The sequence below is a fragment of the Asterias rubens genome, chromosome 2 (assembly GCF_902459465.1).
Source record: "Asterias rubens chromosome 2, eAstRub1.3, whole genome shotgun sequence".
NCBI lineage: Eukaryota > Metazoa > Echinodermata > Asteroidea > Forcipulatida > Asteriidae > Asterias > Asterias rubens.
In genome coordinates this window covers 18,582,190-18,706,407 of record NC_047063.1, presented here as the reverse complement: position 1 = coordinate 18,706,407, position 124,218 = coordinate 18,582,190, and the positions used below count along the sequence as shown (strand labels likewise).

General features: G+C 38.0%; 3 protein-coding genes, 1 non-coding gene and 1 pseudogene across 4 annotated transcripts; 3 read left to right on the top strand and 2 right to left on the bottom strand.

Moving 5' to 3' along the window:
• Positions 1-4,858: 4,858 nt before the first annotated feature.
• LOC117306909 (helicase ARIP4-like) lies at positions 4,859-31,402 on the bottom strand. Its single transcript, XM_033791477.1, has 21 exons — positions 31,281-31,402; positions 28,302-28,540; positions 25,700-25,932; positions 24,975-25,174; positions 23,512-23,621; positions 22,707-22,946; positions 22,116-22,357; positions 21,045-21,209; positions 19,847-20,267; positions 18,577-18,889; positions 17,647-17,809; positions 16,783-17,025; positions 15,975-16,072; positions 15,500-15,674; positions 14,423-14,660; positions 13,110-13,209; positions 12,024-12,229; positions 11,324-11,505; positions 9,759-9,958; positions 7,691-7,854; positions 4,859-6,682 (listed from the first exon to the last, which is right to left on the bottom strand). The coding sequence occupies exons 2-21, from the start codon at positions 28,456-28,458 to the stop codon at positions 5,577-5,579; spliced, it is 4,956 nt and encodes a 1,651-aa protein (XP_033647368.1). The 5' UTR covers positions 28,459-28,540; positions 31,281-31,402; the 3' UTR covers positions 4,859-5,576.
• Positions 31,403-33,118: 1,716 nt separating this feature from the next.
• LOC117304359 (NCK-interacting protein with SH3 domain-like) lies at positions 33,119-43,386 on the top strand. The gene is made up of 11 exons (XM_033788766.1): positions 33,119-33,197; positions 34,008-34,222; positions 35,399-35,502; positions 35,947-36,562; positions 36,907-37,083; positions 37,846-37,932; positions 39,203-39,422; positions 40,206-40,334; positions 41,077-41,169; positions 42,393-42,565; positions 43,043-43,386. The coding sequence occupies exons 2-11, from the start codon at positions 34,046-34,048 to the stop codon at positions 43,238-43,240; spliced, it is 1,974 nt and encodes a 657-aa protein (XP_033644657.1). The 5' UTR covers positions 33,119-33,197; positions 34,008-34,045; the 3' UTR covers positions 43,241-43,386.
• A 3,995-nt stretch (positions 43,387-47,381) lies between these two features.
• Positions 47,382-81,279, bottom strand: LOC117304349 (ATP-binding cassette sub-family C member 8-like). The gene is made up of 32 exons (XM_033788755.1): positions 81,185-81,279; positions 78,841-79,499; positions 76,582-76,836; positions 75,684-75,881; positions 73,716-73,868; positions 73,091-73,246; positions 72,427-72,561; positions 71,612-71,774; positions 70,661-70,701; positions 69,928-70,179; positions 69,144-69,299; positions 68,816-68,891; positions 68,390-68,495; positions 67,496-67,594; positions 65,894-66,059; positions 63,939-64,079; positions 62,619-62,898; positions 61,670-61,914; positions 60,868-61,037; positions 60,058-60,127; positions 59,437-59,594; positions 58,734-58,826; positions 58,325-58,427; positions 56,899-57,012; positions 55,902-56,013; positions 54,757-54,887; positions 53,370-53,448; positions 50,708-50,816; positions 50,108-50,211; positions 49,024-49,157; positions 48,472-48,534; positions 47,382-47,640 (listed from the first exon to the last, which is right to left on the bottom strand). Exons 2-32 carry the CDS (start codon positions 79,462-79,464, stop codon positions 47,509-47,511), a joined length of 4,818 nt encoding a protein of 1,605 aa, XP_033644646.1. The 5' UTR covers positions 79,465-79,499; positions 81,185-81,279; the 3' UTR covers positions 47,382-47,508.
• A 12,193-nt stretch (positions 81,280-93,472) lies between these two features.
• On the top strand, positions 93,473-123,704 carry LOC117304433 (annotated as a pseudogene).
• On the top strand, positions 104,349-104,424 carry Trnat-agu. The gene has a single exon. It is a non-coding gene; the product is annotated as a tRNA-Thr (tRNA).
• Positions 123,705-124,218: the final 514 nt, after the last annotated feature.

The following is a 124,218-nucleotide window of genomic DNA, read 5'->3' as shown; positions in this document are numbered from 1 at the left end:
TTGCAGGATTTAAGGAATTTTGAGGCTTCTTTATCTCAAGTTCCTAATCTCCTAAGAATGGTTCTACTTATGAGTTTTTGGGGCCAAACAAGCTTGAATGTTCACAATGTTAATCAATAGAATGCATTGAACCCTGTTGAAATATTTCTAAGCAGCATAAATTGTGTTTTGATAGTGTGTTTAAAATTGAAATATATTATACATTTCTTGAAACCTAGAATTTAGGGGAATTGGGGATGAAACAAAGCAGCGAGTAGTAATTACAAAATTTCCAGTCTTTTGGATTATGATGATTGCCCTGTATGTCGCCCTCTTGTGGTTTACTTTGTGGCTAAGCTACTTTAAAAATAATGCCACTTCCCATAACAAGTATTTGTGTGACTTTGGTCAAGTTTGTTTTGAATTATGTTTTGTTTCTTTTCATTAAAAAAAGAATTGTAAGTAATTGAATTTGAGAGTTTGTCATTAATAAATACTGTCCTTGTTTTTTTATAATGCGACTTTGGGTTACACTGTTCCAGAATTCTTGGGGCTAATGATACAAGTTACAACTTCGAATGTAGTATGATCGACAGATGACTCATCATACCTGCACTCTTTTGGCGGTTTTGACTACTACTACTGCCGGGTTATCTTATGTTGCGTTAACAAGTAAGAGGTCGTGACTTCTTGGACCAAGATTAACGGCTCACTCCCTTATTTGGAGGCATGGGTTCGGGGAGGGTGCTGGAAACTGCAGCGCTGGCTCAGAGTTCTGGCCGTACATGAAATGCAAAGCCTTATGCAATGGTGGCTGGAATGGTTCTACTTTATCAGAGGACCAGTAAGCTTGTCATTTTTACTTGCCGCGAGCTGTTTCTCTCGTCCATATCTTAAGGTTTTTGTTGAACTTTGTAATTTACATGCGACTTGTATATTGAACTAGTAAGTGGTTTACATGTAGCGATGGAGAAGCACTAATTAGCGAGCTTGACTAGTTGGACAGAATTCTGACTGGTCTTCGGGTGTCACAACTTGCGTTTGGCCAGCAGACCAAAGTTAAAGGGAAGGTACACTATTGGTAATTGTCAAAGACCAGTGTTCTCACTTGGTGTATCTCAACATCAATGCATAAAATAACAAACCTGTGAAAATTTGAGCTCAATTGGTCATCGGAGTTGGGAGAAAATGATGAAAGAAAAAACACCCTTGTTTGACGAATTTGTGTGCTTTCAGATAGGAATAAAAGACTTCTAGCTAGAAGTTTTTTATTATTTTAGTGAGAAATTGCCTCTTTTTCAAACACTACATTACTTTAGGGGGAGCCGTTTCCCACAATGTTTTATACTACCAACATGACCAACAGCTCTCCAATGCTCGTTACAAAGTCAGTTCTAAGCTAATATTTGTTTTGAGTAATTACCAAACGTGTACCTTCCCTTTAAAGCCATTGGACCCTTTCGGTAAACAGTTTTGTCCACACTTCGTGTATCACAAACTCTATAGCAAATAACAAACCTGTGAAAATTTGGGCTTAATCGGTCATCGGAGTCGGGAGAAATTAACGGGAAAACCCACCCTTGTATCCACGCGTTTCGCCGTGTCATGACATGTGTTTGAAATAAATCCGTAATTCTCGTTAACGAGACTTGATATTCTTTTACTGTTTTCTCAAAAAGTAAAGCATTTCATGGACTAATACTTCAAGGGATGTCTTTCACCATTACCTTCTGTAAACCCTGTAAATTATTTGTAAATCTGTGAATTTTTACAATGGCTTTAAACGGATGTTTAACTCCCTCTGTGCATTGCAGTTTTGAAAAACAATGAGAAACATTACTTTGGGCCATCACCGAAAGGGAAAAAATATAACACTTCAAGGTTTTAAGAGAAAATTTATTTGAGAAGTTGAAATTCAGTTCGAAATTCTAGTGATATAAACTACTCTTCAAAACGTTACAATGCTTTAGCCAAGGATAAGTCACAAAATACGAAAATTATTACATGTGAAGTCCAAGACACCAATGCACGACTGTAGTTAATCTTTAGTACTTATCGTGTACCTATTTTTACCCTCCGTGTGTAAAGGTTTCACCATGGCTCCTTTTCACAAAGAGCTTTAAAGACACAGGCCCCAATTTCATAGAGCTGCTTAAGCACAAAATTTTGCTTAAGCGAAAAAATCCTTGCATAGTAAAATCAAATTACCGGCCAAGACTCCACTCAATTTTTATGCTTAGTAAACAACAGCTAAATACCAGTCACAAGCAATGTATATGGCATGAAATTTTGGCCAGTAACGTGTGTAAAATAAGCGAGCTATTTTCGTGCTTAAGCAAATTTTTTACTTAAGCAGCTCTATGAAATTGGACCCTGGACACTATTGGTAATTGTCAAAGACCAGTATTCTCTCTTGGTGTGTCCCAACATATGCATAATGTAACTAACTTGTAAAAATTTGGAATCAATTGGTCATCGGAGTTGCAAGAGAAAAATGTAAGACAAAACACCATTGTTGCACAAATTTGTGTGCATTCAAACATTTGTCAGATGCCCAACTAAAGGCTTAAGGGGCCGATTTCACGAAACTTTACGCATCTGCGTAAGTCCACTTGCGCAACGTTTATGGCGTAAGTTGGGCCATAAATGTTGCGCAAGTGGACTTATGCAGTTGCGTAAAGTTTTGTGAAATCGGCTGCAGGCCTGCAGCCTTACTATTTGAGTGAGAAGTTGTTATGCTAACAACTGTTTTGAGTAGTTTATACCAATAGTGTCCAGTGCCTTTAAGACTTATCTTTACTGCAAATAAATTCAATTAGTATAGCAAAGTGTTGTCTCAATAGCAATCACAATGGTAATACTGACAACTCATCTTCATGATTAATCTTGGCGCTTCGATAAATCTGCCCCAGAATTGTTTACTTCTCAATTTCATTTTTTTACAGAGCCATCATTATTGAGGCATTTTCGGTACCACTTTGATATGAACAAGCTAGAAATGACAAATCTATGAATTACTTATAAGATGAGACCTCGTTAAAGTACACATTAAATGTCACTGAAACTTTACTTACAAGAAAGAAAAAAAGACACACTATCTATACAATTTGACAACTAAAACAAATAACTTAAAAAAAGTAAACCTGAATAAATATAATATTTCAATTGTACCTATTCACCGAGGTGAAATCATTCGTATGGAAAAAATGATAGGCACACAAGATCATTTTATCTGTTAACTGAGATTCTCAGGAAAGCTACATAAGTATGTAAGGCATTACCCTTACCAAAAAAACCTATAAGAATCTTATAGGAATCTCAGAAGTGACAATTATTTTTCTATAAGAATCTGTATAGGAACCCTATTTAAATCATAGGATTCTACAGGCAATTTGCCAATAGAAAGGACTTTTTTGAATTCACATGTGAACCTCCTTTGAGCTGGATACTCCAATTCTATGTAGACATTGGGAGATAAAGGAGAGGGCCAACTCTTTCTTTGCTTGGCTATGATTTTACAAGTTGGAGGTACATGTAGTAAACAGTGTTGGTCATTAAGTAATCCGCAGGACCTCAGCACCGTTGTTGTGTAGGTACTAAAGGTACCTGTATTCCGTGGGCTCAAGGCACTAGTGTTCCGAAAATCGTCCTTGGCTCCAGGGCCACTTCAAAGCGCCTTTAAGCGCTTATTGACAGGCCTGATACTTCCCAGAGACAACAGAGGCGATTGCCTCCATGCCCCCTGGTCACTGCCTTGGTGCCCTTGAAATGTTCAAGTAGAAATTTACATTCCTCACAGGGTGCCCTTCACCAAAAGCTCAAAACAGTTTGAGCTTTGCTTTTGTGAACAAAACCAATGGGGGAGACTTTGGGACGCTAGTTGGCAGCAGACTTACCAGGAAAATTTCCATTGTTTACATAGTTCTGAGCGTGCGCACATGACCGAGAACCATGGATTTTACCTGGTAAGTCTGCTGCCACCAAACGTTCCAAAAGTCTCCCATTGGGAAATCGCAAAAAAAAAAAAAAATGGAGATAGAGATATCAGGTTTAGTACAAACGTGTACGTGAGTACTTCCTTCGTTGTGTTAGCGCAGACTTCCATTTTCTTTTAGTCCCCAATTTTGGTTGATTTGTTTTACTAGGTCCTAAATACACAGTGCCTACTGCGCCTATGGGATGATCCAGCCCCAGGTATTGGTAAAACCACAAAAAAGTTTGTATATACTCAGCGCCTTGAGTACCTTGTTTGGTAGATACGTGAACTATATAAGACTTTGATACTATTATTTTTGTGTGCTGCACCATAACATGGAGCCATCATAGGATTCATAGAAGTTATTAAAATTTCACTTGTGCAATAATGTTTTCAGAAGATCTTATACGGACGAAATAATTAATTAGAAGTTGAGGACATAAATCTCATCTTAAATAATTCCTGACATATTCCTCAAACATTATTGCATGTTGGCCATTTCTTAAAATCTCTGCAGTAGTATTGACAATTTTAAACTGCACTTTTATTTTTGTGTGATATAATATAATGGGGAAAAAAGAGAGCAAGTGTTCCTGTTCAGAAATATTGCCATCAACAAACGCTGTTCTTTCTTCGTCGTAAATTAACAAAGGGAAAACACATCAATACAACATTCTGTCATTCCAAAGAATTTTGGAATTTAAGATTTGAGTGAAATAATCCAATATCAACCAGTAGTATCAATCTACCTAGCAGGTAGGACATGAAATATTGGAAGACAGAAGTGAGCACAGATACAAAGTGCTGCTTAAAGGCACTGGACACCTTTAGTAATGAGTAAAGACCAGTCTTCTAACTTGGTGTATCTCAACATTATGCATAAAGTAACAAAACTGTGAAAATTTAAGCTCAATTGGTCATCGAAGTTGCAAGAAAATAACGAAGGAAATCAACACCCTTGTTGCACAATGTGTGTGGTTTCAGAAAGATGCTTCAGGCCTGCTCATTACCAAGTAAGTTGTTATGGTAATGCATATTTTGAGTTACTATCAAACAAGTCCAGTGCCTTTAACTGAGTGCCTTGAACTGACACCGCCTCTGAGGCCTCAGGTCCTAGTCGCCTTGGTGCCCACTTCAAAGTTACCCATAGACATTGAAGATTTTCCTGTGGAAGTGCAAAATGAAAATGGCCTTTCGGTGCCCTCTCGAAGATGACATTCCGTGTTTGTGATCATATCCCAGTGTTCAAACACCTGCGAGACTTACAGTCTGTTGTTGTACAAGAATTATCAAGCAGTTTTCTAAAATGATTAGTTGCCATGAGGTTACTTACTCCATGCAAGAACCATGGAGTTTTGCCCTTCTAAAAACAACCGGGACTAGTCCCGAAGAGATCATCAGAGAAGAAACATCACTGGACATGGTTCCAAACAAAGGCTGGGGGGGCTACAGTTACATCACTGTATCTGATTGAGGTTAAAGGTACCAGTTGGAACCAAGTGCCTCATTGAAGACTTAGCTAAGTTGCCTTTAGTAAATGGCGCCACAAACTGCCTGAATTTAGACGGAAAGGCAAATGGCTTCGACGTTAATAAAGTAGACTCCACTAATAGCGGATCCCTTAAAAAATCTGATCATATGACCCAAGGTTTCCAATTGCACTTTGTTCAGCAGCAGCTCCATTGTCATTCCCAGCTTGACTCTTACTGGCTGCATTGATAGGATTGCCATCTAACAAATTGTTCAGAGTCAATGGAATGTGAGATTCGGTGTGGAAAGAAGATTTGGGTTGCAAGACAGCGCTCGAAGCTGTGACGGAGGTGGCGCTAGACGATGGTGCTGCACAAAGATTGCCGGAGTGTGGGCCGCCGAGCAAACCAATGGCGGCTAGTGGTACTGTGCCTCCGGACATACTCAAGGAGGAGTTAGGAAATGCTGATTGCTGTGAAAGTAGTCTGTGATTTGAGGGTGTAACTGAATTAAGACGACCTGAGGAGGAGATAATGGAAGCTGTGGTGGGTATATGGTGGGTACCCACCGAGCTCTGCAGGGGGGTGGAACTGCCGAAAAGAGGTAAGTTTCTAGGTGGTAGGGCAGAGGCCATGGGTGACATAGTTTGCATACCTGCCGTGTTCTGGGTGTTTTCCCCTAACGCTAAGCTGTTTAGTGACTGTAGACTCTGTGGATAGCCTGAATGATGAGTTGGGTTCATGGAATTTCCGGACGAGGAGGAGGTGAAGTTCAGCTTCGGCAGAAAGTTTTCACTACTAATACTGCTCGCCAACGAAGCAGTGATGTCATTCTTGTCCAACAGCTCTTGCATGTTCATTTGATTGGTATCTACAATGTCAAGTTTTGCCGATGAGGGGTTGCTGCTTCCACAAACTGACCCTGTAGAGGCAGACGGCAGATTGCATGCATCCATACTACTAATCCCACCTTGATTCCCACCCGGCACACCGGTCGTAGCATTGGCCCATGGCTTTCCCAGTGTGTTAGCACCGCCACCGTCTCCTCCTGATGTACCTAATGAAGTGAACTGGCCAAACGGAGCCAGCCCCTGCAGCCCCTTGCCCTGCGGACCTCCACCCGGGCCTCTCACAGCCAGAATTCTACCATCTGTTGTCCGTAGGTACAAGCCTTTCTGTGTTTTGATAAAAGTGACTGTCTGACCGGCTTTGATGACTGGACCCGATGATTGAGTGTTGACACCAGGGAGAACAATGTCTGCAATTCAATAAAAAAAAAAAAAGAGAACTTCAAATGCAAGGTTTAAAAGCCTTGTATGATGGTGGCTGAATAAACCATTCTATTACTACATTGTACACTTGTGATAGACAGAGAGTTATAAATAAATAAAATGGTGTATTAAAAAACTTTTCTGAAAGCGCAAAGGCAGAATTACAATTTTAATTTTACATTCATAAATACCTCAGACAATTTCGCTATTCCTATTGGTGGAGAGCGCGTCTCGTGGATGTGTATAAATCTTTGTTTATGACCAGTAAAAAGTGTTGAAACACGGGCGTGACACGCGAGCTTGCACCTGTGCTTATTAGACACTGAGTTTCTTCATTCCTATTGGTCGAGAGCAACAGCCGAGACAATTGTGCTCTTTATAATGCCACAGCATTCCCTTATAAGGTGTTGTTTAGCCGAGGGCGGCGGAGGGCCTTACCATTTCATAGCTGGAGGGGTGTTGTGTTGAAATAAATCATTGAATAATTATAATTTTTGCATTTATTTTACTTTTTGACCAAAAGTGTTGATGTTTTTTGACCGAAAAGGTATTTACGAATGGGAATCAAAGTGTGTTGAATCGGTTTTCAACTAGTGGGTTAAACCCGCCGAGGCCTGGTTCTTGATAATTTACCTCGACTTCGTCTCGGTAAAATTATCAAGTCCAGGCCTCGTTGGGATTAAACTACTAGTTGAAAACCTCTTCACCACACATTGATTCCCTTATTTAAAAACATAGCAAATTGAAAATAAATAAGGGGTGGAATAAGCCAACTAATCATTAATGAGAAAAAAAGTCGCAATCAACAAAACTAACAAAATGTCAATAAAATCCTGGTCACAATTTGATAAGCTGATCATTGTGTGTACTTGTTTTAAAAACATTCCTGTGATAACAATAACATTTAAGAAAGCAAAATTTCAGCTTCAATAAAATACTAGTCTCTATTTGTGACAACACTAACGAGACCTCCAGGTGGCCTGGAACAAGCTTACCAGTAGTTGCTACAATTCTCTGCATTGTGACGCCAGCTTGCTGTAGATCTGCTAGACGTTGATTGGTTCCTGAATTAAAGCCCGGATGAAATCTAGGCACCGGAGTGGACTGGACTGGGGGTATAGTGACGGCCGGCCGAGGGTTGTAGAATTGAGCGGGCATCCTGAGGAAAGATTGGGACCCAACAAAACTTTGGAATTCAAATGGTGTGGATGGATTTTCCTTTTCAAGGTATTAATTTTAAGTTGTTCTTAAAGGCAGTGGACACTATTGGTAATTGTCAAAGACTAGCCTTTACAGTTGGTGTATCTCAACATATACATATGAGCTCAATCGGTCATCCAACTTGCGAGACAAGAATGAAAGAAAAAACACCCTTATCACACGAAGTTGTGTGCGTTTAGATGGTTGATTTCAAGACCTCACGTTCTAAACTTGAGGTCTCGAAATCAAATTCGTGGAAAATTACTTCTTTCTCGAAAACTACTCCACTTCCGAGGGAGCCGTTTCTCACAATGTTTTATACCATCAACCTCTCCCCATTACTCGTCACCAAAAAAGGTTTTATGCTAATAATTATTTTGAGTAATTACCAATAGTGACCACTGCCTTTAAAGGTTAAAATATTCCTTGTAAATTAATAATAATAATAACAATAAAAGTAATACTCAATCAAGCATAAAACAATATATAAAACAAATATATACAAACTTAATTAGTATAATAAAAGAGATCAAAAATTTAAAAAGTACAAGTACTGCCTATATTATAAAGTATCAATTGTAAAATTATAAAACTCGACATAAAAAGCTAACACGGCAAAGAGAAAAACAAGGCCTAAACAATACTGAGCAAAACACAATGGAAATGGAAATTTAACTCGGGAGCAACAAAACAAAAGATGGGCAGCCTAGGAAAAAGACATAAGTGAAATAAAACACTATCCTCAAAGAGGGATTGTCTGATGACAAGCAAGAAGGCAAAACAAACATATTTTGCATTGAGGAATTAATCTCTAAACGTGTTGGTTCAATCATTAGTTTGTCGTATACTGGGTTTCAGGCTGGATACATTGTTTATTAGGACAAGACAGTTTTCCTTAAGTTAGATTTTCTCGGTCAAATTCGGCAAATTAGCAGTCAATTTCATTTTATGCGTTTGAATTAAAGCTGTTTTGCCTCGAGACAGAGTTTTTAGTCGAGACAAATTCCTTTAGCACTCTGTTCAATTTAGCGTATCAACATTCTATTTCGTGACACACACGCCTCAAGAAGCATCTGCGAATTTGAATGCTGCTTTGATGAATTGCTAGAGCAACATTACAGTTGACTAGTCTTAAAACGAAATCGAATGGCCCTTTTCCGTAGCATTCGATTTCACGCGAAATAGAATAGCTTGATGGTTAAATTGGCTGCTCATTTTCCGAAATTGACCGAGAAAACCTATAGTAAAGGGCACCTCTTTGAGGAAAACTTGAAGGGGCATTGAGGCAATCACAAAGGGGCATGGAGGGCATTAGCTTTGTTGCAATGCCCCAATGAGGTACCAGGGCCCAATTTCATAGCGCTGCTTAACAGTAAGCAAATTTTCGTGGTTACTGTAGCAGAAAGATTTGCTAAGGTGCAAGTGTATTTCACAGGTTAGCAGAAAAATTAGGCGGCCGTGGATTTGCATTGTGGCGTCATTTATTTTCGTGCAGTAAGCACCTGAAGGTTAGCATGCCTTTTTGTGTGCTTATGGTTAGCAGCGCTATGAAATAGCAAATTGCACAGTAAGCACAAAACCGACCGCTCAGCAGCGCTATGAAATTGGGGCCAGACCTTGGGTGTTGATGTCACCACGTACTGCTTGAATCATTACTTTTTCCGTTTTAAATTTAATCAATGTCACACTGACTAAAATAATTTGCTGGCCTTTAATTAGCAAACAAAACACAACAAAGCAAGTAATTACTATTAATTGCAGGTTGACTGATAAATTTAGGTATCTAAGACGATTCCCAACTTGATAGAATTGGAGTTACATGACCACCCTTATTATATTGCACCCCTTTGATAATGAACTCACCCAAATGGTGCCTTCATGTAATTGCCTGTTTGGCCTGGTGGATTGCCATTCTTAGGGTAGAAAGCTGTGTATGAGGGTCGAGAGTAAGACACCCTGAGCCTTTTCTCTTCCTCATAGCCTCTCTTAGCTTGGCGTTTCTCAGCTCTGGTTAGCCTCCTATCCTTGCGGTCCCACAGCAGAGATTCAGTGACGAACGGAGCCTGAGAAAAGATACACGGTTTTTTATTTTATTATTATTTATTTTTTGTTTATTTGATATCCAACAGCGGATAACCACCATTTACAGTAATGCAAAAAATAACAGATGTACAAATTTATATATGAGTTGAAAATTACAATTACACAATAATTGGTAAAATCATTATTAATATATAAATACAAATGAAACAAAACCCACCCAGTTGTAATAATAATAATATTTGAGTTTATATAGCGCTTTTTCACTCCCGAACGGGGGTCTCAAAGCGCTTCAAATTATTTTATATTACTGCTTTTTATACATAAAGACCATTGTTCATGGCGTTCCAATTCAAAAGTCTTGCTGCAGGCATGATTATTAAGTTCATGAAATAGCAAGACAATTTAATTGAGAGATTCAAAGCAGGACAATTTAATTGATAAAAGCAGGACAATTTCGGTGGTGAACAGAGCCTGGGAAAAATAACACATTTGTTTGATGTTATTGCTTTTATACATAAAAACAATTGTTTGTGGCTTCTCATTTGAAGCCTAGCAGAGTCGCTCTACAGGCATGATATTTGTGACCCACTCTGTGAAAATGAGTCAGATGTCGCCCAATGCATTATTAAGTTATGGAAAGTTTAATGTGGACAATATTTATATAAAAAAAGGTTTTAATTTTTTTTTTTTATATAAGATCTACACGTATATTTGCATGGTTAACCCTTATAACACTTACTTTTAGGCAATAAAGCTATGAATACAACAGTTTTGTGATCAAACCTATGTCTTATTTGTATCCTTTTGCGCGAAATGATAGTTTAAAACATCACTTTTTGGGTTACAATTTAAGTTACAAATTCACACATAAAAGGCAAGGGATGTATGAAGGGGAAGGAGACGAGGGGCAAGGGGTAGAGGGAAGGGACTGGTTTGATCACAAGAGGTTGGTAACACAAAAGACATAAAATGCAGATAACTGAATACATTGCAAAGTATAATCATACATACAACTAAATTTTTTGAAAAGCGCCTTTACATCAAAGGCCTGACATTTTGATCCTAGTAGAGTCTTCCTCTGCTAGCTCTGGTCGAGTCGCCACGCAATTCACCATTTTTGACATTTATAGGTCCTTTTGGCAAGTAAGCAGTTTGCAAAAGCTAATTCTATTTTCTAAAAGTAATTAGTTAACGAATAAGACATATTAATAGAAGGGGATCCTGTGGGGAAAAAGGAGAATGCAAAGACAAAAAGGTTATTAGTCATTTCCTTCTTCGATGTTCAGACCATGAGGCGGGGTTGAATGGTTTTGTGGCACCTTTATCCAAAGTTTCTCTCTACTGGGTAGATTTACAAAATAACCTGTTGAAACTTTAAACCGTACCTTGCTGAGAAAATTACTGAAGTTGTTGCAAATATTGGACAGCATGGGGTCAGTGAACTTTTCTGATAGATTACTGAAGTCCTCGTAGGGCATGTCATCTGCGTCTGCATCAAACTCAAGGAGCGTCTCTACCTCTTTCTTGGTGAGATTCATTTGTGGATTGAGCTCATCAACGACGCGGTCTGCAAAATTATAAGGGTTGAAATTTCGGTGTTTTTTTTTCCCCTTGTTTTTCATAACAATGGTGTAACCTCAGAAAATTCTTCACTGATGAATCATATCACAATTTAATTGCATCCTTAAAAGGTCTGCATTCTTTGTATGACACAAAAAACAAACATCCACAGATTTACAATAAACTTACACGGCTTACAGATAATGATGGTAGAAAGCTTCCCTTAAAATATGAATTACTAAGGTGCTGTAGTTTTTGAGAAATTAGTAAAATAATATCACACAAAAAAAGTTTTTTTTTTATCTCAGGAGAAATTTTGTTTTTAGCACGTACAATGCAACGTGACTCTGTGTTTTGCCACCTTTTTTGTCAAAAACTTTACAACTAATGAAGTCGAGATATATACATTTTTTCATTTACATTGAGTAGGGATTCATGTCATGGCCGAAAACTACAAAAGGTATCAAAACCAATCAAACAAAGGTGGTTCATTAAACCTTTAGCAAGACCTCCCTCACAACTCACCAGACATTCCCTTCTTTGAGATCTGTCGATCATAAATCTTCTTCTCTAGTGTGTTATCAGTCACCATCCGATACACGTGGCATTTCTTCTTCTGACCGTAACGATAGACGCGACACACGGCCTGAGCATCGTGGCATGGATTCCACGAAGCATCCATAACGATCACTCGGTTAGCACCAATCAGGTTTATTCCCAGACACCCAGCCCTTAAAATAAAAATGTACATCGTGTATGTTTAATGTAAACTCATAAATCGTCGGTTGCACCATAAACTGACATACATATCAGCATTTTTTTTGTTTTTATTTTTTTTTAAATGTCCTCTTATTATTATTATTATTATTTATTCAGCCATTTCAACAATACATGACAATACAAAAATACTTCCAGATGGGCTAGGAGAAACAAAAGCAAAATAATTACTGTGGTCCATAGACCTGCCTCCCCACATCTGGTTGTAATACAATACAATAATAAAATATGTATAAAACAATTTATGTGCAAAAAGGTGGGAAATTTAACTATAAATAAAACATGTCTATGGATGTACATCAAAAGTTGGCAACTAAAACAAAAAATAACATAAAGCATGGACTATGTGAGAGTAAAACCAGTTTTAGGAGTGTAAAATTTGAGAAAGTTTGCACAGTGTAAAAAACAAAATAACAACAAACAGAGGCAAAAAAAATCATAAACACTTAAATAATGTAAAAGATAATCCAAGTAGAATGCAAATTAAATTGAAGTGACCAAATCTATAATGAAAAAAAGAAAGAAAAGTAAATTATGATAATAATGAAAACTCGTAAAGCGCATAAAGCACATAAATCCACAAAAGTGCTCATGGCACCATCAAAAAGAGTAACATGTACACGTGTAGTCATTAAAATGGAAACTAAGGTCTAAGCTTAAAAATCAGGAGTGAAACACATGAAGGAAATCAGTATGTCAGTATCCCAACTAAGGACAGTATTCCAATTTAGGTCAGTAACCCAACTAAGGTCACTAGCCCAACTTGGGACAATATTCCAATTGAGGTCAGTAACCCAACTAAAGGTCACTAGCCCAACTAAGGATGATGTTTACCTTGTAGAGAGTAGGAAGAGCCAGACAGCCTTGTTATCTTTAGCATTGAATTGATTAATCATGCGTTCTCTGTCAGTGGCTGGTGTACTGCCATCAAGACCTGTATCAAATCCAACAAAGTCAACACCAAAATCAACTACTGGAACAAAGATAACAGCTGTGATGATAATAAAAATTGTATCTAAGTTTTCTTTTTCTTTTTTACGGAACAAACCCCATATCCTGGGGGAGGAATACAACAATAACAAAATTTAAACTTATAGTGCAACAAAGAAGGAGAGGTAAGGAAGAACAAATAATAAGTTATGTTTTGGTTTCCTTTAACCTAAAACATTGTAAAAGCAGAGAGTATGTACTTTACAACACAATCCATAATGGTTTTATCCTGAGCAGTCTTTAGGAAAATAAATTTGTCATTCTCAGATAAGATACTAAAACTGTGTATGGTATCATACAATTTCTTTCTTAAAACAGTAAACATGGGGGGGGGGGGGGGAAACAAATTAAAAGGAATTTGCATTTCAACATCCTCCAAGCAGTGAATACATATACGGTCCTTAAATTCTACCCCAGTATATCTCCCAACCTCAACTTGTAATATATGTGCTGAGCAGTGACGATATATGTGCTGAGCAGTGACGATATTGAGGATTATACAAAATAATAATAACAAAAACAAAGACTTGTAATATGCACATATCTACCCTGCTATGTAGGTGTTTAAGATGCAGTAAAACCAACAACAGAAAAAGAAAAGAAAAAAACAGACACAACCAAATTTGTCCTTCAAAACCTGTGACTATAAAGATACAAATTTGGGAAGAGATTTTAATTTTGTGGTACAAAGACAAGATTCCAGATGCGTGGCACAGCTTTTTAAGAAAAAGACCCATCACCCCAGGAGTGATGTATATGTTTCTACTGTAATGTTTTTAATTTATGAGATTAATATATGAAATTAAATCAGCATATCATGTTGGTGAGCTGATTCTTCACATGGTTTTCCAATGCATCTTAAAACTTAAAATTTCTTCTTATTTTCTATATGCATCCTGTTATTGGTGTTAATTGTGATTCTGGGTGTGGAATCAATAAATAGATGAGACTAACACTTTACAACAGGCATGCAACTTTAACTTCACCAAAATGGTTTTATACAGTGTTTTTTAGTTTGAATGGCACAAAATGAGAACATAAAAAGAGGAATTCAGCAGACCCAAGGAAAAGTTGCATACATGTTACAATGAACAAAATATCAAAACATGGACAAATAAAACATGTAAAATGAGGAAAAGTTAAGGTTTTCTACTCACGAAAGTATGTTTTATTCCGAGCCCACTTGCCATCAAAGTCTGCTGGAGGATCAGCGAGTGGAGGCATGGGTCTATCCGCAAGGAACTTCTCGATCAAGGACAAGGTACTAAGGCTCTGGCTGAAGACTAGGAGTCTATCTCCAATATTGATCGAGGCTTCTAAGATCTCAAAGAGAAGGACCATCTTGCCTCCGTTGTGTAACTTACTGGGCTGGTAATTCTTCATAATGTCTCTCGCCTGAAGAGAACAAGAATTTGAGAAAATCATTAACGAAGATTAACCTTTTGTTCATGACACGTTGGAAAATGTCAAATTTAATTTTGTGATTTACTTATTTTCCATCCAATAGATAGAGTCCTCATGTGAGTGGGGAAGCAGTTACAAATCTCTAACCTCACATTAAAGCCATTGGACACTTTCGGTAAACAGTATTTTCCAAGGCCCACACTTCAGGTATCACAACTTATATATAAATTAATAAACCTGTGAAAATTTAGGCTCTATCGGTCATCGGAGTCGGGAGAAAATAACATGAAAACCCACTCTTGTTTCCGGACGTTTCGTCGTGTCATGACATGTGTTTAAAATAAATCCGTAATTCTCGATATCAAGAATTGATATTGTTTTAATGGTTTCTCAAAAAGTATAAAGCATTTCATGGAATAATATTTTAAGAGAAGTCTTCCACCATTACCTTCTGTAAACCCTGAAAGTTATTTGTAAATCTGTGAACTTTTAATTTTTTTTCTGTACCGAAAGTGTCCAATGGCTTTAAAATGGTTGTAATTGCCATTGTATTGGATAACCTTCGAGTGTAAAAATTAGTCAACATCAAAACATCTGATGGCACCATTCTGATGAAAATGGGTCTTTACATTATTGCACATGGATGTTTTGGTTCATAAATAATTTTATTATTTTATAAGATAAATTTGGAACATGACGTCATTAGAATACAACAGCAAATTAATCTTTACATTCCGAGGAAGAATTTTTTGTCAGTCAAAATGTCAAAGTCAAAAGAACAAAATCTACCTTGCAATGCCCCAAATATCATGAACTACTCAAACACTCACCCATTCAAATGAGATGATTTGATTGACTTTCTCTTGGTATGACTGCTCCATGTTGGGGCCGATTGCTGCTTCAGGCTCCTCCTTCTTGGCTTCCGTTGAAGCTTTATCTATTGAAGCTTTCTCTGCAACCTTCTTCCCTGCTTTAGAGCCGTCTTTTTTGCCCTTCTTGGAACATCTGGAGAAAGGGAAACCACTCACAGACTTAACTTGGGAAGTATCTGTTATGTTGATATCACATTGAATTATAATAGCCCTCTCTCTTGGCACAGATGAACCATGTTAAACATGGCTACCTAGAAACCTCACATACAGACAAGTAACAGTTCGTGGTTCACAATTAAATCTAAAGTAATCCTGACCATATATGTCTTGTAAAATCACAACTTCTGTGGCAAGGAAATGTGCAGTTAACTGCACAAATATTTAGTTCTTAGATGCAGACAATAACTTTGTTTAGTCATGACTTCCTTAGTACCTTGAAGACGGCTCTGGAAGATCTAGATCTGTGTCAAGATCAGCCATTGCATCTCTCTTATGCAGCACATCACAAAGGATGTCTGGATGATTCCAAATCTATATAATCAAGGGGGAAAAAACAAAAGGTAAAATAATATTTGACAAAATATTTGGAAATTTTCAAGCACACAAATCTATGTGGATTTTTTTTTTTTTTTCAGTCTACTGTTGGAATGAGATGACTGTTGAGACAAGATTGACCGGTAACAACGAAACAGAACATTTAAAAATTGGACTTATGTGGCTTATAAACAAAAATGAAATCGCAACTAGAGGACAAATTAAGACAATTTTTTGAAATAAAAGATTTACAAATGCATATATAGTATATTAAATATCAACATTAACATTTCAATGTAAAGAATTGTTTTTACATATTATACAGTTATAACAAAAAAATAGAAATGTTTAATGACTACATTCCAAAATATCTTCTGATATCAAATGCTGTACACGTAAGAATCAAGACATAATATTCATTTTCTACTTCAGAAGAATCTTTTGAATGGTGTATCCATGAAGTTAAAAAAGAAGTGAAAAAGAAGGGACGAAACCACAAACTAACCCCGCACCAATTTCACAAAGAGTTAGGACTCATCTTATATCGAGTTAGGACGAGTAACTCGTCCTAACTTAGGATTAATCTTAAGGTCTGCATGCTACAGTGCAGGGTTGGGACTCGTCCTTAGTCCTAAGATTAGTCTTAAGTTAGGAAGAGTTTTGTGAAAATCGCATGCAGCAAAAACAGATTCCATTTTTTAACCTACCTTGCAGCCAACAGAGAATGCTTTGAGAGGGTTAGCAGAACACCAACCCCCCGCCCCCATCTCAGTGAAGCAATGCATGAATTTCACGTACAGACCTCGCTGGAACGGTGTCAGCCGTACCATCAACACTGTCTCTTCCTTAGAGGGTAGAGTGTCATGCAGGACGGAGAAGCCACGACGCTGGACGAAACCCTCCAAGAGGCTATATAAGACGTGAGCTCGAAATCTCATCAGTTGGCCATCCTTTGGATGGGAAATAAAGACAACGTTATCAGCAATTAACTCTTTTATTCTCAAAACTAAAACTGCATGAAACCGCACTTTCTGTTAATCATCATATTTCCTAATTACAGTGACATGGCCATTATAATTATTGTAAAATGTGAAAACTTTGGCCGGTAGTTTTTTTGTTTTTTTTTCTTCCTTCGTTTATTCAATTGTGCAAATTTGAAATTCCTATCAAATATATAACCAAAAATCACACACCCAAGTTTTCTTAGCTTTTGAAAATTCTGACAGAACTTTCTTCAATGTGAAGGGCAACAACATGAACAAAAATTGTTGTTGAAAAGCGATGGACTCTGTTGTGTTATTTATTGATTTTATCTCTATTTGAGTTCTTTGGACAAACATTTTAACAAGCAGAGACTGTCCAGGGAAAAACAAAAGTAAAAAACTGACATCAAAAAAGATGTGCCTCTTACAAGAACCTCCGCATTAAAGTTAAGGCCCCTAATTGACAAATGTAAGCAGAAACACAAACCAGACTTGATGAAATGGGAAAAAATTGCAAAATAACAATAAACAATAAATAGATTAAATACAAATTTGTACTGATGAAAGAGACACTTTGAGACCCCCTACCTTGTATGTGCTGTCAACACACTGTCCATTCTGAATCGGTCGCTCAAACAGGTTAGCAAACTCATGCCTAGTACCGAGGAAGTTGGGTCGGACAAAATCCACCATACACCAGTATTCCTGAAGGTTGTTCTGCAGAGGGTAACCGGTTAAGACTACTCTTCGTCTACAGGGTAAAAGAAAAAAAATGAGATTCATTTGTTTATTTACACATAAATAGGATGAAAGGATGGTTAACAGAAAAACAAAACAGGAAAAAATGTTCAATTTTACATCTGGGAGAAAAACCCTCAAAAGTGAAAACAGGAAGGGACTAAAACCCAATCCACTCAAGGCTCCAAGATGTTACCTCTGGTCCATGGAGGTAAAAGGCAGGGAAAGAATCCACTAAACAAACTTGATTACATTTGTGGAATGGCTCCACGAGAATCTTATTTGAGAAGCTATTGCTGGAGTGTCTCAGAACCTTTTTCTTTGACTCTTACAAGAACCAGGTGGTCTCTCGTGGAATGTCAGCCACAGAATGCTGGAGGTGTTGGGTTAGATGTTGGCCAGAGCCACTCGTGGCTGATGCAGGCAGCCCAAGTTAGCAAAATGAAAATTGTGTGAACATTACTGCAACATTTCCCAAACAACAATCGCATCAATAAAAGACAGTGTATTCGGTTCTTCAAAAAAGCACAATCTATCACCTATCACCTATAGTCTATTACTGTTTAAAGGCAGAGGACACTATTGGTAATTACTCAAAATAATTATTAGCATAAAACCTTACTTGGTAACGAGTAATGGGGAGAGATTGGTAGTATCAAACATTGTGAGAAACAGCTCCCTCTGAAGTGCCATAGTTTTCGAGAAAGAAGTAATTTTCCACGAATTTGACAATTACCAATAGTGTCCACTGTCTTTAAGGAGATGAAAGATTTAACAAACCTTGTTCGGATATTCTTAAGCGCCTGAGAGATCCCCGCGTGAATATTCTTAATCCGATGTCCCTCGTCACAGACTACCAGGTCTGGTCCCGGTATACACAATGCCTTGTGGAAACCGATTCCCATCTGATGATTCTTATCCTCTTCCTCGACGTCGATGATCTCCGGCTTGTTACTGGCCGTCTGCTTCTTTTTCTTCTTCTTGTTGGCCATGTGTCTTGTGGTGGAGGAGGTGGCCATTGCTCCCCTACTGCTAAGGAGGCGGTACATCTCGTACCCCATTAGGAGAACGCCGCCAGTCTTGTACCACTTAGCTGCAGATCACGATAATAAATAATTAAGGGATTCAGTGGCAAATTCAGTATTGTGATGCACTCGTTTGTCCATAGATAAAAAAAATTCAAGTCTCTAACCTCACATCCAAACAATGTGAAATGTCATTTTATCTGATACTCATCCAGAGCCAATTATTTTCTCTCCTGAAGACGAGCAGAGTATACCATTCAAAACGTTAATACCAATCCGACTCTTTTCAGAGCCAACACTCCCTCAAAAAAGAAATATTACATAATTTATTCTAATAATAACAGTAATAATGAACATTTCATGAGCACAGGTATCCGCCGCAAGCAGCACTCTCTGGGCTGTTCTGCAAAAAAATACCAAAAAATAATGAATGAAAGTAGCCGCACGAATAGAATAAGTCTAACGAATCGTTCGTTTTGCAAGTACATGTAGGATCCTAAACTGTTCTTGAATAATATGTCAAGTGAATTTGAAAGTTCCCCAGTTTCAGGTAGGGAATTCCAGAGCCATGATGCTGCGATCGAAAGGCACACCAATCTCATCAAATTTAATCACAGGAAAAACAATATCTTGATTGGAAATCGGTCAGCCACAACTTATTTTAATAGATGATGATGAATTTGCATCGGGATAAAGAATACTAATTTGGTTTTACCCACATATACCGAAGTGTCTTATCACTCAGTACTTTACCGAGTTCTGTGAAAAAAACTTGGTAATATACTGTGGGGTGGGTTTCAGGGGACATTCTTTGTGGCAGGACGGCTTTGTAGAGGTGCTGGTCACCTGTTCCTCCTCGCCACTCACTGGCTTGGTATTTTTAAGCTTTGTTGGTTCATTGTTTCTTTATGTATCGTCCTGTATACTTATGTTTTTATGCCAGTGGAAAGTCTAATAAAATAAATTAAATAAACACCCAAGTTATATGCCTGTGTTTTTTTCAAAACCAAATGAACACAACTCACTAATTATTTTATGCCTCGCCGCCGTGGTGCGATAAAAATCGTTCATAACAAAGATTGGAAACTGTCGGTACGTTACATCCCCGCTTGACTCTTCTCCGTTACTCTCCTTGGGTGACGTAGTGCTTGAGGGCGCTCCATCACATGACAAATCCTCACTTGTTCTCAATCCTTCGAAAGGACTATCCATCCCTACACGACTGTCCCCGTCTCCAAATAAAGAGTTACTCTCCTCAGTTCCTACACTGTCTGGCATCTGTTGATCCTCGGTAACATTGACGTTCTTTGATTTCCGACCTGAGTTTTTCTTTTTGATTGGCCTCTCCGTTGTTGCCGGCACACCGTTGGATTTACGTTCTGGTAACCACATGTCAAACTCGGCTACCCAGTTGAGGATAGTGTTGATGGGAACAATGCATAACACCTGAACAAAGGAGTAGAACTAAATCAGTTTGGATATAAACTTAACTTGTGAAAAATTAAACAGACCTGTGGTTTATAAGAATAAAGTTTTTCTAAACTTTTTCTTGCAGGAAAATACTGTATGTTAAAGCCCCTTGAGCATCACTAAGTGACGGGTATGCGCTATAAAAAAAACAAAAAAACATTACAGGTCGATAATTTAGGGAATCAATGTGTGGTGAAGAGGTTTTCAACTAAGTGGTTTAATCCCAATGAGGCCTGGTTCTTCATAATTTTACCGAGACAAAGTCGACGTAAATTATCAAGAACCAGGCCTGGGCGGGTTTAAACCACTAATTGAAAACAGATTCAACACACTTTGATTCCCATTCATAAATACCTTTTCGGTCAAAAAACATCAACACTTATGGTCAAAAAGTAAATAAATGCAAAAATTATAATTGTTCAATGATTTCTTTCAACACAACACCCCTCCAGCTATGAAATGGTAAGGCCCAGTCAAGGCCCTAGGGTAAACAACTCCTTATAAGGGAATGCAGTGCGCGTCGCGTATCACGTGATGTGGCACAACTGTCTCGGCCGTTGCTCTCGACCAATAGGAATGAAGAAACTGTCTTATTAGCACAGGTGCAAACTCGCGTGTCACGCCAATGTTTCAACACTTTTTACTGGTCATAAACAAAGGTTTATGCACACCCATGTGACGCGCTCTCCACCAATAGGAAAAGCGAAACTATCTGAGGTATTTATGAATGTCTGTTAAAAGCATTCCACTCACCGTCTTAGCCTCAGTGTGTCTCAGGAACACATTAATGAAAGAGATCATCTGTAATGTTTTACCAAGCCCCATGCTGTGTGCCAGGATACATCCAAAGCCACTGGTTACCCTGAAGCGCTTTAGTGTCTCTACAAGGTTGTCATATAAGAAGCGAATACCTCCGATCTACACAGTGATCAAAAACAAAAAGGCACATCCGACATTAACAACACTGGACCCTCTTGGTGTTTGTCAAAGACTAGTCGTCACAGTTGGTGTATCTCAACATATGCATAAAATAACAAACCTATGAAAATTTGAGCTCAATCGGTCTTGGAAGTTGCGAGATATTATAAATTGCTTTCAGATGCTTGTTTCTTGAGACCTCAAATTCTAAATCTGAGGTCTCAAAATCAAATTGGTTGAAAATTACTTATTTCTCGTAAAACTACATTATTTCACAGGGAGCCATTTCTCACAATGTTCCATATACTCTCCCCATATACTCATAATCAAGAAAGGTTTTACGATAATAATTATTTTGAGAAATTACCAATAGTGTTCACTGCCTTTAACGAATGACTATTAATTAACTCAGTGCGCAAAACCATTAGTACACTGGACCTAAGTCCTGAGGACAGTAATTTTAGCACTGGGCAGTTGACTTTCAGTCATATAGTTATCTGTCAACTCTGCTGTTGAATTTTGAATAATACTTCATACCCCACTACAAATAGTTCTCATTTTTCTTAGTGCTTATCCATGTTCAAGACACTGGAAAAGTTTGACAGTTACTCAAAATATGTATCAGCATAAAACTTTTTGGGTAACAAACAACGGAGAGCTGTTAATAGCAGCACATTTATATTTGGTTTTAAAAACCCTACTCTACAATCTGGGGCATTCTATATGGTTTTATCTTCATGTTTTGTAAATTTGGGGGGTGTGTACAAAAATAAGATTTCAGGTTAAAAATTTATAAATCACATCCCTGTACTGTTATACAACATTGTGGGAAAAGGACTTTGAAGTTGTCTTTTATATTCATGAAAATGTTTACTGACAGTTATCATTTATATTTTCCATACGTACCTGGTGAGGTTTGACAGCTCTGACAATCTGCGGTGGTAAGAATATCTCTTCTTCATCCTGCGGTCTGTTGACATTGACCAACACCCTACCAAAGATGTCCGGCTGGTTCAATGCATCATTAGTGTGCATTCCACTCGCCTCCTCCACACCAGACCTTGACTCCGCCCCCGCCCTCTCATCATCATCATCATCATCACTCAAGATGGTCACCGCATCCTCATCACTGGAGATCTCAATCACATCTGAGCAGTCAAATAATACAAACGTCCATCAGTCTCCTGATGATGACTAAAGCAAGCGAGTCGAAACGTTGCTGCGTGGTTGTGAAGTTAATTAGCTAGAGTAGTAGCCCCGGCCGATTTTCTACCTTCCGCCCGGGTAGTAGTTAAAAAGCAAGACAATTCTTTTCAGAGCTGAGAAGTCTCCCTAATTCCGAAAATCTACTCTGTGATAGTAAAATATATAGCAAGACAGTTTTCTAAAGAACAAAATCTACGTGGCATGTAGATACACACATGGTGTTACTGCAAACCAAACATTTATTGGTACCTCACGATGCAATGCCTCAAATCCCATAAACTAGACACTCACCTTTTTTCTGAGGGTGTACGTGAGTTCCGCTCTGCCCAGATTGCTTCCTTTCGTCCTCTCCTTCGCTGCTGCTTCCCAGCACAATACAATCCTCGTCATTCCCAACAGATACCGGTGATGGTTTGGTTGCCGTAGAGGCACTGGAAACATCAACGGTAACCGTAGAGATTGGTGTTTGGGAATCGTCGAGTGTTGGTTGTTGATCGAACATCTCCATCAGCTCAGGGGGTATGGCAAATGCTAAAATGAAACGAGGGAAGGACAGAGGGTTAGACTTCTTAATCCAAGGAGCTGTTGATAGTATAAAACATTGTGAGAAACGGCTCTCTCGAAAGTAGCGTACATGTAGTTGAGACAGAAGTAACTTCTCACCCAAATACCAAATTGATATTGTTTAAATGTTTTCTCAAAAAGTAAAGCATTTCATGGAATAATATTTCAAGAGAAGTCTTTCACCATTACCTTTTGTAAACCCTGTAAGTTAATTGTCAATCTGTGAACTTTTTTTTTGTTCTGTTCCGAAAGTGTCCAATGGCTTTCACATATACCAGATTGATGACTAACTGGTGTTGTAACAATTGAGAAACCCAATTCATTGAAACTGTTATTATAACCAATGGGGGAAATAGTTGAAGTCAGAGAGTAGACTAAAAAGTGTAGATTCGTGATTACAATGTACTCGCCTCGTACACTCTATTCACGAATCTACACTTTCTCGTCCATTCTCAAATCCTTTCTCGTCGAACCCAAATTAATATTCATTTATCCCGATGCGTTTTTCTATCTATTAAAATTGCAGTCTTACCATTTAGACTGGCTGCGTTCTTTTGTTCCTCTAATCGTTTACGTCTCTGCTCTTCCTCCTGCTGTGCAGTTAAGGTATCTGCCGTCAGTTCGCCATGGGTCAAGAACTTCCTGTAATTCAATTCAATTAAATAAGTGTCCATTAAAAAGATGAAAATGGAAAATTAACATGTCTTAAAAATGATTCACACACACAAAAAAGTAATGAATATTTTAAGAAAACCGTCCAAAATAAATAAAGGCCTTAAAGGCAGTGGACACTATTGGTAATTACTCAAAAATAATTATAAGCATAAAACCTTTCTTGGTGACGAGTAATGGGGAGAGGTTGATGGTATAAAACATTGTGAGAAACGGCTCCCTCTAAAGTGCCATAGTTTTCGAGAAAGAAGTAATTTTCCACGAATTTGATTTTGAGACCTCAGATTCCGAACTTGAGGTCTCGAAATCAACCATCTAAACGCACACAACTTCTTGTGACAAGGGTGTTTTTTTCTTTCATTATTATCTCGCAAGTTCGATGACCGATTGAGCTCAAATTTTCGCAGGTTTGTTATTTTATGCATATGTTGAGATACACCAACTGTGAAGGCTAGTCTCTGACAATTACCAATAGTGTCCATTGCCTTTAAAACCATTCAAGTGTAACCAAACCAACAAAGAAATTTAAAAGGAGAATTAACATTCAGACTAGCCATATCGCTGCACTTACCCCCTTGAAATTGACTATAACACAAAATTAACATACAACAGATAAAAACACAATAAGAAAGAAAAACACCACATATGCCAAAACTGCCCAGACCACCCGCCCCCCCACAAGCCACATGGAGAAAGAAAGAACCATAAGAAGTTTGGATTGTCAGCGCGTGTCGCTGTGTTTTTAAAATCTACAAGAAATTTTTGCATTTTGGCACATGCGTCATCAATCATAATCTTATTGTAAATTAAATAAAAATACATTCTGTAGGAATATGAATAATGTGTCTGAACCCAACCACCCCAACCCATCAAAATCTGATGTTCTCTTTGATTCTGTCCAAGTCTATCAACATCTTGAACAAAGGCATTTGTCTAGAAGACCAGCAGCAAATTTCACGGGTTCATCGGTCATAATGTCTATAGGTTACGGTAATTAACTCGTCTTAAGTCCTAAGATTAATCCTGACTTAGGAATGCCCCCATATTTACCTCTGCTTCATTGCGTTTATATAATTATTATTATAATAGTTCTTTATAAATCTCTGTTCAATTAAACTTGTCTGTACGTTAAACTTGTCTGTACACTTCAAAAGGTGGGTACAAGTTATGTTATGTGGGTACAAGTTATGTTAATACCTTTGCAGTATAATCAAAGGCAGAAGCATGAAGATGAAACACACTAAAACTATGCATTATGGAAATGTATGTCGAGTTGAACTGATCGAAAATAAAATTGAATAGTTTGGACCTCATTTCACTTACTTGATGTTTCTCCTCCGATGTTGGGGCTTATTCTTCTTCTTTTTCTTTCCTTCTCCTGCCTCCTCCCTCTCATCTCCTCCATTGCTTCCCTCTTCCCCGTTCCCTTTATCCTTCTTCCTTCTCTTCTTGGAGACAGTGGGCGACTTCCCTTTCTCTCTCGGGGTATACTTCCTTTTGACTTTCGGTTTGGACGTAGTGGGCTGGTGAAGAGAGAAAAATTCAGAGTATGAAGCTGGTCACAATGAGACACATATTGAATCTTGTAAAAACACCCCCACAACTTTAAAAGGTGGGTACAAGTTATGTTACTATGAAGATGAAACAAACTAAAACAATTTTTGTAGGAATGGGAGGGGTCTACTATGGATTTCACATAATTTTATTGACAGTGCCATGCACAAACAAAATGTTGGCAAATGCTTGAGGGTGGGGGGGGGGGGGGTTGTCTTAATAATTAACGATCTAGGCCTAATGCTTCACATAGGCAACAGAGGCCCCTAGCCATTGCTATGTCCGCGTTCCAACAAGAGAAAGTGAACATTTTCTCACAGGGGCACACTTTGCAAAATAAAACAACGACCTTGCCCTTTCAAGGTTGCAGCATGAAGCCCAATGGTCTCTGCCTGATATTTAAGATTCCCTCATTAACCTTATAAAAATGAATATAAGTAACCATGCCCAACATAATGACAGTTTTTTGGTAAATCGAAGATGATTTTTAATACCTGCATTTCTTCTGGGACGCTGAGGAACGACATTGTCATATTAGCATCACTTTCAGCACTCTCCTCCAACAGAGCTGCAGACGTTGAAGCAGTGACTGGGTCTTTGTCACTATCGTCATTGTCATTATCGTCATTGTCATTATCGTCATTGTCATTATCATCATCGTCGTTACCGTCATCATCGGAATCACTGTCAGATGACATGTTGTACTCGTCATTCTCATCTTGTTCATCTGTTAATAAAAAATATTTTGACAATCATTTTTTTTACAAATAAATTGGGGTTGAATAACTATGGAGGACGGAAAGTGGCCATCTGCTTTTCTGGTATCGGAATAGCAGAAAAGCAGATTTTATGTTTTCTATATGAGAAATTTTCTCCTTTTCTACGTTTCTGCTAACTGAAAAGCAGATTGAACGTTTTGTGAAATTGCATTTTCTACGTTTCTAATTTTTTGTTACCAGAAAAGCATGTTTTACTTTTTCTCCTAATGCTACCAGAATAGTAGAAAAGCAGATTTAACGTTTTGTGAAAATGCAGTTTTCTATTTCTCTGCTTTTCAGCCAGCTGAAAAGCAGATTTTAATTGGGCGGCCGAAAAGTGGCCATCTCCTTTTCCTCTTTCAGATACCGACCGGAAAATCATATTTTACCTAGGCAGTAGGTGGCCGAAAAGTGGCCATTTGCTTTTTCGCTTTCAAAGGACGGCCCGTGAACGTGAACCATAAAATGCGCACAATGCACGACGCCGAACTGTGTTTGTGTTGGGGACCCAATCACGTCAGTCAGTCGATACTGGAAGAAGTATGGCCTACTTTTGTGATGACCGCGCAGGCGGCGCGGCATCTCAAAGGAAATACTCTGGCGAAGGTTTCACGGCTACCATCCAAAATAGACTTCAAGGATTATTTCCTTACAAAAAACACGGTCAGTCATACAGTTTCCCGAGTCAAATGAAACAGGTGACACGTTTGGACTTGTTCAATAAACTGAAACATTCACGGGCGGTCCTTTGAACGAAAAAAGCAAATGGCCACTTTTCGGCCACATATAGGTAAATATGATTTTCCGGTATCTGAAAGGAGAAAAGGAGATGGCCACTTTTCGGCGCCGAGTAAAATCTGCTTTTCAGGTGGCTGAAAAGCAGAGAAATAGAAAATTGCATTTTCACAAAACGTTAAATCTGCTTTTCTAATATTCTGATAGCAGAAAAGCAAATGGCCACTTTTCGTCCGCCAGAGTAAAATCTGCTTTTCAGGTGGCAGAAAAGCAAAGAAATAGAAAATGGCATTTTCACAAAACGTCAAACCTGCTTTTCTACTATTCTGGTAGCAGACATGCAAATGGCCACGTTTCGTCCGCCAGCATTAGGAGAAAAGGTAAAACCTGCTTTTCTGGAAACAGAAAAGTAGAAACGTAGAAAATGCATTTTCACAAAATGTTCAATCTGCTTTTCTGGTAGCAGAAAAGTAGAAAAGGAGAAAAATTCATGTAAAACAACCATAAAATCTGCTTTTCTGCATTTCTGATACCAGAAAAGCAGATGTCCACTTTCCGTCCTCCATAAATAACAAAAAAAATTATTGTTCAACCCATTATAAAAATTGTATTTACCCAGTAAGTTTCACTTGTGTTTTTTACCCAGCACTTTATTTATTTATTTCATAACACCTGAAACATCACAAGCACCAATAACAGAAAGATGATCAGGAACTAAACAAAAGAAATGTTCAGTTTCAGATGCAGGGGAAAACCCCAATGAAAACCCAATCCACATGCAAGTCTCCGATCAGAGGTGGGATGTGAACCGAGGTCCATAGAGGTGAATGGCAGGGAAAGCAACCACTGAGCCAGCCTGATCTCAAGAATTAGATCCCCACAAACTTAATGGTGAAGTAACCCAATACATGGTGAACATTTCGTTAATAGTAATAATAATAATAATAACACTAACAGGTATTTATAAACGCTCCCCATAGAAAACTGTATCACAGCGCTTACAAAAACTGAAAATGCACAATAAACAACAGTTAGTTATTATCAAACATAATTAACACTCCCATACATGTAGGTGCACACTACGGATGCTTCAAAATCTCCCATGCTAGTCATTAAAAACCTTCCAATCCTGTCTTAAAAAGTGTGCCTCTTTGTTTTAGCACTTTGAGACCCTTTTTGGTGGATAAGTGCACCACATTTACATGTAACTCCAGTAATACTATTTTCTGCTAAAAAGCGTTCAAATGGTGGAAAAGCTTTAAAAAGAATTGTTGTATACTCGGTTCTTGTCATGTTCTCCGTTTCGTGTATCTCCAAAATGAACGCAACGCTCAACCGCTGTGCATAATACATGTGTACATGTGTACATGTATGAGCACTAATAGTTGATTACCGGTGTACTTATTGCATTATTGGTAAATTATCACCAAGTGTATAGCTTGCGCGTCACATAGATGTTTAAACACTTCCAGCCATGTATACATCTAACATTTAACAGACATGACATGCTCTCAACCAACAGGAAACGCGAAACTGTCTTGGGTATTTATGAATAATTTGTATTATTATTATTATTATTATTGTTCATGTTGTTCTATCTCACCTTCAGCTGTTGAATTGCTGTCATCAGGCGTTAGGGAAAGATCAGGCGTGAGAGAAAGATCAGGCGTGAGAGAAACAGAAGACGGTGAGGAAATATCACTGCCAAGACCTTCTGGAAGAAAGTCATTGACACCTTCACGGATGACTCTTGCTTCCATCTTGCTGGCGGCTTCTTTAGGCCTTCACTCTCAGACCAGTGTCTCCTTTCTTTTAGTTCGGGTTCTGTGGGTTCTGTTTGCTCTGTGAAGAGATAATGATGGAATTTAGCAAAGGAATTGAACCTGCAACCTCAAGATTAACGTGTAGGCACCCTGCGGCTAGACTTGTGGACAAATCGTTAAAGGTCTGTTGCGGTGAGACTGCTGGCCCCGCGAGACTACTGCTCTCTTGACTGGTCAGCATTGGTCAGCAACCATCAGTTCGGGTGAGAGCAGTGATCTGGCGAGAGCACCGCTACAACTATCTCACCGCGGCAGACCACTAACGACTCAAGTCCACAAGTCTACCCTGAGGTCAAGTGAGGTATGGTGTTCTCCCTATTTTGTCAATAGCTTTGGGCAGAGTATCGAAAGAGTACATGTAGCTGGGTTTACCCTATTTCTGGTTGACTTGGCAAGCACCTTGTTTACAAGTTTCCACAGGCTTGAGAGCTTTTAGAAGTATAGTTTACTTTCTCTCTGCGTGGTAATGACCTTTGTTGGTGGCTTGCGCTATACCACATACTGCCCGGAGGCGCCCTGCTTATTACCACGCATACAACCTGCACACGCCTGCGCAGTTTGACATGGTGTAATTTGAGTTATAAACATGCTAGTATAACGCAGCAAACAGCCGTAAATAGAGCGCGATCTCAAGATTACAACAGTCTAAAAATAGCACATAGTCCATATAAGAAAAAATACGTACATGTAAGGTTCAAAGGGCAAAAGTCATTTCACAATCAAACAACGCATATGGAGTGAGTGCTTTTTCTGTGTGGAGCCGTACGTTTTCTCTGTGTAGCCGGACCGTGTAGGGGATGTACCACATACTACGCGCCATGTACACAGTAATGGCAGTTTTCAAGTCAAACTTTCTGGTGTTTCTACACACGGAATACCACGATTTGAAAGGATTTTGCAAAAGATTTTAGGTACAGAAGGTATCTGTTGATAATAGATAATTTTGTTTGATCTCTCTTTTGTTTCCAACCTGAAAGCTTGAATTTGGTGAGCCAAACAAAGCAACTGTGAAAATCATTCAAAATATAATTTCATCCTCATCCTACAAAATAAAATCAACTTGTAACACAAGAAAATAATCACACTGACAGATCAGACGATTTCTGGATATGGCCGGAAATCGATTGAATTTTCATGGCGCACTGAGGAGCATGCAACGTTATGTTTAAAGTTGCGTGCGTGCTAAAGTAAAGGGTTGGCAGCGCCAGCCAGCGCCAGCCACCAACCCGGTTATTACCACGCAGTTAAGATCGGATCCTCGCACTGTTATTCCCTAAGTAATACACTGTAATTAATAATTTTGTTCAGAACTAATTATAATAGTTGCGATAACGTGTGTGACGGACCGCACATGTGTGCACAGCTGCCAGGCTACACAATGCACCCCACACACGTCACACACGTAGAGCCGAAGCTACGCCCCACGCAGGTTCGACATTTGAACCTGTGAATTTCGCTCCGGTTCTGCTAAGTTTTTGTCAATTTTTCTTCGAAATATTTCCTCAATGGTGTTTTGAGTATTATTATGGCAGGCTGCATAAGACATTGCGGATTAAGTTCGTACCCTCAGAATTTGTGTCATGATTTTTGAAAGTGGTAAAAATGGGGCAAATCTGGTGACTAGCTGTCGAAATTGTACGTGTTGGACCAGATTAACCGTTGCCGCTCGAAACAATCTCGTAACCCTCCGGCCTGCCAGCCGCGGGAGGAGGGTTACGTTATCGCAACTATAATTATTATAGTCCTACAATAACATATTCAGGCAGGATACAAAAAGTTTTACAATTCAATCGACAAGCAAACATGGCAAATTGACCCAGTAACTGGGGCGCTGTACTCCTTTGTTCAAAGGTTTGACATTCTCGATCGAACAAGCTAGTACGACAGAGAATGTCAAAATTTCGAAAGAGGGAGTACAGCGCCCCAGTTACTGGGTCTACACATGGAGGTATTCTACCTCCATGGTCTACATGGCAAGGAAGGGGGATCGAATTCTAAAAAAGGCAAATTTTGATGGACTCTATTGTTCTAGTTTTTTTCTACTTCCAAAAATATTTCTTCTTAAAGCCATTATTATAGACTTTCGGTAAACAGTGAGTATTGTTCAAGTCCCACACTTCGTGTATCACAACTTATAATATAAAACAACAAACCTGTGAAAATTTAGGCTCAATCGGTCATCGGAGTCGGGAGAAAATAACGGGAAAACCCACTCTTGTTTCCGCGCGTTTCGCCGTGTCATGACGTGTGTTTAAAATAAATCTGTAATTCTCGTTAACGAGAATTTATATTGTTTTACCGTTTTCTCAAAAAGTAAAGCATTTCATGGACTAATATTTCAAGAGAAGTCTTTCACCATTACCTTTTGTAAACCCTGTAAATTATTTGTAAATACATGAACCTTTTTTTGTTTCTGTACCGAAAGGGTCCAATCATCCAATGGCTTTAATTACAAGTTCCTATCATATCGTGATTCAGTGTACCGACTTACGATAATTTGAATATTAACATTAGAAAGTATATTTCTATGGACTTATCAGTTACACTGTGACTGTCCTATGGTTTACCCTCAGTCACTACACTACAGTGTCATGAATGGCTTACCCCATGTAGGTCATCACTCCCACCACACACACCACACAGTACACACACAGTCAATGATGTGCGCTTCAAAATTATGATATTTTTTAATTCGGTTTTTTATTTTTATTAGTAAAAACATTAAAATTTATACTTAACCACAAAACATTGATACTCACCGGAATGGATACTTCACGTAGATCAGAGAGAGATCATGACTTCATGTATAGTTTATTGCATTATGCAAACAATTTATTAATTCGCTTCTCTTCGCCACAAAATCACACGACGAAATAGCAACCTTCCCTCTCTCGCTCGACCCTTTGTGTTTCTTGTTATGCAAGCGGAACACCCGATTACGAATTTGATCGGTTTAGGAATTCCAGGAGGTAATAAATTAAACTTGTGCAAGTCCAGTGTACATAATCTTTGTCCATTTGCCCAAACTTGTGTAAGAAATTGCCTTTTTATATAACAAGTTAGGGGTCGTTCATTCTTGCATAAATCAAAAGTATGGGCTTAATAGTTCTATTTATAAGCAGTGGCACAATATTGCTAGGGGCCATAAGTACACTTTAAGTTTTAGAATAGAACCATAACAAAAAAGTTGAGGCAACCAAAGCCTGTAAGCATGCCTGTATGGGGCACCGTCTGTCAATTTTTGGCATTTTTAAGGCATGTTTTTACCATGGTTTATAGCAATTAGATGTAAACCATAGAAAGTGTTGCCAAATCCTTTTTATGGTTTACAAACCAGTAGTATTTTTTTGGTGTAAGTTTATGGTTTACAAACCATGAACATGCAACAAACATTTATAAATCATGGTTCATAAACCATGGAAATTTTACGCATCTTTAAAACATGGTTTATAAACCAGAAAAAATTAAGCATCAAATTCATGGTTTACAAATCATGGTTTATAAACCATGAAAATTGGGTCATGGTTTATAAACCATGACAATTTAAGCATGAAAATCATGGTTTATAAACCATAAAAATAGAAGCACGAAAATCATGGTTTAAAAATTATGGTTTATAAACCATAAAAATTGAGGCATTTAAAAAACATGGTTTATAAACCATGAAAATTGAAACATGGAAATCATGGTTTATAAACCATAAAAATTGAAGCATGAAAAACATGGTTTACAAACCATGGTTTGTAAACCATGAAAGTTGAGGCATCTTGAAAACATGGTTTATAAACTTACACACACAAAATACTACTGGTATGTAAACCATAAAAAGGATTTGGCAACACTTTCTATGGTTTACATCTAATTGCTATAAACCATGGTAAAAACATGCCTTAAAAATGCCAAACAATTAATTGACAGACGGCGCCCCATATGCCTGTAGACTGTCCTCTGCTCGCCAGCAGGGGTGCTTTACATTCTTCACAAAGTGGCATCAAATTCCTATTTTTACAGCACAAGCTCTTTTAAATCCAATATTTATCAAGCATAATATTATTTGCTATTTTCCCGAATTTTGAAAAGGAATATTAATTTATTATAATGTCATATCATATTTTTGATGATGGGGAATTGATTTCAAGATTTTTTTTCAAATAGAGCCTTGGCTTTAATTTGTCTTAAAATCATTATTCTGCCACGGTTATAATATTGTTAAACAACTCCTAAGTATCGTACTTGTGACGTGATGTAACACTCAGCGGCTATTTGCAAGTTTAATTTAATAAAGACGGTGTAAATCAAAATTGCGAATTATACCCAAACGCGAAGGTGCCATTCATGTTCTACGGTGGCCACAAAAGAACATCAATCGTCGTTGTTTTAAGAATATTTCTCAATACCCGGCCCAGCCGGCTAGCCACTAATGAAGCAAATTAAAACTACAATAATTATAATACTTTAACTTTTTGGATGTTGAGAACAATAAAAAATGAGTTTCTACACCGAACTGATTTTATTTCTTCTACTTTAACTTAAACATTTTGTGGCCACGAGAGGGCTCACTATCAAACTTTACACCAGTAACTCATCACTCCGCGGTCCGACCGGGAGAGGATGTTGTGTGGTGAGAGAGAGTACGTGAAAGAGGCAGAATCCGCAGGCTAGGCAGCAGGCAGGGGGTAAATAATTCATGAATAAATACTCTTACTTAAGTCTTTTAAGAGAGTAGGAGAACTGCCGGACTCTTTATTTAACAAGCATAAATAAACAATTAAATTCGATTTTTTATTTAATATCAAAAATTGAATTATCTGCTTTTAGGGTGAGTATTGGGAAAACATTTTGTATCCTGTCACCACTTGTTCACTCATTTGTACAGAATATCTCATTTGATGAGTTGAGTAAATTAAGTATAACTATGTTATTGTTGTTTCATATATCATAATAACAAATGAAAAACTGGTGGCACAGGCAGACTGTAGAATAGATTACAGAAACTTTTCTGGGTATTGGTATTGATCGATTGGCGGTGGTAGGTAGATTAATTCTGTCCCCCTGGAAATTATGTCGGTACGCCCCCCTGGAACTGTATACAATTACAAACTTCTTCTGCAGAAAGCGCCCTCTTTTGAAACATCCTCCTTCAGCCTTGTTAATTTCGGGGACAGAATCTCCCGCAGGCTGATTTCCCTGGGACATCGTCATCGGCTAAATTTTACTAAAACGCTATAATTTAAGCCAGCAAAATTTGTATGGACAGTATGGTGCCCTCTTTACACGAAATAGCTATCATTATCACTGTCCCACTTATCAACCGACAAATCGGATCCAATCTACCTCCAACTTGTTTTCCCTTATTTTTTTCATCACAGAGAATAAATTGTCCAAGTCCTGTTCTGTCCTGTGCCAGTGGCACAATAGGTATATCGTTCACTGTCTCATTTTTATTGTATTAATTCTTTTCCAAATTATTTCATTCCAATGTGTAGCATTTTTGTCTTGATTGTAAATTATGAAGTAAGCCACCATGAGCTACCAGGCATTGTATACATACCGTTCCAGTGAGAAGACCACTCTATGTTTTGAGGAGGGCGATAAGTTTACACTCCTTGACAGCGGTGATCCGTACTGGTGGCAAGTAACAGATGCAAGGGGCCAAGTCGGCTTTGTACCTGCTAACTATATTGAACAGCTCAGGGACAATGTGAGTACAAGTAAACACTAAATTCCCTGCCCCTAACCCCTAACTTTACTCCTGAATGACGAAAAAGTATGACTGTATGTTTAGTTTTATGCTGCCTTAGTGGAGATGTAGGCCTTACAACCTCATAACATCTGCCTCATACTCTCAGACATAGTTCTAGGAGAAAACCCCATCCGACCTGAACACCCCATACCCCACCCCCACCCTGAACCCCTAAACCTCCGCCCCCATATCCATGTAGAACATAGAGTTATATATAAGAACTAGAGGGCGCACTGGCCTATATACGCGCCCCGGCATGCGCGCAGGCGGCCATTCTCTAAGTTGACAAAACAACCATCTCACAGCCTGTGTTTGTGCGGCCCTTTTGTAAGTTGAACAAACAGCATTGCGTGAGCGTTCAATAAAAACTCAAACGTGTGTTTCATATTCAACGTGCGTACAGAGTGGCGTGCTTGTCATCTTGCGGTCCCGTAGCGTTTGTGCAAGCAGCATCACCAGTGCGCCCTCTATGTCCAGGAAAACATAGGGGCCCCTAAAACAAACATAGAACACTTTGTGGATCACAAAGAGAGTTGTAGAGTTCAACCAGAGCACGGGCAGTTGCTTCATAAAGTAGTGAAGCAGTGTGGCAGGAGATTCTGTCCCCCTTATGGCTAACTGTGTGCAAGCTGCAAACCTCTTCTGATACATGTAGCACCCTCTTTTAAATCATTCTCCTGCAGCCCATGTAAATTGTCCTTATGGGGAACAAAATCTCTGGGAGACAGATAATAATAATAATAATAATAATAATAATAACAATGGCTTTTTATATAGCACTGAGGTCCGTCACGCAGTGACTCTCATAGCGCTCCAACATTATTACCCCCGGTCACTGGGTCTTAAATCATTCCTTACACCAACATCAGCTCCCTGGGGAGTATACAGCCTTGTGCAACAAATATGCGCTACTCGGCTAAATCAATCACAAGAACCATCTCTGCCTTCACAGATACCCATTTACCCCTGTGTGGAGAGAAAATTTTCCTAGGACACCTGCACAGATGTCTAGGTGTCCAAGAAGCTGCTGTTGCTATGGGTGCTCATGGGTTACTTCTAAAAACCATGGCTCCCCAGTATTCATGGGTAAAGTGTATAACCAAGTTTTTTTCCATTTTGCTTTCAATCATTCAGAAACAAGATGTGCTGGTTTCCATCGACAGAGCCATTGAATTCATCCACCTGTCGGCAACGCAGAAAGGAGGATCTCTCACTCATGAACAGCGAAATACATTACAGTATGTTAGAATAGCTACATATAAAAGCTTGAAAAACTCTTTTCAGGAAGTCTTTACGTGCCAGTGTAAAAACAATGTATCTCCTAAAATAGCATGTGCGAGTTTGAAATTTCATGTGGGTTTGACATTCAATAATTTTACATTTTTTGCTGTTTTCTCAGCAAGTAGACATTATTTGGCCATAATCTTTGACCCTACCCTACCTTTAATGAGCTTTTAGTCAATAGACTGATCTACGCACTGACCCCTTCTAAATAAGTTCTTTCTTCCAGTATATGCTCAGTCTGTCGACCTCTTATTTGATAATCCTCTGATATCAATTCCTTTTTATCCTGTTGAATTGAAAGGTATATTGAAAATCCCTATCAGAATAAAATGTCATCCCATCACTCATCTTCTTAATTGTGATATTTCTTTTCTTCCATCCTTGATTGTAAAATTCAGAAAGTTAGTTGAGCACCGAGAGACAGTGTTTAAACAGCAGCAAAACTCTTCCTCCGATAGTTCCACATCCAGCAAAAAGATCACACGCTCATCCTCCCGATCATCAGGAAAGCACAGAGCCGCCCCTCCCCCACCTATACGTACAGAAGACACGCCCAAATCACCAAACACTGTCGCTGCTGCTCGTTCACCAGTCACCAGAACAAATTCGCAAATTGCAGAAACTATTTCATCACCAGGGAAGGATGGAAATCCCGAACCCCAATCACCAAACACTGTCAGTGCTGCACGCTCACCAGCCACCAAAACAAACTCGCAAGCTGCAAAAACTGTTTCGTCCCCAGCGAAGGATAGAAGTCGAGACGCGCAAGAACGGCTAAGTCCGATGAGTTTGGAGGAGAGATTGTCATCACCAGCCAAGGTTCAGTCACTGAGCACTGAGTCTGTGCCGAGCAAGCTTGGTGAAGAGCTGGTCGAGCTTGTACGAGTCCGCACAGGGCTGAGTTATGCCAAATCAATGGACGCTTTGAGTGCTGTGTTTTCTCACATCGTGGATTCAGTTCCTGCAGTCGGAGATACTATGGAGCAGATTATGCAGTCATTACAGGGGATGTCTGTAAGTTTGTTGAGCTGTTTGCTTCTTTGTTGGTGTGTTTCTCTAATGGTTTGTTTTTATTTATTTAGGAGACCTACGCTTTTGGCGATAGTTATTTTTTAAACTTTTATGCTCTCCTGGGCACCCCACTGTTGTTTTACATTGTTTTCTTAAATATGTTTAAAGTGTGTGTGTGTGCTTGTAAATGTGTTTGCCTGAATAAATATTATGATTATTATTATTATTATTATTATTATTGTTATTATTATTATTTACTTTATGAATGCAAAAAAGAGTTACTGGCCCGACGTTTCGAAAGGTTACTTACTTTTATCTTTTTGGTCAATCATTTAATTTGAATGTAGAATTCCTCAGTCTCTAATGGCAGTCTATCAATAGAGGGCGGCAAAGATATGGAGCGGTTAATGGTGATCTTTTCTGAGCTTACAGACTGTAAGAATGACTCCCAGCAGAGAAGCTGGGCTCTTCACGAAGACGAAGCTGTCATCAGCGAATACCTGGAGGAGTTGTCTTCAATCCTGGTACTTTCTTATAGACCTTATTTCTATTGCAGCGTCACTGCCCAAGTTTTTGCCAACCGATTGATTTGCAGTTTAAATCAATCTTAACTCTTGTGAAATCGGGTCCAGAGCAGTTACATAGTGTCCATATCTGGGGTTTTGTTTGGGTTTGTTTTTCATTAAAGATGCTATGTCAGATTTTTGGCCGATTTGACCCAAAAATTTTGATTTAAAATTCAATCGGTATTTTGATGGGGGTCGAGAAAGTTACAAGCTTTCATTCAAGCCATTGCTCGAAAAAATCCGCCAATTATTAGTAACAGTGAAACAAAGTGCTCAAAATAAGTTTTTGTCGGGATCCCGACAATTTATCACGTGACCAATTCTTATGTGTTTTATAAGAAACGTTTTAAATTTTTGTCATGGTTCCTGACAAATAAAAGTACAAGTTAAACTTTTTTCGTTAGAGCGGGTGATACTCTTTGAAATACCATTCACTTAAAAAAAAAATTGTTTAATGTTTAGGGGCCACAAATCTGACATAGCATCTTTAAAAAGAAACAAGAAACAATTTAAGTGGGTTAAAAATAAAACAGCCAGACAAAGTTTACTGAAACTGAGGATATAAATGAAACCATCCCAGAATCTCATTTCACCCTTCTCAGATTTTAGAGCATGCCCTCTTCATTTGAGGTTGAGTTAACAAAGAAGGCAAAAGACAGCTACAAGCACATCATAACGAATCTTGAAGTGTATTGTTTGGATTCTGTATTTTATTTGTAGAGTGATGCAAACCCGGATGTCTGTAAGGCTGTTATCCAGAGAGACAACTATGAAGTTATTAACTCACTAATCTTGTACTATCAAATGGTAAGCACAGACTGATAGCAATAGGATCAGCTAACATTATACAAATATTGACTGCTTCGAGTGCTATGGTTAAAACTATGACTCCCGAGGTGATCCCCGGAGCGTTCGTTTTATTTTCCCGAGGCGAAGCCGAGGGAAAATAGAATGCTCCGGGGATCACCAAGGGAGTCATAGTTTTAACCATTGCACGAGTAAAAGCAGTCAATGTTTGTTTTATAACACCCCAAACATTCTAAATACTGTACTATTAAGTTACAGACCTGAATGCTACAATCCACAGACACGCGAATACAGATTGCGAAAACTTTTACTGTGCTGCATGTGCAGTGTCATGTAATCCGAAATGGTTACAGACTATCAATTTATCATCCTCATCATCCGTACACGCAACGGACGTCTGGGTACTGCACGCCGTGTGATAGTCTTCGGACTAGTGCACGGCAAACCGATGCACTATCACACGGCCTTCGTCTAGTAAAAAGACATATCATGTGACGCGCTCTAAACCAATGAAAAGGCAGAATATTGGTGAGGGGTATTATGATAAAGGATATACATACCAATATCACCTTTGAAAGGTTTAAAGGCATTGTACACTATTGGTGTTTACTCAGAATAATTGTAAGCAGAACAACTTTCTTGGTAATGAGCAATGGCGAGCTGTTGATAGTATAGAACATTTTGAGAAACAGCTCCCTCTGAAGTAACATTGTTTTTGAGAAAGAGGTAATTTCTCCCTCAATATTAAAAGACTTCACGCCTGAAGCCTTCTTTAGGCATCTGAAAGGCATCTGAAAAACAAGGGTGTTTTTTGCTTCTATTATTTTCTTGCAACTGTGATAACCAATTAAGTCAAAATTTTCACAGATTTGTTATTTTGTGCATATTATGTGGATACACCAAATGAGAACACTGGGCCCAATTTCATGGCTCTGCTTACCGCCGAATTCCACGCTTACAATCACGATTCCCCGCTTACGTGTAAGCGCCAAGTTTCTGCGCAAGCCTTGTAAGCGTAGAATGCCTAGTAATGTTGAGTATGCACGCACAGAAGCTAAAATTCGCCGCTAACCCGTGAATTACGCATGTCGTAAGCATAGAATTCCCTGCTTCCGAGCCGTAAGCGCCGATTCTGTGCTTACGGTAAGCAAGCACGCGGTAAGCAGAGCCATGAAATTGGACCCAGGTCTTTGACAATTACCAAAGTTGTCCAGTCCCTTTTAGGGTTATCTTGAGACTTATTGTTTACAGCCATGCCTCTTTCTTACAGGAGCTGCGAACCTCACTCCGTCTCCTCCTACTCAAGGTCTTTGGAGTACTCTGCGGTCTTGAGGCTGTGATTGCGTCTCAGCTTCTCTATTCAGTGCTCCTCGTGGAGATTGCTAGAGATATGCAGACTGATGCACAGTGTATACAGAAAGTTTGCTTCTCTTCGCTTGTCGCAACCATGTTACTGTCTAGCGGCCAGCCTCTAATGTATACACACTACGGTGAGTACAGGTAGATAAAATGCTTTTCCATTTCGCCTTGTGAGATGGAATAGTCTAGATTTCACCTACTGAGTATATATTTGTATTAATGTCCCCCAAAATGGAGTAATGCAAAGGTTGTTTGCATAGAGTCTAAGGCTGTGTTCAAATTGGCAGCTACAGCTTGATTATGTCATCATGCGTTGGAGTACAAAGACATCGTTAGGATGAAGCTCATAGAAGCTTACTACACAGTTGCTATCCTACATACATTTATCTGGCATACTACAGCTGCAACCACCATGCAGACAGCCCAGATCATCTTCTCCTCTGTTTATCGTGCCCAGAACCCATGCTGTGTCATTTGCAGATCGCACACTCTTCTGCTATAAACCAAAAGAATGGAACACTCTTCCGTATCACATCATGGATGCTATTAACAATATTCACATTTTTAAGAAACTGCTCATATTTTTATGATATTTCTTTCCAACAAGTGTATTTCATGTAACTGTCTTAAGTGCCTTCGAACAATTTTATTTTTGATTTGGCGCTATATAAATGTTTTCTGATTGATTGATTGATTGATTGATTGATTGATTGATCGTAGCAACAGTCGTACCCAAAGGTGATTACATGTACCATGTACATGTATTATTGATTGATTATTAGTGGAAATAAAGTATTGACTGATTTATTGATTAGACATAGCAAATACATTTGTTTAATCACTAGCTTCTGTTTAACAGCTTCTGTCAAATTAAGCCCAGTTCACATTTTGGTGTGTGTTTGTAACAATTACAGATCAGTTGAATGAAGACTTTGTCCGTTTCTTGTTGAATAACATTGAGGATCCACCCCCTGAGGACGAGTCTGAGCAGCTACCAGATCTATTTGTCAACCTTGTTCTCGCTTTTAATCTTCATTTTACAGGTAATTGTTCAATCTTCTAAATCTGTCTAAATGAATTTAGACACATTTTCTCCCTCCCAAGTTCTCTTGAAAAAACACACAATAAAAGTAAAGCTAAGATAGAATGGCTAAATAGCTCAGGTGGTAGAGCACTGGCACAAATTGTCAGAGATCACAGCTGGTCAATTGCCACTTGAGAACATTTTTGGCTCGAAAAAAATGAAGCAATCACCAAAGGGAAAAATAAACAGTCTAAATCGTGTTCAAATGTTTAGCTTTGTATACAGCTTTGTATACAGCGTCTGTAAACCTCCTGGGCCCAATTGCATAGAGCTGCTAAGCACAAACATTTGCTTAGCATGAAATTTCTTCCTCGATAAAGACAGGATTGTTTGCTTATTGTTGTTTGCTTATCCCGAAAATCCAGTGGAAATTTGGTTGGTAATCCTGTTTTTATCAAGAAAGAAATTTCACGATTAGCAAATTTTTGTGCTTAGCAGCTCTATGAAATTGAGCCCTGGATTGTAACCCATTTGGGAGTTTCTTGGTCTAGAGTAAGGGGAGGACCCAGACCAGCTTGTTACTTTTCAGGAATGTTCACATTTCTCAACTCTTATCACTGTACAAATTCATTGTCGGTTTACAAATCTGAAAGTACACCCGATTTTCATCTGGCATCTTTAAAAGTTAATGAACTTTTTTTTGCTTCAGTGTTCATTGATTCCATATTCTTCTTATTAGTTATAATCTTTTTTTGTCGCAGAGCCCTCAGAAAATCTGGTAATGCGAGTCTTGGGCAAAAGGAAAACGTCCAAAACATTCAGCGAGAAAATAATGGTCCTGTTTAACAGAGAAGGTAATAATGAAGTCTGCATTTTCACAAGTGTTTTAAGAGTCTGTGTTTGGTAATACATGTAAGTCTTACCGCAATGGGAGACTTTTGGGACACTTGGTGGCAGCAGACTTACTGGTAAATCTGTTGTTCTAGGAAGTGCGCACATGCTCAGAACTACAGAGAACAAAGGTATCTATTTCAGCTGACTCCGAGCTTTTCAGAGTCCCAATCTGGCCTTTTTCGTAGCAATGTTGAAACAAGCTGGCCCCTTTTCATGGACCTGGGGCCAATTTCTTAGAGCTGTCAGCTCGCTTATTTTTCACGTGTTACTGGCAAAAATGTCATGCCATATACACTGCTTGTGACTGGTATTTAGCTGTTGTTTACTTAGCATAACAATTGAGTGGAGTCTTGGTCGGCTATCTGATTTTACTATAAGTAAGGATTTTTTTGCTTAACCACAATTTTGTGCTTAAGCAGCTCTGTGAAATTGGGCCCTGCTTATAAAGGGTAGATACCTTTTGTTGGGGCCAAGTTTTTGGCCATGACACGAATTCATATCCACTGTGAATTAACTTACTGTGAATAAAGATGTATGTAGTATCATTAACCTGTACAAGTCGTTATGTTTTTGAGAAAAAAAAACAGAAAAATTACAGAGCAATGTTTTCGGGAGAGTGGCGTAAATCTGTTGAATTTGTTCTCAAAAACCATACCTAAACCGTGTAAGCTTAATGTAAATCTGTGTACATTGGTTTTTTTTGTCAAACAAAAAGTAAAGTACCCAAACCCTTTAAAGACACTTGACACTATTGGCTTTTGTCAAAGACCAGTCTTCTCACGTGGTGTATCTCAACATTTGCATAAAATAACAAACCTGTGAAAATCTGATGAGCTCAATCGGCCGTTGAAGTTGCGAGATGGGATAATGAAAGAAAAAAACACCCTTGTCACACAAAGTTGTGTGCTTTCTCAGATGCTTGATTTCGATACCTCAAATTCTAAATCTGAGGTTTTGACATCAAATTTGTGGAAAATTACTTCTTTCTCAAAAACTATGTTACTTCAGAGGGAGCCATTTCTCACAACAGCTCCCACTTAAAACAAGTAAGGTTTTATGCTAATAATTATTATGAGTAATTACCAATAGTGTCCAGTGCCTGTAAGCAACTTTGGCCATGGTTAGAAGCACCAACAAGATGCCTGAAATTGTTGATACAATTTTTTTTAAATTCTTTCCCCAGTTGATCCAGTGAGAATGTTTGAGCACGAACCCAAACCTCCCAACTCGTTACTCAAGTTCCTGTGTGATATCTTTGCCAATGCGGACACATCTTCGCTATTTTACACCAATGATATGAATGTTCTAATTGATATCATAATCAGACAGTTGACAGATCGTTGTCCTGGTGATAAGGTAATTAGCTAGTTTGACAAAAAAAAATTGTCAAAGTTCTGACATTTTGTATAATTTTGTTATCAGGCAGGATATTCTTCCTTCTTAAGTCTGATTTCTGGTTTGTTTTGCCCTTGGAAAAAATCTGAAAAATTGTGATTAAATAGCCTTCAAATTATATTAGAGACTGCACCATATGTATACATGTTGGTCAAAAATGTTACTACCGGTATTATTTTCAGGAACCAAGTACCATATTGTGTATTTTGAACTGAAGTTTTTCGTACATATATATATGTTTTCTTAAGTGTTACTGATTTCTTCAAACAGAGGGTATGTTTTGGGTCTAAACATTTGGTCATGAGTACTACTGTCGGGTCTTAAAATTACCATGAACATAATTTTGGGTGAACATTACTTTGAAAATTGAAACTGTTGGAGATAGTTGAAATACTAAAAATGTTCTTCACTATATTGTTATTTTGTTAACTCTTTTAGCAAAGGACGGAGTACCTAGGTGTGATTCACAGCATTCTTAGGATGCCAGTCTACTGGGAGCAAAAACATAGGCTAGCCGACCTTCGCCGTGTAATCGAGAAGATTGCCAAGGAGGAAGAACCAGAGAGTAAACCAGATAAAGAAATACTCATGCAGATCCGTAAAGAGTGTCAACTCAACTTCACCATCACATTCTGAGAACAGACATATTTGATCAATAGTTGTGTCTGCTTATCATCATATTAAATTATTTTGGGGGTTGAGCAAAGAGAGTTAAGGCCCGGTTACAAAGGCCCCGATAACGAGAATGAAAACGAGAACGTTAAAAATGCACGCCCTCGATGGGTTATTCAACCAATAGAATGCGTTCTTTTTGCGTTGTTACCGTTATCATTCTCGTTATCCCTCATGTGTGACTGGGCCTTAAACCAGATAAAGATATACTCGTGCAGATCCGAAGAGAGTGTCAACTTAACTTCACCATAACATTCTGAAAACATGACTGGTTTGTGTTAACTATTATGTCCGCTTATCGTCATATTAAATTATTTAAGGGGTTGACTAGACAGGATTTGAACCTGCGACCTCCGGATTAATGGCCGGCGCTCTACCAACTCGGATATGTGTATCTAGCCTTAATGTTGGTGGTCTCCCGTTTTTGTCAATATCCTTGTTCGGGGGTGTCACTCAAAATGTTGATATAAAAAAATTTAACAGACAATCTTGTGTGGTAGCATTTCTTTGTGTGGATTACGCCATTTTGGAGTCAATAACCCCATGTGTTATACAGTAAAGTGCATTTACTCGCTTAGAATACTATCGCGTTTATGTAGAACTTGACTCTCAAAATGGGCAGCGAGATTAACAGTAGCAAGGTATCGGTGAAGTACAGTTTGACTTCTTAAAATGTAGGTGCCCCTTTTTAAGTTAAGAAAACCTGTTATAATCCCAATACAAAGATTCTGGATAAACTTTATTAGAATGCCCTTTTTGCCTTCGGTTAATTCACCAAACTATATTTGGAAGACTTTTATGAACAACATCTTCAATATCTTATGTTTATTTCATTGTTGCTTTATTTATTCTTATACCATTGCATCTAACCGATAAAATATAATATACAGACCTAGTAACTTATTATGACAATGTTGCTAGTTTATGTAATTAATTAATTAATCGCAAAAAATAGTTAATGGCTTGACGTTTGTTTCAACCCTAGCAGAGTCTTTCTCAAAGGCTAAATTACTTAATTAATCACTAAAATATTGTACAATACTGACTCAAAAGAAGCCCAGCGAAGTCTCTATCTTTGTTTAAACTAAAAACCTCTATAGTAATTCAATTCCCCATGTTTCGATCAAGATTTTTTTTTTTAAGAAAAAACACCATTACCAAAACAGTACACCGACAAATTAGAAACAAATTTTAAGATACAAGAAACTTTAAAGAGAAAAATGTAAAAACAACAATTAGTGTTGTTAATGTTGTAACTTGTGTTCTCTTGTTGTCCAGTTTCACTCTAAAAACTCCTTGGCCAGACTTGACCTGGATCTTTGTCCAATGGAGCCTCGGCCATTTATGGTTCAAACTGACCCAGAAATGTGGCAAACTGGCCCAGAATCTACAGTTGAAATCCCATTTATTCCCATGTGACCCATAATCCTGGTCAAATCTGACCCAGGAGTTATTAGAGTGTACCGACAACGCTTAGAACATTAATTTTGGTTTTACCCACATATATGCACTGTACATTCGGTACTTTGCCCAGGCATATTACTCGTGTGGGACCAAAACTCACGACCTTTGCCATTCTAGAGCAGTGTCTTACTCAAATTAATATTCTGTATCCCCAATGCTAATTTATATCTATTAAAATTGCTTAGATTGTGCTTATTGAAATTCATGTCTATAAGACAAAGTACTTAACACAGTTAATTTTTTATATAAGTCCTAGCCTACAGTTAGACAATGTTAGCATTATTGCTATTAAAGTGTTCCTTTTGCTTGTAATTGAATAAGTTGTCTGAAAGGTAGGGTCCGGTAGGGTCATAGATTTGTTTGTTAATGAATGCCGACTTATTGTGGCAAAACTTTAAAGAAAGATACAATAAAAGTCACATGTGAAAGTTTCAGCTGAATGAAAATCTACTCTGCGGTAGTAGACTATAGAAAGACATTTCTCTGACGAACAAAATCTACCTGGCAAAGTAACACACACATGGTGTTGCCGGCAAACCTTTCTTTGTAAAACACTCAATCGTATTAACAGATGTTTTAACCAAATTCACGATTTCTGCAAACTTTCAATTAAATAAAATACCTCCCATAACTTTGTTTTGTTTTCAACAAAATCAAAACAATGGTTGAATATTTTTGCAACAATGTTACAAACAGTAGTGATCTGTTTTTGATTTGCATTTCTGGGTTGTCAAGAACTCGGGCTGTGATGTGGCAAAAGAAAGGTCTATATCAAAAGGCCTGTTTTGATATTTTCACAAACTAGGCGATAGCCTCAGGAACTAACCGCATCTCTGGCCGCACATTCGCGCACAGATACTTAACTTGTTGAACAAGTTCTCTGAGAATGAATCTGTTCTCAGATTAAAATGTTTTGGGGTGAAAACTTATCCAACTATATTACTTTCGAAGGGAATCGTTTTTTCAAACTAGTTCATACTACCAATAGCTGCAGTGCATCTCACCCAATAATGTTTTATGGTCAATTTTTTTGGAATCTTTACCAATCTCTGACCCTACATTTAGTTACCATTAAAAATGCCTTAAAGGCAGTGGACACTTTTGGTAATTGTCAAAGACTAGCCTTCACAGTTGGTGTAGCTCAACATGTGCATTAAATAACTAACCTGTGAAAATTTGAGCTCAATCGGTCGTCAAAGTTGTGAGATAATAATGAAAGGAAAAAACACCCCTGTCACACGAAGTTGTGTGCATTATACATGTAGATGGTTGATTTTGAGACATCAAGTTCTAAATCTGAGGTCTCTAAATCAAATTCGTGGAAAATTACTTCTTTCTCGAAAACTATGGCACTTCAGAGGGAGCCGTTTCTCACAATGTTTTATACTATCAACCTCTCTCCATTACTCATCACCAAGTAAGGTTTTATGCTAATAATTATTTTGAGTAATTACCAATAGTATCCACTGCCTTTAAGCCGTGTTCCAATTGGAATTTTAATTTTTTTACGGTGACTTTTCTGTTGAATGACAAAATTAATTCCAATTGGGATGCCTGGTAAACTGACCGCGACCATGGTGTAAAACTAACAGTCCAAAAGAGGTCGCAGAAGACCTCCACGCAGCCCTGATAACTTAAAAGGGCCGCTAAAAAGACCAATAGGAACAGTTCCGCTGTAAACCTACCACGACCATGCTGTAAAATGCTATGCAAATGTCGCAGAATTTAGGTCCAGGTGGAAATACATGGTAGAATTATCCCAAAGCCAGTCAACTTTTCGCGTGGCAGCGGAAGAAAAAGGGATGGCAACACAGCTTTAGGCACTGAACACAACTCTTCATAGTGAAGATATAGCTAGACAATCTGTCATTATATTTACGATTTTAACAGTATTATTTTCAGACTAATTGTCATAAACTAGACGATCGAAATGAATGTGCTATTGCCCTCAGCTAATCTTATATAAACCTACCCTCTTTTAAAATATTTCAAGTATCTTTTTTTCGTAAACATAAAACAGTCTGCTGTTTTTCTTCTAAGTAAAGTAATTCTTTGTTTCTACAATAAAATTTGTAAGAAATCTGCATTATTTATCAGATAATAATTAAACTTTGTAACTATTAACAATACTTTCAGGACTCATGGTAGTTTGATTGAAGTGTACAAGAAGTTTAAAGGCACTTGACACCTTTAATTGTATTGCTGTTTTTTAATTTCTTAGGTTTGTTAATGATTAATTACTTAGATTAGTTCTTTTTAGCCTTTGTTTTTTTTTTCTTAAATTGTATCTATGTGAAGCGCCTTGAGCATCTTTTAGGCAGACTTTGGCGCTATATAAGTTTTCGTTATTATTAAGTACTCGTCAAAGACCAGTATTTTCACTTGGTGTATCCCAACATTTTTATGCATAAAATAAAAAATCTGTGAAAATTTGGACTGAATTGGTTATCGAAGTTGCAAGAGAATAATGAAAGAAAAACACTTTCGTTGAACAAGATTAAGTGTGCTCTCAGATGCCTAATAAAAGGCTTCAGGACTTAAGTCTTGAATATTTGAGTGAGAAATTACCTCCCTCTCTAAAACTACGTTACTTTAGAGGTACTTGTTTCTCACAATCTTTTATACTATCACTAGCTCTCCATTGCTCATTACCAAGTAAGTTTTTCTGCTAACAATTGTTTTGAGTAATAACCAATAGTGCCTTTAGATGTGGTTTTGGTGGGAATGATTTCCTCCTCAAGGTCATACTTAAGGTCTGTTCTTTTTTTCTATCCGTTGACGAGAGACGAGAAAATGGAGTCTGGGTTGCTAAGAAGTGCCTTAGGACTGTCCCACTCCTCAAGCTTACCTGCACTCAAAACTACGATGGTATCGTAATTTAGAATGGTAGACACACGGTGCTGTGTAGTAAAACAAAAATAAAGAAATGAATAAACAAATAAATAAGAAAATGAAAATTAGAATATCTGTTGCAAAATGCTAACCAACCAAAAGGACCCACAGTATAAATAACAAAATAGTTCATGGCCTGACGTTTCGACCCTAGAAGAGTCTTTCTAGGTTAAAATAAATAAAAACAAAAAAATTTAAAAAACAAAAAGTTAACCTAGCAGTTTAGAATTAAAAAACAAATCAACCCAGCCTAATATTGACTTTTGTTGTGTGTACAAATGTCACTTTATAGTGCCTTTTGAATAAAATAATTCCCATGTTGAAATCCCGCCATTTTCAACGCTTAAATTTGAATTGTTTTTACTTTTTTTTTTTTCTTTTACTCAATGGTGTCAGAAGTTACAAGATGTGTAAATTTGTTTATTTAATTTCTCGGGTAGATAAAAAGTACCAAAATGCAAAGCAGTAAAAGCATTAAAAGATACAGCACCGAGGAATAAAAAATACAGGAAGGAAAAAGAAACAGCCAGATTGCCTAAAAGAAACAAAGTTCCTGTCTTTCCTCTCCAGCTGGTCCTAAAGAGCACAACTAGATATTGAAATATAAAAATATATAAATATATAAATATACAAGCAGCAATGTAAAACACTTCAAATGAGCAAAATGAATGCTTGAATTTTGGCAGTTAACCCAGCCTTCCATAAGTATTGGTATTTCTTATTTTAATGGAACAAAGACAGCAAAGATGCCAATATCTCAAATATTTCTCAGGGATTCCATTTTTGATTAAAACTTTTAAGATCTTGCCAGCATTCGTATGTAGATAAGTATAACTTACAGCAATGGTGAGAACCGTTTTGTTGGCAAAAGCAGTGAAAAGCACATCCTGAAGAATGGCGTCCTACAAAGAAAGATAGATAGATTATAAGATAGTTAGATAAAAGGTTTATTCACAATAGTCAACACAGCATAAAAATTGAATTGCAACTATGATTAAAAGTTAAAAGTACATCATTAAAAGGACATCAGGATAAAGAAAACGCTAGTGAAAAGGGGCGGAAAAAGCAAATACACACTTTCCAAGGAAAATACACAAACCAGCACACTCCGAAACGAACAAAAACACTTGCACCCTCACAATCTCACATACCACAAGACAACATGCTAGCACTCTGCAACACTCACAAAACCAATACATCCAAACCCAAAAGGGCCTTTAAAAAAAAATTAACGAATGAACAAAATTGATACTGGCTACATAAAAGCATCAAGGCAAGTGTCATAAAATGAAGTCGCATGTGGCCAAAGAAAATTGATAAACGAAGTCAATGTGACTGATGTAACTCTAATGGTTTCCATAATAAGTTCATCCGAGGAGTTGTTTTCTCACCATATCCTTGTCAATGGAGGCAGTTGCTTCATCCAAGATGAGAATCCGAGATTTCCTGAGGAATGCACGAGCTACGCAGAATAACTGCCGCTGCCCAACGCTGAAGTTCTCACCTCCCTCGGTCACGATAGACTCTGAATAGAATTTGAAACATTAATAATAATATAAATAGTTAGATTTATTGAGAGCCTCATGCTGTAAACTAAAACTTTGCAACTTTAAAAAAAAAAAAAAGAAGAAAAAGTAAATAAAACAAATTTTTTTAAATGACATATATGGTATATATACAGCCTAAGCCTATATAAATAGAACATAATTGTCATATGCTACAATGTACATACATGTTTTAAGTTCTGCTTGTGACACTCCACAAATACCAATCCAACAGTTCAAACATGACAACAGTTCAAATAATTGGTAAAATGGATTACAGTTTGAACTTTAAGGTCGTATTCTACTGCTAGTACTTGGTCTAACTTAGCCCCTAGTATTACCTTATATTAACATTTGGTCATCGGGTGATACGGACGATGACAAATACATTTTAAGAAATAAGAAAAGACAATGAAGAAAGAAAAGACAATGAAGAAAGAAAAAAAATCAAAAAACAGTGGACATCCGAGTTTTACTCATTTCTCAAAAAATAATAATATTATATTACTTCAAGCAATTGTTTCAAGCCATTGGACACTTTTGTAACATAAAAAAAACTCACAGATTTACAAACAACTGCGAAACGTGCGGAAACAAGGGTGGGTTTTCCCGTTATTTTCTCCCGACTCCGATGATCGATTGAGCCGAAATTTCACAGGTTTGTTATTTCATATGTAAGTTGTGATACACAAAGTGTGGGCCTTTGGACAACACTGTTTACCGGAAGTGTCCAATGGCTTTAAAGGAAAGTTTTCCACAATGACTTTCAAACAAATCTGAGGGTGTTTATATTGTTAGTCTACTCTTACCAATGTTGTGCACACTATCTCCCCTGATGCAATAATAGCATAGCATCAAGGCCTAAGTACATTATTTTGGAAGAGTGAAAAGCAAAAGCAGAACCAAAACATTGTAACATTATTTGTTTTACCTAATCCATTAGGTAGGTTGGAAAGTGTGTTCTTAAGTTGAGCAATGTCAATCGCCTCCCATATGTCCTCATCGCTGCATTTATCAAATGGATCTAAATTGAAGCTAAAAATATAAGAGAGAGAGTACAAACATGGTTTTAGAACAAAGGTGTTTTTTTTACACAAAGCCAGTAAATGGCCTGAAGCTATTGACATACTATTTTTTAAAGCCTGTCCAATCACTGTATCAAAATAAATCAGTGCAAAATATTGTTAATGTTTGGACGTTTCGACCCTAGCAGAGAGTCTTTCACTCTTTTTGTTTTGTTCAGCCTTGAAAAGTCAGGCCATGAACTATTATACCACAGGTCATTTTAATTGGTAATCAGTTTGCAACAATCAATTCTATCAGATTTTTGTCCACATATATTTTTATATGGAGCTGGTCTGCTATTGTAATTGCCTGCAAAGGATGATTAAAGTTTTTTGAATTGAATTGAATTGAATTGGAATAATCTTGCATAAAGCAAAAATGCAAAAAGAAACTACAGCGTTGGGGGAGTACCATCATGACCCATTAATCAATCGGGTGCCAATGTACATTATTATCACAATGTTACCGTATGGTTCCCGTGAAGAGAGTTGGATCCTGAGGGACAATGGAGATCCTTTGTCTCAATACAGCAAGAGGCACGTGATCAATATTCACTCCATCAATGTATAAAGCCCCTGAAACAAAAGAAACAATGGCACTGTTTAGGAAACAAAACGGAAACAGTAAGCCTACATGATTAAAATCACAAAAACAATAAAACACTTTGAAAGCCACAAGACACAAGTTACGCCCGGTTCATCCTTCGAAAACATGGCCGGCTGTGACGTCAAGAAATCGCAGGAAGTATGAATTTGATTTGATATGATTTGCTCAGGCACAACTTAAAACATAAAAACTAGAATTACTTAGACTGTAGAGAAATGCTATGTAAATGGTTTTGGGCAAACTTTTGCGTAGTTATCAGATAAGAGTAGTGAACAACCACACACAATTCTGAATGAAAGTGTATGGCACAATTGGTACCAGGGTTTACTCATCTGGAGATTGCTGTACAAAAGCTTGCCCCGAACCATTTGACATAGCAACTGTCTCTAAAAAGTCAAGGAATTCAAAGTTAAGAGGTACCTGGTGACTAAGCAAGTCATTGTACCAGAAAGTATACAAATACTAACTTATTGGGCCTTCGTAAAGTTTTCAAACAATTGTACACTTTTCTACATGTAAGTTTGCGTCAAATCTAAAAAAATATATACATAAATACTTACAATAAATTCAGAACAAGAGCTGATCAAACTTTATATTATTTAATTGTCTTTTGATAAACTGACAGTAAAGTTTGTTTGGACAGTTTCGGCTAGTCTCTGTGGGTCAAACTAAGTGTTCATATTATCAAACGGCAATAGGGAGACCCTAAAATCAGGGCCAGATATAGCTCTGGCACGTTAAAGGGAAGGTACACATTTGGTAATTGTCAAAGACCAGTGTCCTCACTTGGTGTATCCCATCATACGCATAAAATATCAAGCCTGTGAAAATTTGAACTCAATCCTTGTTGGACGAATTTGTGTGCTTTCAGGAATAAAAGACTTCTCGCTAGAAGTCTTTTATTATTTTAGTGAGAAATTACCTCTTTCTCAAAAACTACGTTACTTTAGAGGGAGTTGTTTCTCACAATGTTCCATACTACCAACATCTCCCCAGTGCTCATTACCAAGTCAGCTTTTAAATTAATATTTGTTTTGAGTAATTACCAAACGTGTACCTTCCCTTTCATGAATGTGTATGCCACAATGGTACCAGGGTTTACTCATCTGGAGATTGCTGCACAAAAGCTTGCCCCGAACCATTTGACATAGCAACTGTCTCTAAAAAGTCAAGGAATTCAAAGTTAAGAGGTACCTGGTGACTAAGCAAGTCATTGTACCAGAAAGTATACAAATACTAACTTATTGGGCCTTCGTAAAGTTTTCAAACAATTGTACACTTTTCTACATGTAAGTTCGCGTCAAATCTAAAAAAATATATATATAAATACTTACAATAAATTCAGAACAAGAGCTGATCAAACTTTATATTATTTAATTGTCTTTTGATAAACTGACAGTAAAGTTTGTTTGGACAGTTTCGGCTAGTCTCTGTGGGTCAAACTAAGTGTTCATATTATCAAACGGCAATAGGGAGACCCTAAAATCAGGGCCAGATATAGCTCTGGCACGTTAAAGGGAAGGTACACATTTGGTAATTGTCAAAGACCAGTGTCCTCACTTGGTGTATCCCATCATACGCATAAAATATCAAGCCTGTGAAAATTTGAACTCAATCCTTGTTGGACGAATTTGTGTGCTTTCAGGAATAAAAGACTTCTCGCTAGAAGTCTTTTATTATTTTAGTGAGAAATTACCTCTTTCTCAAAAACTACGTTACTTTAGAGGGAGTTGTTTCTCACAATGTTCCATACTACCAACATCTCCCCAGTGCTCATTACCAAGTCAGCTTTTAAATTAATATTTGTTTTGAGTAATTACCAAACGTGTACCTTCCCTTTCATGAATGTGTATGCCACAATGGTGCCAGGGTTTACTCTTCTGGAGGTTGCTTTACAAAAGCTTGCTCCTAACAACAATAACACGGAGGTTGCAGGTTCGCTCTATAGTCATATTTATAATAATAATATGAACACTTTAAGTGCGCCGGTATCCACCACAAGTGGTGTTCATGGCCCAAGGAAGAAACACAAAATTAATGAAAAGCAGCTGTGAAAAAGTGGGTTTTGAGGACCTCTTTGAACTTATGAATAGAGGACATGTTACGGATATGAAGAGGCAGATTATTCCAAAGTAAAGGACCAGCATGAGAAAAAGCCCTGTCACCCCAATTGTTGTGGGTTTGGGGAACAACCAGTAACGAAGAGGTGGATGATCTAAGACATCTGGAAGGATTGTAACGAGTAATTAATTGACAATTATACTGAGGAGCAGAACCATGTAAAGAATGAAAAACAAGCAGAAGTAATTTGTATTGAATGCGATATCGAACAGGGAGCCAGTGAAGATCATTCAAAACCGAAGTGATATGGGTTCTCCTGGAGGACAAAGTGACCAGCCGAGCTACAGTGTTTTGCAGTCGTTGCAAACGAGAGATTTGGTTCTGTTGTAGATGTTTACTTTGTTCAACCCACAAAGAATTGATGACAATGTTTAAAACAGTGATCCTATTAGTATTCTTACCATCAGTTCTGTCAATCAGTCTGAAGAATGCCAGCATTAGGGAGGATTTACCGCTACCGGTTCGCCCACAGATACCAACCTATAGAGATGACAAAAACAAGGCAATTGCAATTTCATTCAATTTAATATAAACACCATGTTAAAAGACATAAAAATTGTTTTCAAGTGCACATCTTACAATAAAAAAAAACCAAGATAAATATGTTAAATAGAATAGAAGAACTTGAAAAAGATAAACGGGACAAATACACAGTGACAGAAGTATTTACAACCATCCTATAAAATACTAGGGTGTCGACCAACAAATTAAAAACCACCGAAGAAAAGGACCACCGGAGTACAAAAAAGGAGGCCTAAACAAATTGTCGGGGATGCCAGCAAACCAGGAAAAACAGAAAAGGAACAAAAAGCATGGGATTATCTTTTGAATTGAGAGGTAAATAGGTGGCAAGCATTAAACAAATAGTTGGGAAATATTGTTTCCAATCTTCTATTTGGTGTTGAATCGATTTAATCTTTTTAAAAAAGCTTTTCTTTCAATGTGCACTTTTTTTTAAAGCGATAGGGTCGACTGACTATTAAAACAATATTGTGATGAATAAACTCAATTCAGACACACATTTAATAACTCACAGATATTAGGAGTCAACAAAATAAAAGTAAGTAAAAACAAGCAGTATAACAATTAAACCATGCAGGAGCTGGTAGGAGGCCAAACAAAGTAGTCTTAAAGGCAGTGGACGCTATTGCTAATTACTCAAAATAATTTTTAGCATAAAACCTTACTTGGTAATGAGTAATGGGGAGAGGTTGATAGTATTAAACATTGTGAGAAACAGCTCCCTCTGAAGTAATGTAGTTTTCGAGAATGAACTCAAATTTTCACATTGTTGTTTTATGCATATGTTGAGATACACCAAGTGAGAAGACTAGTCTTTGACAACTACCAATAGTGTCCAGTGTCTTTAGACTAAGAAACACATCAAAGGACAAACAAACATGGGAAATGATAATAGCAATACAATAAACACATGGCATTTGTAACAGAAAGATACTTCATTTAAAATTAATTCATTTCATAAGCAAATGTATATTCTTCTTTCACAAAAACATTTATAGTACTTCTACTCCGTTTCTTAAATATTTTGTTCTTATAACTTAGCATAATTGCCAGGAAATCCAATGCTAAGCTTTTGAAAAATGTTTTTCTGGATTTCTTGACTGTTAGGTTTTTTATGCAAATATTCAATGTTTTCTTCACTTATTTCACGTGAATAGAAGTTTTTCTACAAAAATTAGTTCATCATAATGCATACCAGCCCATTTTTTCTCAAATATCCCTTATTAATACTATTATTATTATTATTAAGACGTTTTTAGCTCCTACCTTCTCTCCTCCCTTGATGCGAATATTTATATTCTGAAGAACCGGTTCCAGTTCCTTGGAATAACGCATCTCCAGATTATTGACGGTGATGTCACCAATAAACGGCCAATCATCAGGTGGTTGGAACACACCTATATATGTCAAATTGTCACCAATAACAAACAGTTTAAAGGGACTAGACACTATTGGATTACTCAAAATAATTATTAGCATAAAACTTAAGGAGAAATGGAGAGCCGTTGATAGTATAAAACATTGATAGAAATGGCGCCCTCTGAAGTAATGAGTTTTTGAGAAAACAGTTTGCTCCTCAGAAAAAGGACCCTGGTTTATTCCACAAAATGAACTGAATTTACATGCAGGCATGATTTTTCGGTCTTTGGAAAAAAAAAAGGAATTAGGAAAAAAAATTAGGAATATTTTATCAAGTTCAAGGGCTGACCTAAATGTACACATGCTGATGCCTCTGTTGACTTTCCAGGCTAATTAAACTACAACTTGTCTGATTTTCTCCAAGAGCCAAGGGAAAATCAGACTAAAGTTGGAAGAATATCTTGTCTGTTTCCCTGCTTTTGTACCCTGCTATTCAATTAAATTCAATTAAGTTCAATTCAATTGGAATCAATTCAATTCAATTTTATTTATTTCAATACAATTAAGAAAGGTTTTGCGGTAGCACCATGGAATGATAATCTGAGAGAAGCTTTTCTCCAGAAGACGATCCAGAGCATACTGATCAAAACGTTGAGTTGTTACCCATGGTCCTTTTCAGAACCACGCCAACTCATTTTAGAGATGTTCATTACATGCTGTGACCCAAACCTCATTAAATTTCATATTTCCACCATGCAAAGTTTCAAATCCTACTTATTTCATTACAGTTTACAAGTAAAAAGTAAAATTTGTTTTCCCCTGTGTGCATTAAGCCCGGTTCATACATGTACTTCCTGCGAATGAGAATGCGATACGAATGTTGACGTCACAAATTCGCAAAGAAATTCACACTGAGTTGAACTGTGTTCAACTCATTTGCGAATATCGCTGCGAAAGGAGGGTTGTGACGTAAAATTCACGTCAAATTCGCTTCGCATTCGAAGCGGGCTTTAGAAGAAAAAAAAGTAAAAAAAAGTAAAAAAAGGGGATACCTTCTTGTTTCTCTATTTCCAGATTGGCAAAATATTTGAGTCTCTCTATAGCATTCATCTGCATCTCAAGCTCAGCTGACTGGCTGACTGTCTGCATCAACAGCTGGGAGGACTGGGGAGAGAAAACAAGAAATGGTGTTCATTTGTTTTTTTCTCCAGAAGACGATCAGAGCATACTGATCGAAACGTCTAGTTAAAACCAACGGTTCTTTTCAGAACCACCCCAACTCATTAGAGATAGTCATTACATTGTGTTACCGCAAACCTTTCTAAATCATATTTCCACCATGCAAAGTTTCAAATCCTACTTATATGTTTTATGTAGAGAATTTATACTTCTGCAACTTTAAAAGTTTCTATGGGATTTGAGGCATTGTATGGTAAGGTATCAATTTATATTTGGTGTGCGGTAACACCATAATGTGTCTCTACTTGCATGGTAGATTATTTTCTTTGGAGAACTTGTCTTGCTATATATTCTATAATCTTCAAGTAGGCGCTAATCCTCAAATCAGATTTGCAGAATGGAGTGGTGGTAAAAACCTACATTGCGCGGCTAATATCACTAACTGGGTCTTGAGTGTTCTATGGTCACGCACCAAGTGTGCTTGAAGATAAATATGTTATCACACGCGTGTTCATGGAAATATGAATAATATAGCGCATCTGCGCCCCATACCCATCTTGGCCATCGGCCTCGTTGGATATGGGACGCAGAACACTACATTTTTCCGTATTCCACTCGCGCTTGTGTATTATCGCGAAGTAGATTTTCGGACTTAAGGAGACTTCTCAGTTCAAAAAAGAACTGTCCTGCTTATTAACTGCTCACTGGGCGGAGGGTAGAAAATTGGCCGAGACTACTACTTTAGCTTTAGTGGATCAAGGGTATCATATTGTGGAGTGAACTCTTAATTGGTCTAAACGTTTTGACTAGTTTGTTCTAGCCAACATTAGGTGACCGTCTAGAGTTTGTCCTCCTAATTCATATACTCACATAAAGAGACAAGGAGATCGACAAGCCAACCAAACTAATGTCGATACCACCAGAGAAGAATGTCGTTATGGCTGCAGTACCAGCCATACCAACAATACCCGCTCCAATCACACCCTGTAAACAGTCATAAGAAAATAGAATGAACGGATTGCAAACTGCTTACGAACCAAAAGGCCCTATGGTATAAATACAAACATGGTTATTTGCCTCACTTTTCGACCCCAGCAGAGTAAAAACTCAAATTAATTTTAATCAAGCTACCAAGCATAATACTTGGCTAAGCATGGACAAATGTTGCCTAAAGGATTTGGGTACGTTTTGTTACACAAAACACAATGTCCACAGATTTACGTTAAACTTATACGGTTTGAAGATGATGATGGTATAAAAAAGCTTCCCTTAAAATATGACTTGCTGAGGTGCTGTAGTTTTTGAGATATTAGTATTAATTTCTTGACTTGTTTTACTCGTTTCTCAAAAACTACAGCACCTCAGCACATAATATTTTAAGGGAAGATTTCTACCATAATTATCTTCAAATTTATTGTGCGAGTTTGAAATAAGTCTGTGGACATTGTGATTTGTTTCTTACAAAAAGTATCCAGACCCTTTTATAGCAGAAATTGGTTTGATCAAGTGAAGTTTCCTGGAGATGAACCAGTGGAAGAACCAGACCAGTTCTTAAATGCACTGGACACCGTTGGTAATTGGCCATGTCATGGCCGAGCGTTAAGAGCACCGGATTCAAGCTCTTGTATTTGATCAGCAGAGTGTGGGTTCGAATCCCGATCGTGACACTTGCTACATAAAATTGGGGAGGTAGTGCTTTCTGCTCTACCGGCCAGGCTTCGGATTGATGATACCCAAGCCTACATCCGTATGGACTGCAAAGGGGGTAACCCTGTTTCAGCCCTAGGAAAAATAATTGTAGCCCACACCTTGAAGTGGCCTTCAGGCCTTGTGTGTCTGGCGACTTGCATAAAAACAAAAAATAAAAAATATTTTAAAAAATTACTCAAAATAATTGTTAGCATAAAAACTTACTTGGTAAAGAGCAATGGACATAAAACTCCTTTTCTCTTACTTTCATATTGTTTGAGTAAGTTTTGTCAATTCAATTCACACTTGTTTCCATACTGTCAAAAGTTAAAACATCATTACAGAATGCATAATGTAATGGCGGACAGAGTAGTTAAAGGTTTTTACAATCAAAGAAAATGAAAAGTATGGAGGCGGATTTGATAAGCCGAAGCTTGTAGTGAATAGCCTGTGGTCAGACAGAGACAACAAGCACACAGGAGAACGTACGAATAGGAACAAAACAACTTACAAGCAACAAAGCACTGACGCAAGTAAGTAAAATGAAAATATGATGTATATAAATAAGTCATGATTTTGACCTAGCTATGTTATTTCAAATACGAACCAGTCTAAATTGAAGCCAGAAGTTAGACCCTTGTCGGAATAGACACGTCAGGGCACTGGTGTTGATTTTATCCATGGCGGCACCAGCGAAGCAAGCTTGCTTACTGGAGGAAATAAAACAGGTTTTTAAGGGAGAAAACAAAACAAAAACAATCAGAAAAGTATATCGTTAAAATGCAGGGAACAGATTGCAGTGGCCAACAAGTAAACAAGCTTTACACAAAACAAACAGCTTATGTAAGAATTTAATGTAAATTCTAAAGTGGCGCATTGCATCAAATGCTGATTGTCATATGCATTGCTTAAAAGTTTTCTTCAAGATGAATTTATTATTACACACGCGCTCAAATACGGACAAATATAGCGAGTCTGCGTCCCATATCCAACTCAAAATAACAGATTCTACGTACTTGTAAGCTCGTATGGTGGACAGTCCAGAAAGTGTCTCTGAGAAGTGCGAGTACACGGGTGACATATTGATGCTCTCCAGACGTTTCAACTCACTGTGTATTATGGAGAAAGAGTCAGCATGATATGAATCAGGGGAGTGACTTAAAATCCATTTGATCACATAATTATAATAATAATATCTATTATTGAAAAACGCCTCCCATGTAACAGACATCACAAAGCGCTTTAAAATTAAACCAATAAAAATACAGCAACATTTTGTGAAAACAGAAGAACCAATTGTTAATCAACAAGGGGTTGTATGTACAGATTGATGGGTCATTATTAAAAAGAAAATAAAAAACGGAACATATAAGGACGGACTACTTACCAGCGATGTGATAGGCTGTTAAAAAAATTCTGAACTATGAGAGCAAAGCAAGAAAGCTTGCGAGCGCAAAGCGTGAAAGCGTGAAAGCTTGCAAGCGTGAAAACTTGCGGGTATGAAGCCTGCTTACATGCATTTGTCTTTGGTTTGGAAAGCCCCGCTCTGCAAACTTGGGTTTTTTTATGTGGTATTATCTTAATTTTCTTATGAACTTGATCAACTAAGTTATGAAAAAATGTAAACAAAAGAAATATATAACAACAAATTTTAAGGGGTGGGGTTTAAAATAAATGGATTTCTGCTTAAAAAATTGTGAAATCACATCTCTGACTTACCGTGTTGTGGAAATGTAGTATACAGTGACAAACAGATAGAGTATCGTTATGGGAATGATGCCAATGATGAAGATCGGTGCATTAATTGCATTAATGAGCAGACCTATAACAGTGATCGATGCAAACTGTAACGTCTGTGCCAATGTGTAGCCGATAGTCTAAAAGAAAAATTTAATATAAAGTATATACTCTTGGAACAAGAGAGAGATCTCAAATTAAAGGGAAAGCAAGTGTGAACAGACGTGTCTTCAGTTGCTGCTGAAAATAAAAAGGTTGTGTATTCAGGGTGCTCTGCTGTGAAAAACCCACTGTTCCCATAACTGGCTATTCAAGACCAGGGATCAAGGAAATACTGACGGCCTTATTTTTCTACCTTACACCTGTTTTTAATGGCTGTCTATCTTTTTTGTCTGTCTGTTCATAGGCTGGGGAACACAAGCTGTGCTTCTCCCCGGACCTAGATGTTGCCTTTTGCAAATATGATAGGCAACAGGGTCTTAAAGGTATAAGCCTTTTTTTAGGGGAGGGGGCAATATTTGTTTAAAAATTATTGTTTGAGTTTAGATTATTTCAAACAAGTCATGTTTCTGGACAGATGGGGTTCGTAGTATAAGGGTTTACCTGATCCACCATTTTTGTGTCAGTTGAGAATCGATTCAGGATCCTACCGATGGGTGTCGTGTCAAAGAATCTACAAAGGATAAATCACAGAGTATTTTTTAAATTCTGTCCCATACCTTTCATAGACCAGGATTACATGCTTCAAACATAGAAACATGCCTTAGGTCAATTTATTGAGATTTCATCACCGTTTTACAAAGAGGCAATTCTTTAAAAAATATCATGCATTATTTAAATCTGTGTTTTTACATCATTTTCTCACACTTTAAAGTGACAAAACGTTATAGTTTCCTAGTTACACTAATGAGAACAAGAACCATTGCACCAAAACTACAGTACTGTATTTTCACAAACAGCCTTTATTTCGGTTTATGACATAAAATGTAAACATTTCCCCATGTGACCAGTATAGTACATGTACATTGCCTGTAAGAACATAAAAACGGCCCTTCAATGTATAAGGGTCACTCTTTTCATTAACAAAATTAAATGGAAATCATTTCATTTCATTTCAGAAACATTTATTTCCACATGAATCATGTACTTTAGAAGAAAAAAAAAACAATTTTTACAAAAAAATCCTTAGTGGAGGCATTACACAGAAAGTCGAAGCTTAAACGGAATTCCCTAAACACAACACAAAATTAATTCATATAAACAAAAAGGAAGACAACATTTAAATGACAAAACACAACAAAACAAAGAAAACAGAAACAGACAAACCAACGGAGTGGACATAAAATTAATAGACATCAGACGGACATACGAAACATACTAGTGCAAATGAAAGCACAAATTAAGTGAACTAACCTCATGGGGGACTGGGTGACATTCTTTAGGACTCTCTCGTGGATGTTTTGCCCCGCTATGAGTGAGGACAGGAATGTTGTCGCACTGAAGAGATAGACAACTACAGCAGATGTTACCGAGATGATGGTATACCCAGTCAAGTAGTATTCACTGAGGGCCTCAACTTCCTCCTAAGAATTAGAAATGGAAAATTTGTGTTTGTTTCGGGAGAGTTTAAAAACACAAAGACCATGAATAGGAACAGTCAAAAACTTTGTTCAACCCCAAATTATTTATATTAAGTCGCAATACACTTTGGATGGAACTCAACTTCAGCTAAAAAGCAAGACATTCTTTGCTGATGAGCAGAGCTTATGTACTTACCAGCCATAAATCAGGTCAGCTGTTACTATTAAACTATTGGAACCTGTGTCATGGCCTAGCCGTTAAGAGCACATTTCAAACTCTAGTGTTTTTGATCAGCAAAAAATTGATTTTTTTGAGTGAATGGTATTTCAAAGAGTATCACCCGCTCTAACGAAAAAAAGTTTAACTTTTACTTTAAATGGTCAGGAACCATGACAAAAATGTAAAACGTTTCTTATAAAACACATAAGCACGTGATATATTGTCGGGATCCCGACAAAAACTAATTTTGAGCACTTTATTTCACTGCTACTAATAATTGGCGGCCTTTTTCGAGCAATGGCTCAAATGAAAGCTTGTAACTTTCTCGACCCCCATCAAAATACCTGTTGAATTTTAAATCAAAATTTTTGGGTCAAATCGGCCAAAAATCTGACATAGCATCTTTATTAATTACCTGTGTGATATTTGGCTCCAGTCCAGCCTCTGACCAATTTGATATCCAGTAGTTGCTGTACGTGGACAACAAGAAGTTGATTAGAAATACAACGAAACCGAGAATGACCACCTTGGGCCCAATGGCTTGAAGATAATACAGATAGACCCGCCATGATATTGAGCCTTTGTTACGCTCCTCTGCATGGATTAATTTACTGCCATCGTCCTCTTCTTCGTCATCACACTCCTCAGCGGGAAATAAATCTGTGGTAAGAAGCAAGACAAAGGATGTCTAATAGTAAAGGTTTGCAGTAACACCTTGTTACGGAGTCATTGATTTATTTTGCATAATTGGCTTTTTGTTGCCTTTTCTCTCTGTTTTGTTCCTGGTGGTATAGAGTGCTGTTGTTGCTTTTGTTGGGGTTGTTCTTTATGTATGTTTTGGTTTATCTCTTGTTCTGTGTTTTGCTTTTTCTACAGGGCCCCCAGGGAGAACAGTGTTTTTACACTGATGGGGCTACCCTGTATAAATAATACTTCATAAAAATAATAATAATGTATTGATAATCTCTAATGGACATGTTGGTTTCAACTCTGATTGTCAACAATGCAATGTGTCAAATCCTACTGATGTCTTATTCATTAAAGGCACCGCAGCTGATTTCACGAAACCCACTCTTGAATTAGAACGAGTAACTTGTCTAACTTAGGATGGGTTCAATGTGTCATAACATCTTCTAAAACGCATCCAAATGATGTGAACCAGAAGCATTAGGGTTTACCTCTGACCTTAAGTACATTTTGTTCAACTCAAAACACAAAAGTCCACAGATTTACATTAAACTTAAACACTGTTTAAAGATAATGATGATAAAAAGCTTCCCTGAAAATATTCACTTCAAAGGTGCTGTAGTTTCTTTTTAGAAAAGAGTAAAAACAATTTCCAGACTGCGCCTTATTTAACGTACCATCCAAGTCCTCGTCATCTTCAAAGAAACTGCTGGCTCTCGACATCCTGGAAGCTTTCCTGAACCTGATCTCTTTTTCTCTCTCCGAGATCTGTTTCCTCAATGCCTGGATATCGCTATCAATACCCTGGTCCTCTCCCGCTGCATCCGACATATCAGGGGTCTCTGCCTTCGCTGCTACCCCGGCATCCACCCAGCCCTTGTAGAGTTGAGGACTGTCCCGCTGGATTTCGGCCGGTGTGCCTTGTTGCATAATGCTTCCATTCTTCAAAACAACCACCTGTGGAACCAGCATATGAAAGCCTTAAAGACACTGGACACTATTGGTAATTGTCAAAGACTAGCCTTCACAGTTAGTGTATCTCAACATATATGCATAAAATAACAAACCTGTGAAAATTTGAGCTCAATCGGTCATCAAACTTGCGAGATAATAATGAAAAAAAAAACACCCTTGTCACATAAAGTTGTGTTCGTTTTGGTGGTTGATTTCGAGACCTCAAATTCTAAACTTGAGGTCTCAAAATCAAAATTCGTGGAAAATTACTTCTTTCTACAAAACTATGTCACTTCAGAGGGAGCCGTTTCTCACAATGTTTTATACTACCAACCTCTCCCCATTACTCGTTACCAAGTAAGGTTTTATGCTAATAATTATTTTGAGTAATTACTAATAGTGTCCACTGCCTTTAAGCAAGATAGTTAAACTACTCGTATCTGCATCATATGATGACTTAATTTTGTCCTGACCAACAGTAATAATATTATGTTTTGGTTGCCTGCTTGTTTCTGGACAAGATTTATCTGTGATTTATAACCACGGGCTCCATGAACAAATTCAGTTTTGTGATGCGCTCATTTTCTAATACAGCCCTCGTGGGGAACATACAAGTATCTAACCTCACCTTAAAATGGTGTCAATTTTAATTTTATTTTATACTCTTTTGAGAGTAAAATTTGAAACATGACGTCAAAAAACAAATATGTCTGTTTTTTTTGCTATTTGCATAATATGAGTTTTACAGCTCAATATATAAACATTTTGCAGTAAGATTATAGTAATTTAAACTTGAGTTGTTAAATCTAGGAAGAAAATAAAATATAGGAAATTTTATTTTTAAGTTAATAATGATACTCAGTTCTTGATAAGAAAATATGTTTTTGCAATTTTCTCTTTTTCTATTTAAGCACTGTGGTAGGCCATTTTGAGGAACCAACAGGTTCCCTGCATGTTAATTACATAACCTTGTTCCGGATGAGAAACATTTGAAGAATTAATTAATTTCATTTACATATACAAATAAACTTTGAATGACTTACATAGTCTACTTCTGGAAGAAAATGTGTCTGATGAGTCACCAAGACAACAGATCTGCCCTGCTCTACAATCAGGTAGTTTTTGATTGCTTCGTGGAATACTTGGGTCCCGACGTGGACATCAAGAGCCGACATTGGATCATCCTTAGAAGGCAAGATGTAAACAACAGTTATTTCACCTTGGAAAGATTATGAACAGCCAGGTGGTCTATTTTCGTCGTCCACGCTCAATGCATGCCTGAAACGAACCCGGTCCTAGACGGACGACGCCACCTCAGAGTCTAAATACGTTGACAATTTTTCACTAATTTCTCAAAAACTACAACACCACAGCAAGTAATATTTTAAGGGAAGCTTTCAACTGTCACTATAAAAAATTTTAAAAGAAATTAAAAAAAATGTAAAAGTCAAGTAGCCTTTCGTTCCATCCCTAAAATTTGACTAGCCACCACTACCTTAACCCCCATGTTTCAATAGCCTACTTTAGACCCCCAGCAGTACAGCCAGTCTAGCTGCATATTTTCTGACCCAGACATCCCACATTGTGAATGATTTTTATTATTATTATTATTATTATTATTATTTATTCGGCCATTTCATAAAGAACAATAACAATACATGTAATTGCAAATAAGATTATAGTAAAAAGAAAAACAAATTTAAAAAAAATATGTTGAACAGAACTACATAAAGGCATACATGCTAAATAATGGCAACTAAAGCACTGGGCCCAATTTCATAGAGCTGCTAAGCACAAAAATTTGCTTAGCATGAAATTTCTGCTTTGATAAAAACAGGATTACCAACCAAATTTCCATTTGATTTTCAGGATAAGCAAACAACAGCTGAATACCAGTAATTAGCAATATGCAACAATTGGAAATTTGGTTGGTAATCCTGTTTATACCAAGGAAGAAAATTCATGCTAAGCAAAGTTTTGTGCTTACCAGCTCTATGAAATTGGGCCCTGGCCCTGAATAATGATGACTGACATAAGGTTTGGATACAACAAGAAACATGTGAAGAATAGATGATAGAGTAGGGTAGATTGGAAAAGGACAGGAAAACAGGGTGGGAGAAAGGTGTTGGTAAGAAAGATTTACGGTAATCATATTGATTCACCAAAACTGGTTGTGTCATCTTTGCTTGCAGACACTTCCCTGTGGTGAGCCCTAAGACCAATTGTCACGCCGGGTGTTACAACACTAAAATCACACTTTCTATTTATCACATCCCTGTGGCCGAATCACACTGCAGCGAAAACGATAACGATCACGGCGCAAAGAAAACGCATTCTATTGGTTGAATTGCTCCCCGAAGAATACGCACACGCTCATTCAACCAATGGAATGCATTATCTTTGCGTCGTTAGCGTTATCGTTTTCATTATCGCTGCAGTGGGACCGGCTTTTTAGTTCTTTCCTTTATCCCTGTAGTGAGAACCTCCCATAGACTTTGTACAGATAAATTATTTGAGCGAACCCCCAGTCTTTAGAATTCCCCTATAGAGACCTTTTTATTAGCCTCTTTTCTGTTTTATTCTCCGTCACAATATATGAAATCACCCCGGTCAGAATTGACCTGGATTCCGAGTGCAGTGGGGTCCGACACATTTCTGGGTCAGTATGATCCGAAATCTGTGTCCAAATGACTAGGAAAAGGGTCAAATAAGAGGTCTACATATTGCCATTTTGTAGTCAATGATTGTAGAACACTAATTGTTCTGCCCATGCTCATACAATAGACAGATCCATTAAGCTTCGCCCCACTGCATATTGACCAAACACAATGCAACGAAGGTCCGACAAATACTTGGCGCGCGCGGCAGAGTTGTGCAGAAAGGCATTGGAGAGGTGCATGTGTTCTTGCTTACATGTGCGTCGTGGGTGGAGCCTACTGGATCGGTCTATTGGTCTACACTGACCAAAGTGTAGAGATTAATAATAATTGATTTTTACCAAGATGACAACTTGTGTATCACTGTATACAGCCCTCGCCACGCTGACACGCTGTTTTTGTCCTCCACTCAGATTGATTCCCTTCTCTCCAATCTCAGTCTTATCGCCTGATGGTAACATGTCGATGTCCTGACGGAGACCACACGCTGCGATAGTCATTTGGTACCTGAACACCATAATCAAAACAACACTTGGTTTTTAGATGTGGATATAAATCATTGTATCAGAGACCAAAACTTGCTCTTTTCAGAGCCAACACTCCTTCAAAAGAGAGAGTTATTATTGAGGCTCTACCCACAAGTATACGTTCATTTATAGTTTATTCGAATACATCCTTGTTGACTAAGGGAATCAATGTGTGGTGAAGAGGTTCTCAACTAGTGGTTTAAACCCGCCGAGGCCTGGTTCTTGATATTTTACCGAGACAATTTAGTGGTTTAAACCTGGCAAGGCCTGGTTCTTGATAATTTTACCGAGCATAGTTGAGGTAAATTATCAAGTAAATTTAAACTACTAGTTGAAAACCGATTCAACGAACTTTGATTCCAATTCATAAATACCTTTTCGGTCAAAAATCATCAACACTTTTTGGTCAAAAAGTAAAAAAAATGCAAAAATTATAATAATTTCTTTCAACACAACACCCCTCCAGCGAAGAATGCTAAGGCCCTTGGGTAAACAACTCCTTATAAGGAGATTGCTGTGCACGTCGCGTATATCGCGTGATGTGGCACAACTGTTCCAGTTGTTGCTCTCGACCATTAGGAATGAAGAAACTGTCTTATAAGCACAGGTGCAAGCTCGCATGTCACGCCAATGTATCAACACTTTTTACTAGTGTTATATCATCCGTTAAAACACCCCCGACGTGATGCCCTCTCGACCAATCAGAATGGATAAACTGTCTTAGGTATTTATGAATTTAGGATAATATTTGCGTTTGACAGGATTGAGATGAATTTAGCTGTTTTTTTTGTACTGAGCTCATTTATTAATTTCAAGCAGTTCTAAATAAATGCAATGTGGTTGGGATCACGAGCCTGATATACTTCACGTAGGCAGCAAAGAAGATTGCCTCCATGCCCCCTGGTTGTTACCTTGGTGACATTGAAATGCTCCAGTAGAAATTTACAATTTCCTTGTGTCCTTTACCAAGGAGAAAATGCCCTGATGCCCTTGCCCTTTCAAAAACGAAGCATACATGCCTGGGACCCACTTAAACCCAGAAGTTTGAATCACGCAAGTCCCAACCATATTGAGAGACGCGCCAACCTCTGGGATCTCAAAACTGTATTCTGAAACCCCAAAACGTGTATTTTGCATAAAAAACCTGTATTTTTTATCAAACATGCGTAAACGTAGTTTTAAGCCCCGAGACAGGCAAAATAGAGAAGGTGCGAAGGCCATTATAAGTTTTGGAACATCCTTATTAAACCAGTAAATTCAAAATAAAAAAAATAAAAAATAAAACATTTAAAAAATTTTTTAAAATGGGCAGAAGTTTTCCCCGATGGGTGGTTAACCCACAGAAACGGTTAACTGCATGTCTGTATTGATGCTTTAGTTTCTTGCGATCTGAACTGATAAAACCTTCTCACATACCTTTGTTCATTGTATTTTGAACCGAATACGATATTTTCCTTCAGCGATGCGTTGATCAACCAGGCTTTCTGATTGGCGTAGGCGACTTTGTTTTTATCACTACACAAAAATACAATTCAAATAAAATGTGTAAATCAAGCCATATACTGCAATACCGGTTCAACTACAGATAGACGTATAAAGGCACTATTTCTTAAATCATTTAAACAATTTTAAATCTTCCATGATCAATAAGAACATATACTGGTAACATTATGCTTAAAAATAACTGTAAGTAATATATAAGATTATTGTTTTAGCTCAAGCCTTTTCAAAATGCCGGCAAGAATTTGTGATATTTTGATGATTTTGTCCACAACCATCTTAACAAATTTCATCTATGATGACACATCACTAAATTACAAAAACGGTAAGCCGGTGTGCTCCTTTAAATACTTTAAAGCCATTGGACCCTTTTAGTAAACAGTATTGTCCAAGGCCCACACTTCGTGTATCACAACTTCTATATCAAATAACAAACCTGTGAAAATTTGGGTTTAATCGGTCATAGGCGTCGGGAGAAAATAACGGAAAACCCACCCTTGTATCCGCGTGTTTCGCCGTGTCATGACATGTGTTTACCATAAATCCGTAATTCTTGTTAACGAGAATTGATATTGTTTTACTGTTTTCTCAAAAAGTAAAGCATTTCATGGAATAATATTTCAAGAGAAGTATTTCACCACTACCTTCTGTAAACCCTGTAAGTTATTTGTAAATCTGTGAACTTTTTTCTTTTTTTCTGTACCGAAAGGGTCCAATGGCTTTAAATCCTGGTCATATAAGTTTGGATGTTGTGAAGTATACACCTTACTTTATAGTTTCCATAATTGTCTTTACTTCTAATTCTTGTACCTTCTCCATGTAATGTCTCCAGACACCAGTTTTATTTCACCAAGCATGGACGACACCATGGAAGATTTCCCGCTACCAATTTCTCCAACAATAGCTGTCAACTTGCCTGGTACACAAACATAGACAATTATTAAAAATAATGTTTTAACCAAAGAAAATTTTTACTAAAGCGGGGTTTGAACCATAGACCTCCAGATTAACTGATTAGCGTAACATTCAAGATGCATCCAATCATTGATAAGCACCAAACACCTGGGGTTTTTTTCAAAATGGCTGGCCGAAACATACGAAAGACAATTGGCACAACTATTTTTCTGAATTTTTCACCCCCAAAAAGAGGTCATAAAATGTATCCTAAATAAGAAAATAAAGGAGGCGACCTCTTAAAAGAAGTGGGATAGGACGTTAAACATTATTTGGCCTTACCTGTCTCAATCTCCAAGTTGATATTTTTAAGCACCGGTGTGGATGGATCCTCCCATGTTAGGGTTGCATCAGTAATCTAAAAGCAAACATCATTATATATTTATGCTTTTTACTTTCATGGTTGCAGGGCGAGAAAAGGTGCTGAGCCAGTGAAAAAGGGAAAGGTAAAGAAGAAAATAAATACCTATTTCATTCCGTGGACAAAATCATTTTGAGGGAATGACATATTATTTTAAGGCAGCGGCCTGGAGGCAAGTGCCTCCCACAATTTCCTAGTGCCCCCCTTGTCCCGAGTAATGGTGAGTATTTTTCTTCTGAAGCAATTTACCTTGATAACCAAGTTATCTGGAAGTGTAGGTGTTGGAGTTGGTGGTGGCAGCGGCTTGGCTGCTTTTAGTTCCGTTTCTTCGTTAAAGGTCCCATACTTTCCATCTCCTTCTTGTTGGGCAGCTTTTTGAAGTCTCATAGCAGTGTCATGTCGATGCTGTAAAAGTGATTGGTTTCATTAAAGCTTTTTATATTTCATACCATTAGTAAACGGCTGGTTTAAAGACTAGTTGAAAGTCTTCTCGGATCTGCTCATCTTGTGTCTTCTCCCTAAGACGAGCAAATATACCGTAAGAAACATCGAGACCAAACCGGCTCTTTTCAGAGCCAACACTCCCTAAAAGAGAACTTTAAAGGGAAGGTACACGTTTGGTAATTACTCAAAACGAGTATTAACTTAAAAACTGACTTGGTAACGAGCATTGGAGAGCTGTTGATAGTATAAAATCATTTTCTCGCAACTTCGTTGACCAATTGTGAGCCCAAATTTTCATAGGCTTGTTATTTTATGCTTAGTATGGGATACACCAAGTGAGAAGACTGGTTTTTGACAATTACCAAGAGTGTACAGCGCCTTTAACATGTTTGTACCAGCAGGTTTACTTCACACCACACAAAGCTTCACTTATCACATATTTGGTTCTCAACCACTACAAAGTTCAAAATCTATTACCACAACAGTACAACTGTGTAAATCAAACAGAAGGTCCAACGACATTTCTCCATTTTGTACTTGAGGGGAAACCTTCTTTCTTTATTGAACCTCAAATTTAAAATGACAATACCTCGCCATCGTGACAAGTATCCCTCGCCGCTAAAGTCACCATTTTCTGGCGGCCTTTGACCTTGTCCTCCACTTCGGGCGCACCGAGAAACTTTTTGATCCTTCCGTGACTGATGATGGCATTGATGGCAAACATGATGGCGCTCGGGAGCAGCATCAAGGAACCCGACATTCCTTGAAAGAGTGAGATTGACGGGAACATGATGTCCGGGGTCAGAGGTTCACCTTCCAGTGTATAATAGAGACCAAAAGACTGCATAGATTCAAGAAAACAAACATGATAAATATCGGGAAAATGCCAAAACATTTTATTAACAACAATCTAACTCTATCACACCCCTAAGGGCCAATCAAAGCACTCAGTTTTATTTCCTGCAAGAGTGGAGCTGCGTATTGAAGTATGAGACCTATTCATTTTATAGCACAACGTAGGTCCAAACTGTTTCTAGCCACTAGGCAATCTCAGTGGTATAGTTGATAAGACACTGCTCTAAAATTGCAAAGGTTGTGGGTAATATGCCTTTAATTTTTTCAGAGCTCAGGAAGGTACGGTGCTGAACCGCATCGGTGTATGGGTAAAACCAAAATTAATAAAACATATTTCGTTGCTTCTAAAACAAGACCACTGAAACTAGATCAGGAGAATGGATGTACACTTTAAAACTCCCGAGACAACGAGCAAAACTAAGTAGTTACAACAATTCTAGAAATTGAGAATAGCTTTGTTTACTTACAACAACCATCGCAAACGAAGTAGCCGAAATAGCAAGTGGAGCTGTAAGCAAGGGAATAAAAAACAAAATTAAACATCATTAATGAAAGTATTTATCCCATCACGGTGATAATTGCCTCTGTTACACAATTAAACAGTTTGATTTTATGACAGAGTCTAGTCTTACATTGTTTGAATTGTTTGAATATTGGCATGTGTATAAAGACAAGCAAGTCAAAAAGCAGGTCAGTTCTTTTCGGAACTGAGAAGTCTCCCGAATTCCTGAAAATCTACTAGTAGAATATAAAGCAAGACAAGTTCTTAGAGGAACATTACCTGACAAGTAGATACACACATGGTGTTACCCCAAACCAAACATATATTGATACCTCACAATGTAATGCCTTAAATCCTATAAGCAAAGCTTCCTTGATGTGATTTCTGTTGTGTTAAACCATGGAGCAATAAACTATCTTTGCTCCATGGTTAAACTCAAGTATCAACATCCACTAGAGGTTGTTCAGACACATTACTAAAGTCGTTTTACCCATGGAGGTAGAAATAGGCTCATGGTTCAACCCGATCCAGTTCAACTCTGTGTGTTCTGAACGGTTCTTTTATGGAAGCCATTTACTACACCACTGACTCGGCTTTGGCTTCGGCTTCGGCTTTGCTCCATCTGTCTGCCTGATGAAACTCTTACCGAAAAAACCTCACACATTTTCAAAATAACTGATGGACTGCATATCAAACTTTAAGCCCGAGCCATGGTTTCAAAAAGGGCTCCTTTAAAGCTCGACCTTTCCGGAGTAAACTCTCGGTGGTCGTACTATATAATCAGTCTCCACAAAAATGTTGATGAAACTCCTGTGATTTTTTTCACAGAGCTACGGAAAGTACTGAGAATACAGTGCTAACACACATCGGTGTACATGCTGGGTAAAAATCAAATATAAAACTCTTTAAACATTACACATTGAGCTGGTGAGTGCAGCCACTTTGTACAGCGCTTTGATTTCACTATCTCTGGATGTCTTGATTCGACTTCTGAAACGCTCCTCCCAGCCATTCAGTTTGATGAGCTTAATCCCCTGAAGAAGTTCATTGGTTCCCTTCAGGCGATCGTCTGAATATCCCTACCATCCACCGGAAAATGAAAAATACTGCAAGTCAACTTTCATCATAAAGATCACTCCTATGGTTTTTACAAAAATGCTTTTTCTTACGTTGAGCTTTTATGTATTATTGACTATGTTACTTTTATTATTGTGTTTAGGCACTTTTTGCCAATGCAACTTAGAGCAAACACTGTATGCACAAGAAACCATCTTCTAGCTATGACTCACTTTCACCAAAGAAAACAATGAACAATAGAGGAATTTGCCTGCAAATTGTCCAGTGTGACTTAACAATCAATCTGGCCTTATGGATGTACATGTAGGAACAATATAATGATATGTGTGGACAAAGAATTTACAAATGCGCCAGAGACTAAGTAGGTGGCAGTGATAATAATAAGTAGAACAACACTTATTGTTATTGTCAATCCTAGCTATTGTAAATCCTCTATACATTCACAAATCATTTCACTCTAGGAACTCCCAAGTCATAACTGACTCGACAGTCAAGTTCACCCAGAAACTGGTAAAAAAAGGGATGATACATCGTTGTGACTAATTTCTGGGTGACTTTTGACACATATTCCCGGTCATCCTGACCGACAAATGGGTCAAGCCACCACGGGGCCTGGGTCTAGGTAAATTCTGACCAGGAAGTTTGTCTTCTTACCATGACTCTTTGTTGGAACTTTCGGATCCCCTTGGCGATGAATCCTTGTAGCAACATGGTAATGACAAACATGGTCGCGCCAATCAAAGCCGACACACCCAAGATGTTGTACAAGAAGTACAGTGTAACGGCAATCTAGTTTTTCAGAAAAGAAAAGAGACAATTAAAAGAACGATGTCAACCATGAAGTAATTCAGTATGAGAGGGCATCAATGGTCCTTGAATCGCTCTCAGATACTGGGGGCACATATACAAGTGGGGGAGGGGCACTGTGGCAAGCACTTGCCTCAAGGCCAATCTGAACCATATACTGAAAATATTATGTAACCTTTGATACAACAACAATTTTTTCAACAGTAAAATTATTCCCTTAACTAAATAAGTCATCATCACCCATGATGCAGATAACAGTTGTTTTGTAGTGAATTATTTTGATTGTTTGGTTGATTGATTAATTGATTGATTGATTGGTTGGTTTGTTGATTGATTGATCGATTGACATATTGGTTGACTTTTCACTTCTCAAACTCTTTTTTTTTTTTTTCAATTCAATCACAAAGTATTATACAGAATTTACACAACAAATATTTACAAAAACATTTAACTAATGTGTATAACAATCACTCTCCCTGCCTTCTTCTCGCATTCTACAAAACAAACGAACCTGGATGGGTGCTGTCCACAGCAGATGAAAGAACATGGCGAACATCTGGATATTTGCAGGGTCGGTACTGATGTTGTTTGTCAGTTGTCCAGCATTCATGTCACTACCTTGGAGCTCAACTGGAGATAGATACTGTGCCTTGAGATACACAGAGCCCTGAAAAAAAGTAATATAACAAGTAACAAAACATTCACTTTAGCTTTTTACAAAAAACTCTGCTAGGCTAAAAAAGCCAGGCCCTTGAAAATATTTTGCAAAACATTCATTGATATTGGTATGGTATATTCATTTGAATCATAAAAACAGCCACAACTCTGACACTCAAAATAAAATATTAAAACAAGATTTTTCAAACCTTTAGTATGTTTTAATCTTCTGTAAATATGGATAAAACCAAACCTGTGAAACCGGTCAGCATTGACCCGAAGTCCGGATCCCAGGGGATCCCAGGAGATGTGCTAGTTTTCAGCTGTCCCGGAAAATGGTATTATAACTTAGATTTGGCATCAGTTTGACTAGTTTGGGGGTTATTTTAACATAGATTCTGGTTCATACTGACTCTAAAATGGGTCAGGCCCCATCTGGGCTGACCCAGAAGTTTTAAGAGTGTAGTGACCTAACGAACCTGCAGAGCTGATCTTATTTTTAGGCTGACGTGAAACATCGACTGGAAGTGCCGCTGTTGAAGCACGGTGGGAACGATGTTGCAGACACACAGCAAGAACACAAGAAAATACACATTCTCCGCTGTGTCTGCTACTGTGATATAACCGACATCCTGAGGGTAAGCGAAATAAATAGGAAGAAATATTTGAATAGCCACAACAAAATGTCCAGTGAAAGCCGTTGGAATAACTGAATAATGGTTATTATATAACACCCAAGCAGATCCTTGCCATTTGATTGGAGGATTGTCCGTCACGTGATAGCAAATAAAAGTACCATTGCACGCTGAGTCACTCACCGTGCTTTTTCGTTCCATCCGAAAAGTACCATTGCACGCTGGCAGCGTGCAATGGTACTTTTCGGATGGAACGAAAAAGCTGAGTAAAAACATCACTGCGTGCGCGTGTCTTTGGTAACGCAGCAGGTGTTACTGCAAGAAGGCATAGTAAAATTACTAGCATTCGCTTCTACAGTTGAAATTGTTTGTTTTGAAAGTTGTATCTTTCAATCAAAATAAAAACAAATAATGAATGTTTTTCATTCGTGCAATGGTGCGAATATGTTCATTCGTTGAAAGCTGGAATGTTCCATTCAACTCGGCTCCGCCTCGTTGAATAGAACATTCCATCTTTCAACTCATGAACATATTCGCACCATTGCACTCATAAACATTCATTATGTGTATACTAATCTTGGATAATTTTGTTTGTTGTATAGCTCAAGTATTGGTAATTCAAAATTAATTAAAATTTACCAGGTCAGTTCCCGCTTTGGTTTATTACTTGATATTTAACAAATAAAAAGTTGCATCCCTATCCTGCTGAACGTTTTACGATTTTCAAGATCTACATTTAATTCCTTTTAACTTTCATGGTATTTAAAAGCAAGTCAACTATGAAACGCATTCATTAAAAACCTGTCAGTGATAACCCTTTTTTATACACTATTACATTACCCCCTGGTCACTGGGCCTTAATTCACTCCTTAAACTATCTCAGCTCCCTGGTGTGGAGTATACATCATTTCTCAGATGATTATCAGGACTTGTAACACTGCTGATGGTGCATACCATTGCAATACAACAATGCATTTAGTGTAGCAATTCTGTGCTGTATTTCGATAATGTGTTCAATTGACCCATTTCACCTGACGTCATCATCAGCAAAGTCTTGAATGCGCCATACTGGTGGGCAATTTCACTGTGCCTATTTTAGGCGACGCGGCGTTAATACACGTAAACATAACTGCCCACCAACATGGTGAGCGTGGCATCAGTTGCCGCGTGTGACGCGCGTGCAAGGGGTCAATAGATGGATTGCACTGAGCGCAATATTTGATGATTATAAATAATAATAACGAAAACTTATATACATCGTTGATGAAACGTGCACGCGAGCAAGGCTATCATTGGCTGAGAGTTGTGCGCGGTGTGTACACTTGGTCTACTGTTTATCATCAAATATGGTGGTCGATGACGCTATGTGCAATCAATCTATACACAAGCAAAGTCTTGCAACTATCGAACACAGGGACACGTTTAAAGTGCGGGTTTGTTTCCTTCACATTCACACGTTCAAGCGATGCATGTAGGACCAAAATAGTCGAGTACACTCAATACTTACATGGTGTGTTGTGTCTGTCCCAAAAAACTTGTCATACCATAAGCCCTAGGAGTAACAAACGGATCTGGTGATGTTCGGGCCAACACTCTGGAACTAGTCATAACATAGACAATAAGATACTCATGTTGATGCCTTGAAGTGTTATCTCAACATGTTTACTTTGCCGATGTTCTTGAATAATGACCCTGTTTGAAACCTTGGCTTGGGCTTAGGTGTCTTAAGCTCCGCCAAGTTATTCTAAAAACTTACAATTTCACACAGGCTTCAAACATAGCCCTACGAGTAACAAATAAGATTGAACTCACCTTATCTACAGGGATTTCACCGTTAGTGGAGATCAAAGTCATCTGATCGATGATCTTCTGGAGTAAAATTGGGCCACTTAGTCTGATCATATCTGCAGATACCTTCTGAAGCCCTGCCACAGTTATGTCACCACCGTGGAGTTTCCAATATATCTTGAGAAAATTTGCATCCTTGATATCCACAGAGTTCTTCTTCATCTAATAATAATAATAATTATATAATATGGATTTACTTCTCCAGAAAACCACGCCTACACAAAATGAAAACAAATACAAATTGAAAATGAAGGATAAAACATAATTAGTTGAGTTAAACCTGATGCAAGTCTATGTGAACAAATGTGACTTTAGTTTCCTCTTGAAGTCGTCGAGTGAGGGTATTTTACTTAGTGTGACGGGGACCTTATTCGAAGGGCAGGAGTAAGTTTTGCACAGTGCATATATATCACATCATTGACTGTGCTTGGCTTTGATAATGCAGTCAGTACATGTACTGCAAAGTACAATGACTACATTCCGGCACCAGCATGTCTCAAAAGAGCAGTACAGAGCGCACTTAGTCACTGTTGAATCCAAGCTGAACCAAAAGAAAAGGGTGTAATGTCACAATTAAATATTGTACTTTTTTTTTTTTTTTGAAAGCTGTATCCTCCAATCGAAATGACAAAGATCTACTTGTATTACAAAAGTAATGAATAGTTTTCTCTCTATAATATTGAGAATATTTTCATTCGTTGAAAGATGGATCCATTCAACTCGGCTTCACCTCATTAAAAAGAACATTCCATCGTTCAACTCATGAAAATACTCTCACCATTGCACTCATAAACATTCATTGTCTGTATACTTGACTCTGGGTTTCTGAAAAAGATAAATTATGCTCAGAAGATTCACCTACCAGATCATTACTAAGGGCATCCTGCAATTGATCGACAACTACATGAGATTTGTAGTCTGTGGGCAGTTCTCCCAAGTCACTCAGCTCCAGTGGTCTCTGGTAACCCAAACTGAAGAGACCATTGAGCCACCACACCGAGAGCGAAGCGAAGTAGTTCGAGAATTTGTGCCTGTATTTGATGTTTGAATTCTTGGAGTCTTGTGCGAAATTTGCATCTCCGTAAAGGACACGGCGAACTTTATTCCGCAGTAGAACCTGTATAGCAAGAAAATGTAACATTACAACGCTGAGCTATACCTGAACTGTTTTGAATAAGTTGTCCTTTTTTTAGTTAAAGGCACTAGACACCTTTGTCAAATTGTCAAAGACCAGTATTCTTACTTGGTGTATCCCAACTCATTTAAGTAGTATTTTAACAAATCTGTGAAAATTTTGACTCAATTTGAACTTAAGTTGCAAGAGAATATTGAAAGAAAAAAGAGAGAATATTTAGTATTATTTTTGTCACTGTATGCCACAGGAAAATTTATTTAGTGGGGTGCACAACTGCACAAACCATCGAAGAAATGCACATACCACCACAGCACCAGCAAACAGGGAATCAGAAGTGTTTTTGTATCCAACAAATAGTACAACCACTTTTTCATTTGTTAACTTTAGATTTATAATTTAATTTGGCAACTTTTTATAAGATATTCTTTTTTGTAAAAAGGTGGTGGCAGGGTCAGCAAAATAGAAGTGCTGGACAAAATGGAAAAGTTTCCGTATGGCGCCACCACTTTTTCATTCGATATGAAATAATATTATAGTATCTAATTTACCTCAATGAGATATCCCTTTTTGTAAAAATTTGTGAAAAAGTGGTGGCGAGGTGCGGAAAGTATCCCGAAAAAATATCATATGAACTTATCTTTTTAATAACTTGTTTTGAGCTATTCAGGTAGATTTTCTTTATTAATATTTTAAAATAGTTAGTCACAACATATGAAGATTTACAGTTGAACGACAAACGCGCGGTGTTCAAAGTTTGCGCCCGAGCTACCCTGCGCAAATTAAAAAATCATGCAAGGAATCAAATGGCAGCTTGCGTGAATTTGAAAAAACTCCATCTTCAAAGATTGCAAGATTGCGCCCAACAGCAGCGTAGTGGGTAGTACAAAATCCCATGTGACATACCGTCGTCTGCTGAATTGTATTTTTGTACGACTGTTTTCTTTTGTAGTGTACGCGTTGTTGACGACATTGACAACACAATTTAATTATTTTGCAAAGAGTCAGCAACTTTTTCTTATACAGTATTTTATTTCCATTCGGCATAATAACTTCTCAGACGAAATCTGTGTACTAAATTGTAATTTTTGTACTCACGTCGAACTCAACTTGACCCCCGCCATCTTGTTTTATGTTACATCTGCTGCAGGAAATACGTCATACGCTGCCCACCCACGCCCGCGAGAGGGCTTGCAAGGGGGGGGGGGTGTTTTTTACTGCACTTTACAGTGACGCTCCATCATCCACCAAAAAATCCCGATTTAAGGATTCCTTTTTTTTTTAATCGATAAGAACAAAATTCCCCCAAGTGCAGAAGAAACAAATTCCACGAGGGGCGGGGGGGGGGGGGGCTCATCGAACGCTCTAGGTCTATCAACATTAGGGTTCACCAACATAGGGTGCGTTCGTTTAGCTTCACTGGGGTCGACCCCCCGTACGTGGCGGTTTTTTCCCAGGACGCGTGTGTGCAGATAATTACCCACGTTCGTCCTGGTAAAAAAAACGCCAAGCACCGGGGTCGACCCAGGGGAGCTAAACGAACGCACCCATAGTCTCGCTATGTATGGACACACAACCAAACAGGCGCCGACATAATGCGATGCCCAGAGTTATAATGGCCTGTAAAAATGATGGACAAACCTCAGTTCTGTAGTTGCCAGCTCCTAAATGTTTCCGTAGCCCTACACCATCCCAAAGTTAGTACAAGCACACACACTTTCAAAATGTGCTCCTCAATGACAACTTTAATTTCCTTAAAAAAACAACTCGGCATAAAAACGTGGGTTTCTGATGTTCTAGACAATTTATTTCAAAAGGTATTTGGGGATTGCGATTGGGCGTTACTCCTACTCCTAGAACTATGGCAAGCAAGGTGTGTTCCCGCTGTCCTCACTCACGAAACTTATTAGGTCATCATGTACACAAATCGATTCGAAACTTTTTCCCCTTCACATGTAAAAAAAATAGCTCAAAGCTAAATCAACTTACCCTGTTAAATATTAAAAACACGTCAACAATAAGTAACAAGATGTACGCTATCAGCATCGACAAAGTTAGGTCAAACTTGAGAATTGTGATGTTCATCCCTGGTGCTCTCCTAAGGTCTCGAAACCTGAGCTTCTCCGAGACAATGGCTGCTAGCATGTAAACCACCTGCAAGCACAGCATCTTAGGTTGGTCCCACAACTCGGCCTGATCGGAGTAATAAACCAAGACCACGGTGCCCAAGACAGAAAGGACAGCTGGAGCGATGAGTTGTGGTCGTGAGCTCCCTCCGATGACTAGGGTGTCTGTTAGAACTCCCTCAAAGACCTGGATGGTGGTCAGGAGGAAGAGGAGAAGCAGGACGATCATTCGGAAGTCATGGAACGGGTATCGTATACGGAGCAGTTTCTCCGGTGTCTTGTAGAGGTTTTCTATGTCTGCATTGAAGAACCGCTGATAGATGAGGATGATGACGGCTAAGGCTATGAACACTGTGTGTGGAATGCAGTATATTCCGTTCATCAGGCAGGTAAGTTGGAGATTGTCGACTGCCTGGCTGCCTACTTCAGCGGGGTCGCTACCGCAGAACCACGACGGGTCGTAAGTTTGGTTGTCGACATCCCCCATGGCTGCCTAGTGTTGATTTGCTATGTAGTAACAAACTGAAAAATAAATTTAAAAAATATTTATAAAAAGTTTAATAAGTTTACATAATATTCAATTTCTAGTAATCATTTTTTAACTTTCTATATTCGGCAAATTTTGGTGGTCTAGTTTGAAAGACATTGCTCTAGAATTGCAAAGGTCATGGAGTTGAATCTCAGCAGGTTAATTATGTCTGGGATGTTGTGTTTTGTCACAGAACTCGAGAAAGATAGACCTAACACACTTCGATAATGGGTACAACAATTTTTTTTTTTTTTTTAAAGACAGTGGACACTATTGGTAATTGTCAAAGACAGTCTTCCCACTTGGCGTATTTCAACATAAACAACCAACCTGTGAAAATTTGAACTTAATCGATCGTTGCGGAGTTGCGAGATAATAATGAAAGAAAAAACACCTTGTCACACGAAGTTGTGTGCTTTCATATGCTTGATTTCGAGACCTCAAATTCTAAACTTGAGGTCTCGAAATCAAATTTGTGGAAAATTACTTCTTTCTCGAAAACTACGTCACTTCAGAGGGAGCCGTTGCTCACAATGTTTTATACCATCAACCTCTCCCCATTACCAAGTAAGGTTTCATGCTAATATTATTATTTTGAGTAATTACCAATAGTGTCCACTGCCTTTAACTTGTTCGTTTTTACGCTTGGCTAGTTCAGACGTGATGTGTATTTTTTTGTTGCTAGTAGACCTAATTTGTTTTATTTAAACCAACGTAAGGCGAAACCGATCTATAAATATTTGAGCAGCTTTATGCACTTTTTTTAATTATTGAAAGTGGTGATAGTAATAATTACACAAATCGATTATGATTTTTATTGATCATTAACTTTCTGCTCTCTTGCATTGCAATGGAGAATACGCATGTTCAAAATGGCACACCATTTTAATGAAAAAAAACAATTATATATAAATTCAATTTACTTATTAATTTCTATCCATTTTGCAGTACACACAATTTACATGAAAACCTCTCAAATCCTAAAAATATGTAGGCATACCCAGCCAATAAGGCGCTTCTTTGGGCTAAAATAATTATGGTCACCGGAAAAAGCTCAATGATTTTTGTTTAAATTTTAAAATAATGTATAGAAATGATGACATGCCATTAGAAATCTGGGATTCTATGGAACAAATAGTAAAGTAGAGTTCTAATTTCCATAGTTCAGTTCAATTCCCTTTACATAAAATAAGTAAAACAAAATGGCTACTATTTCAACCCTGACATATTTTTTTTCACATTTTCTGGTCTTCGAGAAACTCCACTGTAAGGTCAAAACTTCAGGCCATTAACATTTTATTGTAAACTCCACTGTAAGGTCAAAACTTCAGGCCATTAACATTTTATTGTAAAAATTTCACAATAAAATGTTAATGGCCTGAAGTTTTGACCTTACAGTGGAGTTTCTCGAAGACCAGAAAATGTGAAAAAAAATATGTCAGGGTTGAAATAATAGCCAATATCATTTTTTGTTTTGTTTTTTGTTGGTTAAAATTATCCAGTTGGATTTTCCCAAATATTTTAAAACGGCAGCCATATTTTTGTTAGTCGTCCACAGTAACTTTTTTATGTGAAGCTTGATTACGTGTGATACGAGTCATGTAAATGTTCAGGTATTTTGCAGTTATAAAGTGAACATTAACAAACTAACAAATTAAAACAAGTAAAGAAACCTTACCGGCATGTAGCAAATCACTCTTACTCCAAGAAATCAAGTGAACATAAGAATATTCTTCTCTTTCAGAGCGAAGACATCTTGCGGTCTTCGGCTTGCATCAGCATACACTTCACTGTAAGAAATGAATCTCGGCAGCACGGACAATCAGTGTTCATCGGAATAGACCAGCAACTTTATTTTAAAAATCACTGAATCGAAACCGCTTCAGAGGGCTGAGGTGTTTTCGCAACGTATGCCTTCATTGCGCTGCGTGTTTATACCAGCATATTTCCTTGATCCGTTTTTCTCTGTTTAGTTTACGGAGAAGGAAATCTGTATAAATATTTAACCTGGTTGGAATTGATGGCTGAGTTGTAGTCGTTTTATAAGCTTCGGTCATGTAAATAATTGATTTGATTTGCATAGTTATACAAATCTGGGAAGACGGCATTTTGGTTTTGTTTTTCTTTCTTTTCTTTTTTTTGAGAAATAATAAATACATGACAATCATTAACTCCTTGGGTAGTCAGCACACTTTGAATTATACTTGTTAAACAACCAATAGTCGCCCACGTTTTTGACAAATAATATACAAAATCGCATCATGGATTCACGTATTGACATTTTGCCGTTTATAAGACCAGCTAGCTTTTCATTTCACTGTATAGTCACCAAAATTTGCCATCCATTTCCCATCCCCATATTATTTTGTACAACTATCTTTTAACACTTTATAATATAGCATGGGTGCTGGAAGTTGTTATGTAAGTGATGTAACTCCAGCAATAGCTGGACTAGTCGGACTGAATTCTAAATTATGTTTTAACTAACCACTGTAATGGAAAATCTTTAGGTTTTTCCCACACCAATCTGTAGTTTTCACATCTGTTCATGTTATTTTGTGACTGGGGTTATTTATTGTCCAGAACAGACAGTGTGAATGTTTGCATTCTAGAGGGAATTAACTTTATGTGCAGAAAACTCTGCAACTTTTGAAATGCACCGTTATTATTTTTGGATGTTTTGGGAAGTTTAAAAATTTCGCTTGGGAGAAATGATTGCTAACTCATGAATAATTTATTATTAATTATAAAATATGTAAGAGAACGGCTTTGGACTACATGTAAAGCAGACCCCCAACCCCACCCCTATCAACCAGCACAATGTACCGGTAGCAGGGCATGGACCGACCATGCGGTAGGTCATCTTTAAGACAGTCTTCCTTGTCCAGATGTTCCCCATGCACAATCACGAGGTGGAGCAGAAACGTGGACTACATCTCAAGGCCAAATTTTAAAAAGTATGTTTAGCGTCATGCCTTTTTGAAAAATAGAAGGAGGTGGGCATTTCTTATTTTTCTCAAAAGGGCCGCTCGACACATTTGTAAAGACCACCAGCTTGGCTATTAAAAAAAAAAAATCCGTCCGTGAGATCGTTAAAATTTCCTCCCCTTTTTCGTAAAAAAAGGAGGAGGAAATTTGGAGGCTGTCTCTAAAAAATGAAGCCAGTGGGGCGATGACAAGTTTTGTTTGTTTGGCGTAATGAGTTGAACAATAATAATATGCCTATTGAAAACAACACAGGGAGCCGCCACGGGTGATGACGGTACAGTCAACAACAACAAAAGTCAATCGAATCATCTAGAAGAAAGGAGATCAAAATGGAGATGGGTAGGCCAGGTGCCAAGGTTAAAAGACAATAGGTGGACTAATGAATTGACTAGAATGACCAAATGGAGGACGGTTAAAGAGAAATGGTTTAAAGATGACATGACAGCACACATGGCACAGTACGGACTGGCCTGAACATCTGACGTCACACTTCGAGGCTCTTGAATTACGCCAGAGGCCTCGAGCATAAAAGTGCAATCCCGTCTACAAACACCTTTCACCTACATTCATTTTAACATGGAGAAAGTGCGGCTGCCAAACGTCACCTCGGACCAATCAAAACACAGAAATTGAGAGTTACGTCACTGCACGTTTAGCCAATGAAATCAATGTATCCAGTGAAATCAAGTTATCACCTGCCTTTAATTGCCCTTGCGGATAAAGACAAGAGACCAGTATAATAGGCATTGACCATATGAAGACGGCTATGGTGTACCATAGAGCAAGGAAGACCTTGATGGTGGTGAACGATGATTTAATCCCAAGATCTTTTCATCCCGAAAGGGAGTTAGTCGGTGAACAATGATTTAGCTACCAGCACAAAATTCACCCTTTTATCACATGTTTAATGGGTGTAGGAAATTCAGGCTACAAATAATGTGAATTCGTGAATATCTTTTTAACATATTAATAATTACTTTGTAAGTTCAGATGTATTCGACCCTTGGTTTACGAGTCAGTTGACCGTTTTGATAAACCAAAATAACAAACCAGAATAATAATGTGGTAAATTTCCCCGTGTGCAATTTAATCACATGCGTACTTTGAAGCTAGAAGTTAACCATTCAGTCCATTTGGTTTCAAACATGAGATAAATTATCTCGGTAACTGAGTAACATGATGGCAATTTAAGCTTCCGTACCTAACAGATCACTTGCTTGTACTATATACGTCACTTCCTTATATCTAAAGAACAATGTCAACCTTGGAAATACATATACACCACATTCAGTTGTAGTTCTTTGAATGGCTTAATACGTCACATGTCTGAGTCAGGGTAATAATGGGTGCGTTCGTTTAGCTTCCCTGGGTCGACCCCAGTGTGTGGCTTTTTTTTCCAGGACGAACGTGTGCAGATAATTACCCAAGTTAGTCCTGGGAAAAAAAGCCGCCACACATCGGGGTCGACCCAGGGAAGATAAACGAACGCACCCAATATGAACACCTAGACTGGTCCCCTGTCTTTAGAACCAGTGATTTCATTGGATTCAATTGAGACACGTGCAATGGCATAAGCTATTCATCTGTGTTTTGATTGGTCCGATGTGATGTGGGTGAAGCTGACAAACATCACCTCGGAACAATGGGTGCGTTCGTTTAGCTTCCCCGGGTCGACCCCGGTGTGTGGCAGCTTTTTTCCAGGACAAACGTGTGCAGACAATTACCCGCCACACACCGGGGTCGACCCATATGGAACGCCAAAGAGGCATTTAATCATCGGTGATGGTCTTTTGCAACCGGTGATTAAATTTGTCATCGGTGGTGGTCCTATGCGATCGGTGATCAACTTTAGCGAGCGGTGATAAAACACGATCGGTGGTCCATTTTAGCGATCGGTCATGCATATTCATGATCGGTGATGGTATATAGCGATCGGTCATGCATATTCACGACCGTTGATGGCTTTTTGCAATCGGTGGTCAACTTTAGTGATCGGTGGTGGCTTTTTGCAATCGGTCAACTTTAGTGATCGGTGGTGGCTTTTTGCAATCGGTCAACTTCAGGGATCGGTGATGGCTTTTTGCATGCGGTCAACTTTAGTGATCGGTGGTGGCTTTTTGCGATCGGTCAACTTTAGTGATCGGTGGTGGCTTTTTGCAATCGGTCAACTTTAGGGATCGGTGATGGCTTTTTGCAATCGGTCAACTTAAGGGATCGGAGGTGGCTTTTTGCAATCAGTCAACTTTAGGGATCGGTGGTGGCTTTTTGCAATCGGTCAACTTTTGCAACCGGTGATGGGATTTTGGGATATCCGAATTTTGCGTCCGGTCGGTGCAGGCCTACTTCAAAACCTATGATTGTGTAGATTGTGGATATTAGTTGTTGTTATTTTCTAGTTCACACCACCATGGAGGAATAAATTACACTCACCAGCGGGTTGACTGACATGCCAAACATTTTTAGAAGAGTACCATTTTATAACTATGTAAGGGGGAACGCAACAAACATCAAATTAATCAGCTCTTTCTAAAAAGATAATAATAATAATAACAAATGGGTAGGAGAGGGTGTGGAAGGGTTATCTATGTCCCACAATTGGTTGTCGTCTTCTGGAAATGGTGTATGCCGGGGAAATACAAATATTTATATTCAGTGAAGGGAAATGTTTTTGAACAAGAGTCTCTACCGATAGTTTTGTGTGTAAGGGGAAATCTGAAATCATACAAGTAGCCCTGTGTAAACAGACCCGGAGGTGAGAACATTATGACCACACAAAAACCGTTTTGATGGAAAACACATATTATGTGCATCATGAATGTGATGGACAAACACAGACCGGGACGCACTCAACACGTTTTATAAAAGGCTAGGTAAAGTATTATGCAAATATTTCCTTGTAATAAACGGAGAGGCACGTATTAATTGAATCCAAAGCGAAAAACGTACTATATAAAGTTCTTAATTTAGGGGGGGGGGTGTAAAGTATAAAGATAAAAGAGTTAAATCTTATATAAAATTGAAGCTTTAAAATAAGCTTTACTCTAAACGTAATTTTGTTTTAAATTATTAATTAATTAACCTTGTGATCTTCATTTGCATATTTAATTAGTAAATCTTAGTAGAGCGCCATATCTCAAGAAGTATACTTCCGGGTCAACCGGAAGTTGGCCCATTTTTTGTTTCAGTTATACTACACAATCAATCTTCATTTTTTGTTTCAGTTATAGACTCCTTTTAAATTTTTACTTTGGAAAACCGTGACCCCATGTTGACCTCTATTTTCGGTTCAACCTGAATTGGGACCAGATCTCAAGACCTATACAACCTATTTCAAACTTGTTCCAGTTTCCGCGACCCCATGTTGACCTCTACTTCCGGGTCAACCGGAAGTGGGACCATATCTCGAGAACTATACAACCGATTTTCAAACTTTTGTTTCAGTTGCACACTCCTTTGTGTTAAATATTAACTTTGAAAAATGTGTCCACTTGTTGACCTCTACTTCAGGGTCAACCGGAAGTGGGACCATACCTCAAGAACTACACAACTAATTTTCAAACCCTTTTTTACTTAGAGACTCTTTGAGCATTAAGGATTAACCTTAACAAAATTTGGCCCCCACATTGACCTAGCTCTACTTCCAGGTCAACCGGAAGTGGGACAATATCCCAAGAACTTCACAACCTATGTTCAAACCTTTTTTCAGTTATAGCCTAACAAACAATACAGTATTGGGCCAATGGTGGCATGTACCGGCGTAGAGTTTCGATGCGGTGCCGTTAATAATATGATGATGATATTGAGCCAGAATTGGGCCAGTGCTGGCCTTCTTCCGGTCAAGCGTCATGTCCTTGCTAGTAAAGTGCCCACACTGGGCCAATGTCGGTTTTATAGAGGCAAACTATTTTAGTTAGGACGGAGGTTTGCCTGTCTTGGCCAATATTGGTTTTGTGCGGCACACCGTTTCGGCAAAATTATGAACCTTTAATGGGCCAATGCTGGTTTTGTAGCGGTGCACCATTTTGGGAAAGTGGTAGAAAACCTGCAGTGGTCCAATACTGGTTTTGTGGCACACCATTTGGGAAAACAGGCAGAAAACCTCTCATTGAGCCAATACTGGTTTTGTAGCTGCACACCATTTTTTGTCAAAATGGTGTCATTATAGAAAACCTTTTCGGGGCCAATCATGCCAATACTGGCTTTGGCAAAACGGTAAAGAAATATGTTCTAATGACTAAACCGTCTTGATATTTAAAAAGGAATTAGCCCATGCAAGTTATTGAAGCTGGGGTGGATTTCACAAAGAGGTAAGACTAGTCTTATCTCGAGTTAGGAAGAGTTAATCGTCCTAACTTAGGACTAGCCATACGTTTCTTATATCTCCAAGGACTATGTCCTAAGTTAGGACTAGGCCGAACTCTCTGTGAAATCGACCCCCTTATGGTACCGGCATTTTGAGAAACCGAATACTATTAATAAAACAAACTTCTAAAATGTATACCTCCTTTTTTAGTTTATGGGTTTTTACATAGCATTTTTAATTTGATTCATTCATTGCTGCTGTTTTTTCATTTTTTATGTTTTGTGTTTGTCATGGACAACTACACTTTATTGTAATGAACTTGTTTATTGCAAAGTAATTTCATTTAAATTTAATATATTTAATATACTTTTTGCATTTTTATTTTATTAATAAAAACTTACGAGTTAAAATGCTGGTTGAATTTTCGTCTGATAATGAAAGTTTTACTTTCTGTCATCTGTCTACTGGTTTCGAAGTGGCACACCATTTTGGCAAATAATGGTATAAAACAACTTTTTGTGCCACTACGGTCAACTTAAGGGATCGGAGGTGGCTTTTTGCAATCAGTCAACTTTAGGGAATGGTGGTGGCTTTTTGCAATCGGTCACATTTTGCAACCGGTGATGGGATTTTGGGATATCCGAATTTTGCGTCCGGTCGGTGCAGGCCTACTTCAAAACCTATGATTGTGTAGATTGTGGATATTAGTTGTTGTTATTTTCTAGTTCACACCACCATGGAGGAATAAATTACACTCACCAGCGGGTTGACTGACTTGCCAAACATTTATAGAAGAGTACCATTTTATAACTATGTAAGGGGGAACGCAACAAACATCAAATTAATCAGCTCTTTCTAAAAAGATAATAATAATAATAACAAATGGGTAGGAGAGGGTGTGGAAGGGTTATCTACATGTATGTCCCACAATTGGTTGTCGTCTTCCGGAAATGGTGTATGCCGGGGAAATACAAATATTTATATTCAGTGAAGGGAAATGTTTTTGAACAAGAGTCTCTACCGATAGTTTTGTGTGTAAGGGGAAATCTGAAATCATACAAGTAGCCCTGTGTAAACAGACCCGGAGGTGAGAACATTATGACCACACAAAAACCGTTTTGATGGAAAACACATATTATGAGCATCATGAATGTGATGGACAAACACAGACCGGGACGCACTCAACACGTTTTATAAAAGGCTAGGTAAAGTATTATACAAATATTTCCTTGTAATAAACGGAGAGGCACGTATTAATTGAATCCAAAGCGAAAAACGTACTATATAAAGTTCTTAATTTAGGGGGGGGGGGGGTGTATACAAGAGTTAAATCTTATATAAAATTGAAGCTTTAAAATAAGCTTTACTCTAAACGTAATTTTGTTTTAAATTATTAATTAATCAATCGGTCAACTTCAGGGATCGGTGGTGGCTTTTTGCAATCAGTCAACTTTAGGGATCGGTGGTGGCTTTTTGCAATCGGTCAACTTTTGCAACCGGTGATGGAATTTTGGGATATCTGAATTTTGCGTCCGGTCGGTGCAGGCCTACTTCAAAACCTATGATTGTGTAGATTGTGGATATTAATTGTTGTTATTTTCTAGTTCACACCACCGTGGAGGAATAAATTACACTCACCAGCGGGTTGACTGACTTGCCAAACATTTTTAGAAGAGTACCATTTTATACCCAGATAACATACATACATTGGGCAATCAGGTATTTCAAATTATTACATTATTGCAATCAAGATTTATTAATATCTACAATTTTGGGGGAGATTTTATAGCAAAAAAAAATCTCAACAAATTACATTACTTTGTCAATTGTTTCGACAATCTTAAGACATCCTGTGCCACAGCTTTGACACCCTGCCTTGAAAATTGCATATTATGACCAATGTCGGTTCAATGCCGGCCCAATGGTGGACGTTACCAAATCAGTATTGGCACAAAAAAGTTGTTTTATACCATTATTTGCCAAAATGGTGTGCCACTTCGAAACCAGTATTGGCCCAGAAAAAGTTGTCTATACCATTTTGTCAAAATGGCGTGGCGCTAAAAAAAAAGTATTGGCCCAGAAAAGATTGTCTATGGTGCAGCTACAAAACCAGTGTTGGCACAATAGAGGTTTTCTACCATTTTGCCAAAATGGTGTGCCGCCAACAAACCAGTAGACAGATGACAGAAAGTAAAACTTTCATTATCAGACGTAACTCGTAAGTTTTTATTAATAAAATAAAAATGCAAAAAGTATATTAAATATATTAAATTTAAATGTAATTACTTTGCAATAAAAAAGTTCATAACAATAAAGTGTAGTTGTCCATGATAAACACAAAACATAAAAAATGAAAAAACAGCAGCAATGAATAAATCAAATTAAAAATGCTATGTAAAAACCAATAAACTAAAAAAGGAGGTATTAATTTTAGAATTTTGTTTTATTAATAGTATTCGGTTTCTCAAAATGCCGGTACCATCAGGGGTCGATTTCACAGAGAGTTAGGCCTAGTCCTAACTTAGGACATAGTCCTTGGAGATATAAGAAACGTATGGCTAGTCCTAAGTTAGGACGATTAACTCTTCCTAACTCGAGATAAGACTAGTCTTACCTCTTTGTGAAATCCACCCCAGCTTCAATAAATAACTTGCATGGGCTAATTCCTTTTTAAATATCAAGTCGGTTTAGTCATTAGAACATATTTCTTTACCGTTTTGCCAAAGCCAGTATTGGCATGATTGGCCCCGAAAAGGTTTTCTATAATGACACCATTTTGACAAAAAATGGTGTGCAGCTACAAAACCAGTATTGGCTCAATGAGAGGTTTTCTGCCTGTTTTCCCAAATGGTGTGCCACAAAACCAGTATTGGACCACTGCAGGTTTTCTACCACTTTCCCAAAATGGTGCACCGCTACAAAACCAGCATTGGCCCATTAAAGGTTCATAATTTTGCCGAAACGTTGTGCTGCACACAACCAATATTGGCCAAGACAGGCAAACCTCCGTCCTAACTAAAATAGTTTGCCTCTATAAAACCGACATTGGCCCAGTGTGGGCACTTTACTAGCAAGGACATGACGCTTGACCGGAAGAAGGCCAGCACTGGCCCAATTCTGGCTCAATATCATCATCATAATTAACGGCACCGTATCGAAACTCGACGCCGGTACATGCCACCATTGGCCCGATACTGTATTGTTTGTTAGGCTATAACTGAAAAAAGGTTTGAACATAGGTTGTGAAGTTCTTGGGATATTGTCCCACTTCCGGTTGACCTGGAAGTAGAGCTAGGTCAATATGGGGGCCAAATTTTGCTAAGGTTAATCCTTAATGCTCAAAGAGTCTCTAAGTAAAAAAGGGTTTGAAAATCGGTTTTATAGTTCTTGAAATATGGTCCCACTTCCGGTTGACCCGGAAGTAGAGGTCAACATGGGGTCGCGGAAACTGGAACAAGTTTGAAATAGGTTGTATAGGTCTTGAGATCTGGTCCCAATTCAGGTTGACCCGAAAATAGAGGTCAACATGGGGTCACGGTTTTCCAAAGTAAAAATTTGAAAGGAGCCTATAACTGAATTAAAAAATGAAGATTGATTGTGAAGTATAACTGAAACAAAAAATGGGCCAACTTCCGGTTAACCCGGAAGTATACTTCTTGAGATATGGCGCTCTACTAAGATTTACTAATTAAATATGCAAATGAAGATCACAAGGTTAATTAATTAATAATTTAAAACAAAATTACGTTTAGAGTAAAGCTTATTTTAAAGCTTCAATTTTATATAAGATTTAACTCTTTTATCTTTATACTTTATACACCCCCCCCCCTAAATTAAGAACTTTATACAATACGTTTTTCGCTTTGGATTCAATTAATACGTGCCTCTCCGTTTATTACAAGGAAATATTTGTATAATACTTTACCTAGCCTTTTATAAAACGTGTTGAGTGCGTCCCGGTCTGTGTTTGTCCATCACATTCATGATGCGCATAATATGTGTTTTCCATAAAAACGGTTTTTGTGTGGTCATAATGTTCTCACCTCCGGGTCTGTTTACACAGGGCTACTTGTATGATTTCAGATTTCCCCTTACACACAAAACTATCGGTAGAGACTCTTGTTCAAAAACATTTCCCTTCACTGAATATAAATATTTGTATTTCCCCGGCATACACCAGGGACTTTTCGTTTTCGATGACGGATGGTTCTGCGACGGTAAAGATGACATTTGGCGTCATCTGCGCATGCGTCGGCTTTGAGGACGGTCGTCCCTCAATTTCTACGACAGTACTTGGGATGAATCTTCGTTGTGCTGAAAACGACAACGTTTAGCTGAACAACCGTCGCAGAACCATCCGTCGTCGAAAACGAAAAGTCCCTACCATTTCCGGAAGACGACAACCAATTGTGGGACATAGATAACCCTTCCACACCCTCTCCTACCCATTTGTTATTATTATTATTATCTTTTTAGAAAGAGCTGATTAATTTGATGTTTGTTGCGTTCCCCCTTACATAGTTATAAAATGGTACTCTTCTAAAAATGTTTGGCATGTCAGTCAACCCGCTGGTGAGTGTAATTTATTCCTCCATGGTGGTGTGAACTAGAAAATAACAACAACTAATATCCACAATCTACACAATCATAGGTTTTGAAGTAGGCCTGCACCGACCGGACGCAAAATTCGGATATCCCAAAATCCCATCACCGGTTGCAAAAGTTGACCGATTGCAAAAAGCCACCACCGATCCCTAAAGTTGACTGATTGCAAAAAGCCACCTCCGATCCCTTAAGTTGACCGATTGCAAAAAGCCATCACCGATCCCTAAAGTTGACCGATTGCAAAAAGCCACCACCGATCACTAAAGTTGAATGATTGCAAAAAGCCACCACCGATCACTAAAGTTGACCGCATGCAAAAAGCCCAACCGATCCCTGAAGTTGACCGATTGCAAAAAGCCACCACCGATCCCTAAAGTTGACCAACTGCAAAAAGCCACCACCGATCCCTAACGTTGACCGATTGCAAAAAGCCACCACGGATCGCTAAAGTTGACTGATTGCAAAAAGCCACCTCCGATCCCTTAAGTTGACCGATTGCAAAAAGCCATCACCGATCCCTAAAGTTGACCGCATGCAAAAAGCCCAACCGATCCCTGAAGTTGACCGATTGCAAAAAGCCACCACCGATCCCTAAAGTTGACTGATTGCAAAAAGCCACCTCCGATCCCTTAAGTTGACCGATTGCAAAAAGCCATCACCGATCCCTAAAGTTGACCGCATGCAAAAAGCCCAACCGATCCCTGAAGTTGACCGATTGCAAAAAGCCACCACCGATCCCTAAAGTTGACCAACTGCAAAAAGCCACCACCGATCCCTAACGTTGACCGATTGCAAAAAGCCACCACGGATCGCTAAAGTTGACCGATTGCAAAAAGCCACCACCGATCACTAAAGTTGACCACCGATTGCAAAAAGCCATCAACGGTCGTGAATATGCATGACCGATCGCTATATACCATCACCGATCATGAATATGCATGACCGATCGCTAAAATGGACCACCGATCGTGTTTTATCACCGCTCGCTAAAGTTGATCACCGATCGCATAGGACCACCACCGATGATTAAATGCCTCTTTGGCGTTCCATAGACCCAGGGAAGTTAAACGAACGCACCCACTCAAAACACAGATATCAGCCGTCTGCACTCAGTGTCCAGTGTGTTTTGGGGTTTTTTTCTTTCCATTTTTGGCTTTCCCTGGACGGCATCTCCTTGTTATATTTATTGTACTGTCCGAAGAATTAAAATAAAATAAAATAAAATAAATAAATAAACTACTTCCAAGGTCGGCTCAAGAAAGAGAAGGTCTTGGATGGCATTCCTACTTTTGCTGGCTACCAATTATCACGAGCGCGCATTCGAATTGCGTCACAAGTTAGTGCCCCCCCCCCCCCCCCCCCCGATATTCATTCTGCTATAGTAAAAACAAATTTAATTTTATTTAAAAGGTTGTATCAAATTGTTTGCTAGCAAATTTCTGCTGGTAGTTATTTTGAAATTTGGTTTGGTCGTTAAACGTTCATTCCATTTGTCTGCTATTGTATTTTATAATTAATTTTTTGTATGTCTGATTGAATAATTTGCCCCTTAACATTTAGTTCACCTATACTTAACCTACCATAGCCGTTGATTTCACCAAATCCTTCCTAACTTAGAATTAATCTTAGGACAGGTTCAGTTCCCCCGTATCCGTAGACGTTACGACGCATTGAACCCATCCTAAGTTAGTAAGGGTTATACTTGTCCTAAGTCGAGTTAGGATTAAACCAAAGCGTTTCGTGAAGTCGGCTGCAGATTTTTGGGGAAATGGCTTGTCCATGCTGTATGGTCTTCCCAAAATTTAACGTACAAATGAAAGTCACACTCTAGTCATTTCAGACCAAAGCTTTACGTTCCAACCGGACCATACCCGTTTTACGTGTTTTTTTTTTTTCGAGGACGCCTCGGATGTTTGGAGAACTCATTCAGGGTAACCCAGCCTTTTTTTTTTTTGGATCAGTGATTTTTATAATAAAAATAAAGTTGCTGGTCTATTCCGAAAAGATTGTCTGTGCTATACCGAGATCCAGTTAGTACAGTGAAGTGTTGCTGATGTAAGCCGAATACCACACGAATTGTCCGCTCTGAAAGAGCAACATGTTCTTACGTTGCTTAATTTCTTCGGGTAAGAGATTGGCTATACGCAGGTGAGGTTTCTTTACTTGTTTCTGTTTGTTTTGTTTTTTAGCGTATGTTTGTTAATATTATTCACTTTATAGCAGCAAAACGCCTGATCATTTACATCACTCGTCTCACACATCACCAAGCCTAACATAAACAGTCACTGTAAACGATTAACATAAATATGGCTGCCGTTTGAAAATATCTGTAAATATTTATTCCTAAAAAACATAACACCTCTAATGTTCACTAGATCATTTTAATAAAATGAAATTAGTGGTTGTAAGTTGCTCTACCAAGAAAAACGATGTATGGTATTGGAATGCATATTTGATAACGGAAGTTTTGACCCAAGCAGAATTTCTCGAAGACTATCATGTAAAAGAATCTGCCGGGTTTGAAATTTGTTTTATGTGAAGGGACTGAACTGTGAATATTAAAGAACTCTAGTCTGAGATTTTTCCCGAGAATACCATATACATAAATATGTATTAGGGGACCCACTGCCATCCATAGTTTTAACAGTAGTTTTATCTTTTTCCTTTTTTTGTTCAGAAAATCAACCACAACGAAAATTAAGTGGGTAAAGTTTTAAAATAATTGTGGAGGCAAATTTACTAGAGCGGGACCTTAATTTGCTCGTCTTGTTTTTGTGACGCTCTCTTTTGTACGTCTTCTGTCAGTAATAGTTGTGATGTTGTTTTGAGAAGTTTTCATTTAAGTGTTGTACTGCACAGTAGACAGGAAAAAGTAAATTGAATTGGTTGAATTGAATTTACTTTAAGAAACATTGTAGGCCTATGCATTTTTGAAAAGGTATTCACAGGAAATAAAAATGCTTGTTGTATTATTGCTTTCTTGAGTAAAACAATTACTAAAAATGGTTTCAAAAAATATATATATTGAAACCAACGGTTCTTTTCAGAACAACCCCAACTCATTAGATATAGTAATTACATGGTGTTACTGCAAACTATATCATATATTTCTAGGTGACTTTCATGTTCGTTATCCCCGATGCAAATTTGAATCTTTTAAATCCATTGTTGTTGTTTTTATTTTCGATTTATTTTGCTGCAGTTTGTTATAACATAGCAAATCAACAATAGGAGGCCATGGGGGATGTCAACAACCAAACTTTCGAACTGTGGTTCTGCGGCAGCGACCCCGCTGAAGTAGGCAGCCAGGCAGTCGACAATCTCCAACTTACCTGCCTGATGAACGGAATATACTGCATTCCACACACAGTGTTCATAGCCTTAGCCGTCATCATCCTCATCTATCAGAGGTTCTTCAATGCAGACATAGAAAACCTCTACAAGACACCGGAGAAACTGCTCCGTATACGATACCCGTTCCATGACTTCCGAATGATCGTCCTGCTTCTCCTCTTCCTCCTGACCACCATCCAGGTCTTTGAGGGGGTTCTAACAGACACCCTAGTCATCGGAGGGAGCTCACGACCACAGCTCTTCGTTCCAGCTATCCTGTCTGTTTTCGGCACCGTGGCTTTGGTGTATTATTCAGACCAGGTCGAGCTGTGGGACCAACCTAAGATGCTGTGCTTGCAGATGGTTTACATGCTAGCAGCCATTGTCTCGGAGATGCTCAGGTTTCGAGACCTTAGGAGAGCACCAGGGATGAACATCACAATTCTCAAGTTTGACCTAACATTTTCGATGCTGATTGTGTACATCCTGTTACTTATAGTTGACTTGTTTTTAATATTTAACAGGGTAAGTTTATTTTAGCTTTGAGCTATTCATTTTTTTCTGAACCCAAGCCAGATACAAATAGAACCTACCTAATCATCTTGAGTGAAATTCGATGTTCAAAGCTGGTTTCATTTTTTTTTTTTTTTTTTTGACGTACAATTTCTTTTTTAATCCAGCTTGTTCCACAAGTGCCTTTAACTGAAAATGTACAACAAATTGAAAACAGTTCAGTTATTGATTGTTACATTCATGCTTGCTTTATAAACAGGTTCTACTGCGGAATAAAATTAGCCGTGTCCTCTACGGAGATGCAAATTTCTTACAAGACTCCACCAATCCAGACATCGAATACAGACAAAAATTCGCAAACTACTTCTCTTCGTTCTCGTCGTGGTGGCTCAATGGTCTATTCATGTTGGGTTACCAGAGACCACTGGAGCTCAGTGACCTAGGAGAACTGCCCACAGACTACAAATCTCACGTTGTCGTCGATCAACTGCAGGATGCCCTTAAACATGATCTGGTAGGTGATTCTTGTTTTGTGAGGCTCTAGTCTGTTTATAATAATTGTTGTCATTTAAGTCAGCTCTATAAACTAATTAATCATTCAGTACTTTCCCGAGTCCTGTGGAAAATATCACAGACATGTTACTGTTATATTTTTTCACAGGACTCGGGAAAGTACTGAGTATACATTATTATTAGTCGCGACTATTTTTTTAGTGGTCGTGGCGACACGATTAACCGAGTAGTTTAAAAAAAAATACGGTATAGAAAACTAAGAAAATAGTCGCGACTACGACACAAGTCGCATTGGTCGCACAGGCTTAGATTAGAGCTGTCCACACAATCTTTACACAGATGGAGAGGAATTCAAAGGACATCAAAGATGCTAATTTTCTCAAGATATATTGGAAACTCCACGGTGGTGCCGTAGCTGTGGCAGGGCTTCAGAAGGTATCTGGTGATACGATAAGACTGGGCGGCCCATTGATACTCCAGAAGATCATTGATCTGCTGACCTTGATCTCCACTAACGGTGATATCCCTGTAGATAAGGTGAGTTCAATCTTATTTGTTACTCATTGGGCTATATTGTGTGAAGCCTGTGTGCAATTTAGGGAATCAATGTGTGGTGAAGAGGTTTTCAACTAGTGGTTTAATCCCAACGAGGCCTGGTTCTTGATAATTTTACCGAGACAAGGGGAATGCTGTGGGCGTCGCGCGTATCGCGTGATGTTGCACAACTGTTTCAGCCGTTGCTGTCGACCAATGGGAATGAAGAAACTGTCTTATAAGAATGGGTGCAAGCTCGCGTGTCACGCCCATGTTTCAACACTTTTTACTGGTCATAAACACAGGTTTATACACACCCACGTGACGCGCTCTCTACCAATAGGAATAGCGAAACTGTCTGAGGTATTTATGAATGCAAGTTTTTAGAATAAATGGCGGAGCTTAAGACACTAAGCCTAAGCCGTGGTTTCAAAAATGATTATTATTCAAGAACATCAGCAAAGTGAACATTTTGAGATAACACTTCAAGGCATCAACATGAGTATCTTATTGTCTATGGTGACTGAGGTTTCAGAGAGTTGGCCCGAACATCACCAGATCCGTTTGTTACTCCTAGGGCTTATGATATGACAAGTTCTTCCCTTTTGGACAGACACAACAGCTCGAGCGTACTCGACCATCTTGGTCCCACTTGCATTGCTTTGAGGTGTGAAGGAAACAAACTCTTAAACGTGTCCCAGCGTTCAATAGGTGCGAAGCTTTCATCTGCCCATTTCGAAACCACGGCTTCGACTTTGGATCCGGCTTCAGTCTCCGTCCTCCCGTCTGAAATATTGTCAAAACAACCGCGGGGCCAAGCTAGCCTGAGCCGAATCCAAAGCCGAAACCGTTGTGTTGTAAAGGGACATTGTCTATAATTGAACACCGAACATACATTTAATGCAGGGTTGAATTGCAATGGTGTGCACCACCAGCATTGTTACAAGTCCTGATAAATCATTTGACTTGCTCTTGAATACCATCAAAAGATACAAAGTCATTAAAATCTGGTTAATGAGTGAAATGTTTCAGTAGGAGAAGGATGTGACTTTTTATTGGTGAAATATCAAGCAATAAACCACAGTGGAAACTGACTGGGTAAAACTTAGTTAATGTTTCTAATTACCGATCACCCGAGCTATACAAACAAAACAATTTATCCAAGATAATAACCTTTTTTCAGTCTCCAACGGCTTCCACCGGACATTTTGTCATGGCTTTTTTTAACATTCCTTCCTCTTTTTGTTTACCCTCAGGATTCCGGTTATATCACAGTAAAAGACACAGTGGCGAATGTGTATTTTCTTGTGTTCTTACTGAGTATCTGCAACCTCGTCCCCATCGTGCTTCTTCAGAGGCACTTTCAGTCGATGTTTCATGTCAGCCTCAAAATGAGATCGGCTCTTCAGGTTCGTTAGGTTCACCTAACCCATTTCAGAATCAGTTTGAACCAAAATCTATGTTAAATTGATCCAGAAATTGGTCAAACTGACGCCAAATCCGCGTTTTAAAACCATCTTTCAACCTCCTTCCGGGACAGCTGAAAACTAACACATCCCTTGGATCCCCTGGGATCCGGACTTCGAGTCAACCCTGACAGCTTTCACAGGTTTAGTTTGATTGATATCTATATTTTACAGAAGATTAAAACAATCAAACGGTTGCAAAAAAAAAAAAAAAAAAAAGACTCGTTTCTCCTAGCACATTTTTTTTCGAAGGTTAGTGTGAATGTTTTGTACTATTTTTGTCAGGGCTCTGTGTATCTCAAGGCACAGTATATATCTCCAGTTGAGCTCCAAGGTAGTGACATGAATGCTGGACAACTGACAAACAACATCAGTACCGACCCTGCAAATATCCAGATGTTCGTTATGTACAGTCATTTGCTGTGGGCAGCACCCATCCAGGTTCGTCTTTATATCAATATGGGAAGAAAGCAGATAGAATTATCTTAAATTAACAGTATACAAATTACCTAAATGTTTGTGTAAATATTTCTAAGTTCTGTATAATACTTTGTGATTGAATTGAAAAAAAGGAGTTGGGAAGTAAAAGAGCAACCAATATATCAATCAATCAATCAATTAAAGACACTTGACACTATTGGTAATTTTCAAAGACTTGACACTATTGGTAATTGTCAAAGACTAGTCTTTAAAGTTGGTGTATCTCAACATATGCATAAAATAACAAACCTGTGAAAATTTGAGCTCAATCGGTCGTCGAAGTTGCGAGATAATATTGAAAGAAAAAAACCTTGTCACACGAAGTTGTGTGTTTTCTGATGCTTGATTTTGAGACCTCAAATTCTAAACTTGAGGTCTCGAAGTCAATTACTTCTTTCTCGAAAACTAGGTCACTTCAGAGGGAGCTGTTTCTCACAATGTTTTATACTATCAACCTCTCCCCATTACTTATTACCATGTAAGGTTTTATGCTAATAATTATTTTGAGTAATTACCAATAGTGTCCACTGCCTTTAAGCAAGATAGTTAAACTACTCGTATCTGCATCATATGCTGACTTAATTTAGGGGGAAAAATAGTGTTGGAAATAGGGTTGTTTCATCACAGGTTACAAAATATGTTCAGTATTTGATTGCTGAGAGCATTTCAAGGGTCACGGATACCCATCACGTACAAAATGGCTTGATGTTTATTTTTTACCCCCTTTATTTTCACTTTTCTTTTCAAAAATTAGCTTTTTGTTACACTGTACTTCTTGTACACCATCTTGGGTGTGTCAGCTTTGATTGGTGCGTCCATGTTTGTCATAACCATGTTGCTACAAGGATTCATCGCCAAGGGAATTCGAAAGTTCCAACAAAGAGTCATGGTAAGAAAACAACTTCTGGGCAACCAGCTCCGGGCAGTCTTCCACAGGAAAATTCCTCCACATTTTTTCATTATTTACTTTGGTGAAAGTGAGTTATAGCTGGATGATGGTCTCTTGTGTTTCCAAATGTTCATTGTGCATAATGTTTGCTCTAAAGTGCCTGAACAAAAAATGCTTAAACATCGCCAATGATACATAAAAACTCAAACGTAAAAGATAAAACTTTGTGAAAACATAATATGAGTGATCTCTATGATGAAAATTGACTTCCGGTATTTTTCATTTTCCGGTGGATGGTAGGGTTATTCAGACGATCGCCTGAAGGGAACCAACGAACTTCTTCAGGGGATTAAGCTCATCAAACTGAATGGCTGGGAGGAGCGTTTCAGAAGCCGAATCATGACATCCAGGAGGAGTGAAATCAAAGCGCTGTACAAAGTGGCTGCACTCACCAGTGCAATGTGTAATGTTTTATGAGTTGTTATAAATAAAAAATGTCTGGAGACTTATAAAAGAGTGCGCCACCAAGAGTGTATGCTGGAAAGGTCGAATTTAAAAAAAAAATCTTGTTTGAAATCACAATGTGTGCTTTTATTCGGTAAGGGCTTCAGGCTGGCAGATGAGCCTAAGCCGGAGCCTAAGCCGGAGCCAAATCAGTGGTTTATTAAATGGCCCGTGTAGAGAATTTACAGTACTGTGGTTTTTGATATTTCTGAGTTAAAACCAAAAACTCTTATCAAGTAAGCTTTGCTTGTGGGCGTTGGGGCATTGCACGTTGGTGAGGTATATTTTGCGGGTAACACCTTGCCAGGTTTAGATTATGTTCTTTTGAGAACTTGTTTTGCTTTATACTACTGCGGGAATTCGGGAGACTTCTCACTTCTGAAAAGAACTGTCCTGCTTTTTAAAGGGTCTATGTACATTTTGTAGGACAGCAAACACAATGTCTACAGATTTAAACTAACCTTGCACAGTTTGGAGATAATGGTAATAGAAAGCTTCCCTTAAAATATTACGTGCTGAGGTCTTGTGTTTTTAGCATCAATGAGTAAAACAATGTCATGAAAATAATTTTCGTCTCAGTGATCATGATACGAAAATTATTTAGCATGTCAAAACGTATTTTCATCACATTGTTTTACTCATTTCTCAAAAACTACAGCACCTCAGCAGTTAATATTTTAAGGTACACTTTCTACTATCATTATCTTCAAACGGTGTAAGTTTAATGTATGTGGACATTGTGTTTTGTACTACAAAAAGTACGCAAATCCTTTAACTGTTACTTGCTTGTTTATTTCATCTTTATAATACACACGCCAATTTTGAATATTTCAAACAAGGTAATGGTAGACTTTCACACCAAATCAATCTGTTTTATTTTGTAACAGAGGTAATAATCACCAGGATAGGATAAACAAATTCATAATGATAATCAATGTGGTTGTATTCTCTTGCTTACAGTTCCACTTGCCATGTCAGCTACTCCACTAGCGACGGCTGTTGTAAGTATTATCAAAACAAGATATTCTCTATATATGCCTAGAATCATTGCATTTAATTAGTTTTGGTCATCTTCTTAAGGGACATGTTGCATTGGATCGGGTGTGTTCGTCTATGAAAAGCGTTTGTTATGGAATGCATAGTGTTAGAAAGCGTGTTAAAAAAATAATACAAAGACCCAACTTTGGAAACCAACACGGTCGGCCATTTTTGTGGAGTCGATATTGGCGTGTAAGCATATTTGCGTTGATCGGTATATTCTACATCTTTCTAACCGCATGCATTTTATAATAAACTATTACAAGCGCTTTTCATAGACCATTCACCCGATCCAAGGCAACGTTTCTAGTTTCAGTGTTCTCGTTTTAAAACACGAAACTATGTTTGTTTAAATAAACAAAATGTCTTTGGTGTGGAATTTGTTTTTATCACAGATAACACTTAAAGACACTGGACACTATATATTGGTAATTGTCAAAGACTAGTCTTCACAGTTGGTGTATCTCAACATATGCATAAAATAACAAACCTGTTAAAATTTGAGCTCAATCAGTCATCAAACTTGCGAGATAATAGTGAAAGAAAAAATACCCTTGTCGCACGAAGTTGTGTGCGTTTAGACGGTTGATTTCGAGACCTCAAGTCCTAAACTTGAGGTCTCGAAATCAAATTCGTGGAAAATTACTTCTTTCTCGAAAACTACGTCACTTCAGAGGGAACCGTTTATTACAATGTTTTATACCATCAACCTTTCCCCATTACTCGTTACAAAGTGAGGTTTTATGCTGATAATTATCTTGAGTAATTACCAATAGTGTCCACTGCCTTTATTAGACATAATTGGAATTAATATTGGTAAATTGGTATAAGACACGTCAGTGATTTATGGACAGATTTTTTTCTTCTTCTATGATTATTACTGTTATGAATTTCATAATTTCCCAATATTAATCATGTTAATTTGTTTAATCGTTGCAGTCGTTTGGCCTCTATTATACACTGGAAGGTCAACCTCTGACCCCGAACATCATGTTCCCATCAATCTCGTACTTCCAGGGAATGACGGCCTCCTTGATGATGCTCCCTAATGTTGTAATGTTTGCCATCAACGCCATCATCAGTCACGGGCGGATCCAGAAGTTTCTCGGTGCGCCGGAAGTTGAGGACAAGGTCAAAGGCCGCCAGAAAATGATTACTTTAGCGGCGAGGGATACTTGTTATGATGGCGAGGTATTTTTTTTTATGAAACAGCGCCTTTTTTAAACCGCGGCTTCTGTTTTTGGATTCGGCTTTGGGCTCCGTTCTCTAAGCACTGAGACTGTGGGAGCGCGCACGTACGCAAAACACTCCCACATTCGTGTTGCCAAAACAACCTCGGGGCCAAGCTAGCCTAAGCCGAAGCCGCGGTTTCGAAAAGGGGCACAGTTGTACCTTGGTAACAGATTGCGAATTTTTAAGTGGATGAGAACCTAAGTGTGATGTTTAAAAAAAAAAATTAAAAAAAAATGCATGTACATGGTGCGGGGAACATGAGTGTTCTATCACACTGGTTACATTGCCTAATTGATTCTGCACTCGGTTATTTTCACAGACCCGAGCATAGGGTTTATATTGTGTTCAAAAACAACGATGCGCAATGTTCATCAATAAACGAACTTTGTTGTGTTTGTTTTCCCACTGCTACGCAATGTTACCAAACGTTAAGTTGTGTGATGTGTTTTGTGCACTTTGGACCCAACCCATCACGAACAATGGCACGGCAAAATGTATTGAGCCTTCATTTTTGAGGACTCATCACCTTAAGGGTGTAATAAAACATAAAAGAGATTGATTGTTTTAAGTTTTGTTAAACTTTACACTGGCACAAAAATATAAATATACAAGACGATACATAGAGAAACAATGAACCAAAATAGCTTACAAATACCAAGCCAGTGAGTGGCGAGGAGGAACAGGTGACCAGCACCTCTACAAAGCCGTGCTGCCACAAAGGATGTCCCCTGAAACCCACCCCATAGTTAAAAACCACCCATCCCACTACATAAAAAGAAAAAAAGAAGAAAAAGAAAAAAAAAAGAAAATTGTTAGTTTCTATAATATAATATTCTTGTAAGGGCAAGAAGAAACATTCTTTGGACACCCCATTAACACGTGCAGACCATAGAGCAGGGAACAGTTCAGATTGAGACGTATCATGATGTTGTGGAATGCCATTCAGTCCTTAGGTTTATTATGTTTGAAATGTATGAAAAGCTATCAATGAAACCAATCTTTTTTACAGCATCGGCATGACACTACTACAAGACTTCAAAAAGCTGTCCATCAAGGAGAAGGAGAGTATGGTACCTTTGACAAAGAACTGGAACTAAAAGCAGCCAAGCCGCTGCCACCACCAACTGCAACACCTACACTTCCAGATAACTTAGTTATCAAGGTAATTGCTTCAGAAAAAAATACTGTGTTTTATAATGTGTATGAAAAAGCCACTAGAGGCAAATGGTAGCATATAGGGCTGATAGGGCTTGGACAGAAATAAAGGAATGCTGTTGGCCTAATGACCAGGACAATATTGAAAAGCGAATTTTAAAAGACTTTCCTGTGAAATGGGCTAAATAAATAAGAACCAGTTTCACAGGCACAGGAGACGAGGAAGAAAAAAAAAATGCAAGACCGAATTACTTGGAAAAGTCATACTCGAGCCCGCCTGTGGGTGACCTGGTGAGTGAGTGTGAATAATTAATGTACAATGATTTTTTGTTTTTCAGATGACCAATGCAACCCTAACATGGGAGGATCCATCCACACCGGTGCTTAAGAATATCAACTTGGAGATCGAGACCGGTAAGGCAAACAAAAAAACCAAAACATGTTCAGCGTCACCGCCCGCTTCCATTTGATTTATTTATTGGTTTATAAAGGGAAGGTACACGTTTGGAAATTGTCAAAGACCAGTCTTCTCACTTGGTGTATCCCATCATAAGCATAAAATAACAAGTCTGTGAAAATTTGGGCCCAATCGGTCATCGAAGTTGCGAGAAAATGATGAAAGAAAAAACACCCTTGTTGGACGAATTTGTGTGCTTTCAGATGTGAATAAAAGACTTCTATAGCTAGAAGTATTTTATTATTCTAGTGAGAAATTACCTCCTTCTCAAAAACTGCGTTACTTCAGAGGGAGTTGTTTCCCACAATGTTTTATACTATCAACAGCTCTCCAATGCTTGTTACCAAGTCAGTTTTTAAGTTAATATTTGTTTTGAGTAACTACCAAACGTGTACCTTCCCTTTAAACGAACAAAAAGAAAAACAATCTAAGAAGAGACTTTTGAAAAAACAGCAAAGAGAGGAAATGAATTTTGTGTGGCTATTTACTGGAAGTTGTGCAATTTGTTTATCTCATTTGTGGGGTTATGGATAAGCAGGGTGGGGTAGACTTCCCTACTCCCTCTGGGTTTGTCAATCATATTGATGTGACTGTTGAAACCCCAATCAAACGAGATATACCCTGTCCACACCCCTACAAACAACATCGATGAAACCTCAGGCTAGGTAGAATTAATTTGGCTTTAAAGGCACTGGACACGTTTTTATGGTCGAAGACCAATATTCTCACTTGGTGTATTCCATCATATGCATTAGATAACAAACCTGTGAAAATTTCGGGTCATCAAATATGCAAGAAAATATATTTCGAACTGCATCTAGCAACCGGGCAATCTCGGTGGTCTAGTTGGTATGACACTGCTCTAGTGTCGTGGCAAAGGTCGTGGGTTCAAATCCCACCCGAGTTATATACCTAGGATTTTCTCCACTCAACTCGGGTCTGAGTATACAGTGCTAACACACATCGGTGTTCAGGGTAAAAACCTAAAATTAATATACTTGTTGAATTGCTTTGTGTGCTTTCATATTAAGCATAATGAATTGGGCTTCAGCTGAAGTCTTTTTTATTGAGTGAGAGACTACCTCTTTCTCAAAAACTCGTTACTTCAGAGGGATTTTTTCAAATTTATTTTGTTTACTATCAACAGCTCTATTTTATTACTCGTTACTAAGTAAGTTTTCATGCTGGCAGTTATTTTGTATTAGTTACCAATAGTTTCCAGTGCCTTTCATTTGTTTGTCTACCTTTCAAGCGATTTCTCTGTGTTTGTGTACCAGGCAAGTTGACAGCTATTGTTGGAGAAATTGGTAGCGGGAAATCGTCCATGGTGTCGTCCATGCTTGGTGAAATAAAACTGGTGTCTGGAGACATTACATGGAGAAGGTACAATAATTAGAAGTAAAGACAATTATGGAAACTATAAAGTAAGGTGTATACTTCACACATGTACACCCTACAAACTTATGACCCGGATTTGTCAGTATGACCCAGATTCTGTGTCACCTAATCCGAGTTCAAGTCCATGACTTAAAGGGGCACGCCGGCTTACCGTTTTTGTAATTTAGTGGATTGTGGAATCATAGATGAAATTTGTTTGGATGAAAAAAAAATCATCAAAATATCACAAATCCTTGGCTTCATTTTGACAAGGCATCAACTGAAACAATTATTATCATCTAACATTATTATTAACAGTAATTTTCAAGCATGATGTTACAAGTACACGTTATTGTTCATCATTGAAGTTGCAGTATATCGCTTGAATGAAACACGTCATTTGAATTTTATTTTTGTATAGTGATAAAAACAGAGTCGCCTACGCCAATCAGAAAGCCTGGCTGATCAACGCATCGTTGAAGGAAAATATTGTATTCGGCTCAAAATACAATGAACAAAGGTATGTGAGAAGGTTTTATCAGTTCAGATTGCATCGATACTAAATCTAAGGTGTAGCTTCAAGTGATAAGACTGTGTAAGTCTTGCACATAATTATTACATCTTCTGGGTTCAGGTTGTCCCGGGCATGTATGCTACGTTTTTGAAAGGGTAGGGCATCAGTGCATTTGCTCCTTGTTAAAGAAGACATTATGAATTTCTACTTTTTGAAAAGGCACCAAGGCAACGACCAGAAGTCATGGGCTAGGCAGTTGCCTTCCTTGATTCCTTGAAGTATCAGGCATGTCGGGTCCCAACCACACTGAGTTGTACGTGTGCACGAGTCTGTTTTTTGAAAGAAACTTGCACCACGTCCCCGTTGTAATGTGTGTCTTTAGGAGTTAAATGGTGTCTTTCATGTATGCGGTCATTGAACCATGATTGCTTCTATTCACCCGTTTATACAAATGGACATTTTAAACTCTCCTTTTTAATCTAGCTACTAGAACATTTTGCGCAATATAAAAAACTTTTCTTTGTATGATTTATGGTGTTCAGGTACCAGATGACTATCGCAGCGTGTGGTCTCCGTCAGGACATCGACATGTTACCATCAGGCGATAAGACTGAGATTGGAGAGAAGGGAATCAATCTGAGTGGAGGACAAAAACAGCGTGTCAGCGTGGCGAGGGCTGTATACAGTGATACACAAATTGTCATCTTGGTAAACATCAATATTAATGTATTTTCAATTCAATAGATTCAATTTTAATAAACGTTTATTCCATACTCTTGTAGAAAAAAAACAATTGTGAGAATTAAACAGTACATAGAAATTTAACAAATCTAAAGTGTATTAAATTATACAGAAAAACAATATAATCTAAAAGCAAATAATAAATTAATAACTAGGAATTAACTATGTGCAAAACAGGAGCGAGAGCATGAGGCTGTTAGATAAGCCATGGCTTGTAGACAACAGCCTTTATACAGACAACAAACACACAAACAAACAAACACACAAACAAATAAACATCGAAGAAGAAACAAGGGCAAGACAATTACACAATGACAATACAAAAGGCTGACGACGAAAACACAAAGAATGTTAAACCAGGCTAACTGAAGACGACAAAAGAAAATAAATAAGTGGAGAGAAAAGCTATGTTACATACAAATTCTTTCCACCACAATGTATTTTGATGTTTGTGCAATGAATGTAATAAGCTAGACTAGACTAAACTTAAACTACATCTTGCATTCTTTAGGATGATCCAATGTCTGCTCTTGATGTCCACGTCGGGACCCAAGTATTCCACGAAGCGATCAAGAACTACCTGATTGTAGAGCAGGGCAGATCTGTTGTCTTGGTGACTCATCAGACACATTTTCTTCCAGAAGTAGACTATGTAAGTCATTAAAAGTTTATTTGTATTTGAATGAAATTAATTTCATTTCTCTTCATGAACAAGCTATAGGTTTTGCATGTAATCATTGTTTTTTTTTTAAATGCACTTAAAGAGTATCAAACCAAGAAGCATTTTTTTGAGAGATTAAAGAAGTTTGAATTTTTTGTCCCTCCATTTTTATGTAAGGACTGTACCTATTTGGAAATGAGTGCATCACAAAACTGATGACTTTGACGCCCGCTTCCATAAATTAATTTTGTCAGAAACAAGCAAGCAACCAACCAAATTATAATGTTATTAGTTGTTAGTGATGTTTGTCGGAGCCTTCTTCAAGGCTTTCATATGCTGGTTCCACAGGTGGTTGTTTTGAAGAATGGAAGCATTATGCAACAAGGCACACCGGCCGAAATCCAGCGGGACAGTCCGCAACTCTACAAGGGCTGGGTGGATGCCGGGGTAGCAGCGAAGGCAGAGACCCCTGATATGTCGGATGAAGCTGGAAAGGACCAGGGTATTGATAAAGATATCCAGGCACTCAGGAAACAGGTCTCGGAGAGAGAAAAAGAGATCAGGTTCAGGAAAGCTTCCAGGAAGTCGAGGGGTGGCAGTAGTTTTGAAGATGGCGAGGGCTATAATGGTATGACATACTATAAGGGACAGTCTGGTTTACGTTAGGGTGGTCGCGGTGGTTGGGGTAGTCGGATTGGTTATCTTTAAAGGAACACGTTGCCTTGGATCGGTCGAGTTGGTCTTTGAAAAGCGTTTATAACCGTTTTTCATAAAATGAATATGGGTAGAAATAAAAGTAGAATACAGTGATCCACACAAACATGCCTCGAAATTGCACGGTTTTCCTTTTACCTCGTCGACTAACACGGTCGGCCATTTATAGTAGTCAAATTTTGAACTCCCATAAATGGCCGACCGTGTTAGTTCGCACAGTAAAAGGAAAACCACGCAATTTCGAGGCAAACTTGTGTGGACCATTGTATTCTACTTTTAAAACATCTTTCCAACCATATATGCATTGTATACAAAAAACGGTTACAAACACTTTTTATAGACCAACTCGTCCGATCCAAGGCAACGTGTTCCTTTAAATGTCATCTTAGTTTTGGGACAAGGTACTTATTTCTTCCCAGTTGCGTCCTTTAAAAAACACTTTACCATAATTGCGTTGTCCTTCAGATGGGACATAAGCTGTATGAGGTCTAGTGTACTAGTGTTGCTGGTGCATGTCAAAGAAACCATGAAACTTTATGTCAAGAGTTGAGGGAAACCCCAAGGCATCCTTGGTTTCATTACCAGAAAAAAAGTAGTAATATATAATAATTTATATCCAAAACAAAATATGAAAACAGACAATCTACATCTACTGGGTACACCTTGAGTTTGTACAAAGCGTAGACCTGTCAATGTGGAACACACAACAGGGTATTGCCAATGCCAATACGAACTTCACGTAGATTGTAATAAAAACCTGCACGATATACTGCCATATCGGCGATATTTACCCGACGATATATCGCCAGTCAAATTTTTCGATATCGTCCGGGGTGAGATACTCGAACTCAATACCTTTTTTTTTTTATCTAACCCCCTCTCCTCCACAGATTTATTTCCCGCTGAGTGTGATGACGAAGAAGAGGGCGATGGCAGTAAATTAATCCGTGCAGAGGAGCGTAACAAAGGCTCAATATCATGGCGGGTCTATCTTTACTATCTTCAAGCCATTGGGCCCACGATGGTCGCCCTCAGTTTTATTGTATTCGTGATCAACTTCTTGTTGTCCATACTGAGGAGTTACTGGACATCAAACTGGGCCGAGGCCGGACTGCTGACAAACATCACCCAGGTAGGTTCCAACAGTCACAGCTGGACTCTGCTTAGCAAGGACAATCTTGGGCACAAAAAAGTGTACCTGCACTGAAAAAATTATTAGAATGGTAGGTGATGTACAGGGCCCAATTTCAGAAAGCCTGTAAGCACAAAAATCTGCTTAGCATGAAATTTCTTCCTTTATTAAAAAAAGGATTACCAACCAAATTTCAACGCGTGATTTTCAGGATAAGCAAACAACAGCTGAAAACCAGTAACAGGCAATATGCAACAAACGGAAATTTGGTTGTTAATCCTATTTTTATCAAAGAAGAAAATTCATGCTAAGCAAATTTATGTGAACACAGGCATTATGAAATTGGGTCCTGTATGCATGTTGTCCATTATACGGATACGGCCAAAGCTTGGTACAAGGCTCGGGGTCGGGGACTAGACACTTTTGTTTTAGACTCCAAGAGGTTGCCCTGCTGTACAGGTTAGGACTGTTCTCATTCACAGTCTTTGTGTTCTTTTAAAACAGACTTTAAAGAGTCTCCCCAAAACAAACACAATTTTTCCATTTCTTATTTCCCAGGAGGAAGTTGAGACCCTCAATCAATACTACCAGACTTGGTACTTCATCATCGCCATATCATGTGCCATACTTTTCTATCTCGTCAGTGTAGCAATGAACATGTCCTCACTCATGGCAGGAAAAACCATCCACCAGAGAGTCCTGAAGAATGTGACTCAATCCCCCATGAGGTAAGTTGATGAGGAGCTCCATTTAAATTTGTCATCCTTATAGACCATGCAAAAATGAGTTAATAATGGCCTGATGTTTTGGCCGAAGCAGAGTATATCTCAAAGGCTAAAATGACAACACAGAACTGGTGTCAATTTCACAAGTAAGGACTAGTTCTAGGACTCTAGGAGTTAGCAAATTATTATGAAATACATCCAGGTAGTTAAAGTGTAACCATCAGGCCATTTACTGTTTTTTTGCATCTATACCATAGGTCATTTGAGAAGAACTTTGCAATAGCTCATTCTATTTTCTCTGTAATATATTATGATGTAAAAATTGTTCCAAAAAGAGTGGGTTTTAATATTTCAGTTCCTTTCTGATAGGAAGGTACTGGTCACATGGAGGAAATATTTACAATTTAAAAGAGCTGTACAAAATATCACCTGTGTATAAATATCACCTATAGATAAGCCTGCTTCGCCTCGGGTGCCATCCCCACCCCCCTCGGGAGTACAAAACGCCATGGACCCCGTCACAACGTGCAACAATTTGTGAGAAATGTCAATACTGCCTTCACCTTCCTGAGTTTTTCTCCACTTTAAAGGCAGTGGACACTTTGGGTAATATCTCAAAAAAGGGGATTAGCACAAAATCTTACTTGGTAACGAGTAATAATGGGGAGAGGTTGATAATCTAAAACATTGTGGGGAACGGCACCCTCTGAAGTGACGTAGTTTTCGAGAAAGAAGCAATTTTCCACAAATTTGATTTAAAGACCTCAGATTTAGAATTTGAGGTCTCGAAATCAACCATCTAAACGCACACAACTTCGTGTGACAAGGGTGGTTTTTCTGTCATTATTATCTCGCAACCTCGACGACAAATTGAGCTCAAATATTCACAGGGTTATGATTTTATGCATAAGTTGAGATACACCAAGTGACAAGACTGGTATTTGACAATTACCAATAGTGTCATGTGTCTTTAAGAGGACTATAAATTCCTGCCTTCACCCTCCTGAGTTTTCTCCACTTTGAATAAGTTGTGTTATTGTAGCCCAATACAGGGTGGCTTTAAGTTTGTTTGGGACGAACTTTCATAAAAAAATACTCTGTTTGTGATTTATCCTTTGTAGATTCTTTGACACAACACCCCTCGGAAGGATCCTGAATCGATTCTCAACTGATACAAAAATGGTGGATCAGGTAAAACCCTTCATACTACGGACCCCATCTGTCCTATCTTAACCCAATTAAAAATGCCTTTAAATACAGCTACATGTATAGAGAATGACCTCATTGGCTTGTTCTTTTGCTGCTGTACTGGCTACTTGTTCTAATCATTTGACCAGCTCAGATGTTTAAATCACGGTCTGCTCCTCGTTGTCGTGTTTGTTATAATTGTACAAGTTGAAACCTTTTTATTTAACTGCTGTACAGATGATGCACTGTAAAAAAACACTCATGATGTTAATACCTTTGTTTTGTTTTAGACTATCGGCATGACGTTGTCAGTGACGTTACAGTTTGCATCGAACACTGCTATGGGTTTGCTCATAAATGCAATTAATGCACCAATCTTCATCATTGGCATCATTCCCATAACGATACTTTATCTGTTTGTCACTGTATACTACATTTCCTCAACGCGGTAAGTAGTCTTGGCTCAAGACTATACAGCTACTATCACAAGAGGGTAGCGGTTCCGTAGCGTGATAGTGGTTTTTGGAGTGCTATACTGTAGCTCATGTATATGGCACTAGGTTATGCATACCGCGTCAAGTTCAATTATTTTCAAATTGGTAGTTCGGAGCATTCAAGAGAATGAATTGACCTGTTGGGCTCCCACCTAAATACTCTAATTACTCCCGGTGTGCCGGTTTCAACTTTCCGCCGTGTTCAGTTTTCCCCAAATGACTAAATACGGTAACATTACGTCATGCGATGCCTGCGCACAGCAAGCGAAAGTAGTCAATTTTAGTGCCGTATAATTGAGTCATCCGTGTGACTCTCCGGTAGCTGTCATGGCGGCGTCCACGAGTACAACGAGCGGCGAATCGTGTATCGTATTATGAGAGAATTTGGTGTGAAGACCAAGCAAATTATCCTGTATTTAACCAGTGGTACATAATATACCGAACGAGCGTCAGAGAATCAGAAGAATTATTTTATTATTCTGGTTTAGTTTATTCAATTTATTTATTGCCGTTTTTTATTTTGTTTATTTATTAGCTGTTCCGACTTACCTTCGGAACAGGTATTGTTTTCGTCGAGATTTTTATTATTTGTATTATTATTAGCTGTTCCGACCTACCGTCGGAACAGGTATTGTTTTCGTCGAGATTTTTATTATTTGTATTATTATTATTATTCTTTGTTTCCGCCTAAAACCCCATTGCGTTTGTACAGCATTTTTGTTCAGGCTCCGTCTCCTAAAGTTTAAGGATAAAAGAGTTAAATCATATATCAAATTGAAGCTTAGAACATAAGCTTTACTCTAATAAAAAAGTGTTAACATTCTTAATTAATTAACCACGTGGTCTTCATTTGAATTCTTAATTTGTAAACTTGATGCAGTCACTTTCATGTAATTGTGAAATATTCTCTTCGGTAATACAACACAGTATGTACCTCTATGAGTTATTGACTTCTTGAGAGGAGTCTATACTATTTTGTTTCCTACCTGCGTTCTGGACACATTACTCTGTACACGCACAACGTACGGAGGTTTAGGATTTTCGTTAGAACGTGCGTTAAATTTGTCCTTGTTTTTCTAACCGCGTTCTGGACCAATTACTCTGTGCATGGGTTTTCGTTAAAACGAACGTGCGTAATTAGATAGGGGTTTTTGACGACATCGACGTCGTCGTCAAAAAACCTTAAAGGCATCTAATACTACATTTTAACCCTAGTTAATAGTTATAGGCGTTTTAAGCAGTTCATATTTAGTGACATTGGTCGCAAAATCATGAAACAAGAATTATTTCGCCGGATCATAATCCCCTCTGTTGATGCACACAATCATGTAAAAACCCACCAGTTTTGCATCGTGCCCTTCTAGCCTAGTGGTCATCAGTCGCGACTACACATCTGAAAATTGCGAGTTCGAATCTCCGTCCGAACTCCTTTTTTTTTATCCCCCCAAACTAAAAATATATTTCTTTTTGTAATATTTAAGTTTGATTCTTATCTTAATATAGTGTTGCCTTATCTTTTTCTCGATTGTTAGCCCAACATAACCTGTGTGCATGCATGACATGATGATGTTTAAAAACACAGTAGGCGAAAAATGGTGATCATAAGCGCAGAGTTTTTATTTAGTATTTATTTTGGGTATTTTGTTTATCTGTTTCATTTAAATATATGGTTAAGTTTTATTTTACGCTAACTGTTTTTGTGTTTGTTCTTCCTGTAATTTTGAATTGTTTTGCCGCTACATAAGATTACACCCACTAAATAGAATTGCTTACATTGCTTTCTTCGTTAGAAAAAAAGGGGGGGTCCGTACTCGTTAAGGTTTGCTTTTTATGGGCCCCTCCATCCCCTACATGTGTTTTGCATTGATTTTTAGTTTTTGTTTTCTATTATTGTACGATTGCATTTGCTTGTAATAAATTATTTATTACCTTCTGTGTAGACTAAGCAAGTCTCGCGCGTATTTGAACTTGCGGGACCATTATGTTCCAAACCTTATGGAATTTTACGTGGGACATTTTGTTTCGTCCATTATTTTAGTTTAACGTAGTTTATGACCATGAATATTAGAAATATTGTTGGAAATGTAATACTAGTTAACAAAACGTATACAAGTAAAATCCTTTCAACAAAAGAAATCCTACTTTCGGGATGTCGACTTCCCGAGATATATTATCACAGGAAGACGACATCCTAATTTTAGGATGTCGACTTCCCGAGATAAATTATCACAGCAAGACGACATCCTACTTTTGGGATATCGACATTCCGAGATAAATTATCACAGGAAGACGACATTCTTCTTTTAGAATGTCGACTTCCCGAGATAAATTATCACAGGAAGATGACAACTGACGTTTAGGATGTCGACATACCGAGATAAATTATCACAGCAAGACGACATCCTACTTTTAGGATGTCGACATCCCGAGATAAATTATCACAGGAAGACGACATCCTACTTTTAGGATGTCGACATTCCGAGATAAATTATCACAGGAAGACGACATTCTTCTTTAAGAATGTCGACTGTTTGTAGTTATAAGACTCCTTGGGGATAGGAGAAAAATTTGGAAAAACCGTGACCTCAATTTGACCTCTACTTCCGGGTCAACCGGAAGTGGGACCATATCTCAAGAACTATTCAACCGATTTTCAATTTGTTTTCACTTACAGACTCCTTGACATTAATATTGACTGTGAAAACTCGTGACCCCATGTTGGCCTCTACGTCCGGGTGAACCGGAAGTGGGACCATACGCCAAGTACTATACAACCGATTTTCAATCCTGTTTGTTCAGTTTTATCCTCCTAAGGCATTAAAAATAAACTTTGAAAATCCATGACCCCAAGTTGACCTCTACTTCCGGGTCAACCAGAAGTGACACCATATCTCAAGAACTACACAACCGATTTTCTAACTTTTTCCAGTTACAGACTCCTTGGGCGTTAGAGATTAGCCTTAGGTTACCGTGACCCCATGAAGTGGCACCGTAACTCAAGACACTGTACAGTATTTTTCAAACTTTTTTTCAGTTATAGACTCCTTGGTAATGTTAACACATAATCAAAGCAAAAGAACACGGAACAGCTTTGTGTTTGTTCACAAACACCTAATGTCTAGTTTATTTTTATTTTTTTCTCCTGATGTGGAACTATATTACTCCGTTTATTCAACATTCATCAGCAAAGGCATACATCAAATAAACACACTATCAAAAGACACTCCAGTAAATACTTCTAATATATAACAGGCACAATAAGTAACAGAAGCTCAGAAAATAACAATAATAATAACAATAAACAAAATAATTAAATAGTTAAGTGAATACTTCTATTATATATACAAATATCTACAATTTAGCATGACTCGGGAATCACGTGGTTTGGTAAAAAACAATGCTGACAACAAAGAACAAAAATTTGAAAAACATGATACATATGGGACAAACGAAATAACATGTCCCTTGTCTATTTATTTATTTATTTATTTATTTATTTATTTATTTATTTATTTATTTATTTATTTATTTATTTATTTATTTATTTATTTATTTATTTATTTTTTTATTTATTTATTTATTTTTTTATTTATTTATTTATTTATTTATTTATTTATTTATTTATTTATTTATTTATTTATTTATTTTTATTTCACTGAACTACAGTACTCGCTAGGGTACTCGTGGCGGTATTTTGTTCTCTTGCTACGTCACCCGGAAAACTGAACACGCCGGAAAGCGAAAACCGTTCGAACAACGTGCTGAAATGTCCAGCTACGTCACCCGGAAAACTGAACACGCCGGAAGACTGAAACCGCCACACCTGGTCAAAAATGACCCCTGGTCCCTGCAGGGGTCCGACCCAGTTCTGGGTCAGGCTGATCCATTAATGGTAAAAAAAATTGAGATTAGACTCGGATTCTCTGCGTAAGTTCGACATAATGGCTTGTTTGGGGTTAATTTCACATAGATTTCGGTTCATATACTTGGTCATGTCAGGTACTCTCTCTATCGACCAGGCATATCCATTTCAAATTTACTGTCACCCCGCCACGTGTATTAACTGAATACACTCACACCACGGTTAATTTGGGATTTTAGAAACATGTTTTTAGTTGGTATTTAAATTAATGAATAGAATATAGCGCCTTATAAATGTTAATTGTTATTTTGTGTTTTTATTCATATCATGCTGACTCTTTCTCCACAATTCACAGTGAGTTGAAACGTCTGGAGAGCATCAATATGTCACCCGTGTACTCACACTTCTCAGAGACACTTTCTGGACTGTCCACCATACGAGCTTACAAGTACGTAGAATCTGTTATTTTGAGTTGGATATGGGACGCAGACTCGCTATATTTGTCCGTATTTCCAGGGGCCTGTGTGTATTAAGGAATTTATCTTCAGGAAAACTTCAAGCAATGCATGAAACGTATACCACTTTTGAATTTACATTAACTTCTTACATTATCTGTTTGTTCTGTGTAATAAAGCTTGTTACTTGTTGACCACTGCAATCTGTTCTCTGCATTTAACAGATATAATTTTTCTGATTGACACCTTTTTCGTTTTCTCCCTTAAAAACTTGTTCAATTGCCTCCAGTAAGCAAGCTTGCTTCGCTGGTGCCGCCATGGATAAAATCAACACCAGTGCCCTGACTTGTCTATTCCGACAGGGGTCTAACTTCTGGCTTCAATTTCGACTGGTTCGTATATTATTCAAATAAAATGGAATGTTGGGATTTTAATAATTTATAATAAGCTAGGCCAAAATCATGACTTATTTACACCACGTTTTCATTTTAGTTACGTACAAGCGTGGGTTTTAGATGAAATCCGACCATCGCTTCATCAAGAGAAAAACCGTCCTTTTCTATAAAATGAAAAAACACCTGGTAATACGATTTCACTGGAAACTTGCGAATCTACTACATAGTCAAGTTATTTTAATTTGAGTTTTGACTGACTGGTTACCATAGGGTGTGATTGGAGCTTGTATTGTTGGAATGGCTGGTACTGCAGCCATAACAACCTTCTTCTCTGGTGGTATCGACATTAGTTTGGTTGGCTTGTCCATCTCCTTGTCTCTTTTTGTGAGTATAAATATAAATTGTTATTAATAATAAAGTAAAATTTTCAGTGGTAGTAGAAAATCAAGCAAGACTTTTCTCTAAAAAACAAAATCTACCTGGCAAGTAGAAACTCACATGACACATGGTGTTACGGCAAACCAACTAGGCCCTATATATAAATAGGTAATAAACCACAAGTCAAACTGACGTTGTAAATTAAAAATGCTATGTAAGATTTTTGCCTATTTGACCCAAAATTTTTGATTTAAAATTCAATAGGTATTTTGATGTGGGTCGAGAAAGTTACACGCTTTCATTTGAGCCATTGCTAAAAAAAGTCCGCCAATTATTAGTAGCAGTGAAATAGTGCTCAAAATTAGTTCTTATGTGTTTCATAAGAAACGTTTTAAATTTTTGTCATGGTTCTTGACCATTAAAAGTAAAAGTTAAACTTGTTTTCGTTAGAGCGGGTGATACTCTTTGAAATACCATTCACTCAAAAAAACATTTTTTTTTAATGTTTGGGGCTAAAAATCTGACATAGCATCTTTAATTCGTTTTGGGGGAGAACAAATACTTACTAGAATATGATTCGAACCTTCACCATATGGATTGATGATGCAAGTGCGGCAGGAGATCCTGTCCCCCTGTGATTCTGTTCCCTCATACGACGAATTGCCGTGTCGAAAAAGTGCTCTCCTTTCAGTCATCTTCCTTCAGGGCCCAATTTCATAGAGCTGCTTAGCAAAAAAAATTGCTGAGCATGAAATTTCTTCCTTGACAAAAACAGGATTACCAGCCAAATTTCCATTTGTTGCATATTGCTTGTAACTGGTATTCAGCTGTTGTTTGCTTATCCTGAAAATCACTTGGAAATTTGGTTTGTAATCCTGGTTTTATCACGGAAGAAATTTCATGCTTAGCAAAATTTTGTACTTACCAGCTCTATGAAATTGGGCCCAGGTCATGTTTTACAAACACACCAAGACACCCCCAACGGCCATTCTATGAGCTCATAATATTCGGTACCTCTGGAGTCCAATAGAACAAAACAAAAATGGGCAAATTAAAGGACCCTATATTTTGGAATATTCTAAAGACTGAGGTGCTCCACATGGAAACAAAACTTAAGTACAGGGTATATTTGAGAATGTGTGTTTCGTATCCATTCCCCTTCCTTTGTTCCTGTAGTTAAAGACATTGGGCACTCTTGGTAATTGTCTAAGACCAGTCTTCTCACTTGGTGTATCTCAACATATGCATATAATAGCAAACCTGGGACAATTTGAACTCGATTGGTAATCGAAGTTGCGAACTATGAAAGAAAAAAACATCCTTGTCACACGAAGTTGTGTGCTTTCAGATGCTTGATTTCGAGACCTCAAATTCTAAACTTAAAGGTCTCGAAATCAAATTCGTGGAAAATTACTTCTTTCTCGAAAACTACGTCACTTCAGAGGGAGTCATTTCTCACAATGTTTTATACTATCAACCTCTCCCCATTAGTCGTAATCAAGAAAGGTTTTATGATGATAATTATTTTGAGTAATTACCAATAGTGTCCACTGCCATTAAGTACAGGGTATATTTGAGAATGTGTGTTTCGTATCCATTCCCCTTCCTTTGTTCCTGTAGTTAAGAACCTCCCAAATCACGTTGCATGCACAAATCGTTGAGGAGCACCCCAATCCTTAGAGTCCCCTTTATGGAGATCTTTTTGGTTTCTCATCTGTTTTGTTAAGACGCATTGTCGACGAAACTTCAACTTTATTCTGTGGAAAAAAACTCTCACACCATTTCTACAGGTGTAGCGAGTGTTCCCTTGTTCCCTTACATCAACACATTCTTTTTCTCTGTCAAAGTACCCCTAAATCTATCCTGAACGACTGACGTGGCTGTCTTTGTCCTTGCAGATAAAGACAGGGGCCCAGTCTACCTTAAACCTTCTAAAGAATTCCATAGATTTCAAGCACCAATAAGACTCAATAGGGGCACACCATGCTCTACATCAAGCCAAATCTTTTAGCCATTTTGACCTAAACCTAATAGTGTCATACGAATGTGTCCACCATTATCTCAGAATTGCTTATTGGAGGAAAAACTCTTTAAGGTTGCGGAAGTTTAAATGTTCTCTACGTAAACACAATTTCTTGTTTTTTCTCCTCAGTCCGCCCAGCTGTTGATGCAGACGGTCAGCCAGTCAGCTGAGCTGGAGATGCAAATGAATGCCATAGAGAGACTCAAATATTTTGCTCATCTGAACATAGAGAAACAAGAAGGTATCCTTTTTTCTTTGTTTTAATTTTGTGTACACAGAAGAGGAATGCGAGAAACTACACCAAATGGTACCCCCGCCCCCCCCCCCAAAAAAAAAAGACAAACAAACAAAAACAAAAAACACCTCAAATACAATGGCCCTGGGCAAATAATTTCTCATGACATACTCTGCTGTGTACTTTAAACTGGACACTATTGGTAATTGTCAGAGACCACTTGGTATGTCTCACCATAATATGCATAAAATAATAAACCTGTGAAAATTTGACCTCAAACTGGTCGTAGGAGTAGCGAGAGAATATTGGAAGAAAAAACGCCCTTGTCTCACAAGTTGTGTACTTTCAGATGCTTGATTTTGAAACCCCAAACTCAGATTCTGAGGTCTCGAAACTACTTCTTTCTCAAAAAGTACGTTTAGAGTTTCTCACAATGTTTTATACTATCAACAGCTCTTCATTTTATGCTAACAATTATTGCATGTAACCCAATAGTGTCATTGTTATTGGTGACAATTTGACATATATATAGGTGTGTTCCAACCACCTGATGATTGGCCGTTTATTGGTGACATCACCGTCAATAATCTGGAGATGCGTTATTCCAAGGAACTGGAACCAGTTCTTCAGAATATAAATATTCGCATCAAGGGAGGAGAGAAGGTAGGAGCTAAAAACGTCTTATAAGAAACTGAGATGACATGCACTTTGATGAAGTAAATGTTCTCGTTTTAGTAGAAAAACTTCAAATAAAAACGTGAAATAAGTGAAGAAATATTGAATATTTGCGCGAGAAAACTTTAAAACGTATCAGGAAAACCATTATTAGAAAGCTTCATTGGATTTTATGGCAATTATGAGTTATTACACAAAAGTATATTCAGGAAATCAAATAAGGAACGGGGGAAAATAATAAATATTTGCTTCTGAAACAAATTAATTTTAATTGAATTATCCTGTTTGAAATGTATTGATACTGTAATTTCTCTTGTTTTTTCCCCTTGTTGTGTTTCTTTGTGGGGGCCTAAGGCTTTGTTTGGATCTCAACGAACTGCTGCTTGGTTTAAATTGTTGCACTGCTTACACGTACTCAATTTTGTTCTGTTTACTCCTTAGGTTATTAAAATATTTGTGTCTGAATTGGGGAAAACAATTGCTGTGATAGTCAGAAAAAAGTTCATAAAAATGTTAACTTTATTACATTTGTTTGCATGATTCAACACCAAACATGGAAGTTTTGAAACAAAATTTGCTTTGCCTTGTTTTTGTCATCTCTATAGGTTGGTATCTGTGGGCGAACCGGTAGCGGTAAATCCTCCCTAATGCTGGCATTCTTCAGACTGATTGACAGAACTGATGGTAAGAATACTAATAGGATCACTGTTTTAAACATTGTCATTTTCAGAGCGGGACTCGAACCTGAACCTCCGGATTAATGAATAAGCTTTTGTATAGCAAGCTCCAGATGAGCAAACCCTGGTACCTTTGCGCCATAATACCCAGTCATTCAGAATTGTGGATGGTTCTTTTCTACTCTCGTTTTTTTTATTTATTTTTTTATAATAAATCATGTAGGCTGACTGTTTCCGTTTTGTTTCCTAAACAGTGCCATTGTTTCTTTTATTTCAGGGGCTTTATACATTGATGGAGTGAATATTGATCACGTGCCTCTTGCTGTATTGAGACAAAGGATCTCCATTGTCCCTCAGGATCCAACTCTCTTCACGGGAACCATACGGTAACATGGCGATAATAATGTTCATTTGCTGCTCAATTGTGTCCTTTATAGAACACCTTAATATCATCAATAGTGGATTATGGCGGAATCCCCTCCCCCTCCACCCGTAGTTTCTCTATGCATTTTCAGCTCACTATTCAGTTGAATATAATAATCTGACGTGGAGAAATGTGAACTTCGCATGAATAATAGAGGGATGACGTCATTGACCACCATCTTTGATGAAACGTGCACGCGGGAAAGACAATCATTGGCTGAGAGTTGTGCGCAGCTCGTAGGCGTGCACTTATCCATTACATTGTTCATCATCAAAGATGGCGGTCGATCACGCTATGTGCAATCCATCTTATAGAAAGGTAGATGTTTATAAAAGGTTAAATTTACTACTCAAAAGGGTAATGAAATTAAACATTTCATCTGTTAATTTGTAAACCGAAAGTCACGATTTCAAAGTATGGGAGAAGCGGAGGGGGCACTGCCGGTGTCGCATGCAATTATGTCCTCTATGCAATACTATCCGGAGGACATTATTGCATATGCAATAATGTCCGCCGGACGGTTTTGCATATGTAATCGTGTCCGCCCGGACGCTGCTGCATAATGCAGTTGTGTCGGCCCGGACACATTTGCACATGCTGTTGTGTCCGCCCCCGTGCAAAACCGTCCTTAACCGTAATTTAAACGCCCTTGGTCGACGGAACACGTTCGCCATTTTTTTACAAGCTAAGTTGTGCATGTCATGAATGACATTGGAAATGTTTGGCGGTTGGGTATTCGCTGCAATCATAAATATGTAGGCTCAGTGCATGCACGCTCGCTTACGCGCGCACATACATGTACAGTCATGCATGTCCGCCGGACGGTTTTTGCATAACCCCGGACACGATTGCATATGCAAAAGTGTCCGGAACGGACAATATTGCATGGCGGACACAATTGCATCTGACACCGGCCACAGACATCAATTAGCTGGGGCATACACTCTCCCCTGCCCCCACACTAATAGTAATGCCACTGATTGACTTTGGCACAGTGATCAGAGAGGCTATAACCAACATCATTATGAACAGCTTTAGGCCATTGTGGGCATTGTGTTAAACAAAACAAAAAAACTTTGCTCGAAAACCATTTTGTACTCTCCCTTATATTTCCAGCTTCAATTTAGATCCATTTGATAAATGCAGCGATGAGGAAATATGGGAGGCGATTGGCATTGCTCAACTTAAGAACACACTTTCCAACCTACCAAATGGATTAGGTAATATATTTGACGATGGTTTGATTTTGCTATTGCTCTGTACTACATGCTTCTCTACATGTTGGCTCTGATTGTGTGCTGTATGATTTTAAGGTTTTTGAAATTTTCAAAGATTTGTGTTTGTGTTGCGTTGTTTATTATGTGACGTTAATTATTCACATTTGTAAACCTGTTTGTAACTGCTATCATGAGAAAAATGGTTTTTTTTTATTAATTGAACTATGCGGATCCTACTATGGACTCGGACACCTTGAGTTTGTTCCTTTCTTTGATTTTCTTTTCTTTCATTGTTTCTTCATTTCTTTCTTCATTTCTTAAAATTGTAGTTGTAATTTCGCCAGATGACCAAATGTTAGTAAGCGGATACTAGGGTTTAAGTTAGTCCAATTACTATAGCAGTAGAATACAACCGGTTAGAGTTCAAACTGTAATCCAGAGTTTAACAATTATTCGGACTGTTGTCACGTTTTAAAACTGTTGGATTGGAGTTCATGGAGGGTCACAAGTATAACTTAAAAACATGGTATGTACCATATGGCAATTTTGTTCAATTTTAGGCTTATACTGTTTGTCTTTTTAAAAACTGTGTCTCGTTTTACTCTTTAACTCTTGTTTTACATTGTAAAGCACCTCAGGTTTGTTTTAGCGTGAAAATATCAATAAATCTAACTATTTATATTGTTATTAATATTTTTTAATATTCATTCAGAGTCTATCGTGACCGAGGGAGGTGAGAACTTCAGCGTTGGACAGCGGCAGTTATTCTGCGTAGCTCGTGCATTCCTCAGGAAATCTCGGATTCTCATCTTGGATGAAGCAACTGCCTCCATTGACAAGGATATGGTGAGAAAACAACTCCCCGGATGAACTTATTATGGAAACCATTACAGTTACATCACTACTAATGATTTCTTCCTTTTTTTTGTAGGACGCCATTCTTCAGGACGTGCTTTTCAATGCATTTGCCAACAAAACGGTTCTCACCATTGCTGTAAGTGATGTACTTCGAAAGGCACCGAGTAAAATACTTACACCTATAAAAAAACAAAATGAAACTATTCGTCAAAACAGCACACGAAAATGAAAGTCACTGTTAAGCTTGATTGGTTATTCTTTATGTATATGTATTTGTTTATTGTTTTTTATTCATTTATTCATTAATTTCTTTATGTTGTTTTACTACACAGCACCGTGTGTCTACCATTCTTAATTACGATACCATCGTAGTTTTGAGTGCAGGTAAGCTTGAGGAGTGGGACAGTCCTACGGCACTTCTTAGCAACCCAGACTCCATTTTCTCGTCTCTCGTGAACGGATCACTGCTAAGCTGATAATAAAACACACCTACAATATGACATGAACCCAGCCTGGGTTCGCTGGAGGAAGAAATCATGCCCCCCAAAACCCAACTCAAAAGAACAAGCAAGAAAGGGTTGAGGGGAATTGGAAAGATGACGTAGCAGAACACATGGCAAGGCATGGACCGCAGAGCCTAATATTATCAACATTTCCAGCGTTTCACTGAAAAATAATGGATATTATTGATACTATGTTATAGTAATAAAAATAATAATTCATTAGAGTAAGTAGTCAATAATGATTATTAATAAGAATTTATAATAAATAATTGATGATTTATAACTAAATAATATTTCCCGTGGGAAATATTTGTCTCGGGACGAGTGAAAAGTGTGTATGCATTCAGGTGGTATAATAGGTTAAGTGAGCGAGTTTAAATAGAGGGGCGATTGTAGTTAGACGGTTCTAGAATTCACTTCAATAATTTTAGTAGATGAATTTTAATATATTATTAAATGTTTTGAATAATTATTTTGTTATAGCATACCATGGTTGAAGTCCAACATATTCACAGAGGCGGGCACTGAATGTCGCTCGGGACATTTCAGATCTCCGTTTTGTCATGGACGTCGTTTTCTCTGATGAAGTGATTCGAGATGTCTATAGTCATATAAAATTTAAGGTCATACTTGTTTATTGAATAGATGTATACAAAAATGCTTATTTATTTATTTTTGAAAGGTAATGGAACGGACTTATTAACTGTGTTTAGCTTTTATTCTTTTCCATGACGGAAGTTATGAAAGTAAGAAATCAGTTATATGGATCGTTATTTTAGGGGCTATTGTTACGGTGTCCACATAGTGTTGGACTCTATGATAGAAAGTAGGCCGCTGTAACCCAGCGTGGGTATTTACCACACAGGCACTGGACATTATTGGTTATTACAAAACAAAATATGGTTAGCATGAAACCTTACTTGGTAACGATAACGAGCAATGGAGAGCTAGAATCAAACATGTAGGAAACGGCTCCATCTGAAGTGATAATACTGGTCTTTGACAATTACCAATAGTGTCCAGTGCCTTTCTCTTCTGTACTACTTGTTAAAACTCAGTTTGTTTTTTGTGCAATAAATGCAGATTAAAATAGGCGTCGCTCCATGTGCTTCCTTGTCGCAAAAAGACAATGATTATGTCACTAATAGTGTTTGATTTATGAGCGAGTTTAGTAGGACTCAAATGAGGCAAGTTCAACTAGCCTTGTCCAAGACCCTTAATACGCAAACACCGGCCTGCTCTGAATTCATGAACTACATAGATACGTGAATACAGAGCTTGGACAAGGCTATTCCACAGGTAGACGTGTAGGTCTACTAAGATCTTGATGATAGTGAACGACCATTCAATCCCAAGATTGATCCGGAAAGGGCGTTAGTGATTGAACAATTATTTAGCTACCAGCAGAACATTTACCATTTGTATACCTGTTTATAATGATATGCATACTATC

Excerpts from the sequence above, each read along its gene's own strand:
- LOC117306909 (XM_033791477.1), bottom strand. The coding sequence starts at position 28,458 with ATGGAAGCAAGAGTCATCCGTGAAGGTGTCAATGACTTTCTTCCAGAA. Across the intron at positions 21,210-22,115 it reads GAGCTGTCAAACCTCACCAG|ATCGGAGGTATTCGCTTCTT; the intron begins GTACGTATGGAA and ends ATCACTGTGTAG. Across the intron at positions 16,073-16,782 it reads CATTCTCTGTTGGCTGCAAG|ATTTGGAATCATCCAGACAT; the intron begins GTAGGTTAAAAA and ends TTGATTATATAG.
- LOC117304349 (XM_033788755.1), bottom strand. The coding sequence starts at position 79,464 with ATGGGGGATGTCGACAACCAAACTTACGACCCGTCGTGGTTCTGCGGT. Across the intron at positions 72,562-73,090 it reads TGTGGACAGCACCCATCCAG|ATTGCCGTTACACTGTACTT; the intron begins GTTCGTTTGTTT and ends CTGAAAAACTAG. Across the intron at positions 70,180-70,660 it reads CTTCGTTTGCGATGGTTGTT|TCTTTTGGTCTCTATTATAC; the intron begins GTAAGTAAACAA and ends GAATCTATGCAG.
- LOC117304359 (XM_033788766.1), top strand. The coding sequence starts at position 34,046 with ATGAGCTACCAGGCATTGTATACATACCGTTCCAGTGAGAAGACCACT. Across the intron at positions 37,084-37,845 it reads AGGAGTTGTCTTCAATCCTG|AGTGATGCAAACCCGGATGT; the intron begins GTACTTTCTTAT and ends TTTTATTTGTAG. Across the intron at positions 41,170-42,392 it reads GGTCCTGTTTAACAGAGAAG|TTGATCCAGTGAGAATGTTT; the intron begins GTAATAATGAAG and ends TTCTTTCCCCAG.